The 121896-nt window shown below is 43.7% G+C and overlaps 2 protein-coding genes across 2 annotated transcripts; both read left to right on the top strand.

Annotated features, from left to right (window-relative positions):
- The first annotated feature begins 929 nt into the window (after positions 1–929).
- Positions 930–55565, top strand: PINX1 (PIN2 (TERF1) interacting telomerase inhibitor 1). Its single transcript, XM_015859800.1, has 7 exons — positions 930–1034; positions 4222–4331; positions 6834–6926; positions 7828–7906; positions 11290–11382; positions 13998–14074; positions 52909–55565. The coding sequence occupies exons 1-7, from the start codon at positions 1016–1018 to the stop codon at positions 53506–53508; spliced, it is 1071 nt and encodes a 356-aa protein (XP_015715286.1). The 5' UTR covers positions 930–1015; the 3' UTR covers positions 53509–55565.
- Positions 55566–61479: 5914 nt separating this feature from the next.
- On the top strand, positions 61480–65344 carry SOX7 (SRY-box transcription factor 7). Its single transcript, XM_015859860.2, has 2 exons — positions 61480–61705; positions 62930–65344. The coding sequence occupies exons 1-2, from the start codon at positions 61480–61482 to the stop codon at positions 63835–63837; spliced, it is 1134 nt and encodes a 377-aa protein (XP_015715346.1). The 3' UTR covers positions 63838–65344.
- The last annotated feature ends 56552 nt before the right edge of the window (positions 65345–121896 follow it).

The raw sequence follows: 121896 nt of genomic DNA, 5'->3' as shown, positions 1-121896 counted from the left end.
GGCACTGAATGAGATACAAACAGCAGGGGCATAGCTTTAACACAGCAGGTGTAAGAGAAAGACCAAAGGCAAGGCTAATCCCCTATGCAGCAAAGAGGGAACTCAGAAAGTGATTCATCCACTCACTCTTCACTACATTGATTAGATGCAATCAAGCGGCTAACGCAATTAACAAGGGAGGCAAAAGGAAAAGATCTCTGTCTCAGGTAGTGAAGGACTGGAAAGCATTTATTTGTTTTCCCATCAGTCAAGCCTGATAAACACGAAACCACTTGGAGAACTGACAGAACTAAGTCTGAGGATTTCCAAAGGCTCAATGTGGGCCTAGAAAACTATCAAAGGACTAACTTGACACCCCTTTCTAAAGGAGGAACTGGGGCAGGCACTTTAATAGGATGAGATATAGGGGTTTTGTGTCAGGGGAGGAGGGGACTCTATTGGATATTAGGAACAATTTCTTCTCATAAAGAGCAGTGCTGCAGTGGCACAGCTGCCCAGGGAGGTGATGGGATCACCATCATAGAGGTATTTTAGAGCTGTGGGGATGTGGCACTGATGGATATAGTGGGTATAGTGGGGTGGATATGGGCATCTTTTCCAGAGTGAAAGGGATACAGAGGTTAGAAAACCTAAGGTGACATTCAAGTGCAAAACGCAGCCAGGAGCAGAGGCAGATCCTGCTCCTCCTGCTGAGAGCTCTGAAGAACACAGCAGCCTTTAAAGCATCTTATTCTCTCTGATATCTAATATCTTATTAGACTCTGGGAGCAAGAAGCGCATTAAGGTCCAACCCCTCACACAGGCGGCCATAGCTGCTGCCCGGCCAGCTGTCTAAGTCAGCGCCTGCCTGTGAGGAAACACGAACAAGCAGCTCTGGGACGAATCAAAGGGATTTGAGAACGCTTTAAAAACAAATAAATAAATAAAATTTAGGAAAAAAAAAGTGGCAAGTGAGGATTAGGATCGGAGGGGATGACGTCCCATCACACGCGCCGCGCTGAAGAAGGCCCCCAAGATGGCGATGCTGGCCGAGCGTGAGTGGGGCGGCGCTGCGGGCGGTGGGGCGAGGGGTGGGCAGGATTTGTTCAGCTTCGATCGGCTTTTTGCTTCCAAAGTTGTAGGATGGAAGGGGGGATCCACAGTGAGGAGCCCCCAATGCTCTCTGTTCCCTGCATTAGGGTCTAGGCTGTCCCCTGGGCTGCCCGGGCTCCATAGAACAGAGCTCCATCCCTTTGCATCTCCTGTAGGGATTTATGGCTACAGTGGGACTCCCTGAGACCCTCTGTCTCCCTCTGAAGACTTCAAATGCTTTTAATGCCTTTTCTTCTAACAGACCACAGCCCAGAGCTGTGGGTGTCCCATCCTTGTTGGTGCCCAAGGCCATGGATGGGCCCTGGGCAGCTTGAGCTGATGGGGTGCACCCAGCCCATAGCATTGGATTGGGGCTGGATGGGTTTTAAGGTCCCTTCCAACCCAACCATTATATTAAGCTATAATTCTATATCCTTAGGTGTTTGAAAACACCCTTAGGTGTTTTCAGTAGGTGTTGTGGTGTCAGGACACCCTTAACATGAAAGCAGAAGGCTCAATAAAAGATGGGTTTTGTTATAATGAATGATCAGGGAGATCTGTTTTCCACTGGAAAGTGCGGGTGTGAACAAAGGGAAATAAAACTACGTGTGTAGTTTTTGGGTTGTTTTAGATGTTAACAGGTATTTATTTTTTTTTCTTCAAAAATTTAATTGAGCATTTAAGGTTGCACAGAGAGGTGGTGGTGCCCCATCCCTGCAGACAGCCAAGGTCAGGCTGGATGGGCTCTGAGCACTGATGGAGCTGTGGGTGTCCCTGTTCAATGCAGGGAGTGGCCCTTAAGTGTCCATTCCAACTCAACTGATTCAATGATTCCAATTTCAGTCATAATTCAGAAGTTAAGATGAATTCTTAAATCAGTTGCTGCAGAAAACAAATGTAGTTTGCTGAGAGTCACCTCTGTGGAGCTGTTTTTCTTAAAATCACCGAATTGGCCTGGGCTGAAAAGGACCACAAGGACCAGCTGATTTCAACCCCCTGCTGTGTGAAGGGTCACCAACCAGCAGCCCAGGCTGCCCAGAGCCACATCCAGCCTGGCCTTGAATGCCTGCAGGGATGGGGCATCCACAGCCTCCTTGGGCAACCTGTTCCAGTGCATCACCATGCTCAGCCATGCCTTATGGGTTTAAAACCATGGGTTTAAAACCATTCCCTCTTGTCCTGTCACCATCAACCTATGTAAGCAGTCCTTCCCCCTCCTGTGGTTTAGATCAGAGCTGCTAGGGAACTTTCAGAAATGGTTTTTAATGCTCATGGTACAGAATTAGTCTTGGCAGGGATGTTTATTAACTGTTAAGAGCTGGATATGTGAGCGAAGTATCTGAAGAAATGTCACATTTCTCCACTGGATGGTGCTGCTCACCCACAATTGCGATACCATCTCAAGCATCACTCAGAAAGCAGCTCAGGACATCTGTGCTAAGTTCTGTATTTTCTGGCTGGAAGCTGTTAGTTTGTTTCCTTCCATGCTCTTAAAAGTAACCGGTGAGCAAACATTTCTGATATGATCTGATGGTTGCTGTGTGTGGCACGAAGGCGATCCTGGCTTTCTTAAATGTATTTTGATGTAGGAAAGTAAAGGAAGCTTACATAGAGCTTACTGTATATGAAAATGAACATGTTGACCTGGAGCAGTAGCTACAGGATTTGAAATCCACAGATTGAGATTGCTGAGGAAAGGAGGACCTAGTGAGCATTGCGTGCTTGAGAAATCTCAGTGTTAGGTGCCACTGTGATTTGTTGTGAGGGTCCACCTGGAAGTAAAACATCTGAGGGTTTCTCTGCAAAGGGATATTCAGGAGAATTAATAGATGTTAATATTTAAAGTGGATTAGATGAACTGCGTCAAACAGTTCAGTTTGAAATGTAGTTTTAATTCATGCATTTGTTTGACACAGATTACCCCTGCTGTGCAAGCAAGCCTTGAGGTACACACAGTGACTTTATAACTGTACGGACTGCATTGAATTTAATGTTGTGGCTTTTGCAGAGTCACCACCTGGGGAACCGAGTTATGGACAGCACGACAGAGGATGAGCAGGCTGAAAGTGTTACAGCTAGATTTAAAAATACATTCTTCCTCATATATTAATGGAAACTGGAGTCCTTAATGTGCATCTTGTGCAAGGGAAGATGAACATGTTAATGGTCCCAGATTCCTAATTCAGTGTTTCAAACACAGCAACACATGAGCAAACTCTGCCTGAGGGAACCAGAATGTTTGGCCTCAGAAACACAGCAGGGAACCTGGATTTGCTTGGGTCTGTTTAAAATCACAGTCTTCAGTGGCACCTCTATAGACAGGGCATGTATTGGATGGTTCTGGTCATCGTTTTCCCTTAGAGAAGTGAACTAATTGAGTGCTTTACGATTCCTCTCACAGCACTAAGTCATTTAACACACCATAAAATCTTTTTATGAACTTTTATGAAACTCTTTATCAGGCTGTTATTTTTTTGTGGGTCTGCCTTGCAGCACTTATTTGGAGTTTCAGAAGTATGTTAAAAAACACTGCCATCCTACATTCTGCCAGTGTTAGTTCTGAACCAAGCCCAGCAGCCAATGAGTTGAATGTACCTGTTATATTCAATCCCTCTGGCCCAAATCCCAAGTGTTGCATTTTAGGAAGAGATGATTTCCTGGTTATGTTGGAAGTGCCCCAGTGGACTTGGCTTCTTGCTGACTCTCAGTGGCCTTGGGTTAATTGGTCATTTTTGATCCACCGTTTCCCATGGTGTTTAATGAAGTTTGTAATCTTCCTGTCTCCCATTCTTTGCCTTGTTTATTTCTGTTCTCTTCCTGCATGTGTTTAGATGCGCGCTTAGTGGCTGGTTAACTGTGCTAACTTTTCTTCCTTGGTTTCAAAGAAGCTATTCCTGATGATACAGACAAGCTCACGCACATGGACCTGGGGGACTGTGGTTTCATTAGTGGTATACATAGCACAAAGGAGCTTTGATTCTAGGTTGCATCTCTTAACACTTAATATAACTTAATAACTCTTAATATGTGATTGGTGTGGCATAAGTTCAGTTTCTTTGGGTTGAAAGGCTTTTCTTGAGCTGATTAAATACTCGGAACACCGTGGAGATGTAAATAGAGCCTGTTTGATGTTTTTCCTTTCTGACTTAGCCCGTAGAAGACAGAAGTGGTCCGTGGATCCACGAAACACTGCCTGGAGTAAAGATGAATCTAAATTTGGACAGAAGATGCTGGAAAAGATGGGCTGGTCCAAAGGAAAGGTATGGTCAGGAGAGCTGTGCAGCTCTGAGGTTGTGTCTGCTGTTCCTGAACTAAAAATGCTTTAGGAAAAGAAACAAAAAAAATAAGGGGTAGAGGGCTACCGGGCTGATGTTGGTCCCAGTGCTTAAAACAGCTGTGATGTTCTGCTGTACCAGGCTGGATGTGGCTCTGGGCAGCCTGGTCTGCTGGTTGGTGACCCTGCCCATGACAAGGGGTTTGAAACTAAATGATCTTTATGATCCTCTTCAATACAGGCCATTCTGTTACTCTAGTATTTTTATTTGGTTTATTCTCATAAGCCTGCTAAGAACACAGAGAATTTGAGCAAAGTTAGATTTCTGTAATTTCTTACAAAGATACTTGCTAGCTTATGCTTACTTTTATCATAGAATCAGCTTTTCACATAGAATCATAGAATGGCCCAGGTTGGAAGGGACCTCAAGGATCACGAAGCTCCAGCCCCCCTACCACAGGCAGGGCCACCAACCTCCACATTTAATACCAGCCCAGGCTGCCCAGGGCCCCATCCAACCTGGCCTTGAACACCTCCAGGGATGGACGGGGCATCCACAGCCTCTCTGGGCAGCTGATCCAGCTTTCATCTGTTTTTAAAGGTTACTTCTGATCCTTGTATAAAATGCAACATTACATGAGCTGTATTCCCTTGCAGCTCCAGCATGTACCTGTGGTGTGAGGTGACTGGTTGCTGGTGCTAAGAATAATCTCCAGGTCAGCATAGACAGCTGCAAATATTTCTACTGCCACTCAAAAGCAGTTTAACTTCCACAAAGATGCCTCAGCAAAGCTGAGATTTGGGCCTGTGTATCAAGCATATTTAGTGAAACAAACACATAGAACCTCTCCAACACTATTTATTAAATTCTTCTTCTTGATCTCCTCCCTTTTAAAATAAACAAAATTAGGGCTGTTCTCAGTTCTTTGAATGTATTAAAACTTAAGAGTGAGGAAAAACAAGGCTGCCCTTGGGTTTCTCAGTTTAGCCTACTGCTGCTACCTCAGTTGGTAACATAGCCAACATAGTATAGATCTGGCTTCTGCCTGCCTTTAATTTCACAGATGATGAGCAGTGATACTGATTCAAAGGCTGCTGAAGTCATGGAACTGGCAGTGTTTTCACTAGGCATTAGAATGAATTGTTAGCAAAGTGTGGGACTGAGTTATGTCAGGTTGTAAGTGTGGCTGTTTTGTATGCGTAAGTCTAAAATAGGTATACAAATCAGAGTAGAAAGAGTGCTGGTTATTATTCAGGCTGCCAGTTCCTCAACATAGTTAATGCCTTTAACTGATACGAGCACATTGTGTTGGGGTGTGGAAGGAAGGCCTTGTGGTGTTTGCTGTCATTCCCCCCAATCTTCTTGACAATAAATTTCCTACATGAGCTACTAAATCTTCTACAACAGTTATAGTTGTACTAGAGGGATTTATGACCCTCTTCTGCTGGGAACTCAGACAAATGGAGCCGTAGCTTGATCGAGGTAAGGAGTAAAAGCCCATCTGTGCTCTGAAATTAAGCTGATTATGTTAGTCCTGTTATTAGTTGTATTGGAATTGGGTCAGGGTGAGATGTGTAGCCAGGTGCTCTGCTTGTTTCCATACTTTTTTGTTAGTGGGAGCTTCAAGGTAAGTCTTCCACCCCACTGACCAAAAAAGAAGGCTGAAGGATCTGTGATAGCAGCAGCCTTATTCAAACAGTCCTTGTTGCTCCACATACTGCGTAGGCAAAGGCTTTATCCACAGGACTTTGTTCCACCATTCCATCAGACCTGTATTGTTATGGCCTGATGGGAGAAAAGCAGATAGCAGGACCAATGTTCAAAACAAAATGCCTTGTCTTTTTTTTTTTCCCCTGGTTGTACAATTAAGAAAGATAATACTGGGTCTGGAGCTTGTTTCCCATATTGGAATGCTTGCATTTAATCAGGATAGACAAAACCAACACTTGCTTGCCCCAGTATCTTCACCAAATTACGAGTGTAAACAAGATGGAAAAAGTTCCTAATGACCTGCTAGCTCCAGTCTGATCCTCCCGCTTCCCCTCACCCACTTTAATATAAATTAATTCTGCTTTTTAAGTTCCATGAGGCATCTGTCTTGTAGCTGTTACACAACTGCCTTCGCAATGGCGGAGGTGGTTTTGATAAGAGGCATGTTCTTTTTATGTAGTGTCTTGTTTTAAAATTGAAAACACTTTGGACTTGCCTAGGAATGTCAGGTGGCTTCCTGATTAATCACCTACTGCTTAATGATGTTATTTTAGTGTTTATTGTATTTTGCTGGAGGCCTAAGTAGTAAATTAAAAATACTTAATATCTCATGTATGCTAATGCTTGTGAATGAGTTCAGTTGCAGGCAAGCAAATAAATAGTAACCTGTGGGTTCTTGCTACACTTCACTGCAAAATGTCTTCAGTACAGCAGCTCTAGTTGCTTAGTCACTGCTGGAAAAAAAACCTTATGTTTTTACTCTTCAATCCTCGTTAGGGTCTTGGAGCTCAGGAGCAAGGAAATACAGAACACATCAAGGTTCAAGTGAAAAACAACATGCTGGGGTTAGGAGCATCCATCAAGAACGAGGTGAGTGCTAAACCCAGGTAAGGAGATGTGGGTTCCTTTTCAGGTGAGGCACAATTTTTGTAATGGGATGTTAGTGAAATCTGTTGTCATACCTAATGGCAGCATGTACCTGTGTGAACTTCTCTGCAGAGACTCTCTTGACCTGGAATTTAGTTTGGCCCTGCTCAGTGGTTGGGGAATAAATTTCTATTTGGGAAAGTTACGGTGAATTCTCAGAGCTGTTCAGTGAGTTTTTGTTCTAAATCACTGGAACAGGTTGCCCAAGGAGGCTGTGGATGCCCCATCCCTGCAGGCATTCAAGGCCAGGCTGGATGTGGCTCTGGGCAGCCTGGGCTGCTGGTTGGTGACACTGCACACAGCAGGGGGCTGGAACCGGATGATCATTGTGGTCCTTTTCGACTCAGGCCATTCTACGATTTTATGAAATACTTGTTTCCTCCACATATCTTGTACCTAGCTTAGTTTTATGTTTTCTTTCCCTCTCCCTGGTGGAGTTGCCTTGCTAACTGGATTTCAGGTACATGTAGAGGTTGCAGAATGTGCTATTAAAGGTGCTTGTCTCAGAATCAACAACTTAAGTAACTGCTGGAAAATCACACTCGTATTTCCTGCCTACTGTTGAAAAAGTCTCATGCAGTCTGGGACATGTGGAGCCAACAGCGGCTCAGCATTATTTAAAAGCTTACAAACACAACCCTTATCGGTTCTGCGCTTCTGAGTAACTACAGCAAGTTGTTACTGTATGCCACCTGTGGAGCTTCAGGGGGTCCCTCCCACTAAGAATCCAGTATATGTGATTAAGTTACTTCTTGGAGGGCATTGTTTTTTAATACCTGCTTTAGCGAAACTTCTGTTCCATCTGTAAACTGTTGCTTTGTATTCATGTGGGTGATATTTACAGGACAACTGGATTGCTCATCAGGATGACTTCAACCAGCTTCTAGCTGAACTGAATGATTGCCATGGACAGAGTGAAACAGGTAGGTTCATGCTTTGCTCAGTCAGATGCTGGAAGCTTTGCAGAGTTTCCATTATCTGTCTTACAAGAGTAGCTGAGGCCCAATCCTTTGGGCTACTAATACTATCCATATTGAGGTGCTTCTCCTCTCCCCAAATCAGTGGGAATTAAAGGACATGCTGCTATCCATGGCCATGCTCAACTTTGGATGTGTAGATCTCAGTGGTTTAACCCCAGTTAAAGGCTTTTTGATGGGGAAAGAAAGCATAAAACTTGAGTATTTTACCCAAGGCTCCAATATGGAGGAACCTTTTGCTAGGATGCTCTACACCAGCCCTTGTTTCTTTGTAAAGTAATCAGAGCCAGAACGTTCACAGCAGCATCATCCACCATTGCAGTGTCTTCCTCTTGCTAATTTAACTGTCACATCTGGCTTCCATGCTCTGGTGGTTTCTTAGATACCTACTTTTCCTATCTTCAAAGAGCTGCTTCTCAGCTTGTAACTCAGAGCTATGCATTTCTGTTTTGAGTGTCACATAATGTGATTTTTGTAGCCTTAATATAGAGCAAACAAATGGGAAAACTACATAACTTTCCCCAAAGGGTTATTTAGCAAGTTGATTTAAATTTGAAAAGCTTTGTGTGGTTAGGCCTTGGCTTCTAGAAATGAAGTAATGCTAAGCTGGCAGGTGTGAGCTTACAGAGGGAATTCAGGCAGCTGTCTTATCATCTCTCCTTTGGACTGTGCTATCTCAAACTCTGATCATACATCTAAGCAACTCGGTAAAGTGTTGTTAAACCAAGGGATTCTGTTTGGATGCAGCCTGTCCACGTGCTGCAAGCTTAATAGTATTTGTGAACAGGAGTTCTACAAGAGGAAAGGTAAGATGAATAGCAGGGAGATAAAAAGTTAAAAAGGCTTAAACTTGATTTCTAATCCTTGAGGATGAAGGTGAAAACTCTGAACCTAATGCTCTAACATTTTAATTGCTGTGTAAGTTATCCTTGTACACGGGTCTAAGGCCACACAGCACTAGCTGCTGTAGTGGAAGTCCTCAAGAGATTAAAAACAGAGTATCATAGGGAAATTACAGAAGTTCCTGTTTTCCTTTATACCTAAATCCTACCCAAGTTCCAACTTGAGCCATGAGAAGATCATTTAGGTGTAACTGGTGGGAAACCTGGAAATGGATGAGTAGAGAGCTGAAATGACTTGCCTACGGACACAGTGAGTCAGCAGAGAGGCAGTTTCATTGAGCAAGGCTGCCTTGTTCCTAAACCTGTGCTTTATACTGTGGGTCATCCGTACCAATGCAAAATGGTTCCCAAACCGTGTTTCTCTCTGTTTTACTGCATTTTTTCCTTGGTCTTCTTGGACAAGAGATTTCAATCATTGAGGTGTAAGTTGAAAAGTCCTGGTCAGAGTCACATTTGGTGATTTGCAGACTGTAAACATTGCTTGTTTTTTTGGCAATTGTTTAAGCTGGCAAAACTCATCCAGATAACTCTGCCCCGCAGCTGTGCTTCGGGATCAAATGTTACATTGCTGGCCATCATCCAGTTTCAAATTGCAGTAAAAGTCAGCTGAAAACCTTCATTGTTCTTAAATAACTGGTGTAGTTGCCAGAGCTGGATTGCAATTAGAGACTGGGAGGGAGGGGCCTTTTGGTGGTTAATATGCCACCATTCAAATACCTTTTATCTAAGGTAGTTTCAGCTTTCTTCTTTTTCTTACTGAGTGCATAGTGAGGAAAGAGTTCTTAACCCAGCAGAAGAGCCGGGAATTAGTGATGATGACTGACTTCCTTTCCCATCTATATAGTGAAATAAGCATGCTGGCCATGTCTGTTGTGCTCTGGAACATTCATCTGTGTCAGATCTGCTTTAGAAATACCATGTCTTTATTATTGTGACTAAATTGCTCTATAAAGCACAGAAGGAGACACAGAGATGTACCTATTCTGTTGTCAGTGCCAGCATGTTTTTAAGTTCAGTAGTGAAATTCCTTTGGAAAGCACAAGGCGGTGCTGCTGCCCCTTCTGCTGCAAGGATGAGCTGCTGGAGGAGGCTCCTATGGAAATCCTTTGGTGCGTAATGTTCCTTTTAGTTTAAGTGAAGCAGAGAACAGATTCAAAATGTCTCATCTATGGTCAGGATATCTTAATTATCATACTTTCCCCATAGAATGTTGTATTGAGTATTTTCAAATTGACTGCAAATTCAGTCTAAAACTGAGTTTTCTAGTCTTCTCTCATTAATATTTGCATGTAAATTCAAGAACAGATCTGAAGTTGCTGTTTGGTGGTAAAACGCCATTGCAATCTGTGGATTTCATTTTTAGGTCAATGAATCTATCATCAGGTGGTATTACTAAGCAAACCATTGAAGTGCTGGAATTCCAGTGTCAGAAAAACTTGGGCTGCAGAGCTGTCAGGGGTGGGATGGTATGAAAACAGTGACTCAATGTGACCCTCAGGGTATGGGCTGATTTCTTTACCCATCCCAATTGCCAGCGGCAGGAAAAAAAAACCACCTCACCTTGAGTAGCCTTTTCTGTAGTGATGGAGCATGGAATCCTGCAGTGCCTATTTCCCTTCAGGACAGCACCAATAAAGTGGTTGTTACAGGATTGCAGGTTACCTCCTCCCGAGGTAATTCTGTAAATTAACATGCTCTGTGGATACAAAGAGCGTGTCTGTAGCAGCAGAGTAACCTCTCAGGGCACAGAAACTTCATACTGTTAAATAGTGAGACTAATTCTTCACATGCTTTTGACTTGTGCAAGCCAACGCTCCATCTTAAACAACTCCTGATGAACTTGGAACTGACCCCACAGACCATTCCCAGTGGGTAGCTTAGATGCAGCCCCTCTTCTGAAAGCCAGCAGAATTAAACAATACACATGGCAACTTCTGCTGGCCTTAGGGGTGAAAAAGGTCTGCTGCTGTTTGATTTCCTTACGTGAGAGTATCAGGGTTGAAAAGCCTGTTTGGTACCATGTTTCTTTTGTTGTGGGTCTGTGTCCATTTTTGTCCATTTAGCTTAAGTGTTTTATTTATTCCTGTTTCTTAGGGCTTTCTCAGACTCTAGAACTGTGGAAGTATTTTGTAACAAACATCACAGTTGACCCTGTCTCTTCTTACCATAGAAATGGTGTTAAATGAGGCTTTAACTTTGATCTGCAGTACCTGTATCTGCCTATTCAAATTATACTACATTGGAAATGGGAATGGAAGGGGATGTGGCAAAAAGTCATGCACTAACATGTCTTTGAGAGAGGTTACTGTGCTTCCTTCAGCGATAAGTTGTTTTGAAAGAGAAAGTTAAATACAGTGTTGTTTGAATTCGGTTGTTAATGTTTTTCTAGTAGGGTTTGAACCTGTATTTTTTTTTCTTCCCTTTAAGAATCCTCAGTGACTAATCAAAAGAAGACATTTAATCTTGAGGAAAAATCTAAGTCCTCTAAGAAGCGTGTCCATTATATGAAGTTTGCAAAAGGTAAGAGGAAATTTTGTAGCCAAGATTAGTAAAACACATCCAACTGATCTGATACCTTCTGTAGTCCATATACAAGTAGAACGATGGTTTAGAAATACCCCTTGCAGCAACCTGCTTAAAGGTATAATACGCTGTTCCTCTTTCTATGGGACGTTTCTAGATGGCTGTAGGCTGATATTGCTGAATAAATCAATTCCTATCTGCAGGAACCATCAGCTGACTAAGGAACAATGAATATTCTCAGCTGTGTTTATGGGAGGGAGGGCTGGACAGAGAGGCAAAGGTGGTGGCCAAGTAACTGCGTTATCTGTGCTGCACTATCCTCTGCAATCTCCAGTAACCCGTGCTAAGAGATCATGTGGATAAGATCAGCGATCAGATTAAACCTGAACGCAGGAAGAGGAAAGCCCTCTTAGATCTATTATATACTTTATTGGGTAAATTAGGACAGCCATTGGAGGCCAGAAGATCTCGTATCAAAAGCTTGTGGGGTTTGGTAGCTCCTTTCTGTGCTCGAGCGATGACGTGATTTCAGCCAAACTTGTCTTCTGCTCCTGGCCACTGTTCAGTCACTTGCTGTATTTCTCTGTTGGTAGCATTCCCCTTTCACGCACGCACCCATGTGTATGGATGTAGTTCACTATATGGCTAGGCTTGGTTTCCACTAATGGCTAATTTATTAAACTTAAAGCTATTTATAATGTTGGGGTTTTTTTTTGTTAACAAATGCCTCTGCTAAAACAGGTAATTGACTTCTGAATGGAGGCCAAATTCTGATATTGGAAATTTGTTTTTGCGTTGAAAGAATTCAGCCTGGAAGTCAAGTGTTCTAACTTGACCCTGCCACTTTATGACATTAAACAATTAAAGCAGTTCAGGTCTTCAAGTACAGAGACCATGGCCTGCTTGAGGTAGTTGCAAAGAGGATTTATTTTGATTTGGATTTAACCTTTTGCTAAATATAGAAGCAAAAAAAAAGAAGCGTCTATAGAGCCTGTAAAACATAGAGCAAGGTTTTTATATTAACAATAGCCCTTATTTGTTTGGCTGCTGTGCTTAAATGAAATAGGCCCCCGTTTGACTGCACCCTCTGTGGTCTAAAACAGGGAAATTCCTCCTTTTCAGGGAAAGAGAAGTTATTTGAAAAAGGCTGATGTTGTTGTTGCCCTTGTTGTTAAAGCCCGATCCCGCTTCCTTTCAGACTAAACAAGACAGGCTTACACAAAAGCAGGAGAAGGGAGCCGCAGCCATCAAAAGCTCCTGGTGCTGTTCTGTAGCCTTGCTGCCAGAGGAGCACAGGCATTGCTCATAATCCTAACTGTCACACTTGAACCTGGGAAATCTATGTCAGTATGAGATTAAGAGAGTAATTTCAACTGCTTTTCCAGTAGTTGATCCACTGTGATGCTGCAAAAGATGTAGACAGTCAGCTAAATAGGGCTCTTGTTACAGAAAGCAAGAAGAGGGGCTGATTTGCTCCTGGTGCCCCTCCTCTTACTCTGTGATTTGTTTCCATGCCTTCTTTGCCCCAAAATGGGTGTCAGTTGTTCTGAGCTGTAAATCTGGAAGCAGGCACCAGGCTCATCTAGCCTGCTTGGGTAAGGACTTGAGTCAACTCTTTGAAAGGGTAGATAACAGCAGGACAAGGGGAAATGGTTTTAAGTGGAAGGAGGGAAGATTTAGGTTGGATATCAGGGTGAAGTTCTTTACTATGAGAGTGGTGAGGTGCTAAAACAGCTGCACAGAGAGGCTGTGGATGTCCACGGAGGTGTTCAAGGCCAGGTTGGATGGGCCCTGGGCAGCCTGGGCTGGTATTAAATGAGGAAGCTGGTGGCCCTGCCTATGGCAGGGGGGTTGGAGCTTCATGATCCTTGAGGTCCCTTCCAACCTCAGCTTTTCTAACATATCTGGAGACTGCATGGAGGTCTGACATTACACAAAGCGTAATGCTTTCTCCCCTGTGTTGAGATGTCTGCTTACCCTCTATGGGCAGTTAAGGATCCTAAGAGGAGAAAACAGGTGGAATAGTCCAATTTTCTTTTGTTCTTTACAAGTGTTTAGTTTTGTTTTGAGGTTGATGATTTTGGAATCTGACAGTCAAGAGCAGTAAGGTAAGAACCAAGCAGGCTCCTGTCTGTTAAGCCTGACTTAAGCTTTTTCAGACTTCTTATTGAATTAATTACTTTCTGAGACAAGTAGTGGACAACTGAATACAAAGGTGGAGCTCCAAGATATGCAGTTTCACCTTCTACTTTCTTGCATGCAGGAGAATACAACCCTCCTTCCCCATTAGAATAGAACAGCTTTCCTCATCCTGCTATGCCAATTACAATGTCAGGTGAGAGAAACCAAGTTGCTGTTAGGCGTGTTTTCCCACAGACTTTTACTAGCAGGTTGTGGTTGTCTCCTCACCAGCCTTTCCCCACCCACACATACACATTCTGCAGTATGTGTGAGCCATGGGCAGCTTTCACTTAGTGTCTGTAACGTACTACTCTTCATTTTGGTACCTCCAAAAATTATTACATCTGTATGTTACTTTTGGTTGTTTAAATATGTCTGTCATCACTAGATGAGAAGATTGTGCTTTTTTTTCCCCCCCTTACCCCTTCCAGGTAAGGATCTCTCATTGCGCAGTGAGGATGACCTGTCCTGCATATTTGGGAAGCGACAGAAGAGTATGAAGACACAGGTAAACGAGAGGCTTCGCCTTTCTTTTGTTTCTTTGCTTATTTTATAACACAGGAATACATAATTGTCTTTCTGTTCATGAGATTACCACATGCTTATCAAAAGCAAGTGCTCCTGTGTAAGTAGAATCACTCTGATGGATATCACAGATGAATACGCTGTGAGGACTGCATTGTTGATTCTGAGGTCTCTGAAGTCTCTTGCAGCTAGAGAGAAAGATGGGACCTGGAAGATTAGAATGACGGTTTCTGAAATACTCCCTTGCTCATTCTGCAGTACTCTTGAAAACTGTTCTGTAACTTCACTGTGACTCCTGTTCACAGAACCAATGTTAACTTATTACTGCCTTGATACAAGCATTTTGGGCCTTCAGGTTCATGTGAGCTGTTAGAGGGTCTCAAATGCTGTAAGTACATCTGCACCAACAGAACCCTCTCAATTAACACCGCTGTTGATTGGATAAATATGCCTTAGTTCCATCGCAGTAAAATCGCTATGAAATGAGAAAAACAGGGTTTTAGTGCAAATAAATAGAAGAAGAAGACAGTTGCTATGGCTAAGGCAGTAGCCACTTGTATATTTTTCAGAGTAGTTTATTTTGTTTTCTCTTTATGTTCCACATCTATTTGTTGTGGCTGAGCACATGCACTTGTGGCAGCTTGTGAGGGGCGTGTAAGTTGGTGCTAATTCCCTGACCAATACAGTGGTATTACAGCCAGCAGTCGGTGATGGCCACTGTTGTGCACATTTCCTTTTTAACCTCACTGAACGTTAAACTCATGTTTCACGGCTCTGGCAAGAAGTCACAGGCTGTTCCCTGTTCAGTGGCCAGATTTCCACATGCAAATGTAGGCAGGAGGTAATATGATTTGAGGCTGCATTGTTGTCTTCTGGCTACCGTCTGCTGCTAGGCAGCCACAGGGAGAACACAATTGCTTTTTTTTTCCCTTCCCTCCCTTCATGGGTCAGAGATCTGTGGAGTTTGCACAGAACAAAAATGCGTTGCTCAGGCCCTCCAACTCTGAGCAATTCCATTTCATTGCACCCGTGAACTCTCTCTACCCCTCCCATTATGTTCTAGAGCTCGGTCTTTAAGGTGGCAGAAATGGAACTGCTGCATGAAGATGTGCAGTGCTGTTCCCTGTGTTTGTTTGCATTGGGTTCTTTAAATCCCTATACTCCGGGTATTGCCTAAGTGATGTGACAGGGAGGGCACTACAAGAGCAGGAAAGTGCTGTCATTCTCTTGGAAGCAAGTTGTTCCTATCTGTTCCTGTACAGAGATAATGTAGGAAGAGTTCTGGTGTCCATCAGAGCCCTGAGGTATGCCTTCAGGCTATGGTACATTATGGTTCCCTATAAATGCAGCCTCTGTGATAACAGCTGTATGCTGCTGTCCTTGTTCAGAGTATATAAGGACAACTTCCTTACTCCATTGGTGCTAGGACTGCTACTGTCAGTAAATCCAATTACATGTTCCTTGTTGTATGTCCAACTGAGATGATGTATGAAAATTAGTCTTGTAGCATGAAATCATATCTTTAAGTCCTTTTGTAAGGTATTCAGATTGTTTTGTGTCTCCCCTTCCCCCCAGAGATTTGGTTAGAGAAAGCATTCGGTCCAAATCAAATTTGGAATTTTTGGGTATGGTGTCAAGGAAGCATGCAAGAAATGTCTTTCATAGAATCACAGACTGGAGGAGGAGACCTCTGGAGGTCTCTAGTTCAGTTGTAGTTTCAACCATAGCAAGTTCCTTCAGACTTTGTCATGCTAGATTTTGACCATCTCCCTCCCTTAAAGCCTCCAATTTAAACCTATCCATAAATGGGTCACTTATAGAGTGGGAGATAAGGAACATCTTGGAATAATGACATTCTTTTGCTGTAAAGCAGACTCAGCTGGATGAGCGTTTGCTATTCCATAGGCATCAGGGGCACTGAAATTTACAGAGAGGATTAAAGTTATATGCCATTATCTGATGGCATTATGGTCAAGTTATTCATCTGTGAGTTGCAGAGCTTCTCCTTTGAGGTATGTTATACCTTCTGCCTTTGAGCTTTTTGGTATCCAGCAGTAGCTTGCAGTGCTGTAGATCCTGGCAGTGGTGTTACACTGAGAAACTTAAGTACTGGGGTCCTGTGCTGCACAGGTTTGTGCTATACCAAACTGTTCTTAAAGATTAGGGGAAGGATGCGGGGGATGGGGGGTTGGGGGGGGGAAGTGATACCCTATAAGCTCCATCTGTGCCCATATAGTCAAGTGGAAACCAATGGAAAGACTCGAGGCTAAGTGACATGGTGAGGACCCTACAAAATAACCCTGTCTTCAGGGGACCTTCTCAAAACCATGCCCCCTCTGAGCTGCTGGTGTCTCAGCAAATGAAGTATGCCTGAAAGATGTTGTCCCAATTAGTCATATTCAGTCTTAGCTGTATGCTTATTAACACTCACTTTATGATCTTGACCTGTGAGTCTTTGGCAGGAGACATTCTGTGCTACTTTGGTCTGCGATGTCCTAGTTGGAAAGCAGATTTCAGGCTCACTTTTAACTGCCTCAGTAGCCAGTGACTGATCTGGCGAATGGATCTTTACTCTTGTGTCACACTGACACCGCTGCAGCAAATGGGGATGTTGAAATTTGCATTATCTGTGTTATCAAACTGAAGGGGAATTGGCTAGAGGACAGTAAAGATTGCAAAAGAGTGGAATTGCAAAGGATGTGGAAGGAAATTCTATTTGCCCCTAAGGGTTGAAAGGAGTTTCTCTAGAAGTAATAAAGCCAAGATCCCAGTTGAAGCTGTTGTTTGGATGGCACTGGGATGGGCGTTACTCATGTTAGACACTTACAACCTTTAATTCTCCTGAATGTTATACACGAAGACACTTCATAAAGATTTTGATAAATCACGTGTCCAACTAAAACTTCCTTAATAAACTACGCAGGGACTCTTTTTTGTTTTTATTTTTTAATTAAAAAAGAAAACGGAGGGGGGGAAGAAGACAATGGTTGGACTTCAGAGTGGAATTAAATTGGAAACGCCTGTAGTTTTTCCCAGGGAGAGAGAGTGATCGAAAATATTGGATTGTAATTATGATGCTCTCTGGAGACGTGCAGCAAGGACCTGTTTTGCAGGGTAAGATCTGCCAGGCTTTTTTTTCTCTTTTGCCCCCACTTTCCCTCTGATTTTCTCGCTTGCTTAGGTACACTGGGAGCCGGTGAGACAGAAAAACAAATTCCATTAGTTCCTATCTGGTTGAACTTCCTCGAACCCCCACTATTTTTTTTTTGCTTCTCAGAATTTCCTTCCTCCATCCAGCTGTGTTTCCTGATGAAGCCTTATCACTGGAGAAAATACTCCTGAGTGAGACTGAGGATTTGGGAATGAGTTACAGACGGTCCCAGCTTGGTTGCTGAACAACATAATTCTGGCACTGGTTTCGCTCTGGGGGCCGGGGGACTGGTTGTGATTTGCTGGCACATTTGTAAGAACTCCGTTTGAGATGTGTACAAAACTGAATGTTTTGCATCCATCTCACTTCCACGTCTCAGGCTGTTTGATGAGTAACCTGCTTCCTCTGAATTTTTGTAGCTTGAATGTAAACCTGCGTAAGTTCCCTCTACCCGATCTGTGCAGCCCGAAAGTCTCGAGCTCGTGGTGATTTCTTCCTTGTTAGTCATTAGAAATGTAACAGTCTGCCCTCATTGCCTTTTTTTTTTTTTCTTTTCTTTTTAATCAGGAAATTATCTTCTGACACATTTTGCAGAACTTCCTCGACTGACTTACGTTTCCCAGCACTTATCAGAAACCCCTGTTGGCCAATCTTAAGGGACGTAACTGAAAATCCATTAGAGCCTGGCCCTGACACTGGCCCACTGAAGCTATGGGTGAATTGATGCAATTCCCTACCGCTGAACTTCCTGTAAAATGCCAGTTATGATGCTGATCTCAGTGGGTTTTGACAACTGTGTCCTTCACGCGTGTGACAACTTTAGTTTCTTGAGTTTTCTTACCTGTGACAAAAGGCTCCGATTTTGTGCTTTCAGGGAACAAAAACCTGCAGGAGAGGAAAAAGTTAGTTAAAAATTAACCGCACCTTTTTACTGTTCTGCTTTGGAGACTGCAGCTAGCGTGAGAGATTTGGAGCCGAGAAGCAGAACAGAAAGAAGACATCAAAAACCTGGAGAGAGTCCAAAAGGTTTTAGTAAAATGGGTGACAGGGTTAGAGGGCAAGTCCTAGAAGGAGAGAGTGGAGGAACTGGATACATTCATCTGAGAAAAGAGGCAGAAAAAGGTGACCTCTCTGCCTATAAATATCTGAGGGTCAGGGGGAGGGAGGAACAGAGGACGGGAAGGGATAGTAATCAGGGTAGGCAAAAGCCAAGAATGGTGATGGGGGTGAGAACCTTCAATTAGAAAAAGGAAGACTCAACCTTACTCTTGAGCAGGCTTCCTCACAGTGATGTCAGCAGGGCAGTGGAAAAGTCCCCTAAGGGAAATCCCAGCTCCTTAGTAAGCAGTGCCAAGAAAAAAAAAAGATGAATTTAACACTTTTAGACCCATTGGAATGGGGAAAGATGTAAGTAAAACATCTCCCAACGAGTTACTCTTTGTGCAGCTCCAGTAATGAGGCTTGGTTTCCTGTACTTGTGCCGTGCTTGGGTTCTGCGGCATAAAGGAGATGAGCTCATGCTGAAATCCCTCTCCATGTGCACGCTGATCTGTTGGCCTTCTCTGTCCAGCTGCCTGTTTGCATGAAATACTTGAGTGCCTTAATATCTCTGAAGTCTCTGAGCTCCTGTTAGGTTGGATTAAAATGTTGCTTGAGAGACAGGAGCGCATGATGCACACAAATATCAGGGCAGAGAGATTGTGGAAGATCTGCTTCCTTAAGAAACCACAGTAAAAATGTAATTGCTGTCTTTGGGTTCTGGAGGAAGATGGTAGGAAAATACTGACATTGTCTTTCATGTATTACCTTCTTTTTTTATGAAATTACCCAATTATTGTCAGAAATTATAATAGCATTTTAGAGGCACTGAGCATCCTAGGTGGTGTTGGACTAGATGATCTTCTAGGTTGGACTAGATGATCTTCTAGGTCTTTTCCAACCTTGATAATTCTGTGATTCTTTTATTACTAGGCTACAGGGTTTGGGATTCAACTGGAACTGTGTGGTTCTTGTTCCTGTATACGGCCTGATCATTTCAGCACATATGTGATGTATTTTGTTGGTGGGAAGAGTAGTATAAGAGTAGTATAGTATAGCAACACGCAGTAACATGAAATGGTACTTCTTGCTTGTACTAAGTGACATGGGTTAGTGGAGAAGTACTGGTTGTAGGTGGGTGGTTGGACTGGATGCTCTTAGAGGCCTTTTTCAACCTTAGTGATTCTGTAATTCTAAGTGGGTTTAAAACATTATTCTAAGTTGGTAGCTTGTAATACTGTGTAGGTCAGAATAAGATTGAATTAGGCTCAAGGTGTTAACTGGAACCATGTTGTTAATACTTCTCCATACAGACAAGATTGCTCCAGAACTGGCAAAAATGACTTTACTCTGCACAGTGTCCTCATGGCATTTATGATAAAAGCAGGTGGAGCAAAATATTGATGCCTTGTTGCCTATTTTATAAGCACCTTGTTAATCAACTGAGGATAAATTAGTGCTGTTTAGATATCAGCAGAGAGAGGGAGAGGAAAGAGACATCTCCCAATCTGGAAGAAATGGTGCTTTTTCTTCTTTTCTTCTCTCTTCATTGGAGAAGTGCCTTGCTTCTAGCATTAGTTCCTTGGGGGGGTTGTTAGGAACTGAAACAAAACTGGGGGAGGCTCTTTTGATTTATCTTCTCTCCTTCCCTTTTGGTCACTTCGATAGGCATAAACAGCCGAGTTGGCTTTAATGTGTTACCATTAGAGACCATGCATTAGCTGGAATAAACCATCATGTCTCACAGTGAAAAATATCCCTTGATTGGCTAATTAATCAGTCAAAGGGGAATGACATGGCCCTCGGCTTGAGGGACTCTGCAGCACAGGTAAACAGGTCATTGATAAATGGTTTACCCGCAAATTCATATATCAAGAAAACTTAGTCATTTTTTAACTACACTTTGTGTGAAAGCTGCACTGCATTTTTGGAGGTGTATTTTTGCTGCCCTTGCTTTTTGCATTGTGGGTGTTTTTAGGTTGTGAATGTTTTTAAGAAGAAAAGTCCAAACAGAGCTTTCTTTGAAAACTGTAGTTCTTCTGTTTTTGTGAATCACCTCCTTCAAATAATAATAATAATAATAATAATAATAATGATAATAATGATAATAATAATAAAGAAAATGTGATTCCTCGGGCATTATCTGAATGCAGCTCACATCCATAAGTGAGCCTGGGGAAATAACTGGGGAAATGTATGGAGAAACCTTTGTTGGTGGCAGATTTCATGTTCAGTTTGGGTGTATCTGTATACAGAGTGAAGCCATCTGTAATGGAATATAACACCTTGTCCTGAATAAATGATCCTTCAGTGGATTTCTCCACTGTGTGCTTGATGTTTTTTGGTTTTTTAAAGGGTGGAGGCGGGAGAAGGGAGAAGAAGAACCCAGCTCTACATGAAGTAGCATACAAATGAGATCTGGAATCCCTCTTCTACGTAGGGTACATGAATAGGGTTGGATAAGAAACCATGAACTGCTTGTAGAAAAGGCACAGCTGCTTAAATGAGTGCACAAAACAAATCCTTATCGTGCTGTTGTGCTTTGCTTTGAGATTCTCAGTTTGCCTGGGTGTTTGTTCAGTTCTTGAGCCAGCGTGTATAATTTGAGCAAGTAGCACTGTAGCGCCTAAGAATGTGAGCGCAGGTACTGGGGAACGAAGTCAACGTTGTTTCCATCATGAGTAATCTCTTCCTTCCAAACAGCCCTTGCCGTGGTCTTGTGCTTTCATAGGATGACTTTGTTTTGTTTTTCCTTTGAAAAATATTTGTCTGATCAAAGAGTTTTCTTTTAAAAAATAAAAGTAAAGTTAAAAATTCCAGCGCCCTGGTTCAAAACAAGGAAAAGTGCACTTTTTTTTTTTTGATCCTGTCACAACAGGAATTGTGTATGGAAGTGTGAACTAAGCAGGTGGCTTCCTGTTGATCCGAAAGGCAGGTGGGCAAGTTCTTGACAGTGAGTTGATTTTGCAGGCTGCTACCTGCCCTCCTTTCCTTGATGTCCTGGTGTGAGAGTATGTTGTGTGCTATTTCCTTCTGCACAGAGCCAATGCAATGGGCCTCTGCACAAAGGAGCTTATTCCTAAGTGGGAGGAATGGGAGTGGCATTTGGGATCGGTATCCCATGGGAGTAGTACAACTATGGGAATGATAGGAAAATAGCAGCGTATATCCTCTCTTGGAAAGCAGGGATAAAAATGCCTTTTATTATCACCTAAGAAAGTGACCTCTCAAATAGCATGCAGAAGGAACGGGTTTGCATAGCATGGTCTTATTTTTGCTGACTTATAAATGAGCATCTGACCTCTCTGTGAGGGTTTCTTCTGATTTTGGATCACAAAACCTGTCGTTGAGCTGCTGGTTGGTTCAGATGATGTAACTAAATCAGAAGTTGGAGCAAAATAGGTGATTCAACCTGAGAATATAGGTAAAATCAAGGAAATGAGCTTTTTCACTTCTAGTCCAGTATTTTGACTTCTCTAATGAGTTCTTCTATTAGCTATAAGCGTTGGCTTCTTTTGCTTTCCAGTCTGGAGGAATAACTTCTTCTTCAGGGCAACTTTGAGAGTGGATGAGATAATTCCCTTCTCTCTCACTTTGTCTCAACTACATGATTAGGTTTAAAATGTTGTCAATTTGGATTTACTTGAGTTTTGTCAAAGTAATAGGGCAAGGGGAAGAAATCCCTTATCTCTGCTTTTTTCCCCTACATTCTTACTTGGCAAGCTATCATCAGTTCTAGTGTTTTCCTTTGAATCGTTGTGCTGCTGCCATATTGAAAGGCAGATATGACCAGCTGAGTAATATTGCTAATTGGATTATCCACTAATGTATGCATATATAGAAATGGCCTCCACATTAAATACCCTACCAGGCTGCCCAGAGCCCCATCTAACCTGGATCGAGGCTCATGAAGTCCGTTTTGTTGACCATCTTTCATTTACCTCAGCTGAAGGTAAGCGTAATACTTTGTTGGATGTCCCTTACACTGAGCTCTGAGCTCCTGTGTAATGGAGGAGGCCAGGTATGATTGGACCCCCCAGATGATAGAGAGTCCAGTCCACAGGAAGTACATCAGCCTCTGAGATGCTGGTAATTGAGTTTTCTTATCATTTCTGTTTTGCTCTCTTCATAAGTCATCTCTTTTCTCATCATGATCTGATTTCTTTCGAGCCCTGGAATGTGTTGACAGCAGAACTGAACTCAGGTTGACTGGATCCTGTGTCACCCATGTGAAGGGAAGATCAAAAATCCTGTCTGCCCTAAAATCCTGTTTTCCAGAGTGCTGAAGAATTTAAATGTCACTTAATTCTTGAACAGTTGAAAGAAAATTATTTATTCTCAGTAGTTTTTACAAAAAAATTTCTGTAAGCCAGGGAGAAGAAAGCTCCTCTTGCACATTGACTTAGTCAGTGGCTAATGCTAATTAGGAAATGCTTTCCAGTTCACAGAAAATAAGGTCATTTTCTTTGGAAACAAACATATGAAAGTCTATGTTATTTATAACAACCAACTTTTATATTTCACAGCTGATATTTTCAGGTAGAAATTGGAATTAGTAGGAACATTGGTTTTTATATTCAGATTTCCTTGCGGATGCTGCTTATTTTTTAATTATTATTATTCATAAGACCAAGATATCCCCTAATGGAGGAAAAACACCTGATGTGAAAGAAGTCATCTAATTCTAGGAGTGTGTTATTTCAGGTAACCCTTCATGTATATATATTTGTTCAGTGTCTCACTAATCTGAACAGAATCATCTAGGTTGGAAAAGAGCTTCAAGATGAAAATCAACCTGATCTACCGAGTCCCATCACTAGACCACGTCCCCTGGTCCATACATCACTTGAATACCTCCAAGGAACTCCACCACTTCTCTGCACAACAATTCTACATTCCAATGCTTGACCACCCTCTCCAGGAAGAAATTTTATCCTAATATCTAATCTTAGCATCCCCTGGTGTAACTTCAGGCTGTTTCCTCACATCTTATCACTTCTCAGAAACCAATGCCCTCCTCACTGCAGCATTTCTTCTGGTGGTTGTAGGGAGCAATGAGGTCTCCCCTTAGCCTCCTTTTCCCTACTAAATAACCCCAGTGCCCTCAGTTGCTCCTCATACATCTTGTTTTGTGGTCCTTTCACCACCTTTGTTGCACACAAGCAACCCAGCTTCCTTCTTGCAGTGAGTGACCCAAAACTGAACGCAGCATTCAAGCTGTGATCTCACCAGTGCCACGTGCGATGGTTCATATATTTAATAGGTGGCATTATCAGGAGCTGCTAAGTCTGTATGCCAGTACAGTATGCCTCACTGCTTGTGATGTTAAAGTGAAAGCTATTTCCTCCAACAATCTTTGAATTATCTGAGGGCTTCAAATCTTTGTGACTCAGCTTGTCCCAGAATTGGCTCCTTGATCAGTAAACAACACATTTAGTCCAGTGGGTTATGTAGCTTTCTAAGTACCTTCCTTTTCTATGTTATCAGTCTTTGCAGTAATGGCATCGGTTCAAAATTCAGATTGTTCCATGAAGACCACCATAACAGTGTGCTTGTATAACCCTTGCTGTGCTACTCAGCTTGAATCTGGGGCAATGATATAATGAAACACATGACTGTCAGGTTATGCAGTTCTCAAGTTTGCTTCTGTCTAAAAATGTTTCTCCTGAACTGAAGAATGAGTGTTCTGTGGGAGCGATACAGCACTGGTCAAAGTGACCTAATTTCAGCCACTTACTATTTGCAACTGCTAATGCTGGAAGCTTAGGCATTCATTTACATTTCATCTTAAAAGCAGGGAGAATGCTCAGCCAAACTTCAAGGTGATGAGAGAAAATTGTGTAATCCTATACGTCAGCAAGCAACTGGGAAAGGAAGTTTTGTGTTGTGACTTGCACACTAACAAGTTGGAAGGCAAGTTGTCCCCATTTTAACTTATGCCTTGTTAAGCCTTCTATTAATCCCTGTTTTTAAACTCCTCTCTCCTAGACCCTTGGCATTTTCATGCCAAGATGGATTTAAGCATGTGATTTGTCTATAGAGGACATCACCCTGCAGTGGATCCCAGGAATGCGACTCAGGTGAGGCACAGTGAGTTTGCAGTCAGGGCTCTTTGCTTTGCTTCCACCCACATGCTGTGCAGCCTTGGGTCAAGTCACTTCTCTTCATCCCTGTTGCACAATCCCTAAATCTAGGGATGATTCATGTACGCCATGTAGGTGGTATTAGTCTGATTCGTGTCAAGCATGCACTTCTTTATGAAGTGCATTGAAATATTTAGATGGTAAGTGAGAATGTTTAAGTGCAGAGCGTATCATGCGTGTTCACTTTCAGCTGGTGGCTATTTCTGGAGAAGCAGTAGAGCTTTTTCAAGTGTACTGTGTGTTCTTACCTGTTTACCTTTTGAACTTTACAGCCACGGTGCCTAGCGAAGCTATGTTGTGGTTTTAGGACATCGTTACTTAATTAAACTTTGAGAGATTCCTGAAGCGTGACTGTCTCCAGCTTTTCTGAGATCCCTGCAAAAGCAAGGCTGCTTACATAAAACCAGGATGGGAGGGAGAAGTGCTCCAGAGCACCGCATTATGTACACATCTGAGGGCGAGGGTATGTAACCCTGCAGGTTTGTGAATCTTGGAAAGCTGAGGTCAAGCAAGAAGCGAAGAAGTATCTACCTGCAGGAGTGTTTGTATAAATGGTTGCTTCTGGTAAAGTGAAGTAGCAGCTCTTGTTTTGACAGCTAGTACTTAATGTATCACTTGGGCTGCTGATTCTCTGACATCCATTCATTACAGCAGACCTCCTCTGACCAGTGCTTACCAACCAAAGCACGGCAGAGGTTTTTTTTTCTCCTTTTTAATAAGCCTAGTGTTTCTCAGTTACCAAATGGCAAAGGAATGCTGTGTGTAGCAACTGTGATGGATCACATCCAAAGGCACAAAATACGGCCTGTTCCTTTTTCCTCCATTGTCGTAGGGAAATGGGTGTCTCCAAGAGACGCCCATCGGTATAGCCCTTGCTCTTCAGCAACAAAAGTCTGAGTGTTCTGATTTTTAACACTTGCTACTAGAAAACAGAGGTTTGTCACTCCTGGCAACTGACTTTACAAAAACACTGATAACAATAAAGGGCTTCGTGCCCAGTCCTGGTTTGCGCTTGCTTTCTGGGAATCTTCCAGTCTACTGGTGATGCTGTCCCCTCTGCTTTAACCCACAGAGCTGTCCCTGGATGCAGAACTAGCTGTATAGAGTCCCAGATGTCTTTTGTACCTCAAAAGTGTGGCACCTCCACATGCTTGGTAATATCTAAAAGGCACAGCACAGAAGCCTTGCAGGTCTGTTGCAGATATTGTTCAGATCACAGTCTGGAGTTACAGTTTGATTTTGAACCTTCATTCTTTCTTGTATTAGAACTGAATGCTCTTCACCCGAGAACAGAAGGGCTTAGGTATATGTATGGGGCTGTAAGATCTTTCTGTTCCTAGACATCTTTCCTTCTGCAGAGTCAGCTGAAGAAGAATTGCATACATTTAGCTTATCCATTCTAGAATACAACGTGGCACTTTGGCTTAACTTGTCAGTGGGGTAGCTTTGCTCTGGAGTGACTAATTTACAGGCAGATGTTCTCCTGTGCTGATTTTGCTGTATGGTGATGACAGTAACCTTTAGCAAAGTGGTGTGCAGACAGCTGGATCTGCTGACATCTTCAGCTGCTACAGCAAAGTTCACCAGGATTGACCTGCCAGAGCTCTTGGACAAGCACTGAGCCAGGCCACTGTGGGACAGAGTCTGGAAAGATACAGGTGATATTCCTGAAGGAATGAGAGTGGGAAGGATGGCTGCAGGGATGGGAGCTGGCAGCTTTCTGAGGGAGGCTACAAGGTTGTAAGTGAGGAAAATACATCTGGAGCTCATGTCAGGCAGCAGAATATTAGAACTCTGCCATAGCGATTCAGAAGTACTTTTTGTACTTAGATTTCCAAGAAGCTTTCCTTGTTATGGTTCAGAATTTTGAGCTGGAAGGGACAAAACTGTTTTGTCCTAATCAGTAACAGGTTCCTTATTGTCATTCTGGTAGGAGAATTCTGTCTTCCCGGGTCTGAAGTCCTTGAAAGAAAACATGAGGTTGCTCTCAAGGGAGAGCTGTGCTGTTTAATACCCCTTCAGGGTCCTGACACACAATCATCTTCTGGGTGTCATTTGAGAGGTACCCACTTAGCTCTCTTGTTTTGTCGTTCAGGTTATCTTGTTGCTGTGGAAATATGCAGGTAATGATGGAGTCAAGACTGTGTTCTCCAATTGTTTCAGAGTTAAGCTGGAGGCCTAAAGGGGAGGGAGATTAGTCCTAGCTGAGAGGTTAAACTTAGTGATGTAACATCTAAGAATCAGGAGAAGAGCACAGCACCAGTGAAGGGCCATTTAACCCACTTAAGGTATGACCTGTGCACCTCTTTCCATTGAATATGATGATTTTGGCCTCCAGATTTAAAGCCTCCACTAAGCATAAATATTTGGAATGGATTGTGCTTTGGGTACAGCTCTTCATTTATGTATTGCAAATACATAAAAGATAGGTGCTGTTTTCATTTCTGTATGGGGGTTTAGGTAATGAGTTACATTTGTGACAGGCTCCGTCTTACAGATCTGGTACTGTGAAAATCAGTCGGTACAGAGAATGTACATAGAACTTCAAGGAGCCTTGGGAAAGACCCCAGGAGTACAAATTATTCTGTAAATGAATGTCATTTCTTAACATTATTATACATAGATGATTCTTCTCGCTCCCTCTTTCTGAACCACTTTCCTAAATCAACCTTTACAAGTAAAATTCCATTTCTGTAGGAGATCCAAGCAGGAAGCCTTGTTAAAGCAGTAGCTTTATATGCCCAGTAATTTATAGGCACCTTTTCCCACTGTGTGTGTGTCTCAGAATTGGTACCCAGTTGTTATTTAGGAGGGCATATTATTCACTTTTCTCCAACGTTTGGGAAAGCAGGGCATACTACTCGTCTGAAAATCATACCGGCTCCTTTATCACTGCCAGTCTCCATCAGCAACGCTACATTCCCTGCTTGACACGAAGGAGGTTTGCCCTGAATAAATGTAGTAGATAAATGGTCTTTCTGTTCCTCTGAAGAATTTGGGCCACTTCTCAAAGCTGGTGCCAGAAGTACAGTAGCAGAGTGGCACGGTTAAAGTTAATTGCAGTCAGATTTTAGTTAAAAGTCTAACTAGCTTGTCAGCTTTGAATTTATATTTTCACAGTTCACTAGGGAGTGATAATAGGGAGGCTTTGATGTAGCTTGCTGTGTTTTGCTTTGTACTAAATGCTTAGTAAATAAGCTTATTTTTATTGGGCTTGGGGGACTGACTATGAATGACCATTCCGAGCTGTCCATAAGAATTACAGCATTCCCTCATCCAGGGGCAGCAGGGTGGCATAGCTGCATGGTGGTGAGTTGATCAAGGTTTGCATGGAGCACCAAGGCTGAGCTCTCTAAGAAACAGCTCATCAGAGACTTGTTAATTAGGTGTTACTGGAAACTTGCTGAAACAATGAAGCTGTGAAGCATGGAGCACTACCTATTAACTCTTTAATATCCCTGTAATATATTTGTTGATTTGGGGCAGCGAGGGAAGCAGTGGCATGCTGTTTTAATTATAGAACCGTAGAATGGTTTGGGTTTGAAGGGACCCTTAAGATCACCTAGTTCCAACCCCCTGCTATAGGCAAGGATACCTCTATCTAGACCAGGTTGCTCATTTGCAACTCATTTGAGTCTATCTAGACTCAGTTGCTCCAAGTTGGATTTGCCTTTGTCCATGTGGATGAACCAAGGCTGTGCAGAGCAGCAAGAGAATGGTCCAGCATAGCCCATAACTCTGGATTGTGGCTTCAAAACAGAGAAAACTTTATTTAAAGTGAGTATTTTGAAACATGGTGGTTCTTGTTTTAATTGGAATCAAAATATCTTCCCCCTGTTGTGTTAGAAAATTGCTGGTAACATAGGTTTGTGATGTGCAGAGCTGTGTATTCTACCCCTACCTTATAACCAGCAAGAAGGGACATGAAACATTGGGATTTGTCCATTCTGAACTGGAAATGGTAAAATTTAAAGACATCATTGTTTTCAGAAGCGTCTTGAAAGGGCGTTCTATGAAAAGAATCCATTCACAAGGCAAACAATCTGAAATACTTGCTTATGGAAACCATTGTAAGCTGTAACATACATATGGTGGCTTCCTAAATCCTAGTGCAGTCTGCATTGTTTATATTGATGTTTAACAGAACACGCAGCTATTGTGTTTGAAATAAGTTGTCAGCCAAATATCGTACTTGCATAAAGTTGAGATGTAAGGGACGTGGATTAGTGTGGAACTATTGGTGGTAGGTGGGTGTTTAGACTGGATGATCTTGGTGGTCTTTTCCAACCTCAGTGGTTCTGTGGTTCCGTGCTGTTGCAGATGGAGTTGGGCTGGCTCCATGGTGCACGTTGGCCATGCCCATACCCTGTGTGGGTTGGAGTGGATTGACACATGTCACATAGAGACCTTTGCATAGTACACCTCTACAGTTCTGAGTTCAGTGCCATTCTCAGTATAGACTATACTACACTGAACCTAGACTTAGTAATATTTCAAGTGCTTAAAAACCAGTAAACGCTGAATCTGAGAACGATCATGAAACTTGACTCCTTCCAATTCTGCAGTAAGATTATTTAAACAATTGTAATTGTTATGCACATAATTATATGCTGTTTAATTCTCTGGAAATAGCACTCAATGAGCGACTATTCAGTACTTTGTTTTCATTGAGGGTGTGACCTGGGTCGTTGTTTACTACATTCAATTCAAACACTACTCAGAAGAGCTAATTATGAATATTCTTGCTTGATTTCTAAATTGTTTGCTGCAGTGTGTCTAAACTCTTTCAGCATTTCCTCTGTGGTCTGGAGAAGTGAAGAGCCTGTAGAAGACAGTTTGTTGTATCCTAAGGATGAAGGATGATGTATGATCTAATGGAGTCCAAGCGAAGAGAATTCCCTTCTTGCTTGTCCCAGTCCCCATAATGCTGCTGTGAAATGGAGACTTCTTGTTGGGCAAGTAAGCTCAAAAAGTGTATTTATTAGTAGTAGACTGGAAAGGCCAGTCTACTTCCTTGGTGACTGGTCTCCAGTTGTCCACGCTGTTGAACTAGAAGCATGGGCTGTAAATTGCCTCGGCCTGTTTTGGGAAATCAGCCTGAATCAAAATGTGGGCATGCCATTTTGTACAGTGCAGTGCAGGTGTCTGCTGATTCTAGGTGTGCAATTTGAGACGCCTGGAACCTCAGCTGTTTTGTTGCTTTACATCACAGTTGCACGTGTTCCCAGTAGTGCTGATCTTGATTTAGCTGAGTGTTACTCAGATTTAAGGTTTCTGACAGGTATTAATTTAAGCAAACAAACAAACAATAGAATGAAAAAATCATATGAGTTGGAAGGGTCCTTTATAGAGAATCTGGTCCCTCTGCCTGCACTGAACAGGGACACCCACAGCTCCATCAGTGCTCAGAGCCCATCCAGCCTGACCTTGGCTGTCTGCAGGGATGGGGCACCACCACCTCTGTGGACAACCTGTGCCAGTGCCTCACCACCTTTACTGTAAAAACTATTTCCTTACATCCAGTCTAAATCTCCCCTCTTGTTTGGAACCATTTCCCCTTGTCCTGTCACAGCAGACCCTGCTGAAGAGTCTCCCTCCTTCTTATAGGCTTAATCCCTACGTGCTCTTTGGCCAAGGCCAAGGTAGAAATGAAAGTCTCTAGTCAATATTCAGGTAGTTTAACCAGAAAACTCTTGTGGCTCTCTGCATTTTGTACCAGTTGCAGTGGGGTCCTGCAATGCTTTATCTCCTTCAGCACATCCCTCTGATTCATTCCTGAAGAAGCCTGCCCTGCTCACTGCATGAAGGGAGGTCCCGTTCAAAACATAACACATAGTTATGTGGTTAAAATATCAGTCTGCAAAAGCACAAGGGTGCTGAAAGGGTTGGATGCCTAAATATCCTGGTTCACACACCTGCATCCCAAAGGTTTCTGTATCTACCATGTCTGCCTTCAAAACAAACAGACAAATTTGACTCCTTTTTTTCTATATGGCTTCATTTTTGATGCAGTGACATATAAATTCCAGTGATATAAATACCTGGGTAGGAACTCATCCTCTGAAGTTACTCCATTAATCCATGCCATCAGGGTTGCATCTTATCTGTGTCACATGGTGAATGGTGCAGGTGAGAAAATGGAGCATGAAAGCTTTCCATTCAAAGCGTGTTTTCTGTACAAACACCTGCTGATATTTTAGACACCTTTGGCTATCTAACACTGTGATATCCCTGTGTACAACATGCACGTGCCTGATGCTTGCCAGCTGCCATGTCAGTGCCTGGATGTGCCTTGAAGTGACTACGAACACACGGACAGTCCGCTTCTTGCTAGCATGGTTTATTAATTAGGTCTAATTCGCTGCACTCATTGGGAATTCCCTGTGAACACTTCAAAGCACTTGCTGCAGATATTTCCTTGCTAGCGTGTGATTCCTGGTGTGTTCGTTACTGTCATGTGGCTGGAAGACTTCTTGAGTCTGCAGAGTGCCTCATTTGTGATGAATAAAGCTGCACAGACACAGGAGCCTTTAGACACTGATAGCTGGCTGAGAACTGTGTTAATTGCCACGTTACACTGGGGAAAGCAGTGTTTCTCAAGCCTAGAATCAAAGGACCTCTGAGAGAAACATCCTGCGGACTTAGGAGAGAGGTGCTGAAGTAGTTTATATTGAAGTAAGCAAAACCACATTCTCTTACAAAACCCTCACTTTACTGTTTCAGTTAGCTTTTTAATTAGGTACTGACTGCTGTGGGGAATAGGTTCTTGCCTATGTCTGCCTGCATGCAAGGACTCGTCCCCATCAGCTGAGTGGGAACAGGTAATGGGGTTTTGCAATCATCCTGTGGCCCCTTCTGGCATCTTGTAAGCCAGCATGTTCACGTCTTGGTTCCAGGAGGAGCTGGAAGTCAAGCTGTTTGTTCTGTTTTATAAAAGGAGCATTTAGAAGATGTAAAAAAGAATGTTACACAAGAAGCAAGACTGGTTGGGAAGGCAACAGCTTGCTTGGAACATTTGAGTTACAAAGAGAATGCAGGGGTGATCATCTCTTGGTAACTCCAGTTTACATGGTAGCAACAAGTGTGTGACAAAAGCTTTGCTTTAGTTTCTTACCTTCCCCAGAAGCCAAATGTTACAATAGTTTCTGGCTTTTGCATTTAATACAAAACGCTTCACATTTGTCATATAGCAACAACATGGAGTATGGACCTCTCCAAAACATCTGAAAATAACACAGAGAATGGCCTGTGTTGGAAGGGACCTCAAGGATCATGAAGATCCAACCCCCCACCACAGGCAGGGCCACCAACCTCCACATTGATACCAGCCCAGGCTGCCCAGGGCCCCATCCAACCTGGCCTTGAACACCTCCAGGGATGGACGGGGCATCCACAGCCTCTCTGGGCAGCTGTTCCAGCACCTCACCACTCTCACAGTAAAGAACTTAAAAAGTTTCTATGAGTGTGCATGCAAAAAAAACCAAAACAACAACCTTAGGTTTTGTTACTGTGGAGGGTTTTAAGAATAATAGCGATAAGAGTGTTTAGGTTAAAATCTTTGTTCCAAGGTGAAGCAGCATCTGTGTTGTCAGTGATACTGTATTACAAGATGCTACTGCATCACTGTGAGTTTCTGAGGCATACCTGGTGTTCCATCTTCACTATTTGTCTATGGTCTGAACACTGTTTTGGGGTAGAAAAGGAGAGCTCCGTGTTTCTTGGAGGGCCATTCAAGTTAATCCTGGAGAGCGAGAAGCTGCTCGAGTCTTCTTCCCTTCAGAGCACTTCAGATGCGTGTTATCACACATTAACTTATCTTGATTAATTCTGCAAAAGATATGGAGCAGTTCCCTCGAGTTCTTGTGAAAATGAGAGGGACGCACTATCTCACCATCATCCTCTCTTGGCGTCAGAGTGTCTGTCTACTGGCATTACTTTGAGCCAAGGGAAATTGCTTGACATCACTTCAGTTTCTGAATATCAAGACAAGGGGAGTTTGGCACTGCGAGGGTGCGTTCTGAAGCCAGGTTTATCCATCGGATGGTATAGATCATGTTGACACACATGCCTCGCTGCTTTTACTAAATCCTCAAGGCAGACTTCCCCAGGTGGAGTAACAGCGATTTCAAGGCAGTGCTGACCAAGTTCAGCATTTCCTTTTTTCCTCTTTCTGATATTTGTGACTGTGGTAAGGGAAGAGATCCGAATGTTTCTCAGGGATGCACAAACTCATACAGCTTCAAACCAATTGGGGTACATGGTTATCCTGTGTATTCAATGGGTAACGACTTAGGTAAGCTTTATGTTTTGGAAGGTAGTGGTTATTAAAATGTGTGGCTTTGGGCTCATTTTATTTGATGGGTGCTTGTTAATAGCCTAGTTTCTGCTAGAGAAACTTTCTTCTGAGTTGAGCTTGTCAAAAGATCTTTTTCAGATGCTTTAGACTTCCACTTTGATCAAAAAACAAGTTGCCAATCAGCTTATTGAAATCTGCAAAAGGCCTTATACTGCCTTTCCAAAGGAGGAAAAGAATATTACCCCAAGTTCATTCTGAGTTGTGCTTCTTCTGGATGTGGCTCTGGGCAGCCTGGGCTGCTGGTTGGTGACCCTGCACACAGCAGTGGGGTTGAAACCAGATGAGCATTGTGGTCCTTTTCAACCCAGGCCATTCTGTGATTCTGTGAAGTCCGACTCTACAAACACACTGCCCCAAAATGACTCTTGTCTGGCTGCATTTTACTTCTTTCTGCTTTTCATTTTTGCTGTTTGCTGACAGGGCTATCGTAGCAGTGTCAAAAAGGCCTCCCTTAACCAAAACAGCAGCAGTGAACAATATCCAGTCTCTGATCAGTGTTTTCCTCCTGAGACTTAGAGAAGTTTATTTTGCCATTCTTGAGAGGTGGTTGCTTTTACAGTCAGCCCTGCCTTTGATATGACAGCAAAGTAAAGCTTCTAAATTTGGCCTGGCTGTGTTTTCTTTTTGAGGATTTGCTGGACAAGTGTTTCAGCTCTTCCTTTCCTGTTCTGTCTGATATCTAGGGATAAACACACCCCGACACATACACATACATATGGGTTTATCCAGAGTTCTGTATGTAATCCTGCCATCTATTTTGGTAAAATAATTGTCTCGTTCCAGATTGGTTTTGAAATAATACTTGACATTTTTGCTGCCATTAACCGTAGTTCTTGTCTCACTCAGCAATCATTTCCAATTCTGAACTTGCGTGTCTGTGGCTAAAAGTCTGCATGTGAAATGCTTTGCTTTATGTCTCATGAAGTTCTTAACATCTGACTGTAGGGACACGTTTCTCCTCTTAGCATCCCCTTACTCTCTTCTTGCCATAAACTAAAACAGTGAAGTTACCTAGAACTGAAAAAATCTAGCAAGGTTTTGCTTTCTGGTAAACATTGCCACAATTATTTGGATTTTATGTACAGACTTTTCCATATCTTTACGTTGTTACAGAAGATTGGGGCTCTGGGTGGCATGATCCAGTGAGTAGCAACCCTGTCCATGGCAGGGCCTTGGAATCATAGAATCACCAAGGCTGGAAAAGACCTCCAAAATCCTCCAATCTAACTGTCCACCTTCCACCACCATTTCCCCACTAAACCATCACCCTCAGTACAACATCTAAGCTTTCCTTGAGCACCTTAAGGGATTCTCACCTCACCATCTCCCTGAACAATTGCAGTGCATTTCCACTCTTTGGGAGAAGAACTTTGTCCTAATATCCAACTGAACCTCCCCTGATGCAACTTGAGCCTATTCCCTCTAAGGTCTTTAAGGTCCCTTCCAAGTCAAGTCATGCTGTGATTCTGTAGTTGTAGCAAGTAAGTTTTTTTCGTTGTAGTAGAATTTAAAGAGAAATTACAGAGTTTAAAGAGTGACTCAGGGAAATAGATATCTTCCTTTGAAAACTTTTCCTATCTCTATTAACTAAGAAATCTGGATTGTTCTTTTAAACTTGGACAAAAATACGTGGTCCTAGAAACAAAAAAGCCACCTTGAAGTGAGTAAAATCCCTTTTATTGCACTGACATGCTGATGTGCTCTTGAGTCCATCTCGCTTTTGGATGGCAATGTTTTTTACCAAGGTGTAGCACCACTTTGATGCTGGGTGGAGACTGAGGCACCCGTACATGAAATCGTGTATGAGTTCGGGTGATGAATAGGAGATAAGCTGAGCTCCTTGGAGTCTGTTTAGTCTGTGCTCTACACACTGAAGAAACCAGGCTGCAGTGGCAGAAGCAACATAAAGAAAGAGCAGTGAAGAGAGAATGAGGAGCCAAGGAAAATGTTAATAAACTGACACAATTTCCATACGCAAAGCATGTCCTTTTGCCTTCTAATTAGTTTTGTTTGCAAGGGGAATATTTCTGTCTTTAATTTAGTAAAGGCTGCTATTTAACCACTGAGATGCTTTAAAATGTAAGGCATCCTGGGTGTGTCTAAGGAAGAGATCGGTTTATATGGAGGGCACAGAAGATTTTAAGTAGCCTTTAGAGCTCCCAAAAATCCTATCATGATTATTTTTTCCCCAAACTTCAACCTTTTGTATGACAAGCAGTTATGAGAACTACTTGAGCCTATTTTTTTTTTCCCTTTTACTTAAGCAAGTTTAATTTTTACTGCCAGTCTTGGTGGTGTCTGTTCTGGAGAGTAGCAGGAAAAGCTGATAAGGGAATAGGACAGAAATCTTTGTGCTTATCTCGCTGCAGCACATGGAGCTGAGAGTGCATCCTTTTCCTGTCCTAGGACAGGAGACGTAAACTGACCATCTCCTGACAGCAGTGACTTCAAACAGAGCCTGCAACGTCTAGAGCGTATGAATCTTCTCTTAACTTCAGAGGCCAGCTAGGTGAAAGTGGGTCACTGGCTGTTTAGAAAGCTGCTTTTGTGCCAACAAAGAGAAGAAATTCTGATAACTGCTAGGTCAATAGACAGCTCTGTAGACATTGTACTGTTTTGTTTTGTTTCCAAAGAGCATAAATTCAGCACGACTCTGGATTGCTTGTTTAGACTTCTGCAGAAGGTGAATTAAGTAAAAAAGCATTTAGCTCATTTTTCTAGCAGTGTTATTATGCTATCAGATTTGGAACTAAGGTCATATAAAAATTGTCCTCAAAGAAAGGGTTACTTGGACACTGAGTGTCTTTGTACATCAGAAGTTTTCTTTTATGTATTGTCTTTATTTGACCTAGAAATGAAGGGTCTGAGTAAAAGGGGATGGGAACTGGAGCAAAGAGGACCTTCCACCAGGACTGCCCGAGGTTTTTGAGTCTGGACCTCGGGATCATAGCCAGACTCTGTGCTACAGCTCTGGGTTAGTCACCGATTCATGGAAAAGTATTCATGCAGTTGTGAATTGGTTCGACCAGCTTACTTTTGTTACACTTAGTAGTAAGGTTTCAATCTGTTCGCTTTCTTTATTAAGGCACAAGAAATCCCAGCTTGTATCTCTTCTGCTTGGCACGTGTAGCCAAAGCCCAGGACTGGAAATCCAGGAACAAAACCAGCAGTCCCACATCAAATATTGATGCTGTACAGTTTGGGGCAAAGCGCTTCACTGCTTTCTGGGCCTCTGTGCCCCCATTGGTAGAACAGTCTGAGTACTCCACGATGGTGCCAAGTTCAACATAGGAGATCGCAGTGAAAAGGTCTTTAGAACTGCCTGTTAGCACTTACACAGTGGCTGTTCTCTGAGGTCTACTTAGGTTAGTGTTATGCTGTGTCTTCAGTTACCCAAGGGTTATGGGACTCATGTAACTTGCCCAGGTTTGACAGCAGTGGAATTTACTGCCACATCAGCTGCAGGGTGCTGCCTTGTTATTTGAACACTTATTCATTGCTATAGCATCGGCATGCTTTACTGAGAACAAGTCTCATCTGTTTCATACGTTAGCTTTCAGACCTCACCAAGGCTGAAGAAACAGATATGATCTCATCCTTTCCCTTTGTTTCAGGATGCAGAAAGGTTCCTCCAGATTGATTGATTTTTGATTTATTTTTTCTAACAGCCAGTCCTGGTAAATGCAAGAGCTCTATGAATTATAAGCATTAAATCTCAAAGCTTTTCAGCTTCGGTCTGGAATTTGAGTAAGGTTTGCTACATTCCTTAATCTCAGCTCTTAGTCACATAACTTTGATACAGACCGGCTTGATTGGAAAACCAGCAAACTTTTATCTCTACCCTCCTTCCAATCAGCTGTTTCCATCCCAGCAAGCCCCAAACAGCTTCCGAAACGCGGCTCAGATAGTACAAAGTGGATGTAGGCCCCTTCAGAGGCAGGATGAATGGGGTCCCAAGAGTAGTATGATTAACCTCATTACAATCCCAACTTTCTGGTTCCTTTCTAGGCCCCATGAATCAGATGCAAATTGCACCCTGCAGAGTTGGCTAATCTGTCATCTCTAGCACACTGACAGTTACCTATCCAGGCCTTATCCTCTTCTAGGATTTAAAAAACCATCTTCCTTGCTCTGATAGCAACTCTCCAAGAGTAGTATTATTTTAAGGACAAAAACGCAACTGAAAATTGCAAAACCTTTTAGTGAAGCATTGCAAATCTTAGACCAGATTAAATTTGCTGAGAGCGAGGCTTTTCTTCTGCCTTCAACCTAGTGATGGAACCAAAGGTGCAAATCATGATAGTTTTGATTCGGTATCTCCACACCCAGTGCAGGGAGAGTCCCACACCTTGTGCACAGCTCACCCTGCCCCTAGACTTTGCAAAATGAGATCAGCTTCCTCTCTGTGAATCAGTTTTACCTTCTGCATTAGCAGAACCTCACTGCATCTGGTTGGCTGACGTGCTATGAACTGGGGCAGAAAATACAGAGGCAGAAATTTGGGCCATGGTTCTAACCACGTTTCCTTCTTCTGAGCAAGTTTCCCTCATTCACAACATGGAACCATTCAGGTTGGGAAAGGCCACTCAGATCATCTAGTCCAACCATCAACATGTCCCCACTGTGTCCATTAAACCACTAACAGTTTGGTTCTGTTTAGATCCAACAGTGATGAAGCATTCTGAGACTTACTCGTAGAAGGAATACTATTACTGCTTCGAGTTCTACTTACTACTCAATAACCATTGGGTAAAGAAACTTTCCATTGGTATTCTACCCTAAATGAAAATCAAGGAGCTGTTGGTTCAACAAAACTACCCTTTTCTCAGGAGCCTGACCTGCAGCTGCAATTTATCACCCTTCCTCCACATCACTTGGCCACGGTTACCCAGTTCTGATGATTCCTGCCATGTGTTGCACAGCTTGGGGAGGCCATCACTCATCTCCGAGTGCCCGGGCTGAAACAGCGTGGTAGGAGCCATTGTTATGTGAGGCACATCAGCTTTTCCGTGCCCCAGGACATTTGGGAAGCTATCCCCACCATCTTCCACCCGCTTGCCAGAGATTTCATGACTGTTGGTAAATTCCTTAGTTACCTGAGAAGCCGTTGCTATAGAAAATGTCCTTTTCTACGTGTTTGTACCGGCTTGTCTGAATGAGTGTCAATACCAGCATCTGACTGGGCAAAAAAAAGCCTGTCAGTATCTGCCTTCTGATGTTAACCTTGGCAGCAGCTTCTTGTAACTGTTGCATGGAAGTAGCTGTGGTGGCCAAATTCTTTCAAAATTCAGATATTACCTGCTGGGATGTTTAACTCTTTCATGAGATCTCTGAGTCTCACCTTGTTCTGTTTCCAGTTTGTTGGAATCAGCATCTTCTAAGGAGAAGATATAAGTTCATAGAATCATAGAATGGCCTGGGTTGCAAAGGCCCACAGTGATCATCCAGTTCCAACCCCCTGCTGTGTGCAGGGTCACCAACCAGCAGCCCAGGCTGCCCAGAGCCACATCCAGCCTGGCCTTGAATGATGCAGGGATGGGGCATCCACAGCCTCCTTGGGCAACCTGTGAACAGTGCGTCACCACCCTCTGGGGGAAAAACTTCCTCCTCATATCCAACCTAAACCTTCCCTGTCTCAGTTTAAAACCATTCCCCCCTGTCCTATCAAGTTGATCTGGAACTGCTGTTCACTTGTAGGATGTAGCTGTTAATCCCTCTCTTCTGTGTTTCTCTGTGTTAGGTTTCCTTCCATAGGCAGTAAGTGTGTAATGGACCCATCAAATCCCTTTTTCTGTAGGCAGGATCAGCTCTGTATCATTCTGGAGAGGTGTGTATAAGAAATCAATGAATGAAGGCCTGTCTTACAAGAACTCCACAAGCTGCACAGTCTGTTTGCTCGACCAAACATAGGAAGACTTTTCCAACTCTTAAACTGCATCTTTGTTGCTACTATTTAAAATCATTATTATACCAAGCGGAGCAAAACGTAGAGGTAATGTTGCTCTTCTAACTTTTGACATTAAGGCTTCTCTGGGAATCATAATCCCTAAATCATACATTCTTACTTGTAATATTGGTTAATGTTTTTATAGCTTCTGGTATGCCAGACAGAGAGATGTGGCTGGCATATTTGCAGCTTTTTTCAATTATGAGCCTAAATTACTAGCTTTCTACTTAGGGCAGCTTCAATGTGGCCAGCCCTTAGTGTGAACCAGAGGAAGACTCAGACTCTGAATCCATAGTATGACATCTTAACCACTGCCATGACCCAAAACCAACAATATTTTGCTATGTCCGGCCTTTCCTCTGAACATATTTTAGGCAGCTAAAACAGTAATAAATGGCTTTTCTAGTTTAGAAGGTGTGTGTGTGCAGGGTGGAGGTCGATGGTGATGCTGATTCCCTCCACCACTTACTGTCCTCTAATGTTATTCCAATGGTCTTCCATCTCCCAGACATGCCTGTAACCTATCAGAGGTTGGACAGCCTCACTTTCACATTGCTAAAGAAGGGATACAATGGGGCTGGTTTGTGCAGTGTTTAACAGCATCTTGAGTGAGCTGTGCTGCTGAAGAGGATTTTGCTCCTGCAGTTGTACTGTGACTACTTTAAAGCTAGCTTGAATACACAGACACAAGAAGTGTAACAAGAATTCCCAGAGCAGCATCCTATGGTGAACTCCTCCTGAACCACAGCAAGCATATAAATCAAAGTTTGTATTTTTTAACTGCTATAGATGTCCAGAACACATGGGCGAGATTATTAAAGAGGAGAGAATATGGACTCTCTCCTGAGAGTTGAATCTGTCCTACTGACTCCAGGCATAACAGGATATACAAATGGTTCTCTTTCACTGCTTTGTTTTAATGTTGATTTGTTTGTAGTCTGCCCAAGATATTAATTGGGGTTTTACAAGTATAAAGACAAAGGTGTCTGCCCTGAAGAACTCACTAACGAAAAACACAACTGCACAGTGTTAATGCATAGTCAAATCTTCTGCCTAATGAACCAATCGCTTTGATAAAATCTCTACCTCCTGGTGAATTCTCAGCTTTGATTTTCCCCTCGACTCCCATCTTCTTTTACACCTCACTTTGTTTTCTTTTTCCCTCTGTTTTAACTTTTGGGGGCAGTTTGCACTCTAATCAACATTTGATGGCGTAGCTCCCGGAATGGAAGTGAATCACTGCTTTCATTAGGAGCAAACACGGTTGGTCTGGTGTTGCAACCGTGTGGATATTAAAGCTGAAAAATTGGAAGACCCTGGCCTGACACGGGATTGTAAGAAGAACAGTGGTATGTCCTTAGCTTTTAATCCCTTCAACACACTGCGGTTGATAACAGGTTGCAACATGGATGTTAGTACCTACATCTGCAATGCAGCTGAACAATCACTCCTTTTTAGCGATGCTTTGGCTTCCTACCACCTGCCAATTTGCATGGCTTTTTATTTATTTTTTTAATTCAAAAGGCGTTGATTGCTGCAAAGATGGTCACGTTGATGGTTGCCATCCGTGTTTTACCCTTACCACTTCGATCTGTGTATTACTGCCTCCTTTCCTGAGGTTATTTGCTTTGCAGCAGGGGCGGTAGAACAGACTTCTCATCTTCTGCTGTACAAAGTTTATTTAAACTTGTGTGATGCTTTATGCTGCCATGCTTTCTTGTTTCTCCTTGTAAAATCCAGATCTGCCTTTTAGCACAGACCACGTTTTCATGAAGATGCCTGAGAAACCAGCTGAAGGATGCTGTGCCCATGCATTAAGAGTGATCAGTGCTGGTGCATTTAAGTCCACGGCTGCAGGCTTTCAATGCACAGAATTATCAGCAGCATTAGCAGGCTGGATGGACTGCTGAAATACATACTGACTTCTAATTTTTATCTTTCATCCTTTTGCTGCCATGTCAACTACCTCATTTTTAGCCTGATTTCCTGGAAAATTGAATACTTACGATTATTCAGTTCGTCTGTTCCCTCACTGATTCCAACCATGTTTCAGAAGGAGACAGTGGCCTTAGAAATGCTACATTCCTACTCTTTGTGAAAATAAATGGTCACATAAAGAGGAAAGACAAATTGTTTTCCCAGCTGGGCTCAACTGTATTATTAGACATCAGAGAATCCACGCAGAGGGAAGCCGTTACGAATGTCGTAACCACAGGAACAGCTTCAATCAGGACTTGCACTTCAGTAGATATGGGGTCATCCAGCCACAAGTTGCAAAGCCACAGAAAGCCTCATCGCTTTGCTCAGAGCTCCTACAAGAAAACTCTTTAAAGTGAAACATGTAGCTCAGATCTTGGGGTAGCTGTGACCTCTGTCTGCGCTTGGAACAACTTCTTTGGCTCCTGGCTCGTCCCGCAGCTTTTCTTAGGGCGTTAAGTGTGGGGTAATGAAAGGAAGGAATAAAACTGAGCCGTCATTGCTGAGTCACCGCTGAGCTTTGAGGCTGGCTGATTTGGTGGAGCTCTGGATGGAGGGACCACCCAGCTTCTGCAGGTAGCAGAAGGGATTACAGCGTGCTCAAGTAATGAAAGGGGAGCTGAGTGGTAGGATGATTGACTGAAAGGAAGTAAATCCAAAGCAGAAAGCAGCTTTTAAGGATGGATTGTTACGGAGTCTAACTGGGGAAATTAAATCTTTGAGAGCTTCTGCTCTTGTTAAATGCAAGGCTGCTCAGGTCTGTTGGGCAGGAGTCTTTTTTCCTCCTTTTCAGTTTTTACATCTTTTCAATTCTCGGTGTAAGGAAGTGAGAATTTCAGGGCTGTCTGGTTTCCATCTGCTTCAGCATGCTCAGGACATCCAGGTGAAGTACTCCAAGTCATCCAGGCACCATTTGAGACCCTGACCAACATCACATCGCACTAAACAGCTTTGTGGGATGCAGGTGGGTGGCTGGAGACTGCACTGTTTGCCTTTGCATCTCCACTTACTTGTAGACAACAGAACATTAGGAACAAATGAGACACTGGGAACAAATGGATCTTTCCTTTAATCTGGTATTTCCTCCCAAATCTTCTCTTCATTTTGCTGCTTATTCCTGGAGCGGTTTTGTCTTAAGCTGTGCTAAGCATCCCATTCCCACTCATTTTTCAAAGCTCCTGTGCCGGGAGACGTTCCAGCTTGGAGCACACACATGTTCCCTGCGGGACTGCCTACCTGTTAATTATTTGTATTGTTTTGTACCCACTCATGGCTTTACCCTGCAAGTCCCTTGAGGCGCAGGTTTTATGTTTAGTGTGGATCACTGGGCAACCACAGAGCACTTTGCTTCCCTGTGGGCATTACATGAAGCATTAATGAGAAAATCCTAGGAAATCTATTTGGAATTACAGGAGGAGGGATTTTCTCATTGTCATTTTTAACTTCACTGCTAAATCTTTATGCAGCGCTATGAAGTTAATCCGTAGCGTAATGAAAGATGTGTGTGTATAGTTTTGACCTGAGTGAGCTTTATAAGTAATCACCAAAATAGATCGAAGGTAAGGATGAAGGGGAAGAGCAAAGAAGGGCGTGAAATAAAGGCTGGAGCTTGCAAGGTTGCAATAGTTGGAGGCAGGCAGGAAAAGCAAAGCAGAAGAGCAAAAGTCAGCCATGGAAAGTGAACCAAAGAAAGTGAAGTCTGATGAGGGATTTGCAGCCTAACCAGAACCCTATCTCTAAAAACCCTCCACTAAATCATATCCCTGAGCACCACATCCAAACAGCTCTTAAACACAACCAGGGATGGCGATTCACCCACCTCCCTGGGGAGCCTATTCCAGTACCTATCATGTGGTTGTGTGTCCATATCAAAGCACAGGACTAGTCTTTACTTGGATAAGTAGGATTTTCCTTGGCATTGAAGAAGGTCTTGGTGATGTGGATGTTGTCCGTGCTGATCTAAGCTATTCTCTCCTTAAATTGCTCACATACATACATAGGTTAATACAGATGAGTAGTTCTGTAGGTCGATGGGGCCAAAGGTCTTCGCGTTTCACAAACTCACCATGAAAATCCCTCATCTCTGTTACAGGTCACAGCAGACATGCTCTGTCTTGCTCCAGCTACGAGGCCACATGCTGGCACTTGTAGTCTCCATGGATTACCCATGAAGTAGCATCAACTGCTTCTTGGCAAGCTTTCCACCTGCTTTGTGGCTGAAATAATCTGGCTGTTTACTGCCATGTTCCCCATAGGGACCATCTTAATGTAGTATTTCAAGACAAGGTCAGCTATTGCTGGAACTAAAAGCAGCATTTCAGACTACGGTCGCTGTTACTGATGTAGTCTAAAAGGAGATGCGGGGAGATTTATTCATCCTCTTTCCTGAAGGCTGTTCTTCCTCTGTACATCTCAAGAGCCGCCTTTATTCTTCCCAATAACAAATCCAAACTGACTCTTCCTTTTCTTTTTCCCTTTGTCCATATATATATATATATATATATATTTGCTTCCTTCTTCCCATGGGAGAAATCTAGTTCAGGTTTATATGAAACCCACATCTATTGGTTTTAGCAACTAATAGCCAGACTCCTTTTTCAATACAAGGGGACAGAGTCTGCACTGAATTGATACATAATGCTCTTTACAACTTCTAGCAAGTGTGCAAAAGGCTGGAATACCCATCCTATGGTACCTCAGGGACAGTCCTGGTATTTACCACAGGACTGAGAAGTAGTTTGTTTCTTGCTGAAATCTAAAGCTTCCCCTGTTAGGACAGCAACGATCAGTGCCGGTCTCTCCTAGCTGCTATGGGAAGGAACACCCAGGAGCAAAGGTTGCGTCCTTGTCTCCTCAAGCTGTTTTTCCACGGTAAATGATGTCACATCTGAAGTTTGTGTTGCATCTTGCTCATGGTTACAGTCATCCTGTCTTTCCTTCCTTTGATACTCTTGTTGCCAAAGTTAATTTAGATCCAAATTACCAGCTTTTCACCTCGAATTCTGAAGCTTATTAACTGTAGGGTGCCGTGTAAATACTTATTACTGGGTAGTGTTAATGAACGTGGAGAAAACAGCAAAGCCTGTAAATCCAAATAGAGTCAGAACATCTTATGTCTTCTTTAAAGCATAGTCTTCACCTTTGCTTTAATGCTGCTTTGGGGTATAATACATGCCTCCAGGATCTTGGAAGCTAGCATTGCAAGTGAGTACAGAACAATGCAAGTCTCTGCAGAAATGTTGCTCTGATAACTTTGCTTTTTTGGCCTACATTTCTCAGTAGTGATTATTTGTTAATTATGTTATATAGTGCTCACATGTGGGCTAATTGCTTCCCCAGAGAACTTCCAATGAAATGATGGACAGAACAAGGGCAGGATGTTACACATACCAGAAAGTAAAAGGGTAAGGTAGGACACACAGGCAATATGAATAGTTAAGCACTTAGGTCTGTGTTTAAAACACAGTCCCACTGTAAAGCATGCTGTGGGAATGTTGGGTTTGTGGGGAGAAAGCAAAGGGGCTAATTTGAATTGATCTGAGGAGCTGACTTGTAGGAATAGTTGTGTAAGAAAGAGCCAAAACTAAAGAAGAAAATACATGAAGAAAAATGCAAAAATGCATGGGAGAAGACTACAAGGAGGGAGTCACAGAATGGCTTGGATTGGAAGGGACCCCAGCGATCATCAAGTTCCATCCCCTCTGCCACAGGCAGGGCCCCCAACCTCCAACTTAAACCAGGTTGCCCAGGGCCCCATCCAACCTGGGCTTGGAAAGAGGAGGTGGAATGCAGAGCTGTACCCTGACAAGAACAAGATATGTATGAACTGTAGGGCTTCATGAGGGATGTTCCTTGGAAAAAATAAACCCCTTTCCTCACAGACAGTGTTTTCTTCAGTCCTTAATAGATGGGAGAGAAGAAAAAAACGTGTGCACATCTGTGGGATCGTATTTCTGATTTCAGCTCTCTTATTTGTGGTATTTCTATTCTTTTTCTGCATCTGTCTTTGAGCCTGCCCGCTTTCAGGCAGGAGGGCTTTGCTGGTATTTATGGTCTGTGCTGCCCTGAGTCGTAATGCTCTGATTCATTTTCCTGTGCTGCAAATACTTCTTCACACCTGCTTAAAGGAAAGGAACCGAGTCCCGATGAAGGCACGCTTAACAAATAAGTGACTAAAAAGTGACACAAGGAGGTATTCTCAGCAGCTCCTCTGCCACTACATGTGCTGAAAAACAGGAAATATCTGCACCCTTGCACGAAGGTCTGACTTGGTGCTGATACGTGGATCAGCTCTCCAGCATATTACCCTCTCAGAGCAAAGAAGCGGAAGGGTTTCAAGTGTGTATGTTCCTTTTGAGAAGCATTTTCTAAGGGGAAGGGGAAAGAATTGAAGGTATGGCCATTTAAACTATCTGCTTTGAAGGCTCGTAGGTAAACTCTGCTTACACACAAGCGGCCCTTTCTGGGTTTGTTATTAGAAAGGGAATAGAAGTGAAGTTTTGCTTAGGTATTATTTTCAGATTTCAGAATGCATTTAGCAGAAGCCAAGCTGTGATGCTGACTCTGCTTACTCTTACTCTCTGGGTATTTCCAGTGATTTTAATGGTATCCTTTCAGCAACTCAGTCTGCATTTTACATACTCCTTGCTAGTACCTTTGCTTGTATTCACAGTGTGGCCAGCCAAGCCCACTTGTTAGTTCTCATCTGTTCCATTCAGATTCTGTATCTGTGGGGTGTCAGAAGGAATCCTTCATTCAGTAATGAGAAGGGTTTGATCTTCTGAAACCTGAGTAGAAAGGTTTAAAAGCAGCTGCCTGTGCCACTTATTACAAAAGGCTAATAAAGGGTGCCTGGGGAATGACATGATAGTAGTCAAACAACCTCGTGAAGAAGTCTTTGATTACTTCTAAGAATTCCTTACAGTGCTGCTGCCTTCTGGTAGTACTTACACTCCTGGAATGGCTGTCCTGGCTGTTGGCATTGACATTAGAGTGTGGCTGTGGGATGAAGAGCACAGACTGCACTGATTGCACTGCAGTCCTGCCCAATCCTTTAAAATCCTGTATCTGAGAGTGTATTTGGGCATATTGCAGAACAGACAAAATTGCAGTGTATCTGTTCTGTAGCTGCATAACACAGGGAAATGGGAAAGCAATGTCTTTGTACATCTGGGTTGCCTCTTTTAAGGATCTCAGAGCACTTTATAAACCCTTAATGAAACTCATAACTCTGCTACAAGTTTCACATTAGTGCTAAGGCGTGTTTGGAGGCATTCAAGGCCAGGCTGGATGTGGCTCTGAGCAGCCTGGTCTGATGACTGGCGACCCTGCACATAACAGGGGGGTTGAAACGAGATGATCTTTGCGGTCCTTTTCAACCCAGGCCATTCTGTGATTCTATATTTGGCCTTCTTTTGGTTTTTTTTTGGTAGCCTGCACCATAGCACATAACTTGTCTGTGGTTTTTGCACCAGATCTGTTTGTAGCTGGGAAGAGAACTTGGGAAACGTGACCTTCCCAGTGCTGTGCTTGTTCTGCTGGACCGAGCTTCCTCTGTTGTTCAAGGTGAGAACAGAACAGTTAGAATTGATTGAGATGCTTCTGGGAAGATGAAGTCACTGTGTTTGGATCTCTGTACCGTGCCAGCAGAGAGATCCTAAGGGAAATCTCTTCCTTTAGTTTTGTTTATGTTCAGTCTAACACACAGATGTAATTTGCAAGGAAATGCAAAGGAAGAGAGGTTTTGCTGGCCTCAGCAGTGTAGCTAGAGCGAAATGAGATGTCACAAGGATATCTAAGTGTCTCTCTTTCAAGAAACAAAAAGGATTTTTCTGCTCTGCATTGTGCTGATTTCTCTTTAACCCTTTCCCTGCGTGCCTTCCACCCTTCTTGTGTGTCACCTCCATAGCCCATCACATGCCGTGCTCTGCTCATGGCCTTCACACACCGTGTTTCTTTGCTGAGACGTAAATGAAGGCTTCTTTTTTTCTTTCCTGAAAAGTGTGAGAACAGTAGGAGGAAGTCGGTGCTCTGTGCACAACACGGTGTCAGGGCTCTCAAGCTGACGTTAGAAGTCCAGGTGTTGTAACTTGCCAGCATTGTGACTGTTAGAGCTGTACGACTGACCAGGATCTGATAATGACAGCTGGAATGAATCCCCATGGCTATCATTGTAATCAAGTCCCTGGCCAAAATTTAATCCCTTGCACTTTTGCAACCCTGTTGCTTCCTGTTACTCTGTTGTTCTCAGGCTGAAGGCAAAACCTGGCTGAGTGTTACAGCTTCTTGGATGGCTCCTGTTTCAGTGATGGAAACAGGCTGGAATCCAATACATTGTACAGCAGTAGAAGTGTATTGTTGACATGACAAGCAAATGGCATTTTGGATGCCAAGAGATGGCGTTGAGTGAGTGAATTGGCAGCTTTCTATTTTAGTGATAGTAATGCGTGAGTTATACAGATAAATGAAAACATTGCAATCAGCCACTTGCTGAGGTAGGGGATGAACTTGCAGCAGAACATCTAATAGAATAATAAAAATAAAATTACAACAAGGTCTGGGAGAATTTAGATGTAAAGGAAACACATCACCAATGAGTTTAATACTGAAGTAAAAAATGGAGTCAGCAGATACAGTGCCACCAAACACATCTGGATTTATGTAGTAGATTGCAATGATCACTGTTATGTGATGATAAAAACAACAAGTACCTGGGAGCACTGAGGAGCCTTGGAGGTTCTCACAGCTCATCTGGAAGCAGCTACAGCTACAGCTGCCCTGTTCTGTGTTGGCCATAGCCTTGCTGTGGGCTTGAGGTCACTTCCAATCAGTGATTCTAGGAATAACCCCAAAATTGTTCCTAGCAGAGATGTGCTACAAAACACGTTTAATTGTAGCTGTCATGGTTTAATAATTTAAATTTAAAAGTGGTCTGCTTGCTTGTTGCTTGCAGGTGGAGGCAGGTGTTGCAAGCATGGATCCTAATGCTCCAGAGAAAACAAGCTTTCTTAAAAGGGTTTTTCCTTGTCTCTTCCCCATTAGTTGCTTCCTAACATCACTCCTTGTCCTTACTGATTAACAGGCAGAATTGATGGTTCGTCTGGAGTGTAGTAGTTAATATCCAACTGAAAGATCTCCACTGGTTTCCCTGTCCTCTGGCACAGCATTTATTTTAATGGAGCTGAAGAGGAGAGGTTTTCTGAACAGAGGTCCCTTGAAGAAGTGCTGTCACATTGTGCGGCCCAGACAGCTGTTAGACATGTAGGACTTACATTTAGTCTCCTGTAGGAGGATGCTGTGCCCTATTGGTGCTCAGTATAAGAAGTATTATTGCAACTTACCAAGAGATCAAATTGCATTTCCTTTGTGTTGGTTTTTTATTTATTTATTTTAATTATCATTTTTCTTATGGTATTAAGAGGCTATAAAATGCCTCTAGAGTCCAGTATATACATATATAGTATATATATATATATATATATATATATATATAGTATCCTATATCCCATTCTGTAGAACCATAGAATACCTCCATTTGGAAGGGACCCACAAGGATCATTGAGTCCAACCCCCAGCTCCACACAGCACCACCCAAAATCCAAACCCTGTGGCTGAGAGTGGTGACCAAATGCACCATGAACTCCAGCAGCTTGGGGCCAAACAAGGATTAACTCCACCTAATGCTTTCCTGCTTGTTTTCAGAGTTGCTTTCAGTTGTTGAAGCTCCTGGTGACTGAGGTTTCATGTATATACTGACAGATTCATCCTGCTAGCAAAGATCTGTGGTTTGTATCTTGTCACTTGTCTTCTTCATTGTAAGAACAGGGAAATTCTTCACTTTTTTTGGCAGCAGCCCTTTCTATGTTAGAAACCTGGTATCATTAGCTCTTCCTAAGGTGCTGTCTGTAGTATACCAGTCTCAATCAGGTGAGCTGAAAAAGTGAGAGCCTCCTGGGTACTCATTCTTATGCCAGGACCAACTTCAGAACTGATGGATCATGGCCTTATTTATGCATGTATTTATTTTAATCCTGCTTAAACTCATCACGCTGCAAGTCTTTGTTCACTCTCTTGCCTGTTTGATCCCAATCCAAATGTTTGTGCTTATACTTAATTTTAAGTTGTCAGCTCCTTAAAGCAAGACTGTCATCCTTCATGTCTGCAGAGCTGCAGTGATTCTCTATTAATAATCTGCCGTGCTTCCCTGCATTACAGATAGACTGTGTTGGAAAGATACAGGGATGCCCTGGGTTCTTGCCTGTCAAGTACCACACACTGCATGGGGGTCCCACGAGCACTGAGGAGCTGGAAGAGCAGGAATAGAGCTGGATTAAATTAATCGTGTTGATATGGTTTCTCAACAAGAAAGTAACTAATCACTGTGATTCACTCAGGCTGTGGAACGAGGGGGGGGTGGCAATGTAAAGCCATGGATCGTCATATGATCACCTTGCAACTCAGGCTGGAGGTTTAGCTTCTACTTCCTTCATCTAGCCCATTTTGTGTAATTTAAGCAAGAATCTCCTGAAATCACAGCTTAGCTGTATTCTATCTCTATTCTCGGTTCTTCTGTGCTTTTCCTTTTGGGTCATTTTAGTCAATTTGTGCTAACAAAATGACTGGTAAAGTATTACACCCTCATTTGCAAACAAGGAAGCAAAGGCATGTGAAATCACTCGACTCCAGTAATTGTAGTTCATATCTGGCCGATCTTAGACTATATAGTAGGTTATTATTAATAATTTTTGTTCAATTCACCTATTTTGAGCTTTAAGTGCTAAGAAACACCTGTGGTCTGAAGAGGTGGAATTGGATTTGATTTGAATTGGATTGATCCACAATGCAGCCTGCTCCTGGTGTGTGTGCACTGTTACCCTGCTTTGCTCCAGTTTGCTTTTTATGTTGTTGTATTTCCGGATGTTAATTCTTCAGCTCAAGATCTCGTAACTCCAGATCCATTTGGATTTGAAACTCATCTCAATTTGTGAGGTGTCTGCATACCGTTCTACTATCTCAATTCGTGAGGTGTCTGCATACCATTCTACTGCTGCCAAACTTTCTTCCCCTCATGATGTGAATCCTTCTCAGCATATAATTTACCATCATGTTGTATTTTTTCCTTCTCTAAATAGGCTGAAGGATGCTCTGAGAGTACAGAGCCTGGGACACACGATCCTGATCCTGCACGAATCAAGAGAGCCAGGATTTCACTCCATGAGTTTGGTGTGCTAGCTTAATGATTAAATCAGCATTGTGTGTATAAAGTGAAGAAAGCAGGCAGAAAAATACCAAACCTGCTAGTACTTACAGTGCTTTATTTTCCATACATTCAACCAATTGCATAAACAGATGATGTTTACTGGGGACTTCTGGCTATAATTGACCCTCATCTTTTCCTGTGCACTTCCCAGCCTCTCCTCGAATTTTCCTATTGTTTCCTTCTAATCACTCCACACTTAACACAGTTTTAAGCGGTGCTTTGCTCCTGCTTGGGACCATCCTCCCAAGTCCCTAAGGACTGCAGTTCCCAACATCTCAGCCTGATTTAGTTGGCAGATGAAGAACTCAAGACACAAGAGATATCTCTTCCAAAGTCTTCAGGCCTCCCAGCAGCTACAGCAGAATCGCTCTTTTCCTTTTACATCTTCTTCAGTCTTCAGAGCAGGAATCTTCCCTCTCTTCTCTCTTACAGTTGCTTGTTGGAGGTTGCAGAAATGCATTTAAGGAACTGCATCTTATGTTTGGAGTTGCATAAACTGCAACTCTCTCGTCGAGAGGTGGGAGAAAAACGATGTTTAGAGTTCCAACAGTGCTCCCATGGCTACGTGGGCAGGAACATCACGGGAAGGGAGCACTGCTGGCATGTAGCAGCCCTTGTGGATGATTTATGGCTTTACACAAGCTTTTCCTAAACAGAGAGGTTTTCTAGAGTTGGCACCTCCTCATTGGTCTCCATGCCCTGTTGGTTCCGTGTTCGGTGACCCGTGGTTATTAAAATTCTTATCAATAAAGGAGTTTCTGAGCAAGGTTCTGATTTTCTGCCATCACAGGTACCTTCTGAACTCAGCTTAACCAAAGCAATGCTATTCTTTTTTTTTTTTTTTTAATACCCCTAACGTATCTTATAAAAAAGAAATGTGTGCAGCTCAAGTAATATTTGCCTTCAATTACAGTAATTAAGTTGTCAGGACTCAAAGTCACCAAGGGAATGAGAAAATCCTTTCCTGGTTGGCCAGGGAATAATTGGTGTTCTGGTGGTGAGTGCATTTCACATATTGGGGTGGGGAGGGAAATGTTCCGGCTGGCATCTGCAACAGAAAACCTGGGAGACTGTTTGTCATTTTGCAATGCAAGATGTCAAAATCCTTCTGTGGGTAGAAGGGAAAGGAAAAGAAAGTGACCTGGTTCGCTTTGCTTTAGTGGGGCATCTATTTTTTGATCTGCGTTGGGGCTGGGATGTGTGGCTTTTAATGAGACAGCAACTACAAGCATAGCCTGGTCCATTTATTCTGTGGATTGTGCCTTGTCAAACTTCTGCTGCAGCTTCCCTTTTGAGTGCATGCTGTATTTATATGTGTGTAGGTACACGTGCTCTTTTTTTGCCTTGATGCGATTTAAGCTCTTTGTGGACTTGTTCATAAACTTACCTGACTGTATTCCTGCAAGAAAAGTAAATCACTTTGATAAGTGTCCACACAAACATTACTGGAATCTCAAGTGTGGCGTTGCTTTCGTTCCACTGGAATAGCTCTCTTGAAAGCCAGTGTATGAGGAAATCACTGCTCGTAATGCATCACTAATGACACAGAGTTGTGCATTCCTGCTCATGTGAGTGAAGGCCATGGATGTATAAGGAGTCAGACCCACAGAACCTTACTTATAAACATCTCTAAAAAGAGCCAGATGGCACATCTGCACCATCATGCAGTAGCTATAAAGCCCTGTGATAAGTGCTTTCATTTCTCCCTGTTAGCTGCTGGCCTTCACCCTGTGCATTGGTGTATGCCAGGGAACGTGGCTGTGAAATACTCCTGCTCTGATTTGCTTGCGTTTTATATCAGTCCACGTATAGGATGTGTGGGTAGAGAGGGTGCATCTGTATGTGCATTTATGAATGGAAAAAAAAAAGCAGTGAGAAGGGGAGGTTCAGGTTGGATCTTAGGAGGAAGTTTTTCACCCAGAGGGTGGTGACGCACTGGAACAGGTTGCCCAAGGAGGCTGTGGATGCCCCATCCCTGCAGGCATTCAAGGCCAGGCTGGATGTGGCTCTGGGCAGCCTGGNGGCTGTGGATGCCCCATCCCTGCAGGCATTCAAGGCCAGGCTGGATGTGGCTCTGGGCAGCCTGGGCTGCTGGTTGGTGACCCTGCACACAGCAGGGGGTTGGAACTGGATGATCATTGTGGTCCTTTTCAACCCAGGCCATTCTATGATTCTATGATCCATGTCAACAAGTCTGCATCACAGCTGCTTTTTTGCATGTTTGTTTTACAAGTCAGAGATAGTTTAACAAGTTATGTATTTCATCTTTTCATCTCGTTGCGTTTGTTGCTTTTTCAGAGTCAGTTCTCCTCATGCCACACATAACATCCAGCTCAATGGCTGTAGTTTGCTCTTTGCTTTATGTTTATTTTCAAGGCAGTAGGTTCTTTTTATAGTAGCTCACCTGCAGCTAGAGTTCAGCAGCTATTTATTTTGTGTATGCAGAAGCCCTGTAAGATCTAACCTGCGATGTTGTTTTTGCCATCTGATAACATATGATCAAATGGAGCATGTTTAAATAACAATGTCTAGGACACAATGACAGTAAACCAGCTACGAAACAAATGTTTCTAAAGATCAGATAAGATGGAAGAGATGCATCAGTGCAGGGTTACTCTGTACATCATAAGTTGTTGCACTGTGCTATAGGAGGTATTCTAGGCATGGGATTTCCTTTATGCCACAGGCTAACTGGTCATGCTGCATTATTTTCTGTGCTATCTTGTTGAGACGTGTGCCTGTGCCCCTTCCCTACCTTCAGATCAAGAAATAAAAGAGTAGTTGGAAGGGACCCATAAGGATAATCAAGTCCAACTCATGGCTGAACAGCCTCACTTCTGCCAGAGGCTGCCATTAATTTTCAAAGCAGTGTATGGTTTTAAGTGCTTTTTTGTTTAAGGCAATTGTTTCTGTTTCTCACTCCTGCTCCTCCTTGTTCCCCTACAGGACGAGGCTACTGATGCTGAGTCTCAGGAAGAGAAGCATGAAGGCTCCTGGCTCCCTGAATCTACAGAGAGCGTCAATACTGTGAAGAGTGTTCTCACTGTCCAGGAATATTTTGCCAAGCGCATGGCAAAACTGAAAGGATCCCAAAATGAAGCAGAAACAAAGTTAGATGGTTGCTGCCCCTCAGAAGAAGCAGCCTTGGAGATTTCAGAAGAACTGAAAACTAAAGCCAAGAAGAAAAAGAAGAAGCAGAAGAGAGATGAGGCAGAGAGTGCAGAGCACTGTGAGGAACCACAAGGGAAAAAGTGTAAGATAAGTAGCTTGAATGGGGAGGAACTGGATGCTCCTTTAAATGAATGCCACTCGAGGAAAAAGAAGAGGAAACATAAAGAGCAGCATGATGGGGAAAACATTAGTTGTGATGAAAATATGGATGGTGGAGAAACTTATATGGGAGTATCTGATGGGGAAGATCTCAAAGTAGAGGACTCTGAGGCAAAGCAAAAGAAACGCCATAAGAAGAAGCACAAAAAGCAAAAAGGGGAGATGGAGGAGTGCACTGAAGGGATGCTGAGAAAGAAAAAGAAGCACTGCAAGTAGGTTTAACTATTTGTGAGTCAAACTGAGACTGTGAGGTGATTTGAACTTTATCGTGCTGGATGAGGAGCCTACGTAAGCACCAGCCAGACATCGTGTTGTAATTCAGTCCTGAGAACACCTGAGCTCTTCATCCAACTGAAACCTCAGCTTGTGTTTAAATATAGCTCTTACAATGGGGCTGAGAACACTGTGAAAGGCCAACATGAGCTTCAGTGCCTTTTCAAATGTATCCACGAATGGGGCCAAGACTTGCATGGCTACAAATCATAGAATCACAAAATGGTTGGGTTGGAAGGAACCTCGAGTATCATGAAGCTCCAACCCCCTGCTGCACGCAGGGCCACCAACCTCCACATTTAATACCAGCCCAGGCTGCCCAGGGCCCCATCCAACCTGGTCTTGAACACCTCCAGGGATGGACGGGGCATCCACAGCCTCTCTGGGCAGCTGTTCCAGCACCTCACCACTCTCTTGACGACAAACCAAGACTTGATAAAAAAGAGAAGCCATTATGCTTTTCCAATTTGGCAAACCTAAAGTTCACCCTCGAGGCTGTGCAGGAGCTATGTTTTTACACAAGCAGAACCTGTACCTCCTTCAGCCCAGATTCACGCTGCTGTGATTCCATTTCAGACAGCAGTAAGCAAAGTCAGGGCTGGTTTTAACCACTGCCCTTAGGACTGGTAAATGGCAGAGTGCTGCTTCACATTGACTGACATCCTACTGCTGCCTTTATTAGTAAAGCCAATGTTGTTTTCACCTCAATAGCTCAGCTCCTGGGAACATAAGGGGTTTTGCAAAGCTGGATGTATTTTTTTCACTGATTTTTGCAAAGTTATGTGTTATTTTTTCATCGATCTCCATTTTCATACAAAATGAATGTTGTTTCTTCCCAAAATACTTGAGTCCAATTAAAGGATTGTGCTAAAGTGTCAGTACTAAAGAATGAAATAAAATTACTCCCTTTGTTCCCTATCCAATACTTAACTATTGTCAAGTAATATTAACTTTGAAACAGAGCTACACGAGCTGTGCCTTTATGATCCATATCTAAATCTTTGGTTCCCAGGCAGCATTCATGGTACTCACAGTGATGCACACAGCATTCAATGATGTCTTGGATGAGCAAAGTTTTGTATGGAATTAGGACATCAAATAGATTTTATCTACAGTAGTCTTGCATTTGCACGTTGAAACCTTGCAGTTTACATTTGTAACCAAATGAGAGCCTGTTCCTCATTGTAAACCTGGAAAGCAGTAATGAGGAGCTGAATGTGGTTTGAGAAACATTGACAAGACGCAGATGTAATATGAAAGAATTTCCTTCAGCTGCTTTTATTGTCCAGCAGGGGAAATGCAGCCCACAACACGTGGCCCACGTGGCTTCAGTTGCAGCTGAACTGGACTTCTCACTATGTAAGCTGTGTTAGTTTGCAAGTGCACCTTTCTTGCCCTAAGGACGCGCTCATTCATTGCAGCAAGATGACTGTAGTCATCAGGAAGAGCTGCCTTTCCCTGTGCTCCCTGCTGGGGTGCTGGATGATTTTAACCCTTATGGCATTTGCTTTTCAACACTGTGCAAATATTAGCCAGCATGATGCTGCCGTGCTGGGCTTGTCCCCTGCCTTCCTTCAATGGTGTATCCCAGCAATGCCATGAGATTGCTACAGCTGGGACATGAAAAAAAATTATATTCTCAATGGGAGAAGCACCAAAGTAACGTTTCACATTATATTGAAGCATCTGTGTGTTCAGGCAGCTTTTCTAGTTCTTTCCTCACTGTGAGTTGGAGTTTATTTGTCAGTAGAAGCCCCACCGTGTTTCCCATCGCACTTTTTTTAACTCCTAAGGAGCTGAACCTTACGGTCTCTAGGGGATTTTAAGACTAAAAGATGCTAGTAAATGAACAGGGTTTCCTTCTCCCAGTACTGCTGGGTTTGTTTGCTTGTTCTATTAATCTTCCGCAACCTTCTTCGTGCTAATTCCTACAGAAAGCGTTTGGCCGCATTCCAGTGTTACAGAAAGAACAAAAAAAAAGGAATAAATCTTTAAATTTATGGTGCTGCTGCTGTTAAGCGCAGTTTGCCTATGATTTCAGTCCGCCTCAGATTGAAATACAGGCCATGAACGGAAGATTCTCTGTTTGTACAATAAATGGGAGTTTCACTTTTTCCTGGGAAATGGGGGATTTTATTTTAATGTGCCTTGGGCAGAACATGGGTGGTGGGGGAAAAGGTCTTTCCCAACGTGCTCAAATCTGAGAGGAGTGACTCACGTTGCTGCCCTTCTATTTGCATGTTAGTGATCAGCCAACTCTGTATCACTCAACTGAGAGCTCTTCATGCCAGGTTATAGAACCATAGAATGGCCTGGGTTACAAAGGACCACAACGATCATCCAGTTCCAACCCCCTGCTACGTGCAGGGTTGACAACCAGCAGACCAGGCTGCCCAGAGCCACATCCATCAGTGTTGCCTTCCCACATCCAGATGGTGCCTTGTGAAGTGGATGACCAACGCTGCAACTTGTTTCAAAGTAATAAATAATTGCTTTTGTTTGTTTATAGTGGGCTGCAAGTCCAGCTTTAACCAAAGAGTTAGGCAAAGTTGTTTTAGAAAGCATAAGAATTGCATCATTACTTGGGTGGTGAAATTAGCAGAGTGTGATGAGCACAAATAAATGATTTGGGTTTATTCCCACGAAAGCTGGACTTGTAAATAGGGATGTCTTCTGTTATATGTCATACCCACATATTGCAGCACGAATTTAACACACCTCCAAGTGAAATTACCCAGAAACCAAGCAAAATGAGCCTCACAGTCTGCTTTTGCTTCCAGATTGAGCGTGATGCACACACAGCATTGATGCTGCATCGTTGTCAGTACTGTAACTAAATAGTTTTCCATGTTGGTGATTCCAGCTTCAGCGGAGACATAGAAGAAAATGACACTTTCTCATGAGCTACTTTCAGGCATGGAGTTGTTTCTCACTTTGAGCTGTGAAATTAATTATTGGTGCAAAGCCTGCTCCATGGCAAGCTGCATGAATTGCAATTGCTGGTGTCTGCTCCAGTGAGGGACCAGTATAGGCTGCACAGTGAGGCGGTGGTGCCCCATCCCTGCAGACAGTCAAGGTCAGGCTGGATGGGCTCTGAGCACTGATGGAGCTGTGGGTGTCCCTGTTCAGTGCAGGGAATGGGACAGATTGGCCTCAGAGGGTCCCTTCCATCTCAAACCATTATACAACTCTGCTGTTCTATGATTATGGAGATGTGGGATAGGTAGCACCACTCCTCCAATTTCCATCCAAAAACTGGTTGTTGGTGCTATTAAGCACAAGTTTCAAAACAACGATTAAGATTCAGAACTTCATATTTTTATGTCTCCGTGAATTTCAGCTGAGATGCAGCTGCGTTGTGTGAAATGTAGGAAATGCACTCAGGGACCCATTCAGTTCAGCATCTTGTTAAATTAATGCAGTTTTCCTTTAAGCAAAAGACGGTTCCACTGCTCGCTTCTTTCCAATAAGCAGCTCTTGGCAAAATTAGCTGAATGCACCGATGTAATTAACCAATTTTCTCTTGTTTAAACACACAAGACTGAAATTCTTCAAGCACGCACCTTCAAAAGGCACCATTTACGTCACGAAACCTCCAGACCTGCCAGCACTGAGGGGAGGAAGGAAGCTGCAAGAAGAGAGGAAAACCACACAAAGTCACTGGAAACACTGCATAGCATCATGCCAGCCTTAGAAACAGAGCTGACAGCAATGTGTCCTCGAAGAGCATGAGGATTGCTCACATCTGTCTTGCTCCTGGGCATGGGGGTTTGCTATGGGCTGTGAATCTCAGCCACAGCACTTGCAATGTGGCTGGACAGCATTAAGGGTCAGCGTGTCCAACTTGTGGCCCTGCATGGCTGGCAGTGTGGCCACCTCCATCGTGGCAATCAGATACTCAGCTCAAGACTGATGATGGCTGTTTACCAGGCTTTTACAAGCTCTTTGCAGAGGGAAATACCCTTTGCTTTGCAGTCACACCTTATTCGTGTCGCTGCTTTTCGGCTGTACATGCATTTGTGGGCTATTGTGGATGTTGGTGGGATGGCAGTAGAGGCCGAACCTTCCCACCAACATCCCATGATGTGTTCAGATGGCAGCAGAAGGGCAGTGTGACAGAATGGGCTTCTGGCATGGAATCACTATTTGTATTGGTTGTAGTTTCCATGAAGTAAATAGGAGGCATTACTTTCAGAGCAAGCCATGTGTGTGTATGGACCAAGATCATTCCCTTGCACTCAATGTGGCCCAGGTGACCCAGAAGGCCGGGCTGCCATCAACAAGGGTGTTGGCCATCTACTTATCCCTGGGATAAGCAAACTTGTCTTTCTGCAAGCAAACGTTTGGTGGTGTGGGGCTGGTAAATAGGATAAGAAAAGAGAAAAGGGTTGTGGTTGCAGCAGTGGGAAAATTGTCCCGATGCCAAAGTGAAACTCCATTTCTCAGCAAGTCACAACTTAAATACTACTTCTGAGTCACTCTGAGTTTTGTGTTGGATTCCACCCCCCCCACCTTCAAACCAACCCAAACGTCCTTGGAGCCATTAGAACTGGATTTCACAAATGGCGCTGGTGGAAAAAACTGATGCTGAAATGAAATGTTCCCATTGTGAATCCTTCCCTGCAAAGGGAACTTTGTGGCATCTCCCAGCACCCGGATGGTGCCTGGATGGGAGAGAGGGAGGGGTCAAAGCAACCTCTTCACAACCACCCATAGGGAGGAGGGCTCCGTCTGTGATTAAGGAAGATGCGAATATTGAGCTAATTTAGGATTTGTGCTTCCTCGCATTTTTTCTTCTCTCCAAGATGGGGGGTGGGGAGGTTGCTTTGTAAAAAGGGAATCACCTTTTGAGGTTAAAACACCAAAACAGGAGATTTTTGTTTTAGAGTGGGCTGTGGCCTCAGCTATAGGGATTCTCTGTGCTGCCCCATGGGAGCTGCTGCCTCCGTTCCCCAGGACATGGGGAGAACAAAGCTTCCTTCCCCCCTTTGTCTGCTGGCTCTGTTTGAGCTCGGCAATTTCCCTGCTATCAAATCCCTGTGAGAGCTCCTGCCTTTTCCCGTGCCCCAGATACAGGTGAGCGTCGCGCTGCAATCCAGGAGGTAAGCAGAAAATAAAGTCCAGAGGAGCTTTCCCCGACTGCTGCTGATTACCCCGTGCTGTCGCGGGGAAGAGGTGGCATTTTCACATGGCCCCAGCTGCCTTTATGTAACGCGGCGCTGCCTACGGGACAGGTTTAACCTGCATTTTCAGTAGGGCGCAGAATGAAACCCATCTTACTAATGCAATCAGAACGCCAGGTGCTAAAGGAGAATGGGGGGAAAAATAATACGAGTGTTTCTTATTCGTCCGAGAGCCTCCGTGGATTTTTACTTTCATCCTGGAATTGCAACACAGGAGGGACTCGGCCACGTTGTGCCAATGGATTCCAATGGGATCCATCTGTTCCTTTCCTTTTCCCTGGAGGGGATTTATTGTAGCACTGCCGTGAAAAAATCTCCTGGCCCCCAGGGCAGAGTGTAGAGGTGGTGGTGTTATCATAATGACTGCAGCCAGGCCTCGTGCATCCCAAGAGCTTAAAAATAATGCTGAGCGGCGTAACGTGTTCAAAAGAAAAACAGCCCGAGTTTCAGTGTGTTTTAACTCCTACTAAAGGGAAGCCTGAAAAAAGAGGATGTGGAGGGTTTTTGCCCTCAGTTTTCTAAGAGGATGGAGAGTTTGGTCTTTGGGTCTTTGCTCTTTGGTTCTCTGTTGGGTTTTTTTCTCTTTGGGTCTTTGCTCATTGGGTTTTTGCTCTCTGGTTTTTATCCTTTGGGTCCTTGGTCATTGGGTTTTTGCTCTTTGGGTTTTTATTCTTCAGGTCTTTGTTCTTTGGGTCTTTGCTCTTTGGGTCTTTGCTCATTGCGTTTTTGCTCATTGGGTTTTTACTCTTTGGGTCTTTGCTCATTGGATCTTTCCTCATTGGGTCTTTGCAACCCAGCCCTGTATAGCCAAACACTGGGAGATGCAGTTCCTGTGGAAAACTGTATGGAAAATAAATAAATAAATAAATAAATAATGAGGAGGAGAAAGACATGGACCTGTGCAGCATTTTGTGGCAGTCACCACCACTGGGGGTGTTAAGGAACATGGAAATGCGGCAGTGAGGAACGTCCTTAGTGAGCATGATGGGGATGGATTAATAGTTGGACTTGATGATCTTGGAGGTCTTTTCCAACCTCAGTGATTCTATGATTCCCCACTGCAAAACACACAGCAGTGGGGTGAGGGTTCGGCAGCCCCCATCCCTGCTCTGTCCCAGCACTTTGAGTCATGACATGGGGCCAACATGGCTCCGAAACTCAGATGAAAGGCGAATGCTCTGTGTGTGTGTCAAGGGTTTGTCAACCTACCCCAAGCTCAGGAAATCTCCTGCGCCTTTTAGATTGAAGAGAAGTTTGCCTTCCTGTTGTATTCCCAGATAACACAGCTCTGATCGAGCCTGCGTGTAAATAGCTTAATAGATTTAATCAGTTCCTTTGGAAAATGTTGTGGTTTCCGCGAGGTTTTGGGATGGTCCTGGGGAGCAGCACAGCAGCAATCCCACAAACCAGGAAACCCAGACAGATCACAAACCTCACATCCCATCCTCTGCAACCTGCCCACAGTCAATAGGAACACCCAGGCACACGGATCTACCTGCACAAACACCCTGCCCTTGGATTTTTCCCCTTCTCTCTGCATCGGGGGCAGCTCAAGGAAATGCCTTCCCCTCTGGCCCCAAAACTTTCTGGCAGCTCAGGGAGGAAATCCACCATCAGTCAAAGCCAAGCCCATGTCAGGGGGTCAGAATCATAAAGGAATCAAGTGGCTGAAATATATTCCTCAGGGCTGAATTGGGTGAGGGGTCTGGTTCGGTCCTGTCACCTTCGTGCTGGTCCTAAGTCCCAACTGGAACTGAGCCGTGATTTTCCTGCACCAAAATAGGATTTAGGATTTGTTCATGGGGGATACGGTGACGTGATGGTGGTGCTTCCATCCCATCTGGGCTTTGCACCACAATGCACAGCAGTAAGAAGAGTGTCATGTTGGCCCTCCACCTCCTCCACACATCCCAGTGGTGAGTAATGGGGGCTTAAGGGGGATGCTGCAACCCCTCTGCTGTCCTCAGCTCTGCGTGACCCTGCAAACCTCCCGACCGGGTCCCAGCTTCCTCCCATAGGTGGGAATTTGTGGTAATGGGGTGAGAACACACAACACAGATGCACGGTTCGGGCAGGAGGGCTCCCCTTGCAGCTCACCAAAACATTAAGAAGGTTTTGAATGAGCCAATGATGGGGAGAGGGAGGAGGGGGGGGTGACTTGACCAGATATTTTGGGAACCCACTTCTGGGAACATTTTTGTTTTCCTTTCCCAACCCCCTTTTCACCCCTTCCCCGCGATATATCCCACGCCTCCATCCCTTCTCCCCACTTTTCAACCGCTTTGAAGGTAAAAGTGGGAGCCCAGCTCCCTTCCCCCTCCCTCCACTCCTGCCGTGCAAAGCCAAGTACGAATAAATAAATAAATAAAACGTAAGAAAAGGAAGAAAGAAAGAAAAAAAGAACCTAAAATCTATTATAAAGGGAAGGGGGCGGTGGGGGGGAAGGGCAGCGAGGTGCTGTGTTCCCCCCCACCCCCCACCCCCCCTCCTTCTCCTCCCCCGGGGGTGCCCGGCAGAGGGTGGGGAGAAGTTTTCTCCTGCCCGGGTGAGGAGTTTGCAAACAAGGAGGAGCAGCTCCGTCCCTTCGGTGTCATTGGAGGAGGTTTTTTCCAAGGAGCTCATAAATACGGGGAGGTCGGGTGGGGAGGCTGGGACTGCGCGGGGGACCCCGAGGGCAGCGCAACGTAGCGCAGCGGGTGGAGGAGCTGCGGGGGGCGGGGGGGGCCGGGCCATGGCCGCGATGCTGAGCACCTACCCGTGGCCGGAGAGGTTGGAAGGGGGGGAGGCAGAGGGGCTGCAAGCGGGGCCGCCCCCAAGGTGTCCACCGGGGGAGAAGGGAGGCGAGAGTCGCATCCGCCGCCCTATGAACGCTTTCATGGTGTGGGCGAAGGACGAGAGGAAAAGGTTGGCCGTGCAGAACCCAGACCTGCACAACGCGGAGCTCAGCAAGATGCTCGGTGAGGAGCCGGGGCGGTGAGAGGGTCGGGGGTTGGGGGGGGAGAGCTCGGGTGGGTGAGCATCCCATGGTGGGGAGGGACAAGGCAGAGCCCACCCAGGCCCCGTGCCCCGGGATGGGCATCCACACAGCCATCCCGTGGGACTCAGAGCCCCTGGTCAGTGCCTGTGGGGTGACTTCCCTTAGGTTCTTTATCCCTTCCTTATCCCACAAATAGGGTCCTGCACCCCAAGTATAGGAACCCCCGTGTGCTCCTTGCTGCCCCTGGAGATGCAAATCCCACTGTGTGCATGTGGAGGGGCCCCCAAATTTTCCTGCCTGCCTTTGCTTTCCCACTCCCCTGCCTCCCCTCTCCCCCCATTGCGATTTTGGGGTGTTTCTGCTGTTTTGAGCTCTCATTTCCCCCCCACACTCCATACCCACTATTGCCCCCCTTTCCGGATCCTCATTTCTCGTGTGACACCGTGGGCAAGGAGACTCAACCAGCCCTAAGAGCCTGAGAACGAGCTGCTCGAATTGCAACACTCCTCCATCCAGCCTCTTACCCAAACTTTGTGTTTCCTTGGGCAGTTCTGCGGTGTTTTCTTTGGTGTTTTTTTGGGTTTTCTCCTTGCTGGTTTTCCAGGCAGCATCTCAGCTTATAGTGTCATTTCTGCTCTCTCTTGGGAGATGGGGAATGCACCGAATCTCTTTTGATCTCCTCATTTCTACCCCCAAGGATCAGCCCGGGATGTCTGTACTGTGGGATGTGACCCCCCCAACCCCCGTATTCTGGGGACATCTGGTGCAGCTCACGTTTGGGGTGGAAGCACAGTGGGCAGGGAGTGGTGAGGTCGAAGCGGCCGGGGTTGGGATGCATCCAGGGACACCTCGCCCTGACCCCTGCTCAGCCGGGCATGGCCCCACACGGCAGCACTTCCCTGCCGGGCTCTGAGTCCCAGCCAGGCAGTGCAGGATCCAGCCCCGGGGGAGTTTATTTGCCTTGGGTTGTTTGCAGTGGGGCTCGGCGCACCCTGAGCACAGCATGACCCTGCATGAGGACTCAGGATGTGGGTAGGATGTTGGCAAACTGGCTTCAGACCACTTTCCTTACCGTCTCATCCTCCTACTGTGTGTGTAGGATGCGTCTTCTACGTGGCAGTGGGATACCCCAACCTTCCTATGGGTTGGGACCCGGGAAGATGGCATCCACGGGTGCTAAGGGGATTTTTGTTCTCCTTTGCAGGCAAATCCTGGAAGGCTTTGAGCCTCTCACAGAAGCGACCCTATGTGGAGGAGGCTGAGCGGCTGCGGGTCAAGCACATGCAAGATTACCCCAACTACAAGTACCGGCCCCGCAGGAAGAAGCAAGTCAAGAGAATCTGCAAGCGGGTAGACCCCGGTTTTTTGCTGGGCAGCCTCGCACGGGACCAAAACGCCGTGCCTGAGAAGCGGACCTGTGGCCGGGCCGGGGGTGAGAAAGAGGGGCCGGGTGAGTATCCCCCTCGCACAGGGCTGCCGCCCATCCGGGGCTACCGGGACCCGCCAGGCAGCGGCAGCAGCACCAGCGTGGACACCTACCCCTATGGGCTGCCCACCCCTCCCGAGATGTCTCCGTTGGACGCCATAGACCCTGAACAGAGCTTCTTCTCCTCACCCTGCCCTGAGGAGCATCACTGCTCCCACCTCGCCGGAGCTTCCTTCTCCCCGGAGTACGCGGGCAGCTCCCTCCCGTGCAACCACCACCCGCTCAGCCCCATGCCACAGCCAAATTCCTGCATGATCCCCCCGGCCTCCAGCTGTCCTCCTCTTCCTCCTCCTCCTCCTCCAAGCTACTACACACCCACTTTCCCCTCTTTGCACCCCACCAGCCTCCATGCCCACCTGGGCCAGCTCTCTCCACCACCCGACCACCATGGCTTTGACACCTTGGACCAGCTGAGCCAGGCTGAGCTGTTGGGAGAGATGGACCGTAATGAATTTGACCAATATCTCAACACCCCCGGCCACAGCGACCACCACGCTGGAGGCTTGGCCAATGGACACGTCCCAGCGGCCTCAACAGCTGGCAGCTCCCACGCTGCAGAGACCAGCCTCATCTCCGTCCTTGCTGACGCCACGGCCACCTACTACAACAACTACAGCGTCTCCTAGAGCTGTGGCCACGTAGACCTGCTGAGGAAGGACCTAACAGTATTGTAAGGGGACATTGCTCGTTTCCCCTTAGGGTGTCCGAATCCAAACCACGAGGGCCATGGAGTCTCCTTGGTGCTTAGGTAAAGGATTTCGGTCGTCAGCTTGCCACTGGTGCAAAGCGTTGGGTGTCGTGCTCTGTAATGGCCGACAGAGGTTCCTGCTGTCGAAGCCCCTCTTCCAAAGCAGAGATGGTCTGGGTGCACAGAAAGGCTGCATCCTGGTTTGGAGTACCCTCAATTCTGCTTTGGAGTTGGGAGAGTCACGGCAGCTCACAAACAGCATGGGCGAAACCCCTTTGAAAGGGAAAGGTCAGGAAGTGGGGGAAAAGGGAAGATTTTGCTAAGTGAGCACGTGATCTGTGAGTGTGCTTTACCCAAAGAGCCTGCTCTGGGTTTTGGGCCCAGGCAAGCAGTGCTGCCTCATGTCCCTGCTCTTGGTGTGGGTGATGCTGCCTCCCAGCCAGGCCAAGCACACCGGCAGAGTCAAACATCGCCTTATCCCCCATCCTCAAACATGTGTTATCCCAGGCAGTGTCTTCATCCCTGGGGACACCCCAGAGGACAAGGCAGCAGCCCTGGGTGGGCACCAGAGGCAGCATAGGGTGCAACTTCCATGCATTTCAGCCACGAGGCTGAAATCAGGGGTGCGTGGCAGGATCCGGCCCTATATGGATCCTGCTTGGCTTCCCAACAAGAGCGATCCCAAAGTGAGAGTGGCAGGAGCTTCGCACCCCGCCAAGCCAGGAAAAAGACTTCAGATGAGCACTTTGGCAACGAGATGATGATGTAGCAGACATGTTTTTATCAAGCATCCTTTGAGGATGAACGCTTAATGTTTCAAGCCGCTGTGCCCAATGTCTCCTCCAACTTCCGCGTATTATTGCTTGTAATAAAGCTGTACATTGATTTATTCCTTCCATTATTCCTCCCCTCGGATTTTGTATTGCTCGAGTTCTCTTTCTTTTCATAAAGATGAAGCTTTATTTTAAATCAGTTATATGACATGATTAATCTTAGTGTTTACTGTATGGCACTTGGTAATGATTAGTTAGTAGCGTGGCTATGATTTTCTGGTTTCAGTCCCAAACGTGTATTAATAATAATTGCAAATAATACTTAAGAAACACCACTTCGCAGGTTTTTAAGCTAATACATTCCATCTCTTTGTGTGACTCTATGCATTTTGAATGAGTGTACAGATGAGTTTGCATAAAATATTTAATTTAAATAAATATGTTTTTTATACGATGATTGTTTTATGATTTAAATTGCTGTCGCTATTGACGAAGCTTTCAAAGGAGAAACATTTCCTGTGCAAGTGCTATTTTTTTTTAAGGTTTTTTGTTTTGGTTTGGGTTTTTTTTTTTGCATTTTCAGCCAAACTTCTGGATTTTTTTTATGTTTTGTTTTGTTTTTTGGTTGTTTTATTTTTATTTTGTAATAAAAGAGATCTGTGGTTATCTTTACAACCTGTGGCTTGTTTTCTGATGGACCATCTGGAGGTAGGACGTGTTCATACTTTTCCTTCTTGCACTGTGTTGGTGGGGTGGCACGTCATCCTTGATCCTGCTTCCGTCATCTCATGGGTAGACCTTTTAGTGCTGGGTTCTACGTAGGTGACATGGTGAGGTTAAGACAGGGCTCTGCCTTTGGTGTGTCAGTGGGCACTGTTGATGGAGGAGTGCATTTCCTAATGCACACTGTGATGACTGCCTGCGTATGTTGGCTGGAAGGGGCTCCAGAGGTCACCCAACCCAGTTCAATCCAATCCAATCAGGCTGCCTTGCCTTCCAAACTCCTTTGACTTGTGACTCAGGCAGCCTGTAGTCCAGAAGGTGGATGTCTGTCCAGGGAGGCACCCATATACCCCATCCTGTGCTTATAGGATGAGTTGGTTTAGAGAGGCCTATAATGATCACTTAGTCCTGGGATACTCCTTTGTCTCCAACTCTGTCCCCATATAGATAGCTCTGTGTTCTCCTTTGCCCATTACTCAGGCATCCAAACCCACACGTGGCCATGTGAAGCTGGACACCCCTTTAGGTCCTGCTGTGAACTGGATGACGTGGGGTGTCCTGCTGGCATCTCTCACTGCAGTGACTCTTGCACTGGCATGACACAAGGGCACAAAGCTTCTGCTGGTACCAACACTGATGGAGCAGCATAGCCAAGAGCAGCATTGCTCTGTCATGGTGTTTCATGGTTCTGCCATGGCTTTGCCTTTCAGACAGTGAACTCTGATGACTGCCATCCCATATATTTGTTGTTGGAAAGTGCAAAGCCCGTGCTCAGAGCTCTCAGTGATGGATAGAGTCTGTCTCCTGGGGGAAAAGGGGTTTCTCTGCCCACCCCAGCCTTGTGACTCCCATGAGATGAGCCTGTCCCCACTCACCCAGTGCAGAGCCATGTGAGGAGCAGCAGCAGCAGCAGCAGTAGCATGTCACCCCATGCTCGGAACGCCGGGAGCAGCTGCAGGCCCAGGCTGGGAGCTGGGGGCCCCCCGAGGGCACTGGGAGATGCAGCCAAGGCGAGGTGTGGCTCCTGGGAGCCAGGCTTTGCCATCCAGATCTGGGCACATGCCCAGCGCCGGCAGCAGCCGCCATCTCCCTCCTGGCACACATCAGCAGTGGAGGTGAAATTTGGGAGCAGAGTTGTTTGTCCCTTCTCTGGCAGCCTGGTGAAGGCATCATATGAGTTCTACCCCAAGCCCGTAACAAGCTATTGGGATTTAACACTCTCCCAGGCACATCTGCAGGGGGCAGCTAGAAAATGAGAAGCTAATAGAGGTGGAAAGGGGCCTTTTTTTAATTTTTTTTTTAGGTTGGGAGAGGAATATTTCTGCAGAGGATGGTCATGGAGATTTAGAGATGTTGAGGAGATCTCCACACCAAGGACTCTTTCCCCATCACTCCTGGGCATGATTCCCCTCCCTTCCTGTGCACACCAGAGTCCTGTGGTTTGTGGTCTGCTTTCTCCGGGCTGGAAACCAGCAGGAAAATCAAATCAGAGCTGCAGGAAGGGATAAAATGACCTCAGACCGGGCTAAAGCTCAAGGGTGGCAAGGCTGGGCCAAAATAAGACCCTCTCCTTGCCAAGAAGTAGCCAGAGAATGAGTCCAACCCTTGTCCCCAAGCTGCCCTTGACCCTTGGTGGTTGGGCGTTGGGAGCCAGGATGAGGTCACCTTCCCGGATAGCCCTGGATGGGGACTGGCTGAAGGCTGTGGGATGTGTCATGCCCTGTCATGATGGGTGATGACCTTCACGTCCCTTGAGCAGGTGGTGGCTCCTCTCCTGCATGTCCTGACCTCTGATGGGGGGAGGTGGCCCCCATCTCACAAGGCTTCAGGAAGAAGGGATATTTTGGAAAGGGGCAGCTTGATCCCAGGGTTTGTCCTCTTCAGAGAGCATCACCAGTGGCAGGAAGAGCTGGGTGTGATCTGGGTGGCACAGAGGGCTTGTCCCTATGACACAGAGCAGGGGCAGACCCTGGTGACAAGCAGCATCTCCGTGACTCAGTTTCCCTGTTTGTAAAATGCAGCTAACAATTCTTGCCCTCCCATCCTTTTTCTGTCTGGTGTTGCGACACGAGCTGCCTCTTACCAAGAATCGGAGCAGGATAAAGTCCCTGTGTTGTCCTTGGCACCAGGGGTCTCTGCCCCATGCTACACAATCAGATGTGAGATTATTCTTTTCCTTCCATTGCTCTTAGAGCAGAAAGCAGGCAGCCTGGGAGTGAAACGGTAGCAAGAATTGATTGAGGGGATCACACCAGGGGCAGATCCTTGACACCACACACTCCCCCAGATTCCTTTTTTGCCCACATTAACCTCTGTTTGCTCACAAATATCCTTCTCCTTCCACCCCTTGGTTCATGCACCCCATGGAGCTGCAGCTCCTCCTCGGAGCAGGGAGGGCAGGTTCAGACCCTCCCTCCCATCCCTCCAGAGGAGGGAATGAGACAAGCTGCTGAGTGGTTTCCTGCCCAGCACTGCCAATGGGAGCTGCTTCGGGTGCCGGGAGCAGGGAGGATGTATCCGGAGCTGAGTGTTTCCTGGCAGATAAGGCCAGCCCCTCCTGCCGGATGTTATGAGTCCAGGGCCTACCTCCACGTTTCAAGAGAAGAGGCTGAGGAAAGGCCTGGCTGTTTATGTCAAGGAAAAATAACTTCTCCCTCCATGTAATCCTATGGCTCCCCCAGGGCTACGTGAGGGAGGATAAACACTTGGAATGGGAAAACAGGAGTGAAGGCGCAGAGCAGAGTGTTGGCCTCAAGGCAACCAGAGCTGGGATAGGAGGGCAACAGGGCAAAGGCAACCAGATTATTAGCAATACTCTGTGCCAGATCAATCAAGAGAATGACAAAACAGTTGAAGCTGGAGGCACCTCTAGGTCCCCCCTGCCCCAGCACGTTCTCCCTGAGCAGGGTGCCCAGCACCATGGCCAGGGGCTGTGGTTGATCAAGGAGGGAGATTCCACCACCTCTTTGGAGGCTGATGTCCAACCTCAACCCTACAGGCTCAAGCCCAGCATCAGTCAAGAGCAGTTTCCACATCAACTAGATTGATCAAACCCAGTGTGTTGCCTGTCCCTACACTTCTGGTGCCCATGCACAGGGAATTCAGCCCCAGCAAGGCCTTGCCCAGCTCTCCTGACATGTGGAAGAGTCCCTGCAGGGCAGGAGCTGAGGGCTCTATGGCTGAAGGCTTTGGCTTGACTCCTGCCCATCTCTGTCAGGCAGATATGGAAAGAGGAGAGAGGGTGGAAAAAGTAGGTCTGAATAACCCCAGAAGGGTCAAGTTGGTCAAGGAAGAGGGAGATGTTGTGCAGTGGGTGTGGAAGCAGTGGGACAAATGCGAATCTTCTCCGAGGGACAGATTTCTGTCTTTTTGTAAGAAATCTGTAAAATCTAGTGCTAGTTATACCCTTCTCTTTCATTTACAACTGTGGACCTTCAGGCACCATCCATAGGGCTTAAGACAAAACTGCTGCATTTCCTGAAGGTCGGCATGTTTTTAAGTGTTGTCACTGGACAAAGGATGAGACAGTGAGAAACCTGCAATTGATTTGCACTTGTTGATAAAAAAAGGACAGGGAAAATCTCTGGCTCTCAGCCAGTCATCCATGCTATAAATGATAACAGCCCTCAAGTCAGCAGTGCCTAAGGCAGCTTGTTCTGCACCAAGATTTGGGTAGAGAGACCAACAGTAAGGATCTGGATCAGGGGGAGTAATCTGAAGGGTTTTTAGAACAACTTCTAAGAGTTTTGCCTTTGGCATCAGTGTAGAAAAGTACTAAAATAGACGAAGCCTGGTAACCTCCCGTCCAGGATGATTTACAGAGCTGAACTGCCTCCCCACCCCTGTTTACTACCACTTCCATGTAAGAGGGACTATTGGGGTCCCATTTCCCACCCTGTGGAGCAGTGAGAGGAGCGGGGGAAAAGGGAACGGCCCTTCCCTTCCTCCTTCTCAGAGCTTGGGAAGCCCATGCATCTCAGCAGGGGAGTGAAGAGGGCCTCAGCAAGCCCAAGATGTTGTTCTTTCCCTTTGATTTTCCAGGAGCTCCTGCGCCAGTTGCAGATCCTGGCTCCCAGAGCTTCGCAAGCGAACAAAACATCAGAAGGTTGGGCTGGCGGCGCAGGAAGGAAACCCACTCACGTGGGGTCTGAGTAATGATCCTGCTGCTCCCTCCCAGTATCCCAGGGAGCTGAGAGGCACTAAGGGGATGGATGGTTCTGATCCCCACTGACTGGGCAGGAGGTGGGAACCACTGCCCTAAGTGACTGCTGAAACCCTGGGGTCTGTTGATTACGTAATGCATCTGTAGCATTGAAATTCATCCCCTCTGCCACCACTCTGCCTTCCAGCTTTGAGAATACTGTTTCTTTCTTCTTTTTATTTTTATTTTCCTGAGGCTCGAATGAAAATAGCTGGAGTTTCTTCTCTGGCTAATTAGGTCACTATAAGGGTCCTATGCTGCCCTTATGGACCTTGGCCAATATCCTGGAGGAACACAGGAAAAAAATACCCCACTAATTTAACATAGGCTTCTCGGCACCCCTGAACTGGGACCAACAAATTGATTCTCTGCTGTCAGGGACGTCTCATCTGGTGGAAGTAGTGTGCAACAACTGCACAGGCAAGTGCTCCAGTGTTAGGAAACACTGAACTCCAGCATGCTTGTGCAACTCCTTCCAGGTGCCAGACATTGCAGGAGACCTGGAGTCGCAGGAGATCCTGTGATGTGATCATGCAGTTAGAGGCATTATTTACATGATCACATTGCAGGATCACACGTGAACTCTTTTTTCCCCCCTTGGATCCATGCCTCTTTCAACTCACAGACAGATTTGGATGCATCCACTCAATGTTGAACATTTTACTGAGCCTGCCAGGTCCCTCCCCGGTGATTGCACAGATCTGGGCAAGTCTGATCGGTGATTTAAGGTGGGATTTACTTCCCAGACATGCCCAGCTGTCTCCACTGTGGGATCCCAGGGTAGCAGTGCTCCCAACTTGAACACTCCATCAGAAGCATCATTCAGATGGCTAAATGTAGATCACAGCATCTTGGTAATGGCTGGATGATGGATTTACTCACTCTTCACCTATAGCCCGGATCTGGGACTTACTTTCTGCTTAGTCTTTCTGCTCTGCTGCAAAAGGAGATTTGGATCTTCTTGATGTCTGTCTTGCTAATACTCTGATGCTTCACAAGCTCAGCCATTTCCTTGGTCATCAGAGAGGCAAGATGTCAAGGAGAGAAAAGAACTTCCCATCAAGGAGATGGTGGATGCCCACTCAACCTCTACTCAGCAGCTCAGCTCCTACCTGCAGCAAGAGCACCAGCCCAGCCCATCTGCACAGCAGCTCCTGCTCACAGATTAAGCATCTGGAAAGCAAACGACTTTCTGCCAGTGATTCCAGCAGGCTGGTCTCCTTGCAGCCTTGATGGACAGTCTGAACAGCAGAGGTGAAGAGATAACTGGTTCTCAGACCAACATGTGTCCACGTGAAGGACACCCATGCCTGTCCAACATCCCTACCTCACTCACTTTATACCTTCTTGTGCTGTCAGTCAGCAGACCAAAGGGATGCCAGTAGTAGCATTTCACATTGCACATGTCTGGTCCAATGGAGCAATCCTGAGACGGAATAGAAAGTTGCATCATAAAACACTGGCACCAGGAGGAGAAATGAATATTGGACAGGCACTCTTGGTTCTGCATTCATTCAGTGCCCTGCATGACAGAAACACACACATCCTTAACTTCCCAGAGAGTGGAGAAGTTGGCTTGTCTCTAGGTGCTGAGAAGAGGAGCAGGAATGGACAGGTCTTGCTGAAAGATCGGTGAAGAACACAAAATGATTTGTCCCTCCAAGCCACACCACGTCAGTGCTCTGACGGCTCGGTTTTGTAAGACTGTGGGTGGATGGTTTTACAGAAAGGCCAAGAAATGCTGCTATCGGATAGGTGGCCTCCAAATTTCCAAGAACACGGTACATAATCACTTGGCATGTATAGACATAGCTTTTTGCTCTGTCCCTGTCTGGCTTGCTCAGTCATATTTCAAGAGCTTATGCTGTGCTTTGAGTTAAGCACCCGTTCCAGGGACGTGTTCCCAGCACTGCTTCAGTTCATTAGCACAGACCAGAGGAGGTAAAGGACCTTTATCTCTTGGCACTGTGGAGGGTTGATCTTAGATAACTGCACATAAGGACTTGGTGGTGCTGGCAGCAGGTCATTTTGTTACAGGTTGGTCACCCTGTGACATGCCAAGATCTCTAAGTCCCTGTGGCATCTCAAACTCAGGTGGAGACATGCTAACCCATTTCTGACTTTCCAATGGCCAAAATTTTCAGCACAGCCCCAAAGCCCTGACTAAGGCATGCTCAGATCTTCTTTGGGATTAACAAGTCCATTGTGAATCCTTGATACCTGGGCTTCCAAGTAAACCCAGCTGTCCTTCTAGGAGCCTTCCTCAGTGGGAGCTGTTGCCATTCCCTGCCTTGGTGATGGGTCCTATATTTCTACACTGAGTAATTTAGAGTTGAACTGAAAGAGGTGGCCTCTGGAGCCTCTCAGCTCCAGGATCTCAAAGACAGTCTGGACGTCAGCCTGGAAGATCTCATGGTTGGTGTCTACCTTGATGTTGTTTATCTCTTTCATGAGGGCCACCAACTGAAATGCTGGAAGCAAACAGAAATGCAGGAGGTTTGAGGCTTCACCATTTAAAACTGCTTCTCGCTGGCAAACAAGCTCAGTAGGGGGTTACTTTTTCTGGTAATCATATGAGGAAATGTTGAGAGCTGGGCTTGTTCAGGTTGGAAAAGACAAGGTTCAACACCTCTGCCATCAACCAAACAATGCCCCTCTATGGCTAGTGGATAGCTGGAAGCCAAAGTCCTGTGGAGAACCCCTGGAGGTGCCCCTTCACCACCCATCTCTTGCAGGGTTCCCTATATCACGGCTTCTGCCCATTCAGTGGAAGGAAAAGAAGGAAGCCCACAACCCAGACCACCACCAAAGCATCACAACTGCCTGCCTTCCCTTCCCCAGCCTCCCAAAAAGTCAAGAAGACCAACCTTAAGGTTTTTTTTCAGTACTTAGGGCCGATTTGCAGTGGACTTTCTGTAATTAAATGACCCACTTGAGTTTCCTGGTTATTCTTCCCTGCTTCCTGAGTTCAAAAGGTGATTTAGGATGACATGCTTTGCTCTACGTGAACTTGCCAGCTATTGCCAGCAGCATGACGAGACTCCCCTTCACTGTGCATTAATTTCACTAGGCATACGGCCCAACAATCAAAGTACCTCATTAAAGTTTAATTAAATTTCCCAAGTGATTTGCTCCCGGGCTGAAAACCTGTAATGCAAGTTGAAGCAGGTCTGCATGTGTATGTGTGTGTATGTATGGTTTTAGGGGTGTCTTTTTGTTTTTATTTTATTTACACTGGTGTTTTTCTTTCCAAAGTCTCATCAACTCTTCATTGGCGTGCTATGGAATAAAACCAGCAGTGGGAATCCAATCCAGACTGCATGAGAAAAAGCCATATCCTTCCAACGTTCTGCTTCCAAGACTGCCCTCCTCCTGTAAGAACAACAGGATTTTGCACAAGTGTCTTTTTGTTATGTAGGTGAGAACTGGACCAAGAATTGGAACAACCACCCTTAGATAAATCAATTCCTACAGTCAAAGCTTGGCAAAAGCCAACAAACAAGTAAACAGGAAAGAGGAAATTCAACTCAACAGCTTCAGATGGCAAACAAAAACAGATTTCTGTACAACAAAGACTAGTCTGACTGTATATCCAAGTCAAGTCCCATATCTCGTCTACCTCCTCAGTCTCATAGGTAGAAAATGAGGCAGTTGAAAGATCAGAAAGTGAATCTTTTGGTTTCCAACTTCTTAGCCTGCTCCAAACTCTGCACCAGTAATACCTCTTAGTACACGGGCTTTTTACCATTCTGAATACTTTCCTGGGTTCTCCAAGTGCTTTGTACACTTAAGGATGATGCCTTTCTCCATCCTCAGTGCCCTTCACAGAAGCAGGAAGGTGCTGCATTTTTGGGTATTGGTGTCCAGTAGGGCAGCAATGTGCTGATGGAGTTTTTTCAACCCCTACATCAATGTCACCCTCCAGTGGGAGCAGATATGGGGACATAAGGACCTACAAGCTGGCATAGCTTCTCTGTCACTGCTCTCCTTATGGGACAGCATGACTTGGTAGAGGTGGAAATATTGGAAGCACGTGTTGAGAAAGTGATTGTATGTCATGTTTGTCTTGAACAGCCTCAGCCTTGGCTCATATACTGCAACTTCTTCCCAAAAGATTTGAAGGAGTTGGGAGATTTTAGACTTGGAAAGAAACTATAATGGCCCCAGAGATCTGAATTCAGCCAGTGAAGAGAGACAGGCACTTCCCAGTGTGATCCTCCTGGTCTGAGATCTTACTAACTCTCCAGAAGTGGCTGGATTTCCATGAACTACAAGCAGTGACCTGTAAACTAAGATAGTTATTTCGGATCTTTAACTGTGTGCTCAAAAGTGAGTGCATACAAGCTCAAATAAGCCTTCAAAAGTCCTGCAGCTATCAACACGCACTATTTTGGTACTTCCCCTACTCAAATCAGGACCTATACTTATAGCAGACTACTCCAGACCTTGATGAGTTGAGCTGCTGTTCAGTTGGAAAAAATAACTTAATCTCCTCTTTCCCTTTATTATTATTATTATTTTGTTTCCCACAGTTCCTACCTGAGAAGGAGAGAGGATGGGAGGCTGCTGTTTCCAAAGAACTGTTTAACCAGATCTTGCTCAAGGATCCTCCAAGATAACCTAGTAAGCTCTGCTTAGAGGATTTTGACAATAAAGCGGTTGAGCAAGAATTTTGATGAGACAACATTCATCAAAGGACAATACATTTCTGACATTTTCTTCTGTGGTTCACAGATGCAGTTGTCACTAACCTCAGGGAAAGAAAACCACTCTGATGAATGCACTGATTGCTTTCAGGGAGAGTAACCTGTCTCAAGGCCCATGTTCTGCCTTGCTGGCCAGTTGTCTTGGTGTGGTCAAGTCCCAAGAGCTAAAGTCTCTCCAGAACAAAGTGATCGTATAGAAACAACCTACCAGGACCGGTCCTTTGGTCGTCCTAACTCCTGGCCCACAGCTGGGGATCACTTGGGGCTGTGCCAGCAGACTCAAGTGAAAGCCAATACAGCACTTATGTTAACAACAGTGCAAATGCGTCAGCTCTGGTAAGCAAACCACACTGAGGTATATCCAGAACTTCTCTGCTATTTCCTGCAGGCTGGAAGTTAATCTCCCTTTTTTAATTCCCTGTAGACAAAAGAAAGAGCCAAGAGGGAGGACTTCTTCAGAGGACTGCAACAAAACAGGCACAAACATCACAGTTCCCTGCACAGTGACACTGCACTGTAATGGAAAAGGGAAAAGTTTCCATATGTTTTTCTTTGAACTGGAGTGGATGGACAGCAAACAAAAGTCAATGCTGAAACATTTACTCATATCGAAAGGAGTATGAGCACAAAATCCAGTCACCCCCTTGAAACTTCAAGTGAGGTGGGGATTTCCATGTATTGCATGTGTTTCCAGATCTAAAGATAAGAGTACAGCTGGCCAAACATTTTCCATTGATGATTTCCTTGCAGAAAACATCCTTCTGAGGAAAAATAGAGGGAACTTGTAGAAAATTCAAGGGTTGGCATAGCTTTCCTTAAACAAACTTAAAGCATGTTCATCTTACACAACATTTCCACTTTTCTTTCCTCTTTAATGAAACACATATATGAAGGAAAAGTAAAAGTGATGACTGATCCATTTCTAGCATTTGAAGGCTTAGGTAGTTTTAGTTGATTAAAGAGAATGTAATGAAAAACTAAATGTCCAACCTTGAACTTTTCTTGTTTGATAAACAATCTCAGTTCTTAAAATAGATAAAGCCATAAGTGTTACAGAAATGCTATTTTGCAGTCACATCATTTATCCAAGTCTATTGCTCCCTACCCCGCTATGTGAGCATCTTTGACCTGTTTACATCCCAGTGAGGGTGTGGAGGATGTCCAGAAGTTCAGGTACGTTATTTGTCTCCCCAAACTTGGAAGTGTCATTGAGTCTCAATGAAGACACCTAAAAGTAGGTGGGCTGTATCTCACCTCTCATGTCTATAACGCATGCATTGGCTTGAGAAATGAACTCAGTTTATAGGTAACAGAGATAAAGGTATTACAGGGACATCTACCTCATCTATCTCATAAACTGTTTGAGATGAAATAATCCACCCCAACATCTGTGATGGGACCATTTTCTAATGTTGGATAATGCTCCTACCATATGCTGTATTGAATGGGAAATATGTGAGGGTGGTGGGAGGAAATTAGCAATAATAATGATATCCTAACTTTAAAGCTCAATACTGTTTCAAGACATAGCATCACAGTAACAGAAGGGGGGAAGAGATGGGGTTTCCATCACACGATCCTCTTCCAATCAGTGAAGCAAAAACTGGAGGCAATATCAACCATCGATGTGTTGTGAAGGAATTCACAAACTTCTGCCTTACTGTCATTTTGCAGTATTTAAAACAGAAAGATGCAGAAAGTTCATACACTGAAGCAGAGCCTACACCCTTTGTGCAACTGTGTAATAAATAGCATGGAACTCTGCACACCTTCTTCAATAGGACAACAAGGAAGAGACCAAATTATGTGTTATCATCATGGCAGTGATACACGAGTGTCAGACAGGTTCAGGCACAGCTTTTATTCAGTGTGTGCAGTGCAGTACAATCCTGTTGAACACCAGATCTGTAGCACTTGGCACTGAACCTGGCACTACAGCCAGGGAGGCAAGAAGAGAAATAAATCATAACCACTCCATATCATCATCATCATCACTGCTAATATCATTTCTGTGGAACTGAAAGCCACCACCCCGTCTAATCTATGCACAGCACTGATCACAGCATTGGTGCAATGCACCTGAGTGACTGGAAGGGGTGGAGCCAGGATCCACCCCTTCCCAGACATCATTTAAGGGATGGCAGTAGTGGTAAGGGCATCCTGATTGAGATTCCTGCCTACCTAAGGCCTTCCAAAGGTAAACAGATTCTTTGTTTCTGAGTCCATTGCTGGCTGCATCTGAGCTTATTTTCACTTGCTGCAGCATAGGACTTTACCACCCTGTGATTATTGCCATGCTTTCTATTGCAATATCACATTACACGGTGGAAGGCTCAGCATCAGCCATAGGAACACAGAAGATAACCAGGGTGCTGTTTCTCCTACCTAAATGTTATTAGGCCCATTCCCTGGCCAAACTGCCCTGTGGCCAAGTGCCTTACAAACAGAGGATCTAGGAGGCCAAAATGCAAAGTTAACATTTTCATGTTAGGATATGGCATCATTTCAACCACATGCTGGTTTCATTGAGTGCTACCCCCTAAGGTTCAGTATAACTACTTCTCATTTGCTTCTCTGTAAGTGCTGGCCCACCAGCTGTAGCTTCCCCCACCCTTTTCTTGCACCCCCTTAGCACCTAATCACACCCATATCAATGTGAGGTAGCTCCATGAAAGCACAAGGAGTTGCCCTCAATTCACAGCAGCATCTCACAACATGAAATGAGGTGCTATGATTTCCACCCTGAGACCTGCAGGCAAGAAACAGGCAGAGGGGACACCGAAGCTGAGCTGCATGGGGAGGTTATTTGCAGCACCAAGAGCTAGCAACATCCCAGTGTTGAAAGACAGCTGTAGTAGGAAGAGACCTCAAACTTATTCTGAAAGTCCTGAGCTCCCTATAGCAGCTGAGGTTACTTAATAATTAGGTAATGGAAGATGTGGCCTCACAACATGCTGGTAGATGCCTGCGAGGGATCTGAGCTTTCCTATGTTGCAAAAGCAGCTAAGAAGATAGAGCACAACCCATGGGTCTCCTAAGGGATGAGTTTTAATCTCTGATGCATGTTCCATTTGTTGGGGCAAAAAATGGCTTTTAATACATTTTAATGTATTTCTAATACAACATCTTGCAAGGAATTAGGAAAGACTTCTCAGAAAGAATGGTCAGGTGCTAGAATGGGCTGCCCAGCAAGGTGGTGGGGTCACCATCCCTGGAGGTGTTCAAGAAATGCTTAGATGTTGTACTAGAGGACATGGTTTAGTGGGGAATTATTGGTAGTAGTTGGGCAGTTGGACTAGATGATCTTGGAGATCTTTTCCAACCTTTGTGATTCTATGATTCTTAGCTTGATATCTTTATCAGGCAACAGCTGTAACATGATATAGAATGGACTGGTTGGGAGACATGCCCCATGCAAAGCAACAGCAAGGGGAACCTCTGGGGTAAGTGGGGAATTGCTGGATGCCTTAGAGGAACAAGCTGAAACCGTGCTGAAGGATGGAGGGGAATTGGCAATTCATATTCAGATCTTGAGATTTAGGATATATCTCACAGAACAGAGTCAGAGCTGGGTGGAGCTAATCAATCTTCTGTCAATCTTCAAAAAAAAGGGAGGAAAGAGTGGCTGTAGGAATCACTTCTGGGAACGTGGTCTCTCTTCTGAAGGATGTGTCTTGGGCTCATATGCACCTCTGGATATATCTGTGCTATATAATGAAAATGCAACGGCACCATTGGTTTCACCTTCAGCCAGTGGTCACCATTCGGGCATGCCTTAAATTATTCAGTGTCCAAAATCCAGTGGCCTCTGCCAAGCTACTACTTGGGAATGATCCCTTCTATGTATTGGCTCATGACCTGCACCAGAGGTGTGTTAAAGGGCTCACGCCAAAAATTATTGCCACTCTGGCCACCTTACAACAGTGAGGAGAGCACTCTTGTCTTAGGAGGTCTCTATAGCTTCCCCCTTACCGGCAGTCACAGGCACTCTTTCCTTTCCTATTCTCCAGGATCTCCTCCATTCCACCATTTCTCCAACAAGGACGTTCCACTTGTGGGTAATATCTGGGCCTATTTCTCCATCCCTAGACTTCTTTTCTCAAGCCAGGTGGCCTCCATGAGCTTCTGTAGGTTTTGTACAGCCTCTTTCTTGCTCTGTGTTGTGACCATAAACAACAAAGACCTCCATGCTTGCCCACGTTCAGCATCTTAGAGTCCTTCCACTGCAAATGATGGAAGTATGTTGGCTCTTTCTGAGGATTTCAGTCCATCATTAGCATCAAAATGCATTATTCAATGGGCTGATTATAAGTGAATCAGGATAGATCCCTCCCTTTTGAAAGCTTAGAAAATCTGCAACTTGGTCATAATGCCCCACGGCCCTTCCAAACCCAGCTGACTGCAAAGAGGAATTTAATTTCTTACCGATGTTTAATTAAAATTTAATTATAAAACACACACACGAAGAATGTCATTAGTTCCTTTTTATTTCAAAGTGAGTGCTTGAAAAGTGGTGCTCTGATCCCATACAGTGTTGGGGTAGTAATGAATGGATGTGTTTTCTGTAAGGAAGAGAGTGAAGATTGCAAGGTCTGCAGGGCAAGAAGCACAGGAGGATTGGGGGAGATGTTTGTTCCATGATTGAGGCTGTGCTTTTTTATTATGAAATGAGTAAGAAATGAATTATAGTAAAACTCATCCTCTTGTTAGGAAGGTCAGGAAGAAACAAATTATAGAACCTTGGCTAAATTCTGCCTAGACCTAGCAATCCATTAGCAACTGTATGGGAAAGTTCACCTACGTTTCTGGTTGTGCTTTCCTTTTCCTCCTTCCTTTCCCTCAAAATCCACCCTGCAGCAATTTCATCAGACTGAGATCGAATGTGCTGAATGCATAGTCTGCAGTGGAAACAAGTTGCCTGTGAGATTAATTTCACCTCTGAAATCAACATTATGCAAACATGACCCACCCTAATTTGTGTGAACAGGCTGCTCATTATCTTAAGAGTAAACATCTCTGTAGGAGCCAAAATACCTGATATCTCTGGTTTCCCTATGCAGGGTCTAATCCAGGGCAGATTATCACACTCCCTTCACACTTGGCTCTGCACCTTCGATATGGAGCTTAGGGCCTGGAGGGGTTACATCTTAGTTTTATTTCATAGGTACCTTAAAAATCACAGTGAAAAAGAAAATAGTCTTACTCCATAGAATCATTAAGATTGGAAGAGATCACTAAGATCATCTAGCAGGTGCACCAAACCTTGCTATCCCTCTTTGTCCATTGGTGGACATGGACAGCATAAAAAGATGAGTGAGATGGGAAGCCAATCCATACAAAATACAGTGCCCAGAGTTAGTATTATTCCTTGTTCTCTTTTCATCCAGTTCTGCTGTCAGTAGCTTTGCTACTGGCTTTTCTCATCACTTGCTCCATCCTTGTAATTCTCAGTGGGGCATGAGGAGAAAAGGATCCAGCATCCACACCTCTCTTCTAGCTTAGTTTGTGTCTGATTCCTGCTTTGTGTGCATCTGTTCATGTAAGAACTTTAAAATCCCAAGGAGATGGAAGGGAAAGCATCCCAAGAAGAGAATAACCCTTACTGTACCTTCTGGAGTGTGATAGGGAAGACTTATTCCCCTTTATATAGAAGAATTTGGGACTTTGTAAGATGCATCCAGAATACTATAACTAGTTTTGGACTTTTCTCTTTGAGGATTTTTGTGGAAAAATAGATTGACAGACTGGAGAGAGAGAGGCAGGAAATCACCCAGATGGTTAGGGGGCTAAAGCACAGAACATACGAGTAGAGTCTGAGGGAAATGGCTGTGTTCTGCCCCTATGGGTCTCTGCTGAGACCCCTAAGGAAGGATTTTATTGCTGGTGGGAGGACACAGAGAAGACAGAGTGAGATTCTCCTTGGATATCCAAAGTAAAATGAGAAGAAGCAACGGATTTTGGCTGTGAAAACAGAAAGCCTAGTTAGGAGGATAGAATTCTCCACGAATCATAGAATGGCCTGGGCTGAAAAGGACCACAGTGACCATCTAGTTTCAACCCCTCTGCTATTGGCAGGGTCGCCAACCAGCAGACCAGGCTGCCCAGAGCCACATTGAGCCTGGCCTTGAATGCAAAACCATTGCACTCCAGGGATGGGGCATCCACAGCCTCCTTGGGCAACCTGTTCCAATAAACATAAAAATCCAGCCATGTCCCTTTACCAGACTTTCATAAGACCTCTCTTACCAGAGAAAAATATCCTTCACTTCACCATCATGCCTTATTCATGTCATTGCTTTGTGGCAACAACAGTGGGCTGTCTTTGCTGATACAGCTTTGTACAAGTACAGCATGCATTCTCTTGTTCACCACTAGCAAAAATTCAGAACTAATGGTGGCAACTATGTTGGAAAATAGTGCTCTATAGCTGAGAATTTGCTCTATCAAATAGTGTTATTGTATCCGTTGCTGTTTCCATGGAAATAAATAGGAGGAATTACTTTTGAGTGACCTATGCGTATGCAACCCATGACAATTCCTCTTCACTTAGTGAGGCCCAGACAGGGCAAAAGGTTGGGCACCCATTCTCCACAGTGGGAGGTGACGGCCCATCACTGCTCAGAGCTGTGCTGTCCACATGGGACGCACCCAGTGGTGTGAAGCCACTCTGTTAACCCATAAACAAACAAGGAAAGTATTCGCTCTAATTTACCTCTTGGCAGCGAGCAGGAATGAGAAAGAAAAAAGCTGCATGATGATATTTATAAGTGGCCATAACAATGCAGATACTTCAAAGTACTCAGGTGGTTTTTACTTTCTGTGCAATCTCTAAAACAATGCAAAGTGAGGCTCTTGCAGGGCAAAACCCTGGGGATACCAATACATTCATGCCCAATAAAGCCACAGCCATCAGAGACGAGGTAATAAAAAGGTACTACAAAGCCTGTAAACCAAACAATGTCTGGCCCATTCTCTGACCTGATAGTCCTGATGAGTTTGGTCCACATTCATGCTGGCAAATTCAGCCTGCAAAACAGGAAGATTTTGTGTTAACTCCTGAACCATGTATGGAAGTTTTCTGGGAGAGTGGAGCATGATGCCATGGAGCTGACTTTATCTTTAGAAGTATAGAATCACCAAGGTTGGAAAAGACCTACAAGATCATCCAGTCCAACTGTCCACCTATCACCAACAGTTCTCACTAAACTATGAGTAGCCAAAGTTCCCAATGAGCCTGACCAGTTCCCAGTAGCCTGACCATCCCTATACATACACAGACGTGCTTCCTGGTTAATTCACTCCTTGGTTTTACTAGTGCATCCTTGGGGAGCACCAATACCAAAGAGAGTAAAACATATCCTAATAAGAATCTTCACATCTCTCAGGAGAGAGCAAATGGAGTCACCTCCCTGAAGTCAGAGCTGGGCAAAGTGTTGACTTACCTACAGCAGCAGGGACAGGGGGGTTGCCAACTGAGTTGGTAATTTTGGAAGAAGTTAAGTTCACAGGCTGTCCTTGTTCACTGGGGATGATCCATCTGCACTGGGGTTTGCAGCAGTGCCATAGCCACGTATCTGCAGAAGTCCCTTCAACAGAGCCAATTTCTCACTCTTGAGCAGACTGTCACACCCAAGATGTTTATAATGCTCAATACCAAGTGAGGGTGGAATTCTGGATTATTTTCAATGATATAAAACCATACTAGCTCCTTCAACTTTAGTATCTTTATATATACACCTTTGTAATGGGAAATCTGTGTCTTCATCTGATACCTATAAATGGACATAAGTCTGCAGTGATGTAACATATGAGTAAAACCTGTAGCAGGATCTTTCACCATCATGCAAAGTCTAATTTTTTATTTGAGAATAGTGAGAAAAGGCAGGAACAAAACCAGCCTGATGGCTGTGTCAGGCACATGGAGGGGTGAGCCCAGCACTAGGAGCAGCTGTGGGCAGGACCCCATCTTACCTGCTGGCCTCAGGGGTGTTTACCCGCCGTGTTCACATCCCCACTTGGCAAGGAATGGATGGATGTTGTCATCTGTATTACAAAACAGGGAAGCTCTTCAGCAGCTCACTGGGAGGTAGGGTGAGGGCATGATTTCATACCAATCACACCGGTATGCATATGCCAACAACCCTACCAGACTTGTTCTGCTGGGCTGCACTCCCAGACATTTCGCTTAGAGCAAAGCAGAGTGTGACTCCTGGTGTCCCCAGTAACCACAGCTCTGATGAACCCTTCCTTCCTGGCCTCATCTCAGCCTGGGGCAGCTCTCTGTCCACCATGGACTTTTCTGCCCCTATTTAACACATGATGCAGATTGTGCACCCTCTCTGAAACAACACCTGCCTGCTATGGCCAGGAGTTTGTGCTAACCATCACACACTGTATAAAAATCCTCTCTAGAGGCATTTTTTCCTTTCCGTTGGTGGGGAAAACCCACAGTTTGCAACGTTTCTTCCTTAGACACCTTGGGAAGGGCTTAAATGCATGGTGCTGTTCATGGTGGCGATGTGTTGACATTTGGACTAGAAGATCTTCATGGTGTTTTCCAGCCTTACTGATTCTATGATTCCATGTCTTATGTTCTCTGGTTAACAGTGGCTGCTGATCAGGTGAGTTAAGTAGAAGTCCATGTCTTGGTTGCAGAGCATGTGTTAAAGCATTCAGAGCCTGCTGCACAGCCAGGAGAGAACCAGATATTTTGGTGTCCTGTTCAGCACTATTATTTCCATCGTTGCTTTCTGGAGTTCAAAGGGTTTGTACTAACAAGGAGTTCATGGGATGAGTGGAAAGGATCTTCCCACAAGCTGGTACAACTGGGGCCAAATCTTCTGGTTTGGATTTCAGATGCATTGTTCCTCAGAATTCAGGAGCTTTCCACATCAGACGTGCCCCACCCCTACATCCTCTTCATGGCCTGAATTATTTCCAGCAAAGATCTATACCTAAGGAATGCTCATTGCAACTACATAAATGCCTGAAACTTGGATGGATTCAGGCTTATGCAACTGAAACTGTGAAAACAACCTCATCATGAAAACCTTTGCTCTTCAGAACAGAACTCTGAACTGCAGGCAAGCTCTCAAAGCAGAAACATTACAGCGTGGCTATAGGAATCAGTCAGAACTGCCCATGGAGCAGCTGACTCCTGCTAAGGGCTCACGTCACCTAGAAAATGAACATGAAGCCTCTTGCTGACATGTGGTTGTATTTTGGGATAGCTGCAGAAATGACAAGAAATTGCAGGAAGGCACAAGGACCGGGCAAGGATGAAGCTCTTTAAAACTCAGTCACGTGGTGGGTGGGGGTGTGGAGGTTACAGTACTAATTGAGTCCCTAATGCTCTTAGCACTAATACATTAATGCCTTAGCATATAAGGCAGCTCTCTCTCATACAGATTTTGGGTACAAGGAGATTAGTAGGGAGGGGCTATCATCTCTCGCCCTTGTGTTCTGTATCACACCCATCTCTCTGTGCATCATACAGTCCATCCCAGCACAAGAGACAGCATCTTGAGGGGTGAAAAAACCACCAGCCCTTAGGATTACCCACTGCAGGTATAACTGCTGTAAGTCCAGAGGGCTTGACCTCAGCAACAGGGTTTGTGGCATTTCAGCTGCCTCCCAACAGCAACCTGAGATCCTAATCTCAGAGACCGTGGTGAGGACAGGGGTGTTGGGCTGAGGCAGCAGTATCACCCCATGCATCTGCTGATGGGCTCTGTGTGTTGGTGTCACGGCACAGAGATGGACCTGCACAGATAAGTCAGAAGTTGTGCTCCACATGAGATAAGTACAGCAAAGGCTGATGAAACTCAAGCCCTCCATTTGGGTCACCCAGAAACGTTGCTGGGGATGGAAAGTCCTGCAGACACCCCCCACTGTGGTCACTGCCCCCCCGAGATGCTCTTGAAGGTGAGAGCTGGGGAGATGCTTGAGCACCCCACAACCAGATCTTATCTCTGTAATGGATCAAGCCAAGGTCATCTCACTGTCCTGAGAGTAGAACATCTCCCAGTCAATCAATGCTCTCAGGCTTGTGGTTTTGGCTTCTCTGCTCCCCACTTTGCTGCTCTGTTTTAGTGCTGTTGGGGAGCAGACTGTGGCCAGGCAGAGCAAAAGCAGCTACATAGATGCAGACCACTCTCTGCTTCCCACCTTAGTAGTAACACCACCTTTCTTTCTATTTTTATAGAGCACAAGAAACAATGAAAAGGTTTTGTTTTTTATTCTTTTTAATGATCCTACGATATTGACATATTAACATGTGTGTGTGGTGAGGAAGAAGTATTCTACACTAAGGGCGGTGAGGCACTGGCACAGGTTGTGCAGTGAGGAGGTGGTGCCCCATCCCTGCAGACAGCCAAGGTCAGGCTGGATGGGCTCTGAGCAGTGATGGAGCTGTGGGTGTCCCTGTTCAGAGCAGGCAGCATTAAGAGATGGCCTTTAAGGGTCCCTTCCAACTCCATTCTATGATTTGACAGAGGAAACTTTAGTGTCAGTGGGAAAGAGAGATCTGCTGCACCCAGTGAAGAGGTCTGCCTGCAGCTGGATTTCCTATGTCTCTCTACTCCCCAGAGGTCTTCATATACTCTTGATCACACCCAGGCTTTACAGTTCTCTTAGAAGTAGATCATCTGCAGTTGGACTCATCTGAGCAAACCAGACCTTAAGTCTAAGACTGGCCTAAGATTACACTATATTGACATATTACCATATGTCAATTACCATTAGCTCAGGAAGTTACTTTGGTTAAGAGCTATAAATGCTGAGGCAAACAGGGAGGTCTACGATCATTCTCTTGTACTGTAAAGACCGGGCAGCACAATTATCTTCTGATGAATACCTCGGGGAGGCTGGGACTGATATCCTTTCAGTAAATGGAAAATAGGGCTGTATAAATAAACCAAGGCCCTGTTCAGAGGAAAGGAACCTAAAAGTACCGGCTTGAAATGAGGTACTGGATACATTCCCTTCTCAACAGGGAGCAAGTGATTTGCCCAAAATAATCCCAACGGTATTATACACAGCTTTATTTTTTGTTTCTTTCTCTGAGTGAGACCTAACACCCTTGGCAATTTCAGCCCTTCAGCGTAAAATCTTTAAATAATGGATTAGAAACAGGTGCTAATAATATCCAAACATAAGGAAGGGTTTATGGGAGTCAAAGAGCTTAGGTTCTCTCTATCTCTCTGTCAGCAAATTTCTCTCGTCTTCTGCTAACCAGCCTGATTCCTTGTTGGTAGGCAAGGAGTGCTCATTAAGAGCAAAGAGGGACTGCAAAAGGAGATGCTGGGGTTTGCTGTGTGGTCCGTGCACTATTATTGCATCTGCCTTTCTCTTGCTCTCAGTGCAGAGAGACGTCACGGCTTTTCCTCACGACCTCATAAGACTCTTTATCTGAAGAGGAAACAAGGTCAGGACAGCCACTGCCATGTGCAGCCACAACCTGCAGTGTGATTCTTAATTCATGGAGAAAAAAGAAAGGCTCAAATTTGGGTTAATAGCTATCTGCTCCTAGGGCCTGATTTAACAAGGCAGGGTTGGAACTGGATAATCTTTGTGGTCCCTTCCAACCCAAGCCATTCTATGATTCTACTTTGGGTATTATTTCTCCCTTGTAATTTGACCAGCGTTCAGCTCTGAATTTGAGGAACATTCCCAGCATTGATTTTTCTTAAAACTGAAGAGTTTGAGAAACCCAAAATCCCTTTACCCCACCCACAATTGTACCTTAAACGATGATCAGTGGATGTATCCATTTTCATTAGTGCCTTGAAGTTGCATAGAGATTTAGAGGCAGAATATGCCAGAGAGACTGCCAAAGTGCAATTAATGATTATTTATTAAGAAAAACTTGGAGCAGAAAAGAGCTGGAAATCCTCACTCTGAGCAACACAGCATGTAATCTTCTTTCGAAGGAAAAAAAAAGGGCAACCACTGCAGCATGAGCTCAAGCTGATCTTGTATAGCTTTAACCTGTGATACCATTTCACAGGCTAATGCCTGAGAGATTCCCCTCATTCTGATGACAAACAGCAATCAATCCCCCTGGAGATTTATCCTGACACCTGCCTGAAGTTTCACACTGCAGCATGTGGAGTCCTCACACATGTCTGAAGTCAGCCCTGCTTACAGCTCTAGTCTGAACATCCCTGCAGATGTGATTTAAGTTTCAGGTAGGGAAGAGTGAGAAAGGAGGCTGGAGTATAACTCCATGCTTGTGTTCTAGATATATTCTATATGACGTTGTTGTTTCTTTTAGCAGCCAGTTGGAACTGTGTACGGAGTATGGAGGTGTCTGTCTCCCACCAAGTAAAACTCCAACATCTGCAGTTTTATTGCTCACCTTTCCAAAAGGAAAGTCCTCATTAACCTATGAGGGGAACTGTGCTCTCACTGCAGCACAGATTTCAAGATGCATTGATATTTGGTACTTAGGGATGTGGTTAGTGGGCAATAGGGTGAAAGATGCACAGCTGGACTTGTTGGTTTTTTCCAACCTTAATGATTCTATGATTCAAATCTAAATTATTCTACTGGTTTCCACAGAGTGTCTTCAGGTACTGTTCTATTTTGAACCTGGAGATTTGCTCTCACATTGCTATCTGACCTTGTTAAAATAGAAGAATACCTCACAATAAGAAAACAAAAAATGGAACAATTGAAGCTTTAGTATGTAAAGCATTACGGGTGCCATTTTTATGATTGGAACTCCTGATTGCTAACAAAATACTTACAGCAATTACTGGATAATAAGCACTCAGAAGAGCAGTTAGCTAATTGCTTTCACTCCAGGATAAGGAAAGTATTTGGGAAGTGCTTATCCTCATGAGCATTTTATGACTGGGCATTCATCTCAATTAACTCTAGGTGCCCAGCAGGTATAGGTCAGTATTTGAGCTAGCATCTCAGTATTCCTTTATGCTCCAGAGAGGAGGAGCTGCTCTTGAAGGTGAATCACCACTCCTGCCTTTGACATCTGCTACACGATAAGTCGAGTTGTACCCCAGGAGCATGCTGAACAGGGAGCATAGCCTGCTAACTCATGGGGTAGACACTGTAGGTTGTTTCAAGTCATTTTCACCCATTACGTGCCGCAGCACAATGACAGCCAACCATGCACCATCTTCTCCACACGCTTTTGGTGCAACCCAAAGGAAGCCTCTATGATCTGGAATAGAGCCTCAGTATAATCTGGCAAACTGTTGAGCTAATGATCATTAATCATTAAGGACATGCTTTTGGTAAGAAAGAGTAATCTGTCATGAAGAGATTGAGGAAATTTGTGGAAATTCCTCAATCAACAAGTCTGTGCAAGGAATAAGGCAAAATATCTCTAAACCTCATTAGTTAATTATCGTCACTGCAGATGGTGCCCAGCTGTAAGCTCCTTTTTGCTAGTCTTAATCCCCTTCCCAGTGGCTACTCTGGGCAGAGCAGCTCATTTGTTTCTTTGTCAGGAGAAGTGGTTGAGCATGTGGCTGTGGGGAATGCTGTGAGAAGGGAAGCAATGTAAAGCCTTACGAAGGGAGATGGGGTCTGTCCCCCCATGTAGGCACTAGGTGAGCAGAAGTGCCCTGTCTTACACTTGTAGGGGCAAGCAACGTGAAGAGGAAAGGTTTCTCTCTGGCTTTCGATCTCCTCCGTGAGCATTCACGTGAGGCCCAACCTGGGATGGATTATTGACCTGAGCAAAGCTATGTATCTGGATTACCTTTGCTTGGGTAAGTTGAATCTGTCTCTCTCTGTCTTCTGTGTGTGTGTGAATTGATGTAGGCTAAAGGAGCCAACAAGGGAAGTATTGGACTAGTGAAAAATAGCAAGGCGTTGGGGCTTTGGTGTTAGTATTGCTAATTTTTTTCAGTGTATGTTGTCTTCTCTTATATTCTTTGTTTCTTACTAGAAAAAGAGTTGATGTTCCTGTTAGAAAATTAGCTGAATCATAGAATCATTAAAGTTGGAAAGACCACTAAGATTGCTTGGTCCAACCATGAGCTGCCCATGACAAATAAGAGTTGTGCTTATGGCAGAAGCTTGCCGCGATCAAGCAAGAGCTGGTGGCTGTGTTTTGTTCTGTGGATCAATGCAAAGAATTATCACTAGAAGCTTTCCAAAGGCTGTGGTTTTGTTTTTCTGGGAGGCTTTTCCCTGGGTTCTGAGCCCACCCCTTAGTGGGGTATTTCCTTAGAAAAATGGGTCTCTCTTTTTGAACTGAGCTTGACACCAGCTTTCCTGATATAACTCCTTCTTGCCACCTGAAATCTCCCTTGCTATTCAGGGACAGCAGGAGATTAAGAGTGGATCAAGACCTAAGAAGATCAGGGTTCCTGCATGCAGAGCAGGACTCCTGTCCATTTCAAGCAGAGCTGCGTAGGCAGGGAGCCAGGCCATGCACACAACATGGTCCCTGCTAGAAGAGACAGCAGCTTTTACCACAATCCCAGCTGGGGGCTGAACCAGAATTGCTGCTCTGATAGTCTTCTGTAAGATCTGAGTAGCCCACAGGACCTTTTTTGCCCTTTTGTTGGCAATCTCCCAGCCTAAGTACAAGCCAAAAGGGGCGCCTGGTGTTTTTGGCTAATATAGGCTTCAAGACATTAACTCTCAGCTGTTCCAAAGTGAGTTAGCATTAAGAAATGAATTCACTTCTGAAGCTGAACAGAGACTCATAGAGTTGCTAACATAAGGATTATTTCAGCAGAACATTTGACCCCTTGTGTAGTGAGGGGCATTGAATATCACCCCATAGTTCTTGGTCTTTTGTTTCTTACAGTCTTTGTATGTCATGTTATAAACCTGTGATGTCAAAACTTTGCATCTTTAAGAGTCAAATTAACACAGGTAGGAGGAAGGGTGCTGATAAAGGTTTGTCACAGGTCTGTATTTTAGCAGATAATTGAGTATTTGATTAGAAGATCTTGCAACATTCGTTTGCCTTTTGCTTAAAACCCATTTAGTTTCATTTGTCTACTTTGTAAGAATATTTTCCGGTGGATGTGCTCTTGACTTGGGGATTTCTGCATCTCTGACATTTTCTGTAGGGTTGGAATTGATAATTGTATTTGCTTCTGAAGACCTAAGACCAAAGTAGGTTCCTGGTCCACCTATAATCACAGTGAATGGCAACTGATTAGTATTTAACACTGGACACCTTCTGCTCCCTAAACTGCTTCTTAGTGCAGCTGAAGGCACAAGATAATCTTTCCATCTCCTGCTAGATTTTTTTCCCCACTTATTTTCTTTCTTTCCTTCTTCACTGGATCTCCCTTGGCTCTCCTTTGTAGCTTTAATAAGATTCTTCTCATTTCTTTCATTTATTTCCTTGTAATCATGATTGTGTTCTTATCGTGTGTTGGAGAAACCCGAATCATTTGGCCAAGTAGGTGAGTTTTATTGCTACCAATTAATGTTGTTATTAATTTGATCCCATTACATATAAAGAAGGGGAAAACTGCATGCTTAGGTGTAAAATATGGCATCTGTGGCTTATACCATGTTTTCTGTACTGAAAAAATTCTGTATGCAATATATGATTATATATGGCATAAATAAAATACTTTGGAGAGAGAGATGCAATGGTTTTCCCCTCTCTGCCCTTTACATTACAATTCTTTTCCTTGATGTCTATTTTCCCGTATAAGAATAAATAAATTCTCACAGTCTGATCTTAAATAACTTGCAAGAAGAGCCTTCCACTTCTTCATTTGTGCATTATTCCTACCTAAGTGACCTCCGTTCCACCTTTTCACAATTTTATCCCATTACATCTATTTATACCCTCTTGCTCTATGATGAGCAATTCCTCTGCATGCCTGGGAAGAATCGGTGCCTCAGCATTTCAAGCACACAGAGAATTATAAGCACAGGAGAAAATCAAGACCGAGGTGCAGCCAGTGCCAAAACATAGGTTGAGAAGAGTCTTGATTTCATCTATTTGGGTAGTGCCTACACTAGTCAGCTTCCCCTAACTTATCTCCTAGCTTGCAGCACACTCATTCCTCATTGTTTGCCTACAAATGCTGAGAGCTCCTAACAATGGAGATCCTGCTTCTTCCTTGGCTCTCGGCTCCCTCCTGCCTGCCAGCTCTTCTATTTTCCCTCAGGCATTAGTTGGCCAAGCAATGTGTATTTAGCGCTTTCAATCTTCCCCCCTCCCCTTCTTTCTTCCTTCCCCCCCACCCTCTAACCAACCCCTTAATCATTTTGCTGCCTTTCTCCAAAACCTCTCCAAATTGTCTGTATCCTGCAGGCTGTCTGATGTTATCCTCAACTTTCTTCCTTCTCCTGCAGGGCATGGAAGTTAAGTTTGTTGCCTTACTTTCCAAGGTGTCTTTGCTAATGTTGGTGGCCTGGATTGCATGAGCAGAGACCAGTATAGGCCTAAAGGCTTAATGGGTGAGGTGGGCTACTGAAAAGACTCTGCAGATCCTTTCGTGCTGCTATCAGAGCAGTTCACATGGACAAAATGCAGTTCTTGTTAGGAAATTGACTGCATCTCTTCTTGCTTTAGTAAGGCAGTGTAAGTTACCATGCTAGGATCAAAAAGACAAAAGCTGTGTTAGAATCATAGAATCACTGAGGCTGGAACATATCACTAAGACCCCTATCCCCACCATGCACACTGACCATGTCCCTCAGTGCCACATCTCCATCAAATCAGAGAATGGCTTGGGTTGGAAGGGACCTCAAGGATCATCAAGCTCTAACCCCCTTGCACATCAAACACCTCCAGGGACGGTGACCCATCACTTCCCTGGGCAGCCTGTGCCAGTACATGATCACTCTTTTGGGGAAGATATTTCCAAGTGATGTCCCAATAGCCTAATGAGTGGCATTGAATTCAGTTTCTCTTTTAGCTTAGAATCATAGAATAGCCTTAAGTGGGGGGGACCCACAGGGTCCAGCTTTTCTCTCACTTTTCTGTCTGGTACTCTGAGAATCATAACTATATTGCTCGTGGATAAGTCTATATAGACAAGAGGCAAAGAGAGACCCACTTGTAGATTCCCTGAACTTCCTGCTTCATACCCACACTCTCTGCCACATGTTGGGTTTCAGCTGTGTCTCAGCACTCATGAACCACTTGGAAGGTGCCAAGATTAGGTAATATCTGCTGATGGCCTTCTCATGGCATGTTCAGGGCCACCTCGACCTTGTCCCAGCAAGTAGAGCCTGGCTGCCACCGCAGCATCCACTGAGCCGCAGTGACCTCATTGTGCACGCGTGCCTGATTGCAGCACGGAATGGGCTTGCCCACCTCCTGACAGCAAGCCTGGGCCAGTGCTGACTGGCAATATAGATGTCCTAACACGTGCATTTACCATCAGTCACCTCAGGGGTGGTTTCAGAGCACTGCTGGAATCTAAAGAAGCAGTAAACCTGTAGAAATTCTGCCTTCTTACTCAATCCAGTTGCACATCCAGAAGCCATGCTGTGCTATTTCTGCTCCTTAAATGTGTTTTTAGACTTTGCTGACCTGGTGCAGTCCATAGAACAGTGAGAGTGGGAATGGGATTCTTTGCTGCCTAATGGAAAAATGCATTCAAGTGCTGGTTAGTCTAGCTCTGCTGCACTGGGTTGCACTGGAAGGGACCTCAAGGATCATCAGGTTACAACCCCTGGCCACAAGCAGAGTTGCCATCTGCCAAATCAAGACTAGATCAGATTAGCCAGGGCTCCATCCAACTCTCGAACACCTGGAGGGACAGGTTGTCTACAGCCTCTCTGGGCAACATGTTCCAGCACCTCACCACCTTAGTGAAAAACTCCCCCCTGACATCTAATCTAAGCCCCCCCCCCCTTAGTTAAAAACAATTCTTCCTTGTCCTATCACTATCTATGTAAAAAGTTGATTTTCTTCTTGTTTATAAATTCCCTTCAACTAACGGAAGGCCACAATAAGGGTCTCCCCACAGCTTTCTCTTCTCCAGACTGAACAAGCCCATTTAAACATTTAGAATATTCTAAATCTAGAATTACTGGCTTACTGAAACCTTTGATGTTAAAAGTGCATCTTAAAGTAATGGGATGGACCCTACAGTTGGTCCAATAAATTACAGTTTGGTCGGATCTTTTTTACCTAGGGGGAAGAGTCACCATTGCATCATGGTTCATTTGGAATCATCCTATACATACTACTCACTGATTTCTTTAGATCATTAGCCTGGTTTTTCTGCATTCTTTGTGCATTTGCTGTCTGGGCTTAGTGATTTGCATCATCTGATGTCCCCGTCTCTTAGCTGTGCCATTCTTGTGCCTTGAGATCTGGCCATGAAGCCTGGCAGGGACATAGTTCTGACTTGCCTCCATGAGCACGTCAGCATGCCCATGATCACATCTGGCAGATGCTCTTGTCATTAAAGTTCAAGTGAAGCAAGCAGTGAAGTTGGACAAACATGGTAATTGGCCAACCCATGAAAAAGATAGCATGTACAGTCCTAGGTATATCTTGCAGTACTTTTCCAGAGTATTCCCTTTTTGTTGCTGGGGATTCATTCACTTGCTTCAGCGTGCTATTTCTTTAAGCTTCCTCAAAGGCATGCAAAGCTTCTTAATAAATAATCTATTTCTTATCACATCTGCCTTTGAGTGAGAGACAGGACAAATGGGACGGTGTTCACACGTGAATCCAGGTCAGCATCACCTGTAGGCTGGGAAATGGTGGTGATAAGGAGCTGAGTGATGATTGTGATGTTGTATAAGCTTTGCAGTAACTCCTACAAGTTTTAGGAGATCTCTGCTTTGAGGATGGGTATGAGGCCTCAGGAGGGAGGTGAATTGCATCAAGAGAACTACATTTCTCCCTGCACTTTCACAAGATGCCAATAGCTGCAATATCTGAGTGCTTCTTGCTCTGCGGTTTGCAAGGTGTGAGCTGAATTGGCCAACCCCAGCAATTTTCAGGAGAGGCAGAATCAAAGATGGGAAAGGTGAAAATAGTCAGAGCTGCAGTGGTGACAAGGGTGAATGCAAAAAGTTGGAAAACCAGAAGGAAACTACCGGAGTGCAGAATCATAGAATGGTTTGAGTTGAAAGGGATGCTTAAAGACCATCTGTCCCACTGCCTGCACTGAACAGGGACACCCACAGCTCCATCAGTGCTCAGAGCCCATCCAGCCTGACCTTGGCTGTCTGCAGGGATGGGGCACCACCACCTCTCTGGGCAGCCTGTGCCAGTGCCTCACCGCCCTTATTGTAAAAGAAGGGGATCTTACTGGAAGGACTTTGAAAACACCTGTGGTAATGCACTGGGTGATCTTAGAGGTCTTTACCAAGTGTAATGACCCTATGATTCTATACTGTTTTGAAAACTGGTAAAGTTTATGAAAGTCGAGATAAGCTAACTTAGAAACAGGTAGGTGTTGTAGCAAGAAGGGGCAGCAGGAGATTTTGGGGAGATTACAGCCAATAATCTGTAGGATTTGGCCACCATCCAGACGGTGTGAAGGAGATGTAGGTGTCGAGTACAACACGGAGACTGTGAGCTGGCATGTCATACAAGTGTGGGTTATGCAGACTGAGGAGGGCTGGCGGAGGGAAGAGTTTGTGGTGAAAGATAAGGAGGTGTTCTTTCAACCATGATAAAAGTGTTGGCAGCCCCATGGCTGGGAAAGAGCTCTGAGGGAGGGGAGGAGAGGAGAAACCCAGCAGTGTAGAGCTGCACCTGCTGCTGTGGATGGGAAGAATGATGTTAGAAGGCATGTTGGCATCACAGAAAGCATGGTGTCATGAGGAAGAGAGTGAGGATGGGGAAGAACAGCTTTTAGAGATGGAGGAGGTGAAGAATACTGAAGATGGTGTCCATTTCTGTGGAGGAGAGCTGGATGTTAAGGACAGCTTAAGCTAAAGGAGAAGTGGACCTTTTGGGCTGTTCTTTAAGACCAAGTTCAACATGGAATTTTTAAATTAAATCTCTCTTGGAGATTTTTATGGTTAGGATTTAACCCGAGCCTTTCTGTGCATGAAGTTTTGATTGTTTCAATGATTTTTTTCTCTAATTTTTGTTTCTTTTGTAGAAATTCTTCCAGCTGCCTTAAAAGTGCTAAATGAAAAGTCAGGTGAAGTTAAATTTTCATGTAGCTGAAATGTTCTGTATTTTTTTCCCTCCTTATCATTTGAAAATATTAAATCCATTTTGAAAGATCAGCAAATGAGAAAATATTTTTTTCCCTTTTTTCTGTTCACCATTTCATATACTCACTTTTAATAATTCTTTACCATACTTTTTTTCCCCCCAGAAAACTCCAAAAAAATCCTCTTTCATGGGTCAGCCAAAGACAGTTGCTCCCCTTCCCTTCTGCTTAAACATTTCCAATACTCTCTTGAGCATCAGGACTGAAGGGATGACATACACCTGATAAAACCTCTTTATTTTCACCACCTGAATTCATCACTTTGAGCTTCTTTTCTTCATGTTGCTGAACATGGGGAGCCCAGAGAAGCTGTGGGTGTCCCATCCGATATGTTCAAGTCCAGGTTGGATGGGCCTTGGACAGACTGGGCTGGTTGGGAGCTGCCCCCACCCATGGCCTTGATTGATCCTAATCCCTACTTTGTTCCTCCAGAATGGCCCCAGCACATTTGGAAAGGAGCTTGCATGGAGGAAATGCCCATCACTGCAATGCAGCTGGCAGCGGAGAGAAGGCATTGTCCCTTCTGCTCCTGCACAATGCCCAAAAGGAGCAGATGTTCAGCAAGTGCTAATCCCAGGAGATCACAGGAGCTCCACAAAGTCCTGCTGGCTTATCTGATCTGAGAATCTGGCACTTGGGTTCTGTATGTAGGGAAAAGAAAGAATAGTTTATTGTTTTAAAAGTGCAGACAAGAAAAAGAGAAGTCCCCAAATTTAGACTTTGGCAAGGGTGCCATTACTAGCAGTGGCTTGAATTAAAATAAAAAATAAGGAAAACTGGGAGGATGCAAATCTTGGGGCTAAAGCAGAGATAGCAGAAAAAGTCCATGGATAAATGCAAAAGGACAGTGACTCAAAACTGTCTGAGTTACTGAACTTTAGAATAAAATAACATAAAGAACCCACATCTCACTCCTAAAAAAAACAACAGAAAAAACACATAGGAAAATAATTTGGATGGGATTCTCAGTTAGGAAGGAAGTCACCATACTGAAAACCACCACTGATAAAGAACAAGTGGAGGAATCTTTGAAGAAATTGGAAAGCACGTGGATCAGCTGGCCTGATCATGTTGGCAGACTGGAAGTTAGAGGATGAATTGAGAAACCAACTGCATTGTTCCCCAGAGACAACTGATGCTAACTGCGATGAATAAAGGAGAAAGGACTTGGACAATATCTGTGGGTTTTTTGTTGGTGGTGGTTGGTTGGTTTTTTTGTTTTTGCCCTACTAACCAAAGCCAAAAGAAGAAAGTCATTCCAGGTGAGAGATTCTAGTATAATGGGACAAATGTTAGAGCAGAAATAACTACGCAGCTGCATGGCACAAGAAATATAGGCAAAAGGCCAAGTAAATACATGATGCCAAAAAAGAAATTGACTGCTTCTACTGCTTATCAACTTTTTTATAGTGTCTAATTTGGCTCAGAAAAAAGGAATTATTTCTAAGGATTTTAGCAGATTCATTTTTGGGTGAGTAAAAGCTGCCCACAGTAATAAACACATTGGGGAAAGTGTATCTAGGAAGAGATACATGTTAAAATTTAGAGAGATCTGATTTGTTTCAAAGTATTTTGAAATAGTTTTGTAAGAGTGCAAAAAAAGTATTCATAGAAATAATAATTGATAATAATATATCGTAGAATCATAGAATCACAAGGTTGGAAACAACCTATATAAGGAACTTCCTCTATAAGGAACTGCGGGTATCAGCAATGAAATAGAAAGGGTCTGAAGAGAAAAACTAGAACATTTAGATGCTGTGTGGAAGGACATGGTTTAGTGAGAACTGTTGGTGATGGGTGGATGGTTGGACTGGATGGTCTGGTAGGTCTTTTCCAAACTTAGTGATTCTGTGATTCTGTAATTTTGTGCATGCATCACAAAGCCTTCCCTCAAATGGAAATACAAAGTTATTTTCCCCAGTATTACCAGATATGTGAGTAAAGGTCCTTCCATGTTCTCTCACAGTACCCAGATGTCTACAACAGAAAACTTTTCTGCACTAGAAACATCAGTTCTTTGTGCTAGGGTTCTCTGCCTCTTTAGGTGGAATGCTTTAGTTTTGTTCACATTGGGTTGTGATTATCAGCATCCCATAGGAGCTGTTATTGTGCAATAGGATTGATGACTTTGGGGAAATGATTGCAGACAACAGGATGTGCAAGGAAAAGGATAATGAATGGGGCACCAACATGCCACTCTCTCTTTCTGGTCTCAAAGAGCAGTCTATCATTTTCTTTTATTACATTGCACTCATTTGCTTCCATTCTCCTTATGTTTTCTCCCAAGCAGGAAATAAACCCCATAACTGAACCAAGCCCTAATAAATTGCTGGGGAGCAAGCCTCGGTAAGGTCTATCCAGACCTGGCACCAGATCTCTGACCCAACCCCTCTACTCTGAAATGCAAACATTATGAGCCTTTGTCTTTGGCTTCATGAATTCACCTGTTAGTTGCAATGGTGAAGGTGACTCCTGGCACAATCACAATGCATCTCAACCACATTTCGTTTCATGCAGAAGGGACACAAGTTCATAGTTTAAGTCTTAAGTTGAAGACTGCTCCAGAGATATTTTCTACAGAATTAATATTTTTAAATAAAAGGAAAAATGAAAATAAGTTCAGAAGGTTTTCCTTCTTCACACTCCTGATTTATTGCTGAGAAACTCATTAGATAATGTATCCAGAACAGGAGGGAGATTTACTGTAGGTGAATCTGATCCTTGAGACTAATTCTTATCCTCCAGAAAGCTGGTCTTCTTGATTACCTAGGTTAAGAACAATGTAATCCTCTGCATGGAAGCTTGTACCTGGGAATAAAATTTGTACTGCTGCACTTTTAAAGACCACATTCAAACTGATGTGGGTATGGGTAAACAAGAAGTAATTCATTCTTTCATTATAATAAGGCAAACTTTTTGCACTATCTAAATGGCTTGTATTTCCATGTTGCTACTTCTATCCGCTTCACCCTAGTACTTCATTAGGCACATCTGGGAAGAATCTGACTATAGCAGTGTTCTAGGTAGTTAGAGACAATGGTCTGAATCTCTCCAAGTCTGCAGATTGTACACTTCTAGTGATTTGCCCTCCACTGGCAACATCATGCACTTCTGTCACATCCTCTTGGTGGCTTTTGCTGAACTCACTCCACAATGCCAGTGTCTTTCTTGTACTATGGAACACAAACTTGGGCATATTATCCAGATGTGGTCTCAGAAGTGCCAAGAAGAACGGAATTATGATTTCTCTTGGTCTACATATGAGATCCTTACTAGTATAGTGTAGTACCTGGAAGGCATCTCTTGCCAGGAGGGCTCACTGATGAGACCTGTTCAGCTTCTGGTCCAAGAGGATCTTTGTAACCACTCCTACAAGGTTACTACCCACCAGCCTGAGGTGTTTTCCATCCCTGATACATGCTGGGTGTTTTCTGAGAGTCATGTCAGCTAATTTCTCTAGCCTTTCAAGGTCCTTCCAAATGGCAGCCTTGCTCTCCAATGCATGGGCTGCTCCCAATAGTTGGGTGTCACAGTTGAAACTGCTGAGGACCTGGGTGATGATCAGTGTGTTTTAAACTCATTCAGTCAGAGCACAGAATGACAATGTCAGCTATCAGAAACCTCTTTTCCAAGCAAATAAATATTTCAAGTCCAACACAAGGTTTGACAATCCTTTTCAAGTAATTTTAAGCAATAAACCTCTTTGTTTGCAGGGAATCATTTTATAATCACTTTGGTCTTCTTCCACACAGTACTTCCACCTGGTCTGCCCATAAATATTGATTGTTGATAAGATCATTTTGCCATTCAAAAAATATTTTTCTTTCTCATAGATTGGGGTTGGATTTTGATGATCCTTGAAGACCCTTCCAAGCCATTCTATGATTCTAAGCCATTCTATGAGAGGGCACAAAGTAAACTGAAGTGAGCATTTCTAGAGAAATTAGAACTTACAAGATGATAACTCATCTTTTTTTTTGTTTTATGTTGTTTGGTTTTTTTTTGGTCAGAAATCCACCTTTTCTCAGAAAATTTTCAAATGAAATAATCTCATTTATGATTTCCCAACGATAAATACCTGTTTTTTTTCAACCAGCCGCGTTTCAAATGTTACTGATGACCTACAAATAGTTCTTTAGGCTAAAGAAATGACTTTTTATAACTGGCACCTAGAATTACTTGAGTGGAAAGAGAAACTTCTAGTAAAATGCTGAAGATTGCTTTATCATCATTAAATAAAAAGAAACAATAAGCCCAGTGGACATATTCAGGTTAGACAGAAGGCACAGACGTTTAGCTGTAAAGTGAGATTAACTGTTGGAACTCTGCTTCGTGATGAGGTAGATTATAAATAACTTAAAATATCGAAGTCTGGATGGTTTCATAAAGGTTTTCTTAAATCTCAAATGGAGGAAGGAAGGATAGGAGGTAAGTTGAAGTTGAGCAGAGATTTGATAGGGTTTAGAAGCACATGGCTTGTCTGTCTGCTTGCTATGGTTTAGTGTTTTTGTGACGTCATTTAATCTATGGTTGGAAACAGAAAAATTTGAGTGACTCCAGACCTGGCAAGGTCCTGAGAAGTTGGAATGGTCTCCAGAAGGTGTTAAGAATTTCCAAAGAATGGATTCCTATACATTCTCCTGTAGAGCTTTTGAGATCTTATAGAAAATAGAGGCCAACAGAGAGATGATAGTGCTCTTCTGAATCAAGGACCCACAGCAATGGTCTCTGAACCTGAACGGTATGCTGTCCGCAGATGGAACAGCAATTCAGGATGAAGAGGACAGCATAGTGTCTCAAGAAGTAGCTTTGCATTTGAGGATCTGTTAAGGATCTGAGATGTAAAACTAGCTGAACATGTTCTTGCTGGACCCTCAAATCCCTGCACTTCCAATAAGAGCACTTAATGATTCTGTTCTCTCCGAAAGTAATTGCTTTCTGCAAAAGATGTTTAGTGCTATAAGGGACATCAGTGAAGAGAGGCAGTGGCTACATAAATAAGGAATAAAACAAGAATTCCAGTTCATAGAAAAGTGAGGTTTTCCACTTACTATATATTTGAATCCAACTGATTAAATTACTCTCTTTTTTGTGTGTCTTGTATGCGAATTACAAAAGAGAATGTCACTTTTCAACAATTACCTTTCTCAGGTTACTTATCTGTCTTTAGTTTATGCCCAAATCTTAGTGATTCAGCTGTTCAACATTCATCTGAGAACTTGAGTTTGATATTTGCATTGAACTTGAAACTGGGTTAGGATCCACTGGATTTTCCCATTAAGACACCAAAATTTTCTTCAAATTTCTGTCGTACATCAGCTCAGAAGTAATTAAAATATCCAAATTTCTTAAGAACTATGCTCATCTTTACTGTGACTCTACTGATTTTCCTGGATTTATCTGAATTGGATTAATCTGATTCCAAATCATGGCTGAGGAGTGGGTGTGTTGGTGAGTTGGTTGTTGTGGTGGCTCAGGAAAGTTATCCACATCTCCATAGTCCTTTATGCAAGAGGAAGATATTGCCTCTTTGGTTTTGATTGCATCCTCCTTTATAATGGCAAGACCGAGAGGAGTGTCACTGAGTCAGATTTATACTCCAGTGACATGGGTACAAGCAAGAAAAGGATTGGGCAAACTATGCCTAAACCCCAGTGGATTTGAGAGCCTTCTCCAGTAGATTAGGTAGCTTTTCTTTCTATCTTTAGCACTGCAGTCCTGATTAACCCTCCAAGCTGTGGTCAGTCATTTTGAGGACGGATTGACTGACAGCACGAAGCCTGCTAACACTTTTCCTTGCGTTGTCTGGTTCATTCGGTCCTGGAGGTGGTTGGATGGTTTTGTTGGCTTTTGTCTTCTCATTTTAAAACTCCTGGATATTCATTGAGAAAAACTCATCTTGAGCAAGCGACATGAAGTGTTTTGATGTAAGTACGCCCTGAGACTTCTCTATTACGCATATATAAGAAGGTGTATTTTGGCAAAATGACCATTTTTGATGTTTTGCCAGATATTCAGTAGAATCTCCTTCTAATTCTGAAAGAAACTGAGAATAAAACACTTGTCCCTATGGTAACTGATTATATTTTATGTCATGTTTTGTGGAAGACTCTTTCTTCATATCACATCCTGCTTCATAAGATACTGTCTGACAGACCTCTTTAAAGTCTGGGTGGGTAACTAACATTGTCACCCCAAACACATGGGACAATATTCCTTCATACAGGTGTTCCCAAAACAGCCCTGTGAAAATATTCCCCAGTAAGACTGGTGTTAGAATATTCTTTCATTTATTTGTCCCATATTTTACTTGTTTATACTTCTTTCAACATGGACAAGCAGCTGGAGATAGTAGAATATATCACTGGGAAGCTGTTACATGTCTAGGAATGCAGCCAGAGTATTGCGGGTTACCGTTGGTTTAGAGACCACAATTTGTCTGGATAAAGAGTTTGTTTGGAAATTACACTGTGGGTGTCTGGAAGCTCTGATGTTGTCTCACGGGGGAAAAAATTAAGGTCAACTTTCTGAAAACTGCTGAAAAACAGAGAAAAGAGATATTTATTGTCTGCAAGGTAGGGCGATGCACTGATCTTTAACTGGAAAATAAATAGCTGAATAATTGCTCGGTGAAATATTTCCATAGAAAGGATAAATCATGCTGAAATCTTTCCGTATACAAAGATATCAAAAGGCAAGGAACCGTCCTAATAATAATCTTCAAAATTATGCCTAGTGTCTTTTTTCATCCCCCCAGGTTAAATTTTTAATGCAGAAATGAATTTGCTGCAGTGAAAAGTGCACAAGTGTCTCACTTGAGAGTAGCATAGTTAGAAAGAAATGGTTTCACTCCAAAATGTAGTGAAAAGTAGTGTTTACTGGTTGTTGAATATATGCCATTAAGAATATACTGAATAGAATATATAACACCAAAAATGCCAGATCTGAGTCATTAAATCACTCCTTGCAATCACTCTGTATGTTCATAAATTGTTAATCATTATATTCATTATAAACCATTTTTTTATTTTAGTGATTGTAAACAGTGGGTTGTTTTTTTTTTAGTTTTTAGGTTATTTTTTCCTCCATATTTAAAAGAAAGCATCTTTTTCTGGCATAGCAGTTTCATTCCTTGTGAGGGTAGGAATCTTGTAGTGATTGGCTTCCAAAACAATGTATTTGACAGGAAGAAGCAAGAAAGAGTGGAATCATCTCTTTTCAGCTTGGCTCCATTACAGCAAATAGTTTAAAAATAGGTTCCAAAGCTTTCAGACTCAAATACTGAAATCAACTTAGCTTTAAAAGTGAAGGGCACCAGGAGCTCCCATATGAATCGGACAGATATTATCCTCGTATCTGTCCCTACTAGGCTGAATTCAAGTTTTCCCTTTGTTCAGCAGAACCAAATTTGTAGTTCTATTTGAGGTATTGAGATATGTCATACTGTTTTTGTTTGTATAATGGGTCTGAATTTTCATCTAGATCTTGTCTTATCACACTGTTGCATGGTTATTTATTATGAATTATAATTATTCTGAATCTAGGAATGGTGTATGCTACAATGCGCACTCACCATGTGAACCAGGAGTTGGACTTGAGGGTCTCATCCAACTTGGGATACTCCAGGATTCTGTGACCAAATTCAGTATTCTTTGTGTTGTTTGGTGCCAGTTTACAGGCTTGATGGGTTACATGAGAATTTCAGTTCTGTTTGTGAAAAGAAAACCAAAGTAATCACCAGTTCTGACGGTTTCAGAAGAGAAACCTCAAATATATCATCAAGGAAGGCACAAAGCTCAGAAGGACAACAATATACAAATATCTGTTTCTGTGGGTTTTGCCTGGGGTCTGACTCGTGGTTTTGTGTCTCAGTGGCTACTGTTGCTGACTGAGTTCTCACTGGTATCTGCAGGACAAGGAGAGTTTAAGTGTGAAGAGCAGTGTTATGCCTACTCTTACTGCTTTGTTTCCTCGCATCTACCTGAGACACAATTCCATGTGTCAGAATCCGTCCTTCCTGAACCTCAGATGGTAAAACAGTTGTGAAGAAAATGAAATGGGCAGTGATTCTGCATGACTCAAACAAACTCTAATCTATTTTTGCTTTTTTTTTTTTAATAGTTACCTTTAAGCAAGAGGAATGACTCAGGTGCCTGCTGACTATCTGTCCACCACCAGCTCCTACAACTATGACCAGCCCCTTCCCTCCGTGGGTCGGACAAGCACTGTCACCCAGGTACCCCCGGCTAAAAAAATAACCTTCTTCAAGAGTGGGGATCCTCAGTTTGGGGGAGTGAAGATGGCCATCAACCAGCGAAGTTTCAAGAGCTTCAATGCGCTCATGGATGACCTTTCTCACAGGGTCCCACTGCCGTTTGGAGTACGGACCATCACCACCCCACGAGGAATACACTGCATCAGTGAGCTGGACCAGCTGGAGGATGGAGGATGTTACCTTTGTTCCGACAAGAAATACGTCAAGCCTATTAACATTACTTCTGCTGGACATAGACCAGGTCCTCCACGAAGTGGTCGTCCCTCCAGTACCTTGAGAAGAGCAGCCCAGGAGGGCAGGCTAGATGACTATTCCACACCTTTCACTCAGCATGGCCCCCGAATACCCAAGAAAATCACTCTTGTTAAGAATGGAGAAACTAGTTTTCGGCGCTCGATTATCTTGAACCGCAGAAACGCTAGGAGTTTCAAAACACTCCTGGATGAGATTTCAGAGATCCTGCAGTTTCCAGTGAAAAAGCTCTTTACTGTTGATGGGAAGAAGGCAAGTGATTCTGGTACCTGATGCTCTGATGCTGTTAATTTATGAGGTGTTTTCATATCATTCCATATGATGCAAATCCTATATCCTTTGATGCCAGTTATTTACCTTCACTGTGTTAGCCCTTTGGACCTGTGACCGTCACATTAGTTACTTCCCCATGAGTCTAATGTAGGTGTGATGTAGAACAATCTGGTTCACTCATCTAATAATTTCATATATTGCATGCTGACTCTAGTTAATGGGAGGCAACTTCTGACATGTCCAGAAGCTCAGTATTTTGCAGAGCAGGCACCTTCATCATGGAGGAGAAGATGCTGACACTTTATAGTATTTCAGCTGTCAGTAGAAATAGGCATTTTCAACTGCAACTTTATAAGCAAAAGTCTAAATGACTGCAGGTATCCAGAGATGGCTTTGTTTCAGACTCAGCCACTTTAATGTCAGTGTCTAAATGTGTCCATAGGTGAGGTAAGTAGCTGAGCTCCCATGCAGCTGTTGAAACTAAGCTGACAATCAATCAAACTTGAAGCTGGCCAAATATAGGTGCCTACATTAAAAGGTCTTCAGAACTGGTTAGGTTCTTTGTTTCTAGCTTCCATAAATTTATTGGCAAGGTGAAGGTTACCCAGAATAACCATCTCCCAGAGAATTTCTGGGAACAGTTTAATAAGAGTTAGGTCTTCTGACCATTCACTGTAAGAAGTTTAGATATGGTCAGCCCAAGTTAGTGTTAGAGCAGCTGGGCTGTTTCAGTTGGCTCCCATGGAGTAAAACAGGGTCTGGCACTGCTTGATTTACTATTACAGACAGTTTGAATTAGGAAAAAAAGCAACAACAATCAATGCTGCTTCCAAGATGTGTTACAATCTAGAGCATTATTCTTTGCCAGTGATCTTTTCAGTTTTCAAGGCTTGGCTCCCTGTTCAGTCTGTATGAAGGCAATAGTCTCATGTTGTGGTAGTAACTTTTTCATATTCAATTTTTGGGAGAATTCACAGCTTTTTAAAGAAACCTTTAGCCTCCTACATAGTACAGTCTTAATGTTCTGCTTGTGAGTCTCAAATGAGTTTTCTGCAGTTTTCCCTCCAGTCAATATGACTCCTCTTATTCCTTTATTTTTCTCATCCTTTTATTATTTATTGTTGTTAAAAACAGGAATATATTAGCTGGGCTTTAGAAGTAACATGCACCCTGTAAACACTTCATGTTTACTATTATTCTACCTTTATCTTTCCTTTGGAGATCATACATAAAGATCTTCTTGTCCATCCTCCTGCTAAGCATGTTTCTTACAGCAAATCACCCAGGAAAGCATCCAGACAGGTCTTGAATATCTTTATTATCTCCCATGAAGACTCCACAAGTTGCTGTATACAACTGTGCCAGTGCTCTTTTACCCTCAACATTAAGTTTTTCCTCTAGGAAATGTGATCATTGCTATCTTTAATCGGGAACATTTTACAGTCTTCTTAACTTTAAGATATTTTCCAACCTGAGTAATTCTATGATTCTATTTATTTATTTATTTACTATTCTTAATTTTAATCATTTACCTCTTGCTTTCCAGCAGTTCTTACTGCTTATTCATTCATGTTAGTACTTATCGGAGATTATACCCAGGATTGGAGTGCAAAGCATTTTTGAACCACCAAAAACAATTTATTCAGCCTTGTGTTTTTTCAGTCTCTCCCTTTAGTAAAGATTCTCTCAACCACTTCTATTCTTCAGTCCAAGGTTTCTTGTCATGCCTCATCTTCAAGACCTCTGTTCCCCATAAAGAATTCCTCGTGTCCCCAAGTTTTCGCTGGATATGAATGGTTTCCCTGAAGAGTGAAAGTGGCAAATTTGTCATACCTTTTGGGGCAGTGTCCCAGTGTGATCTCCTTCAGCTGCTGCTGAAGATTAATCTTGACTATATGTCTTACCTTTATACTTCTATTTACACTCTCTTCTAGTGACAGTGAATCATTCCTTCATTCTCCCATGACTATTCAAAAGTGTCTATATGCCTCATATTTCTTCACAGAATCACAGAATCACAGAATCACAGAATTACCCGGGTTGGAAGGGACCTCAAGGATCATGTAGTTCCAACCCCCCTGCCTAGCAGGGCCACCAAACATACACATTTACTAGATTTCAGGTTGCCCAGGGCCCGTCCAACCTGGTCTTGAAACACCTCCAAGGACGGGCATCCACAACCTCACTGGGCAGCCTGTTCCAGGGCCTAACCACCCTTCTAGTAAAGAACTTTCCCCTAACATCCAACCTAAATCTTCCCTCCTTCAACTTAAAACCATTTCCCCTAGTCCTGCTATTATCAGCCCTTTCGAAGAGTTTACTCCCCTCCTGGGAGTAAGTTCCCTTCAGGTATTGAAAGGCTGCAATGAGGTCACCTCGCAACCTTCTCTTCTCCAGGCTGAACAAACCCAACTCCCTCAGCCTGTCCTCATAGGGGAGGTGCTCCAGCCCCCTGATCATCTTCTGTCCCTCCTCTGGACCCTTTCCAAAATCTCCATGTCTTTTTTGTACTGAGGGCTCCACACTGGACACGGTACAACAGATGGGGCCTCACAGAGCCGAGTAGAGAGGGACAATCACCTCCCTATCCCTGCTGACCACCCCTCTCCTGATGGAGCCCGATCCATTTGCTTTCCGGGCTGCCAGAGCGCACTGCTGGCTCATGTTAAGTTTCTCATCTATCAGGACCCCTAGGTCTTTTTCAGCCGAGCTGCTTCTCAAGACAACTTCTCCCAGCCTGTACAGGTGCCTGGGGTTCTTCCGGCCCAAGTGCAAAACCTTGCATTTGCCGTGTTGAACCTCATTAGGGTTCACCGAGCCCAGCTTTTCCAGCCTGTCAAGGTCCCTCTGGGAATGTCATCTGTTCCCTCCACCGTATCGACTGCACCACTCAGCTTGGTGTCGTCAGCAAACTTGCTGAGGGTGCCACTCCATTCCCTCATCGGATGTCATTAATAAAGATGTTAAAGAGCACCGGTCCAGACAGACCCTTGAGGGACGCGTTCGTTACCCGAGCCTCCACCTGGACATAGAGCCATTGACCCACCTCTGTCTGCGGCCTTTCAACCAATTGCTTATCCATCTAGTTGTCCACCCATCAAATCCACCTCCCTCCAATTTGGAGATGAGGATGTGATGGGGACCATGTCAAAGGCCTTTGCTCAGGTCCAGGGTAAATGACATCGGTCGCCTTCCCTTCATCCACCAACGCCGTCACTCCATCATAGAAGGCCACAAGATTAGTTAAGCATGACCTTCCCCTGGTGAAGCCATGGCTGGCTGTCTCGGATCACATGCTCGTTCTTTATGTGATCAAGCATGTTGTCCAGGAGGATTTGTTCCATAATCTTCCCAGGCACAGAGGTGAGACTCACCGGCCTGTAGTTACCGGGTCGTCCTGCTCCCCTTCTTGTAAATGGGAGTGACGTGACCTTCCTCCAATCATCCGGACCTCACCTGACAAGCCACGACTTCTCAAATATGATGGAGAGCGGCTCAGCAACCACCTCAGCCAGCTCCTTCAGGACCCTGGGATGCACGCCATCTGGCCCCATAGACTTATACTCATTCAGTCTAAGGAGGCACTCTCGGACTTGCTCTACCCTTACAGTGGGGAGGGATTTACCTCCTTGGTCCCCACATGGAGGTATGGGGGTGCAAGACTTAGGGACGTGAAAAAGACTAGAATCCTGGCCACCAGTGAACTTCTTGGGTAGTTATTTTTGCTGCTGTTCTCTTCATATAATAATTCAAATTCTCTTTTCATAATTTTGTTTGCTTCTTTTACTGTGTGCCCACGTATGTTTTTGAAAGCCTTATTATAGAGGCCACTAATTCCTGGAAAGGGGACAGAGGGGATGTAGGTATCTCAGAAGGTATTGCTTCCTATTTACCACCATCTGCCACTGATGTCATGGGCCAACATAATAAAATAGGAAGCACATCAGAGCAGCCCTTATAACTCTTGACATGCATTGCTGTGATGTGACAGACAAGCTTAATAACAGCGAGATTTATTGTATGTATCTGGAATATTGCTTGATTGACTTTGTATTGGTCTGGCTTATAATAATATTATTCATAGCATTTAATAGCAGGTTTGGAGTCTTTTTAGCTAACATTTTTTCCTTAATCTCTTGGAAACCTAAGAGGTGAGCCCTCTCCTCCAGATGAATCAATGTCTTTCTCTATCAATGAAAGTACTATTTGTAGACTTAAGAGCACTGCCCCTTCTGTCTGCTTTTGCTTTCTTCTACTACTGGAACTCCAGATCTAAATTTAAACCTTAAGTGAAATCCTCTCTGGAACAGAATGCATGGTTAGCATATATAATCCCAGCTCCTCTGTTTTAATTTCTTTACCATCCTGAGGAAACACAGAACGCTTCAAAATGACACCTTTTATTTTCCTGCTACATCTCTAAGTGGATATAAACTGAGACACACATGGAACAGGCTTGCTGGGCTTGTTGTTTTGTGTTTCCTTCATGCAGCATTTAATTCAATTGTAATTCACAAGGAAATAACAATTTTGAGCAGCAACTCTCACTAGCTTTTGTACACCAGTACTATTTCTCAATGTGTCTCATTTATTTTTATGACTTTCATTCTGCCTTTTATCTTTTTGGTTGTTTTTCTTTCCCCCCAAAGTTGGCTGTAGTCTGAAGTTTCACTTGGAAAGGGACAAATGCTCGTGATTTCATGAAGCCAACAGACTTCATATTTTACCACTTTTGTTCCTTGCTGAAAGAAGTCAGAAGGAGGTCATGGGTGCCTATGCAGAATCCTATGACTAAAGTTGGTAGAGTAGTTTCAAGATCCACTGGAAGCCAGCAGAGATCTTACTTTTGGGATCAGATTATTTTGCTGTTATTTTCCCCTTTTTCTTTTGATACCATCTATTTGCTTTCTCACCTCCCACATTTTGAAAGTAGTACTTTTTACAAGCTATTGGGGAAGGCCAGACCCTTTGCCAGTTGTTTCTTCTGTAGCCTGAATTATGGGGCTTCAATTACTCCTAGATCTGAAAAGTCTTCCAATGCTATAAATTCACAATTAACTTTTGATAATCACAAAAAAACCACACTCTCAGATCAGTAGAAAAACTGATTGCAAGATACTGACTCCAGTGTCAGCATAATTCCAAAGGGGTTCTGTTGGAATTTGCACAGGTGAATTTTTATTCTATTTCCCGAAGCTTTGAATTGGGTGAAAACAATATTTTGTATATTAACAGTAGACTGGATTTTGTGCCTACTGGAATGAATGTGCTACCCCTGCTGAACTGAATAGGTGTTTAAGGTACTGTGCCCTGATTTCAACAGTATGAGGACTCTCTTCTTGAGCTAGTAGTCATTCCTCTTATCAGTTTCTAACTCATTATAAATCAATGACTGTGGTGTTGGAAAGAAATTTAATTTGCTTTTAGCTTAGAGAAAAAAAAAAAAGTTACTTTTTTCCACAAGTGTACATCATATAGCTCCTTTCAGGTCTAGTTGTTGTTTTCAAGGTAACTAACTAGACCAGCATTGGTTTTTAACACCCAAATAGAGAAATCCATTGATTAGGTTATCATTAACAAGTCATTAACTTGCCAGTGAAATTTTGTGCGAGTTTGTGCACTAAAAAAGAGATAGGCCTAGGCTTATTTCTTCTTAATCTTGTCATCTTACTAGGCATACAGGATGGGGATCATTTTGCCTTTTGGAGGAAATTGTCTCTTTTATCTTATTTCTCAATAGAGAAAGATGAGAAGACTTATTCAGCCTAGTTACCTAAAAATAGGAGAGGTTGAGCTAGGAACAATTATTGCTTGCTTTAAAGTCCTGCAGATATTTGAACATTAGCAAACACAAGACATGGAACTCTACATCTGACAATCTCTTAGCTGGTAAGCCTGCTGAAAATTGCAGCTTTTTTACTAGGGATATTAGCTCTAAAAAATAACCTGCTGTGCTACTAGGAATAGACATCTCAATAACAAAATGTAGAATAAAACATGTAGGTTTTCATCTCCATCAGACATACTATCATCTCTGTTACGGGAAGTTGTTATACAACCCATTGGCAGCCTTTCTCCTTGGGTCAAAGCACAGAAGAGTGAACCCTATATATATTCCCTCTGCCTGCCTCCAGAGTGGGAAGAAAGTCTCTTGGGGCAAAGAGATGGAGATCACAGAAACACCAGAAATCTTCACAGGCTTTTAAAATACAAGAAGTGACATGTAGGATTATGTGACAGCAACTGCACACTACTAGAGGATTTCCCTTGCAAATGTCAGTCCTCCAGGAACCACCAGCTGAACACACATTAGGACTTGTTTAAGCCACAGGAAGCCAGCAATACGACTGTGTCTCTAGTTGTAGATCTCGTGATTTCTGGACTTACTTGAATCATTAGGCCATCCTTTTACTGGCCGTCATTATATAAAACCAAAACCAAAGCAAATTCTTTCTTAAAATACAATACTCTTGCTTGCATGGCATTTGAAACCACAATGTATTATGGCAAATAGTTTACATAGTTTATGGCTACTGGTGGCAATTATCATGAGCTGCTCCAATGGGACTTATCAGCTGTCAGAAGAGTTTTCCAAGGGATGTGGCTAGTTTTGTGTTTGCTGGAGTCCAACCAAGACTTGGATATGTTTTTTCTTAGGCACACTCAAGATTGACTGTAAGTTATTATATTTGATGACGAGAAAGACATGTTTTCTCTAAAAGAGAAAACATCATGGAATACAACAAAGTTTCCTTGAGGGACGAGAGAATTACTGTGTGAGTTAATCAGGGACGGTCCTGACTGAAGGAATGCATCCCTAGGCACCACTCACTGAAGAATGTAAAGGATTAGCCATTAGAAATTCCTTGCTTCCGTGTTTGTGTAGAGTTGGGAATGAGAGACGAAAGGTGATGCGTCAAGACTAACCAGTCTCAAACAAATCAAGCAAGCTTTGGCAGTGGTCTGTACCAGAAGTGCACATATAAGTGATTCTTTCCTTCATGTATCATCCCAGCCTTAAGCAGCCTGAAGACCTAGGTCAAAGCACCTACTTTGACCCTGGGACCACATGGAAGCATCTAGACGTACCCATCTTGTGGGTCTTCCAAAATATTCCCCTTACCTACAAAATCGTATGCCTACATCCAAGCTACCTATTTGGAGCATGTCAACACGTTGTCCAGAGAGGCTCTAGAGTCTCTCTCCTTGGAGATCTTCAAAACCTATCTGGTCTTGTTCTTGAGCAACCTGCTCTGGGTGGCCCTGCTGGAGCAGGATGGGACCAGATGGACCTAGAGGTCCCTTCCAACCTCAGCCATTCCTCAATGTTGTGATTCTGTGGAAAGCTCTTTTCCATGGACTGAATCCCATATCTTCCCAGGAATTGCCTGAGAGTGCAGGTTCATCCAGGCTTTAAACACACAAAAGACTGTTCTAGTAATGTAATAGCGCAGGCAACTATATCACAGTGCTTTGGATCCAGAACTGTTTAACTTACTACCAAACACAGAAGCTTTATTTTTAGTTGTTATTAGTAAAGTTATTATCCTGACTTTTATTACTAAATCATTCTTGATGATAATGACTGTATCTGCAGTGACCTTAAGGTACAGGGCAAGGAAACAGGCTTTTCTGACATATTTCCTGACTCCTGACATATTTCCTACACATCCTTACAGCCATGTCTAGGATATCTGTGGGCTGCCTGCAGGCATCCTCAAGGCTGCTCACGTTTGGATTGTCTAACAAGCTCATCTGTCTTAAAGACAGGTGTCATCGAGACCCTGATGGAAGAGGAAAGTGTGATACATGAAGGCAAATGAACAAGTTTAAAAGTTTAAATGAGAGAAGAAAGGTGATTATTTCCCTTCTTGGGATAGTTAATTTTCTCATCCCATATTGCCGTATTCTCTGTGATGCTTGTTTTCATGCTGTGTTCAGGTATGAATAATTGCAATCAGTTTCAGACCCTCATCAGTGTGAACCATTGTTATCAAGTGAACTGTACGACTTTCCACCCACCACATGAGTGACTCATGGTCTGAAAACAAACCACAGGTTTCAGGTTCGATATTTCTCTGATTCCATGCCAAAACCACAAACACTCCAATGAGATTTACACAAGCGATCTGTAAACCTCATCAAAACTTTCCATGAACCTGATCCATAAGAAGACACGTATCCAGGTGTGTTTTATGAAGCTTTGAGATGCCCTGAAATCATTTGGCCCATTGCCTTACAAGATGTAGTTAAATGGACTCCGTGTGCTAGCCTCTTTCTTATCTAACGTGTACCAAATCTAATACTTTCTTATCTTTCATATGCCAAATGTAAATGATTCCCTTAGCCTGAGGAGATTTTGTTCTTTCAATAATAGTGTAGCAAAGTGTAATTGCTTTCCAATTCTTTTGAATTTATTCCAATAGTATTATTGAGTATGTGCAATATTTGTTATGCTTCTATTTATTTATTTACCTAGTGTACAAAGAATAGCAGAATTCCACCCTCTCCTGGAAAAACTGTGAATATTCTTTTAGCAATTTAAGTAGAAATCACTGGTTCTGGAAATAATTATTTGAGGAAACACAGGTGTTTTTTTTTTAACATATCCAGTTTTCCAAATACAGGTTTAGGAATTTTTGGAAAATCTGAAAAAGAAAACAGAACATCTTCCATATTTTCATTAATTTGTTTCTTCCTTTGGACTATGAGCAGAGAATCCAAAGGATTCTACTTCAACTCAGCAAGGTCTAGTTCTCTTTGGATGGGCATCTTTTCTGAGCCAAACCTGCCTAATATCAGGAAGCTGATTCTACAGTGCTGCCAACTTCAAATCTGTACTAGAAACTTAGCAAACTGGGGTTAATAGTCTGGCCTAAAGAATACTCCTGTCCAATTAAAGTAAGGTTTCCAGCTAGATATTTTTTCTTTTCTGCTCCTTTTACTCCAGGAGTTGACCATCATAGTCTGTATTCTTAGTGCTTAACAAATTCAAATGCTTCAAGTAAGAAGTGTTTAGGATTGTAAGACCATAAAAAGGCTAATCATAAGAACAAAATGCTCATCATTTTTCAATATTTGTCAGTTTTTAAGCTAAGCCTACACTTGGAAAGCATGAGGTCAGGCACTTAGTGAAGTCTGTCTTATTAGTTTTAAGTGCCTATATTGGATGTAACTACTTAATGAACCTGCTGTCAAAGAAGCAGGTGGCAAACTTACAGTCCTGTAAGGGATCACAGAATGTCAGAAAGTGGATAATATCTGCAGTATAAACTTTTCAGGAAATACCTTCCAAGTTTGCACTCAACAGAAATTTGGTGTCTGTTTCTCTGGCTGAGTCATGATAAGTAAATTCTTCAGTGTCAGACCTTATTTTGAGCTGATGGAGTGGCTGGGTAAGGAAAAGGCCATAAAAATCTTGTGTGTGACAGTGGTTTGATGTGGAGATCTCATGACTCCATCCAGACCTCAGAGGAAGTCCTCAGAAAGACATTCAGTCTTCATCAGCAGCTCCCTCTTCTTTTGCAGAGGCAGTAACCACAGCACTTATTATTTGAGCCTAGCAGCTTATCCCACAAGATGAACCAGACTGTAAATCAGTTTTCTTCCCCTTTTTTTCACCTGTTTCTCAAGAAACAGTATTTTCTTCTCATGTCTTTTTTTTTTTCAGCCTTTCCTCTTCCTTCCCCTTACTCTCTGTGGTATTTCTTTTTTCCTTCTGATTCCCAAACAGTTTCCAATGGCCACTGAACTTCTGATTGCAGTATTTCTCTTGGACTGCTGAAGAACTTGTTCATCCAAGGTATTCCCAGGGACAAACTCAGAACATTTTCTTTATGCTTGTTCAAAGTGCCAGATGCAGGGAAAACGAACCTTTGAGTCCTCAAGAGCAAGCTGCCAGGTGAACATGATCTTTGCCTGTGTTTGACTGAGTGAAGTGCATTATTACTCTATCTTTCAGGTATTTTACTTTGACCGACTGAGTGTTTCATGGCCTGATTTCCAGATCACAACTCCCAAAGATGTCACTTTTCATGCAGTTCTACACAATGGTCAAAACAAAAAGCTAGTGAGCACATAGGGAAGTTTTCCTGCAGCCCATGTTTGGGCAATTCTAGTCGGCTGATGTTTTGAGAAGTGTTGGTATGACCAATCATCTTCTATTACTGCATCTCTTCTGCATCTGAACTAATGGACAGGCCCAAACTTCCCTGATATAATTAGCAAATAAAGGTAGTAGCATGCAATATGCTTAGAAGACCATCTGCTATTGCAGGAGCCTAGGATAGCGGCATCTCTCCTGCTTCCTGCACATGGATTTTGGGATCCTGGGTTCCATATAGCCCCTAGGAGATCATAGTATTGAGGTGCCATGGGAGAGAAAGAGATGATGTGTAATGTTTTCTGGGCTAATCGGCTATCGTTTGCAGAGGATTAGATCCATTTCTGTGTTTCATTTCCCTATTTTGAGTTCAATATTAGCTTTTGCTCTGCCTTTCTTCGCGTGTGACAGGAGAGACTTCTGGCTGCTTGTCAAATACACACCCTGCCACATCCATGTGGCCCACCAGCCTTTTCCCAGTTGGCAGATGGGGTGTTCCATGGCAGTAGGGCGTGCAGAGGGTTGCCCATGCTAATGTTAGTGAAAGCGAGGTCAAGTAATGCACTTTCCTGTACCTTCCACCTTCCTTTCTTCCGCTAATTTGCTAATATGTATGTGGGCATGGAGTGGCAACACCCCATTACTCACATTCTGACCAACAGATTAGCATAGCTTTAAAAAACCACTCCCCAGGAGCACCTCTCTCATTCCTCCAGTGCAAAATCTGGGAAGAGAAAATGGGTTCTTCAACAAAATATAATATTTATTACTACTAAGCTGAGATACTCCAATCCAGATCCTATATCCACAAGCATTAAATACAGCATGACTACAAACCAGAAAGGTTATCTTGTGAATCTGAATGAAAAAGGGACAGATGAAAGAACTCAAGGAAATGGGGCAGTGAGTCAGCTTGAGAGGCAATGAACTCAGCCCGTTAGCCTCTTCTTCAACGTGTCTGTTACAAGTTTTTCCTGTTTCTCTCACATCTCTGTACTTGTTTGGAAAGCGGACCATATTATAGACTCATGATCTCAACCACATCTTACATTATTTCCCCATTCGAACTTTCTCTCCCTGACTCCTTCACATGTCTTTGGTTGGCTGGCAGCCAGTATAGGGAACTCAAAGTGTACATCCTGCTGTTTACCTTCATCAGCAACTGGTATTTTTGTTCAGCTTCTGAGATGAGTACTGCCTCCATGAGCTCTTTCTTAACTGGTATAAGCCAGAGGTCAGCATGTACTCTACAAAGAGCAAAGGATTCTTTAAATCAGATATATTGTGTTTGTTCTTCTTCTGTTTTCAGTATTGATGACTGTTGCATTATTAATTGTGTTGCAGTAGCACCTAGAGGTGCTTGCTGAGATCACAGCCCCTTTGTTATTGTTCAGTTCCTGGTATATTTATGGAGACAGTGCATTCTCCAATGGATCAAAACTAGACTGGGAAAAAAGATGCAGTTCAGAACAAACGAAATCTACATTTCTGCCTCACAACCTCCATAATTCACTTTGTTCTTGATGGATGTAAAGGTCAATAGAAAGGTCTTGATTCGTTCCAATGGGATTTGGATCTGACCCTGCTGTGCGACTGGGAGGCATCATTTCATTTCTAGGAGTTACACAATAAAACTTCAGTGAGAGTCAATTTCAGCCCACTGAGAGACAACTGCTAGACATCCCCTTTAAGTTTTGTTCACAGCAGTTTTTGTCTGCATTTCAAGTGCCTTGAACTGTTAGTAGCCCTTTCCATGAGGTCATATGATAGATTAACTACATTGAGGGAAGTCAAAGAAGGGCTTGGAATAGAGCGATCCAAAGGAACTCCTTCCTAACCCCTCAAAGAACTTTGCCATAAACCTTTTGTTTTCTTCACATTTATTCCTGACTCTTCATTGTCACAGACCAGAGTACACTTGCAGACACCATGGTTTTGGATTAAGCTTGCACATGAAGCCAGATCTCTAATTGTCGCTATGTAAATGTACTAGATGCATCCTTGGGTTTCATGTGGTAGTCTGGTGAGACACAGGCCTCGTATTTATCTTGTATCCTCTCTGCCATCTTCTCACACACCTGAGATACCCTTGAGATACCATCTCAGACTGCTCTAGGCATCTAAACTTCATTTAACTAGTTGATTTTTTTTTCTCTAGTCAGTAAGAGAAAAACATGTCTAGAGGGGAATATATCATCTGTATCAGGTGGCTTTCCTAAGGTGAAACAACCTATCCTCCAGAAATATTGACTCCTCTCAACCAAGTATGCAAGAAACCTAAATGGTAAATCGGCATTAAAAGAAAACATCAACAATTTAAGGTTTTATTAGTTGCCTTTTTTAGAATGAAGCACATCCTACCCTGCCGGCATTTATTTCTCTCCACTGATTGTGATCCCTAAAGCAGATAAGTGATTACTAGAGCAAATACTGCTCATCAGGTTGGTTCCTACATGAGAACAACAACCAAATGTTCTGCAATAAATTACAGAATCACAGGAATGCTGAGGTGAGATGAGACCTCTGGAGGTCCAGCTCCTCTATTCAAACCACATCTAAAACAGGTTGCTCAGAACCAAGTTCAGCTGAGTTTTGAATATCGTACAGTACGGCAACTATACATACTTGAGCAACCTATTCCAGTGTTTAATCACTCTCATGGTGATTTTTTTCCTATGCTTAAGTGGCATTTCCTGTATAAATGAATTATCCAATCCAGTACAAGTTGGACAACAGTCCTGTGTTTTAACTGGTTACAATGAAGTCAATGAGTCCTTTAAAGTCTTTTAATTCTTACTCTATTCTTCATCCCAGGTCTATAACTTTTGGCCTGTCATGTTCTATTACAATACAAAGCCTACGTCCCAGAAGTGTTGTAGAGTAAGAGTCTGCCTAAGAGTTAGACAAGGCTCATGCTCAGGAAGTCATGTTTCAGCCTTGGACAACGAGATCCCATATGCTGAAATTCATACTGTCCTCTCTGAAAGACCATTCCCACCTCATACACATTCTGAACAGAGATTCAAATTCAGATTATTTGCCCATAATTTCATTAATGAGATCCATGATTCCATCTATTTCTCTGGGGATCACATGCTTCTGAAATCAGAATAGCTACTGTGCCTGCTTTTAGCCACGGTGCCACTGACAAATCCCATAATCCAATCTCTCATGCCACTTCACCAGTTTTGTTTGACATCCTGTTTCCTTCCCCAGCATGGAAATCGATAACAGAAAATGCATGGAAAACACAGTTTCATAGACTTGTAATAGCTCTTAATCAGGTGGTTTTTATGTCCAAGCAGAGGAACAGGATTGCTTCTCTTTGGGGTAGCAAAATAAAACCTGTAGTTTTCATGCCAGCAGTGTGATGCAGTCTCCAGAAAAGCCAGAAATGCTGTACACTGAGTCTCGATAGCAGACACTGGCATGTTTACAGCATCAGGAGCTGAACCCTTCATGTTAAGAATTATTTTTACTTATGCCTCCAAGAGACGCAAAGCTGAGGAGCAACCAACACTGTGAAATGCTGATTTCCAAACATAAGTGAATTGCTACAATCATTAATTTAAAGAGATTAATCCTGCAAGACATCAGGTAGATGATCTATTTTACAGGAACACCACTGCTAAAGAGCTGATGATGCCAGAAATATTACATGACAGAGCCTTTATTCAAAATCACACAAGAGAATTCCATATGATTTAGCTTTTGCAATGCATATAAATGCAGTAACTCAGCTGGCTGCTCTGTTGACTGCTGAAGTGGTATCATTGGCACAATCCATTTTCTGCACAGGTAACACCATGGTGATGTGTGTGACTGAAGCAAAGCACCAAGGAAGGAAATGACCTGGGCAAAAATCATACAAATATTTCCTGTGGTGGGGTTTTACACACAGATAGTTCAAAATCATGGTCAGAAGGGATTTCATTTCTGAATTTCCTTCTGTCCATTCTTTCCCTTTTCTTTTCCTCCTCCTTCCCACCTTCTTTTTCCTACTTGTATTAATACACACTGAGAGATCTCACTAACAGAATAAATGAGAAAAAGGTGACAATAAAATGTACAGGCAGTTAAAACATACTCCAAATGTTGTCATTTATTAGATTATAGGCTTCCTATATACTTTCCGTGTGAGCTAAAGAAGTGTTTCCTTTAGTGACATTGGATTTATTGACAAATGACAAGCAGTAGACTTGAGATTTGTGCTTCTGCCTCATGATGCTAATCACACACATAGATTCACTTTTGTTGCTTTACATGCAGTTGTGCTTCATGCCACACTGGGAAGCTGAGACAGTCTTACTGAAGGCTTTCACAGAACTATACAGGATGGGATTCAGGTTGCAAGTGTTGTTATAGTGCAAACAGGAAATAAAAAGAAATGGGAGGATGATGGGATATAAGCATATTCACAGTAAATAAATAAGTACACAAATTAAATACCGCATGCCATACTTTAAGGAAATCTATCAGATGTGTTCGGTAGGATTGTCAGTGTGATTCTGTGTCTCACTTGTTTTTTCACACTCTACTCATGCATCCATTCTCTGAGTAGCTCAAGATCCAGCCCTGGTATCCCAGTAACTCCCAAAGCACTGGTCATACAGTTTAATGAATCTCAGGAAGCCTCAGAAACATTTCACAGACTTGAACTCTGATAGATACTGATTCTGTATTCCTTTGCTATGTGGAATTTAGAGGATGAGGTTTTTCTTCATGCTCCATTGTGCCAGGCACGTGTGACAACCACAGAACAGTCATCACAGTGCCTGTGAGATCTTTCTCTTTCATCTCCAGTTGCTGGTTAAAGAGCTGATGATTAAGTGACACAGTTGTGTCAGAATGCATCTTATGGGTGAAATGGTGCTCAGCCCACCATCAGTGCTAGCTCTCGATAGCCCACTGCATGGCTGCTTCTTAGTAATATGCAATCACATGTTCCAGAGATGCTCTCATGTAGCAGCCTGAGGAGCATAGAGCATCCTAGCACAGCTGTGAAGACCCTGAAGTTCTCTCAGACAGTGAGAAAGATCTCTCAGTCCTCTTCAAAGCCATCAGGTGATTTTCTTGAGAGCTCAAATTCAGTCTTACAAATAACAGACTGCAGAAGCAAGAGAGTTGAGGAGTTCCAGGCTTTGTCCAGCCAGTTTGCTCATCAACAGACTGTGCAAACAAAAAATCCTTCTCCTCTACTTCTTAGATAAAAGTTGTGCTTGAGAAAAAGTGACTTTCTTCCACTTCTAGTCCTGCTATTGGTTACCAGCTGCAGATGGCATGAAAGACTTTGTGCGTAATCTACCAACAGGTCATGAGGTGGAGATGATGATGCAGTCTGTAAGCCTGGGTTTTTATGGAGGAACAGAATCCTTCACATGAATGATCCCCATTGAGAGACAGTGTCTCTCACTCACACTATTGAGACAGTGCTTGAGGTACTAGTAATGCAATCACAATTTAGATCCTTTCCTGAGCAGAGGAAGGAAAAAAACTAATGATCAATCTGGAATACAGCTTCTACCAGACAATAATTACTGTCCTGTTCAGGACTTAGAAGAATTACAGAATATAATCCCCTATAAGAAAAATCAATAAGTCACCGTATCCAATGTCTTTCTCAGTGAATATGTATCATGCTAAATTCTTTCCCAGAAGATGTAAAACTTTCCAATAAATGAGATATCCCCACCCTTACGCAATCTCTTCCACCTCTTCCCTGCCTTGTGAGGCCTGATTAAAGGGTAATAAAGCTTCTTCATAGAATCACAGAATTATAAAATTGAGTTGGAAGGGACCATTCAAAGGCCATCTGTCCCATTGCCTACTCTGAACAGGGACACCCACAGCTCCATCAGTGCTCAGAGCCCATCCAGCCTGGCCTTGGCTGTGTGCAGGGATGGGGCACCACCTCCTTTTCTCAGTGCAAACTCTGCAAGTGCTTCACCACCTTTGTTGTAAAAGATTTTTTCCATACATCCAATCTATGTTTTCTTCAATGGAAGAGCACTGCAAGAGATCTTGCCTGCAGCCTTTGATAGATCCTGAAATTCTCTACTCTTTGTAACATTAACATGTTTATTGTAAGGGACAACTAAAAGTCAATTGATTGCAGATCCGGGAGGACAAACATAGGTCTCCTCTGTCACCTGATAGTGATCCTCTTGCTCTTATCTTTCCAGATTGACAGCATGCAGGCTTTGCTGCATTGCCCCAACGTGCTGGTGTGTGTCGGCCGTGAGCCATTTAAACCTGTATCGATGGAGAATCTGAGGAAACACTCGGTGGAGAAGCTGCCTGACCTGACTCCCCGTTCTAACGGCAACAATGTCAATGAAAACAATGAAAGTAAGAAAAACTCTGGGGGTGCATTGCACAGTCATCTCCAGGCCTGTGTCCTACAACTTGGAGATTACGGGCACCTATTGTACTACCCCCGTGTGCAGATTTCATGTGTGCTGCTTCACTTGCGAAATGCGCTTCCCTCTCTGCCTCCCAGGCATTTCCATCCTCTCCTTCTTTTTCTCTGGTTTCCTTCTAGGATTTCCGCCCTACACCCTCTAGTCTTTCTTTTACATGCTCCCCATGTCTGGCTGACTTCCCTTCCTCTTTCATATCTCTGTGTCTCCTTTTCCTTCCAGAACTCCCTCCTTTCCTGTGTCTGCCTCTGAGACTCCCCAAACCCTTGAGATTTCCCACGAATCCTCTGTCTCCTTGTCTGTTGCTCATATAATGCTAGCACTTCTGCACCAGGCTCGGAGGATGCTCTGTATTTGTTTGCAGAAGACTCAGTTTCTCAGACTCTATTACACTCTTTCTAAATACCAGACAACTTTTTCAGGATGTGAAAGTCATTTCAAACAGTGGAGAACTAACAGCTACCTGCAGTTAAAGGAGCTACCTTTGGAAATAAACCCTATGGAAAGGTTATGTTCAAGGAGTAGTATGCTATGGGTTATTCAGAACCTCATCATGAATTGCCTGAGGTTACAAGTAATCATCCCAGCTACCCTCAGTAGCCAATGGGAAAGAGCTGCCCATTTCCAGAGGCTAATATCTGTATTAGGAATTTGGTTTTGGATAAAATGAAGTGTGCTCTGAGGTGGCCATTCCTCTCCCCATTGTCAACAGTAGGAACCAGGAAGTATTCACTTGTGTGTTGACAACTTGCTGTCGAGACTTAAAGACAGAGGGCTTCTACACTCTTGCTCTGAGATAAAAAAACAATTGTAAAGAGCAGAAAGAATAAACAGAAGCTCTTTGTCCATCAAGAAACTGAACAGACGTGCCAGTTCACATGCATGAAGACAGATAGGAGCTATTTCACATCTCATTTGTCTTGGCTGGTGAGCTCCCTTTGACATATGGCCTTCCTAAAATGCCCTCCATTTAGCTGCTTATCCACACACTCACGGAGCCATGTGGTTGTTTATGTGTATACAAATAGCCTCTCAAAAAGGTAATGTATGTACATACATTATAGAATGTATAGAAACACTATAGTTCTGCATCTTTCAAGACATCATGGCAGCAATGTGCTCTGCCTGTATTGAAGGGTCCAGCACCTCAACAGATCTGTGCAGATCCCTATTTTGGGTCATAAAGGTGTTGGTATTAAAATTCTTGAAATTCCCTTACTACTGCTGTTTCTTACCATGATTACTCTGTTTCTCTTTCTAACTGCCATCAATTTATACTTTATTTTCCATTTATTCTTCGTATTTTAATAAATATTCTAATTATTCATTGTGTCACATCCCTGTGTGTATTCAGCACTGCTCTGATCTACATGGCCCTAACAGTGTTTCCAAGCATATAAATGGAAAAGTGGATAATGCAGAATAAGTGCTTGACACTTCACCACTAGCAAAGAAAGAAGGTCACTTCTCTGTTAAGTTCTCTCACTCAAATAAGGATGTAGACATTCACAAGGAGAATTTGCAATGTGAATCTGTGATAAATAGAGAAGCTCTAAAACTAATTTACTCTATATGTCCTTTTTCTTTTCTTACTGGCAGGTATTATACTACCAATGCAGAACAAACAAACAAAAAAGCTTATATTCTAACTTAGATTCAAAAAATGAAGTTTAGGTATAGAAGTTTTTAATATAGATGGTTCAAATAAAGTATTCTGCTCTATTTTAACTCAGCATTTACAGTCATTGCTTAGTCAAAGTTAAATTTTCTATGCATGTGAACTGGCAAATCTTGAATGGACTATTATCAACATTTGCTAATTTAAAGATTGGATCTATTTATTTTTTGTCAGCATTGTATAGTTAACATTTCTCTCCATCTTTCTTTTCTTGACTTATTTCAATCCGCAGTGAACTTTGGGTTGAAAGCCAAAAAAAGTGTTATCCATCCACGGTCGGCATCAAGCAACAGATCAATGAGATTTTCCTTATCATCAGAGAAGTCATATCCAAATGGTCTTGCTGCTTCACCAGATAATGTTGCACCTTTCTCAAACAATTGTTCACATCCAAAACCTGGAGACCTGGTTCATTCCTTGGTCAATGATGACATAGAGAAGCGAGTGC

Source organism: Coturnix japonica, chromosome 3, assembly GCF_001577835.2.
Source record: "Coturnix japonica isolate 7356 chromosome 3, Coturnix japonica 2.1, whole genome shotgun sequence".
NCBI lineage: Eukaryota > Metazoa > Chordata > Aves > Galliformes > Phasianidae > Coturnix > Coturnix japonica.
Note: the sequence above shows the minus strand (reverse complement) of the source record. Positions and strands in the feature narration are given on the sequence as shown.

Coding starts and splice junctions, on each gene's coding strand:
- PINX1 (XM_015859800.1), top strand. Junction 11,383..13,997: donor TTATATGAAGTTTGCAAAAG/GTAAGAGGAAAT, acceptor TACCCCTTCCAG/GTAAGGATCTCTCATTGCGC. Junction 14,075..52,908: donor AGAAGAGTATGAAGACACAG/GTAAACGAGAGG, acceptor GTTCCCCTACAG/GACGAGGCTACTGATGCTGA.
- SOX7 (XM_015859860.2), top strand. CDS start 61,480: ATGGCCGCGATGCTGAGCACCTACCCGTGGCCGGAGAGGTTGGAAGGG. Junction 61,706..62,929: donor GGAGCTCAGCAAGATGCTCG/GTGAGGAGCCGG, acceptor TCTCCTTTGCAG/GCAAATCCTGGAAGGCTTTG.